Source organism: Prosopis cineraria, unplaced genomic scaffold, assembly GCF_029017545.1.
Source record: "Prosopis cineraria cultivar Desert tree isolate PC_DT_omini unplaced genomic scaffold, ASM2901754v1 PC2, whole genome shotgun sequence".
Classification (NCBI taxonomy): Eukaryota; Viridiplantae; Streptophyta; class Magnoliopsida; order Fabales; family Fabaceae; genus Prosopis; species Prosopis cineraria.
The window spans coordinates 39,781,795-39,925,973 of NW_026555333.1; the positions used below are offsets into that span (position 1 = coordinate 39,781,795).

The window sequence follows — 144,179 nt, forward strand, 5'->3', positions numbered from 1 at the left end:
GTATAGGGTAAACCCTATATTCAAATGACTGATAGTAACAGATCGAGATAGTGATTTTGATTAGTAGAGGATTAAATAGATTAATTGAAATTAAGGAATGGTTTGATTAGCATAGAAATTGTTGGGATGATTTTCTACTATTTCTGGAATTGTACAAATCATGATTTATGAGTCTAGATAAGTAATCAAGGTCAATTAGGTGATCAATGGGAGTCAATAAATGGTTGTAATTTTTGGAGGATGTTGGGAATTATTTGGCATTTTTGGGGGATTTATCTACTATTGTAGATTTATCTCAGTAGTTGTTGCTCTCCAATGGAAGAGTTCGCTTGGGTAACATTTGTGGTTGTTTTCCTTGACAAGAGGTAACCACATTTATCTTACCTCACATGTCGAATTCGTTTTAGAGTTACTTCTAAATAAATTTATCTTTATTTTAAAGCTCATGTTTTGTGATAAAATGTGGAGTAGTTGGATGATGATATGATGTTTATATTTGTTAATTGTTAATTGAGCTTGGCTTGAAGACAGGATTATGGTACTGATACATATGGCTATGAGGTATGTGTATGTTATATTTATATATGGACTAGATCAAGAATTTCATCTATGAATAAATGGATGATTGTTATTAGTGTTGATACATTCATAAGCATAATTAAATGGATTTTAACATGTGAACATGATTATATAAATGTTTAGTGCTTTAGTTCTGGCTAGTGTGGTAAATACACATTTTATGGTCTCTATATAATTATTATTAGGGAAAACTACTATAAAAAAACCTCACTACCAAATTAATTGCCAAGAAGGAGTTGGGAAATTTTAGAGAATGAGGTCCTTTGCTGACATTAATTGTTGAGGGCTAAATGATATAAACTGAAAAAAAAAAAAGTAAAAGTGGAGCAAGGTCCTTTGCTATCAATATTTCACATCAGGTCTTTTGTTGTTAATATGTTAGGAGGTCCTTTACTATCAATAATTTTATATCAACAGTTCATATAAGGTCCTTCAATGTTAATATGTTAAAGAAGGTCATATATAGAGGTTTTTAGTCATTTGATTTTTCCGCTATATACATTTGAACTTTCATTATATGCAACAAAACTTTCATTTATTCTAATAACATTTTGATATTCTAAAAAATTTTAACATAGAAGTATTTTGGAATGCTAAAAGTAAGGGTCTTTAGTCATATGTAGCAATTCTTCAACTATATGTATTTGAACTTCACTTATATGTAAGAAAAATTTCATTTATTATAATAACACTTTTGCATATTCAAATATCACTCATTAATTTTTCTTATGGATATTTTTGGAAGCATATGAAATCTTTGTTTCTCGATGTGCGACCGGTCTTTGATGAAATGCAAATTTCTTCCACATATTCGAATAACACTTTTGCATATTCGAATATTAATCATTAATTTCTCTCTTTCTTCCTTGATATGCTGCTATTTTTCAATTAAATACAAATTTCTTTCACATATTCAAATAACACTTTTGCATTTTCAAATACCACTCGTTAATTTCTCTTATGGATTCTTTTGGAAGCATATACTATCTTTCTTCCTCAATATGTGGCTGATATTCAATGACATGCAAATTTCTTCCACATATTCGAATAACACTTTTGCATATTAGAATAACTAAAAGCTTATTTGTAATTTCTTAAAGTGATATTCAAATATCCAAAATGATTATTTGAATAAATGAAAGAAAAATTAAATTTTCAGAATATGCAAAATGCATATTCAAATATGGCTTAAAAGTTGGGGTTTGAATATTGCATCAATGTTGTGTTTTCAGGATATTATAAATGCATATTCTAAAAATGCATATGGATATTTTGAAAATGCAAATTGATATTGTGAAAACGCATATGGATATTTTGAAAATGCAAATGCATATTCTAAAAATTTGCTCATTTTTTGAAAAAATAATAAAGGATATTCTAAAAATGTAAATGCATATTTTGAAAATTTTCTCATTTTTCATGAAAATCTATTTTGATATTTTGAAAACCTAATGTTAGAAATGAAAGAAAGTCCTTAAACAACTCATACACTGAACAACTTTATTCCTTCACATTAACATAATACATGGTTCATGTTTTACACTTTAAATTGAGTTTAAAATAAATTTATTTGACATTCTATGTAGTAAAATAATTGAACACCAACAAATATTCATTTATAAGCAAAATAACACCTGAAGCAAGAAATTGAATACGCAAATAAATAAGAGTTACAAAAAGTGCAATTCCATATCCTTAAATGTGTATAAACATAATCATGTATACATTACAAATGAAAACAATTTTATAGACATGAATATTTGCAAAAGACCCATCCTAACAATACTTATAATCTAGTCATCCTAGCATCCTTCTTCTCTAGCACCGCCACCTTCTTCTCCAATACTGTCACCTTCTCATCTAGTAGTTTACTTTAGAGCATCTAATCGAGGATTCTGCATCACCAAACAATTTGCATGATTGCAAATTGATGAATGCCTTTTGATTTCATCATTTAAGGTATATACTACAAGAAGGAAAGTTTTTCATGGAAGTCAAATGAGAGATTAGTTAAGGTGTCAAAAAAATGTATAAACATTTTGGTATATTAGATGTAGCTACAATATTGGCTATTAACCTGTTACTCCTATATGCTTTATCATGTTGTCACTTGCAGGCGGGAAAATATTTCAAAAGGGTTTAAATTGAAATGGAAAAAAGAACACACATGACAAGATAATCAAAATTACCAATGTAAGGAGTCTTTTTTTAATGCACTTTACTAACTACATGAATCAAGACAAACACAAAGGTTATATATGTTTGTTAACCATTGATCTAATATTGCTTATATGAAGGAAGTCTAGCATAAATAGAAAGAAAGAGTATACATTGGGAAAACCAATTGTAGAAAGTCATAAGAAACCTACACAATCATAACCTCAAATTACTAGGTTCTTCAACTAAGAAAATGCATGGTTATCAAAGGATATCAGAGAGTGTAGTTTGAATTCTCTATATTTTTATACTTGGCAAAGATTCTCTAGAATCCAAAAAACCCAATGATTATTTACAAGATAGATGCAACAATGACTGACCCTTGTATAACTCTCATGGATTATTTAAATCTCTGACATTCAAACTAAGGAACATTAGAATATGAAGGCCGCACAAATAAGGAAAAGAAATTCCTAAAGAAGGCCTAAGAAAATCCACCAGCACATCACAAATATATTCTTCTTATATATAGTTATATATAACTCATTTAGGAATCATGATCAGCATAAGCTAGAAAGTGCTAGAAGCTTGTCAAACACAAATTATGCATCCCATACAGTAGTTTCCAAGTGCTTTGAATTAGGATCCTACCACAGTCATAACCCATTCACATGGTCATATAATTTATGGAAAGACTAAAAAATATGCAATAATATATAGCATTAAACATAACACACACATAAACAAGAGAAACAATATTTAATCAAAGCATAATCAAATTTTAAAAACTTTAATAGATGTTTGCATCTATTTCACTAAATAAAAAAGAAATTCTTCACTTGGCATTAGTCCATTAACCTACTAGCATTTCAAGCCTAAAAAAAACCTTAATGACATAGGCCTTAAAACAACAATAATTATACCTGAGAAAATTGCTTAAAACCAACCACCATAATAAGCATCGTCATCTTGAAGAATCACATAATTACCAAGTGCTTAAAATGCATAAATCAAATTCACACAAGAATTAAAATTGTAGAAATCCTAACTTGGGATCGATACTTAGCAACCTTTTGATAGAAAGAAATCACAAGCAATAAGCTAGTTAGCTTCATCTTTGGTTGATTGTGGGCCATGAATCAAGACCTGAAATTAGAGTTGGAGGATGATCGAGTAATAGAGAAATCAAGAGAAATAGATTGAAGAATAAGATAGGGATTGAGTAATTAAGACCTCAATGTTGCTCACCGCAAGTGCATGGGTCGTAGCAAGTAATATAAAATGAGTAGAGTATCGTTCCTTCGAGGATTTGTTTAGAAAACTATAATCAAGCAAAAGACTAAGCAAATTTGATCAAGTTGAGCTACACATAGTTAGGTGAAATGGTTTTGCAAATGAAACTAACACAAGAAAATTAAGAAAGTGAGTGATTCACAAACTTCCAACACAAATTGAGACCTAGGATTAATTGTCCCCTTTGCATTTCATAACACCAAAATTATCTCCTCTCATAAATGCTTTTAATGAAAATAAGTGCTAACCTAGGGTTCTAAAAATACTTGGACAAGCTCTCTCAAGTCATGAACAAGTGTTTAGTTAAATTAATTGCCCAATCTCTTGTTACAATTAATAAAACTCAATTTTAAACACCAACCCTAATGTGGCTATGCAAGGCTAGCAAGTATATCTCTATCTTACTAGCAAAACTATCCATTCAACATGCAAATATCAAGTTCTTACATAATTTTACTCAAGTTCTACACTCAACCTAGCCCTCTCAAGCATCAATTAAGTGAACCCAACATCTAAATGGTGGCCAATCAAGTAGAAGCATTAAGGAAAGAGTAAAATAAACACATATATATCATTAATCACAAAAAGAGAGGAGAAATATAGTGTTAATCTATACAAGGGTTCCAAATAATCCTAGAACAAAGGGTTTAGCTACTCATAATCATCCACAAGCTACAAATATATAAAATAAGTAGACCCATTTCAGATTACAAGAGAGGAAAGGGAAGAGGAATAGAAAAACTAAAGAAAATGAGCTCCAAATGTCTTCAAAGCTTCAATCTCTTGATCCTAACTCTTCCAATGCCCAAACTCTAGCACAACCAAGCTCTAAAAGTGTCTAAAAGTCTGAAGAATGCGTTCTGGGTTGAGCTCTCAGCTTATATGTATCCTAGCCAACTAATTTCTGATAAATGAAATGCAGCGTTTTTCTGACAGCGGTGAAAATCGTGAACGAAAGTCACGACTTTGGGACGACTTTGACAGTTTTGCACTGTTTTTACAGCTAACGAAAATCATTCAATTAGCTCTTGATTTCTTCATCCAAACGCCTTCCAAAAATATCCAAAAAGCTCCAGAAATGCTTCTAATCAAAATAACATGAAATTAGGCTAAAAATATCAAATTAAAGCCAAGAACACAAGCCCAAAACAAAATGCACATTTTCCTAAATTGGGCAATAAAAACGTATACAATTAAACCAAAATGGACTAGAATCTAAGGAAAATGTGATGAAATAATATGAACTTCTAGAGGTTAACACTCAACTTACTCTCCATTGTTGTTGTCACCATTGGAATCACAACCACTCATCGTTGCTGTTGGAATCACAAAATTACGACCAAAATGATGCCAAAATCACGTAGGAACAAGAGAAAAGTATAAGAGAGGATTTGTTTAGGGTTTACTTAGCCATTTTACTCTTAAGGGAAATGTGATCATTTAGAACTCCAAATTAATGCCAGTGGAGGACCTTAAATCATATAATCTCTCAAGTCCTTATGGATAATTAAATTTCTAATGGAGTCTTTGTTCAGCAATTTTCCCTTATTATTATTTTTTATTTGAAATGTGCAATGGTTATGATGTGGATTGGAGATGGATGGGAGATGATGATTGGAGATGATTGTGATGATGATGAGATGATATGTTGACCACGTGGTTTGCCGCCATTAAGTACCTAGTGGATAGCTTTTATACTCAGGGCCCTTGGTCTTTCTCCTTTCCTTTGGTTGAGATTGGGGCAAGCCCTTAGGACATATAACACTTCTCTAGAGAGTCCATAAAGAAAGGGAACCTATGGTCTAATGTTTGGCTCTGCACCTTTAACAGGGTGGTATCCTCTCACTAGTGAGCTTGGTAAAGTCCAGTTGCATGGATAGATCCTATTATTGTTGATAGCCCATGGGTTTAGTTAAAGGAATAAGAAGAAAATAAAGAAGGTGTTTGATTTATTTTTATTTGAAAAAGAAAGATGAGATTATGCAGTTACTTTCAGTTGAATTGTGGAGTATGTGCACATTTTTTATTATCCGTTATCACTTATGAAAATGTGTGACTAGGTGTTGTTCAACGTTAAATAGTACAAATGTCTATATACACTACTACAAAAAAATGACGGTTATTTTAATCCATAAATGATGGTTAAGAGGCGTTATTTATGTGACTAACATTTAAAGTTCTCCAATAAATGACAATTATAAAACCATCATTTAAAATAAAATTTTTACAGAAACTCAAGCCAAATGAGAATATAAATGATGGGTAAATAAGTTACCCATCATTTAAATCCACAATAAATGATGGGTAACTTATCTACCTGTCATTTAAAGTATGGTAAAATCTATTACCGTACTTTAAATGACAAGTAAATAAGTTGCCCATCATTTATTGTGGCTTTAAATGATGGGTAACTTATTTACCCATCATTTAAAGTATGGTAATAGATTTTACCAAACTTTAAATGAAGGGTAAGTAGTTTACCTGTCATTTAAAGTCTCAATAAATGACGGGTAAATTTATTTACCAATCATTTATTATCATATAAATGACGGTTATTTATATAACCGTCATTTATTATATGATTTTTTTTAATACAGGAGCTATTTTTATACCAGTACCCCTGTAAAAATAATTTAAAATAGCAACAGACAGTTATTCTAGATTTAAATATCAATAAAATTTATTATATTTAATTTCAAAATTAAATCAATAAATAAATGTAATTACATAAAGTAAACTATTTTCAAAAATAAACTACCTATTAAAAGTATAAACATCCTAGCTACTTCTTCAAGGTAGTTCTATTGATCTTCTTTGTATGAGGTCCACACTTAAAAAATGTATTGACACTATTCTTCAATTACCTTATTTATTTCTGCATCCTTGAATTTTTCAACATAAGAATCGTCATAGTATTGCAATATACAAATGATCCACCATAAATAAATTTTAATACATTAATTTTTTAAATTTAAAAGTTAATATTATTGACAGACCATCTCGAAAATTATGCTCTCATTATGGATAATGATATCCTTCATAAACCTTATGATGCAAAAGCCACAATTCAAGCTATTTTTCTTTTGTCTTGGACACTAAAAATTAAAGAATTGATGAATATGTATTAATACATTAAATTTTAATTTAATAAATAATTCCAATTAATTTAATTATATTCCAAGTGTAATTTGTAAAGGACCTTGGAATTGATTGTTTTGTATTTGTGCAGTATAACACAATCACCTTGATGAAATAGTAAAAAAATGTATTAGTATGAAATTTAAATAATTAAATAAATATGTGAAATACTTTATGCACTTACGTATTAATCAACTTCAATAAAATTTGTCTCCTCCCTGGTTCCCCTCCAAGAGAATCGAGATAATATATCTTTAGAGTGTTGCCGAATGGTTTGGCGGTGATCAACATCCAATGGTTGCTAATAGTATTAATAAGTGTTGTAAAATTATAATTAATCTATTAAATTAAAAAAAAATATTAAGATAAGTGAAAATTATGTTACCCTTGATAGTATGATATTATGAATAATGTTCCCTTTCGGGCCCTTGCTTTGAATTTTCACTTAATGCCTTTGCTTGTTCTAAACTTTTGTCGCTTTTAATCAAGGCATGTACATCTACTTCATGAGGACTAACGAAGACGAACTTCATTTGTAGATTGAAAGGGACAATAAATTTGTCATACAAGCACTTCTTATAAATACAAGAAATGGATTAGTTTATATTTAAAATATTAACTATTCATATATGAAAAAAAATTATCATATGTAAAGGCTAAAAATAGTGAAACTGGTCATATCATGTTGAAGCATTTCATCAATAACATCAAGCGAAAGCATATCATATTAGTCTTCGCCATATATACCAACCTCGAATGGGATTTGCAGGACCGGAGGATTAAACTTATGAATTGTTGCATATGCCTAGAGTAAATTTCTGTGTTGGCTTGGCAATTGAGGCTCTTGTTCAGGAACAACTTTATGGGAGACTGCCTTTTTAGAGGAGAGCCTAGATTAGGGTATCATCTTTTTTTTGACCGTGCATCTTTGCTAATTTTTTTTAGACTTGGTATCCTAACTTGACTAGCTTGCTATTCGATAAAACTATCCATCGCCTCTCCAACAATCCTTATGTCCTCGGTGGGAATAGGTAGTGAATAGTTCAAATCCTTCAGCACATCAATAGTAACACGTACATATGACGCAAGGAGTGGCATATTATGTAGCATGTCTCCCGAAAAATTAAACACCTGACCGATAGCAACCATATGACGATTCGGGCTATTTGCCAATAACTCACATAGGCTCTCACCTTATATTAATAAGTAACATACTATATTAAAATTATGAAAAATAGAAATAGTGAAACATAAGTGAAATAAATTAATAATATTTTACCTCAGGGAGATTTTGAACAAGTTGCATGACATTATAACTACCTTTCCTGTTAGGATTAATATGAAACTCTGCCTCCCGCCTCTCCTTATCCTTTAGCAAAGCTTCAATCATGTCTCATTGCCTAGATAGCTCCTTTTTCAAGGTAGCTATCTCAGCTCTTGCACCCATATCCTCTATTGATCTTTCCTTCTTCTGTGACCCGAATATTTTTTTTTTTTCAAAACATGGAAGCCATATCCCCTAACTCGACTAGGGTGTTTGAGATTACCCAATGCCTTGCCCAACACATCATCATCGGGCATGCCACTTTTCTCAATCTCAGCCTGTGCAATATATAGTAAGAAAGTTAAATTAGTTGATTGAGTATAAAAAAATGTTAAGTTAATGTATTTACATACTTGTCAGTAAGCTCCTAAACACATTCATCAACAATGTTTCCTTCTTTATTAGTTCAACTTTTTATGAAGAGTTTGTAACGTGAAACTGAGCTTGCCCCTGAACCCTCTCGCTCAATCTACAAATTTAAATAAATTTGAATGTTAGTATAGTACATATGTCCATGAAATAAGATAAAATTATGTAGTATAAATATTAACTTACTATTTATTACTCAATTCCTACATATCCTATATGCCCTTTCTTGTAAGGGTATAGATCTTTCTCATGCAACTCTTTCTTTTTATGGCTCAACTTTTATGCAAAACACATAGAATTATATCAATAAAATTAAATACATTGACAATAATAAAAAATTAATTCATCTCATTGTTCTTACTTAAAATTATCCCTCGAGATGTTGAGCAACAAATTAATCTCACTGTTCTTATGAAACTAATGGCTTTACCAAGTCGGGGACCTCAGCACTAATGTTTCCTCCTAATTTTTTAATGTATTTCACTCCCACGAAATACTGAAATGTCCGCATTGCCTTTCCAGCTTGTTGGATGACAAGTTTTATCTGACTAGCATCAATTACAAACACTGACTATAAACCAAGACAATTAATTAGATTTTCGATCAAGTAATTTCAATTAACTACAATAATGTGAGTAAGGTATTTTACCTTTACTTGCTCCCAAATATAATTTTTTGTTGCTGGACTAACATCGTTCCAGTGCCTAATTATAATCAGCACATTTGCTTTTGCCACAACCCTTGTATAGCTGGAATTTATTTCTGTTAGTCTTGATAGGTTGACCTTTAAAATTTCATTCAATTTCATATTTTTATCCAACAGCCCTTCTTCTATTCACATCGGCCATTAATGTTAATCCTCTTGTTATTTGATTTGCTTCTTGCTGAATATGCTGGTCATTTATCTCAACGCTAGGATCAGCACTGCTAGTTTCACGGAGACTAGCACTTCTTTGAGAAGCCATTTACCTACAAAAGTAGAAAAACAAAATAAATAATAAATAATAACATAAAAAATAAAGCACATAATAAGTAATTTATAGGTTTAATATAAATCACACATTATAAAACAAATATAGCACATACTCCCTCCGTTAAAAAATGTAAGGCATTTTTTGAGGAATTGAATATTCAAAAAATGTAAGGCATTTTTAGTCTTTCGAGGTGTAATCATTTCATCTTTTCTAAAAATACCCTTATTAATAATGACTTTATATTTATTATATGGTGTTTAATAAGGATAAATATAGAAAGTAGGTAACTACTTTCTTGAGAGGTGAGATTCGATTAAAAATACCTCACATTTTTGAACAGAGGGAGTAATAAATAACAATAAAAATTTAAATCACACAAAAAAAGTAACCTACAGGTTTAAATTGTTCTTTTTTTTCTTATACATTCCTTATCTTTGCTTTTCTTCTTTTCTTAAATGCTTCTACCTCTTTTCTTTGAAATCCAAATACCTTTATTATGATCATTTCTCATATAAAAGGCTTCATCCTTAATGAAGTAACTTGTAAATGATATCCACTTAAATGGATCATCTTCAATTGTAGAATCATTCATATCTTCATTTATTGTACTGCTCAATAAAATAATAGATCAATTTATTTTAGTCGGATGAGGAACAAAGAACACTTGTTGAGCTTGTGAAGTCAAAATAAAAGACTCATCTTTATAACATTCTCTATTAAGATCCACCATTAAGAAACCTAGGTCATCAACTTTAAGACCATTTTTACGATCAACCCACTTATAACTAAAAATTAGAACTTAAAATTTGATGTAATCTAACTCTCAAATATGCTCAATTACCCTAAAGTATGACATTTTTTTGCATACAAGGGATTTTTGTCTTTAATACTAGATATATGCATTGCTTGGGCTATAAGAGTTATACCACTATTATGCATTGTGCTCCGATCATCCTGCTCTTTGGTATAAAATGTGTACATATTAATGAGATAGCCAGTGAAGGAAATAACTTGTTTATTTGGACCTTTTCCCAACCATTTTAATTTTTCAAAAACTGAATTAGGATTGACAGTCAACTTCTCAAGAATGTGCAGTTTTAACCAAACTGTAAAACTCTTATTATGCTTGTTTCCATACCAAATCTCTGATCTATTAGGGTTATCCCCTTAAGCCTGGCCATATGCATCTCTATATACTCTCAAACCTCTACAGAGTTGTGTAGTATGTATAAATGTCATTATTCCCATTGTAAGTTAGAGATTGTAACTACTTTATTGCCCATAATTCCTTCTTCATAAGTTCTACCATCATGTCGAGAAGTCGAAAGACCAATATAGTTGACATTTGATAAGTACTTAGTATAAAATTCAACTACCTCCTCACAAATGTATCTTTCAACTAATAACCTTCAGGCCAACTTTGATTTTTCCCATATCCTTTTAGTATCTTCATGTAACGCTCAAATGGATACATCCATCTTAAGAAAACTAGGCCACACATTTGTATCTCTCTAACCAGATGAATAGTGAGGTGCACCATTATATCGAAAAATGCAGGCGGAAAATACATTTCTAGTTTACATAAGATTAACACAATTTAGCTTTGCAATCTTGGCAATTTTGTTAGGTCAATCACTTTACTAGATATAGACTTGAAGAAGAAACACAATTTTGTGGTAGTGACTTGAACTGTATCAGGTAAAATAGAACATATAGCCACTGGAATAAATGTTCCAACAACACATGACAATCATCTGATTTTAAATCCTTCAACTTCAAATCTTTCAATGACCCAAGGCCCTTAGTATTTGAAGAGTGCCCCTCTGAAACTTTAACAGTAGCAAGTGACTCACAAAAAGTCTTCTTTCTTTTCTAGACAGTGTATGAGTCGCCGCACGAAAAAAATGTGCAACTTTCCTTCTCTTATGGAGCCAACTCTTCCCTTATCCTCATAAAAATCATATCAAGTCTTGCCTTGATGCCATTTTTTGTCTTTCTTAAAATATGAAATAATGTACTAATCAAACTGTCGCACATGTTTTTCTCAATGTGTATAACATCAAAAAAATGTCTCACATATAAGAATTGCCAATATGGTAGGTAAAAAAAATTGAATTTTTCTTTCACCCACATGTCCCAAGATGCTTTGCAAAAGGTTTGCAAAATTCGATATTCAAATTCTTCACCTTATCAAAATGTTACTCACCTATCAATGGCAAAGGTGCCTTACTTTCTTTTAAATTCCCATTGAAAGCTTTTTTTAGGCGCCAATAATAATGATTAGGATGTAACCATCTACAATATCCAAGATAGACATTCTTCATCCCATGTTCTAATTTTACTGAATGTGTGCCCTCTTCACAAATAGAATATCCAAGTTTTTCTTTGATACTATACCCTAACAAATTACTATATGCTGGAAAATCATTGATTGTGCCAAACAACAATGCTCTTAAATTGAACCTTTCTTCTCCATATCCATTATATACCTCAACACTGTACTTCCACAACAATTTCAAATCTTCAATTAAAGGAGCCAAATATATGTCTATGTCATTTCTCAACTATTTTGGCCCCAAAATTAGAATGGATAGCATCATATATTTTTGCTTCATACATAACCATGGAGGTAAGTTATAAATTATCAAAAAAAACTGGCCATATACTATGACTGTTACTTTAAAGCTCGTGTGGATTCATTCCATCAATAGATAATACGAAGTGAAGGTTTCTATTTTCTACTCCAAAGTCAGGGTAATCGAGATCAATTTTTTGCTATTAAGAAGAGTCAACTGGATGTCGAAGCTTCCCATCTTTGATCTATTCATCTGCATGCCATGTCAAATTTTTTACATCCTATGCACTACTATACAGCCATCTAAATCTAGGTACAATAGGAAAGTACCATAACGCCTTCTCTGGACTCTTCTCGTTCTCTTTATAGCACAAGGCATTACATTTTAGACATTCTATTAATGATGCACATTCATTTCTAAATAATATGTAATCATTAAGACAGGCATGTATTTTCTCATAACTCATGTCAATTGAACATAGCATTTGTTTTACCTCATACATAGTCCTTGAAAGCTTGTTGTTCACAAATAGAAGTTGTTTTATAAGTGTAAGATTTTCTGTAAAGCTCTTATCACTCCATCCATTGCTCACTTTCAAGTTGTACAATTTCAACACTGCTAACAACTTTGTGAATTCGGTGCAATCAGCATACAAGGGCTTCTCTGGGTCACTTTTCAATATCTCTAACATTTCAGGACAATCCTCAAGTTTCCTTTCAAATGCATGGGCCATCTCTTCAAGACAATCACCCTCATACATTTCTGTGTCATAATCATCTGATTCAAAGCTTCCTTTATACTCCCAATTACTAGTACACTCATCTTTTCTAGTTTCTCCATGCTTATGCCAACACTTATAATTTTCATCAATTTCATAGCACACTAAATAGTCTTCCAACTTAGATGCACTAATTTGCTTCAAAAGACCACATCTTACATAAGGGCACACTATTCTTCTAAGGTCTTTTACATGCTCAAAAGCAAACCTCATAAACTTTTTCACACCATTCAAATACACTTTACTTAATCGATTGGCAAACATCCGTTCTTTATCCATAACTTTAATCTAAAAGACAATTCATTCAAGGAAATGTAATCAGTGACTCATGAATATGGAGAGGAAAGGAATGATAGAAAGATTATCAATAAAGAAATTGAGTACTCTACATATAATATAGAGTAATTAATGAATTATGAGTCACAATGCATAAGCATTCACATATTCCTTCAACCGCCGAAAAGAATTCGGTGGCATAATGGCATAAAGAAAGTATTTCTGGGCTAAAACCCTCTTTTCAGTCCTAACATCTCACTCAACAAACTAATTTTAACCATATACATTCACAACACTAACAAAATTCTCACAAAATAACATTTTCAAATTAACTCTAATTATTATAAAATTATAACTAAAATTCGTTCAAAAATCATAGAAAAAAAGAAAAACACTATAAACATCATTTTGAATCAATGTTTTTTATCTCATTGATCATTCTAAGGTTATACATATCCTATATTAGCAATCCCAAGTCAAGGCAAAAAATCATTCTTTACCAAATGTAAAAATATCAATAAAATAGCAATGATTTTTAGAGAAACCGCGTGTCAGTTTCGGTCACCAAAATGAACTCCAATTATAATGAAGATTGGCATACTAGTACATTTCAAGATGTAGTTTTGAACGATAAAACTACTTTGATCAAACAAGGCACAAAATTTAAATTAAAAATTATTGAAATAAATCAGTCAAATTTTGTAGAAAAATACAATCATCATAAATATCTCATTTTGATCACTAATTTTCATCTTAATAATCATCCTAAGGCTAATTATATCATCTACTACCATTCTCAAGTCAATAACACATCAAAAATTAACAATTTTCAACACTCCACAATATCAAAATGGACAACAAATGAGAAGAAATTTAAACACAAAAAATCAACTAATAAAACAATCCATAACATTAAATAAATCAATCCTATAATCTAGAAATCTAAGGATATTGGAAGAAAATGAAGAAAAATCATAGAAAGCACACACCCACGTACCTTGGAGAAAAGAGGATGAAACACAAAGAGGAAGCAAATGAGACGGCAATGGACGATGTAGGTGGTGGCACTTTCACATCGAAGAGGATGAAGATGTTTGACAGCAATAATGGAGGAAGATTGAGAGATTTCTACTAATTTCGTGCGCATGTGGAGAAGAGAGAATACACGAGAAGACGAACGGGCGAGAATGAAAAATGAGACTGAAAACTAATTAAAAAAGGGAATAAATGATGAGTAATTTAATACCCATCATTTATTTCAATATATATGACGGGTGTTTAAACACCCATCATGTATCTGGAAGACTTTAAATGACAGGTGTTTTAAACACCCATCATTTAAAGTTTAAAATTTTTTATTCTTTTATTTTAACAAACTAAAATGTTAGGCAACAATATATGAAGGCTGTTTAAAATATTGTCATATATTGTTCAAACTTTAAATGACGGGTATTTAAAATATCCGTCATTTAAAGTTCAAATTTTTTTTTATTTTTTTCCTTCCAGAAAGTGAAACGTTTGGCTACAAAAACACCCATCATTTAAAGTTTATTGTCTTATTCATTTTTTAAATTAAGAAACTGAAAGGTTTTTTAACCTTTAAATGACAGGTGTTTTAAACACCAGTCAATTGTGTTTTGACCATCACCCGCCTTTCTTATATATGATATGTTTTTATTTTACCATTATTTTTATGGTGTCTTATATTTAGATTTTTGTAGTAGTGATACATATTCATTAGTTGTTTGTTTACTTCAAAGAAGTGAATCTCATTTAATTTCCTCTAAATTTGTTTTTTTTGTAGTTACTAGGACGCTTTGGTCTCTCTATATGGTTTATGACATTTTAGGTGATAGTTCAAGGCAAGTAAAGGAATAGCAGGCATTACAATTATCATAACCATGTTTAACTTAACCCAAGCATAATATCAAATGCTCTAGTCTCAACCCAAGCCCAAAAGCTTGTTACACAAAAATTGGCTAGAGAAACATATAATCCACAATCTTAAATCCAGATTCAACCACAATTCATAATGAACTTCTATTTAGCAATATATATAAAGTTATACAGTTAAACATTCTCATCATGCTAACATTATTAGCACATCTCATACGTATTCTCACAAATAATTAATCATCATTGCTTACACAAAATTTTCAAAATATATTTTATCATTACATTAATCAAATAAGCATTTTTATCTTCAAAATACAATAAATGCTTAAATCAAATATCTAAGGGAATTTAGGTTTATTATTACCTCTACCCCTTGAGTCAATCAAAAGGGCACACAATTACACCATAACCTAAGCTTTCAAGTGTGCTCAAGCATTATGGGTTGTTAATCTACAATTAACATTACTTACTAACATCAACATCTAACCATAAGCATTAATCTATAACTACCCTTAGCCTCTTAAAATTCTTATAATTAAATTTGCTAGTTAACTTTGAAATTCAATAGTTCCATTAGTCTCATTAGACCTAATGAGTCTAATCAAACCTATTTTAAATGCCTTTTAACCTTTCTTAAGATTTTAAAGTCTAGGGCTTGCTTAGAATCACAAACTCAAACATATAACCCTATCAAAACCCTAACCATACGTTTAGAAACACAAATAACATTCCAATGGTCCCAAAGAACTTATTAGGTTTGGCTATAACCCTTGCATAGAAGAAAATCAACATCCAAACCTATAAAACTCAAGCTAAAAATTAGGTAGAAAGAGAGGAGAAGAATTAGAGAAGCTTACCTAACATTTTGCAAGCCCTAAATTGCCTCCAAAGACTCTTAAGAGCAATCTCTAACAAAGCCTTATCCTACTCCCTCAATTCTCTTTCAAGACTTCAATCTAATTTGAAACAGATTACTCAATCTATTTCTTCTTGAAATTTTCCATTCGTCACAGCACAAATGACACAACAAGGCCCATCACACCTTTATCACCCACCTGGCCATTTTGGCCCAACTATCCCTTTAAACCCAATCCAATGTTGCCTAAGGGTCCAATTAGGTCCATTAGTCATTCCTAATTATGATTAGCTTAATAAACTCATTATTATATTAGTTTTCCCTTAATTAAGTTAATTAATCCTAATTAAATATTTTTTAGGATGTTACAATTCATATTCTAGTTGACAACTTCATAAAAATTGTGCAACATCTCATCGGCTTGTCATCCCCTTCCTCCAGATTGAGAGATGCTTCACCAGCAATAAGATTGGTGTCGATTGAGAAGATGAGCATATTTGAGAAAGAAAGGTTTCATGGAATATTATGATCGACACTAGGAACATTGGTAAGGATATCATTGAAGATATTATCTACGAGAAACAATCCAAAAACTCTCTCGTGATAGCATGCTTTAAGCCTGTTTTGCTCAGCAAATAGCTTCACTGGAATCCTATCAAATTTATTTTCATTATCCATAACTTCTTCACTTCTGTCACTATACATCTTCAGCATCTTTGATGGAGTTGAAGTGAGGAAAGAAGAGATTGATGTAACATCCTAATATTTTTAAATTTAGTTAAACATTTGACTAAGAGTTTAAATGTTTTCTAGTGAAATCAAGGAGTTTTGGCATGTCCATAAGTTTTTGGCTATGTCCACTCATGAACAAGGTTACAATGAAGGTTGTCTACCATCGAACATGAGAAAAAGGAGAAGGATTATTGTTTCAAGTCACATTCAATTGCAGATAAGACACATTGGACAACCATCCTCACATAGACAAAAAGTGAAGAAACAAAATCACCCTTCAACTTACAACCGCACACAGACATAATTTTAACTAGAACAACCACCTGTGGGTGAACAAGCTAATCTACATTATAAATAGAGTTTCAAAAGTCATTTCTAAATAAAAAGGAGAGAGAGAGGAAGCTGGGGTTGAGACTTAGAAAGCTTGGAGATTGAATTTAAGCTCCCCAACCCTCTAGTAAGTGATTTCTCCTCCTCTCTCCCTTATTAATCTATTGAAATTTGGGATCTATAAGGGTTGTAATGTTTGAAAGCTTTGGGTTTCAATTTTGAATTGGTTGAAGATATTTTCTGGATCCAAGATGTAAGTTTAAGCTTTCTCTAACCTTGTTTGAAATTTTGGATGGTGGATTTATGAATATTTTGGTTGTTGGAAAAAATATAGATTATTAGAAGATTAAATTCAAACCTTTTGGGAATTCATGGTTGAAGAATATGATTATTAGATTAAGATAACTTAGTTATACTTATTGGAATGTCAAATTATGTTTGAATTGGAGGTTATGTTGATTTTTGGATTTTTGATGTATTTATTGCAAATTTCTTTAGGATTTTTGGCTTAGCTAATTGGTAAACAGTTTGGCCTAAGAATTTATTCGATTAGAAACCTTGGTCAATAAAGGATGCTATATTTAAAATTCCATTGAGATTGGAATAGATTGGGTCTATCATTTTCAACTCAAGATTTCTACTCTAGAAAGGGGCTTAATTGGAGTTGATTAATATAATTGATTTGTATTGTGGAAATTGTTGTAAGAATTAATCATTGGCTTGACGGCATAAATTTGATAGTTGACATACTTGGAAAAATATTTTGGGATGTTGATTTTGTGTGTTAGTGCTCTAGTTGTTGTATATAAAGGTGGGAATATAGACTAATCTGGTCCATATGTGTTGAGAGAAATATGGGTTGAAAAAATTTCAACCCAACCCTTGAGGGTTGGCGGGATAAATGAGCTAACTCGCCAACCCATTTATTTATTTTTTTAATTTATTTTTATGATTTTTTTTAAAAATACACCTAAATAATAAGTTTCAATTTGATTATACTTCATGATTCAGTCTAAATATATCAAAATATTAATTTATAATGTTTGTACAAAATATATAAATTGATCTAGCTCAATAAGTCATGCCTAATATAGTTTATATTCACAAAATTTTTTCCTTTTTTCCTTTTTTATTTTTTAAAAATAATATGGGTTAAACGAGCCAACCCTAACCTATCACGCTACTATGAAAGAGGGACAGTTGATGCCTTATAATTGATGGTTATTTGAAAAAATGACAAACAAAAAAGGCGGAGAATATTTGACGGTTTTTCAAAAAGAAGCATCAAATATTTTAACACATACTTGACAATTATTTACTAATAACCATCAAGTATATATATTTGATAGTTTTTAAAAATAACCATCAAATAAATATGAAATATACTTGATGGTTTTGGTTAAACAAATGTCAAATTAATAATTTTAAAAAAAATTAAAATTATACACATACTTGACGCTTATTTTCAAATAACCATCAAGTATGTCCAAGATATATTTGACAGTTATTTCAAAATAAGTGTCAAGTATGTAATAATTGATGGTTATTATGAAATAATCATCAAGTATTATCACTTAAGTTACCCTCCAGAAATGTTTTCACTTTCCATTTCTGTAAATCCTTTATCTTCGAAAACACAACCAGAGCCATCAAAACCTATTTTTCATCACTCTAACTATCAAAAAACACATTTTACTCTCAATTCTTGAGGGATTTTTGGTTCTTAGCCTCTATTATTCTCGTGGGTGCTCATGTGAGTGAATTCTTGGCCTCCATCATTCTTCAGGATCCTCATATCTCTATTTTTTTGTATATTTAGCTTTCCCTCTTCTTGTTAAGGTTGGTTCTTGCCTTCCTAATCATTAATCTTCATTTTGAATGTATGGGTTGTTGATTTTGATTTTCATACGCAATAAGTAGTTTCTATATTAATTATTTTGATCTCCATTATTGTTCTTGTTAATGGGTGTTTGAAATTTTTAGTTTTGGATGCAAACAGTAGGAGATGCATTAAGGAGCTTTATTGCATGGCCCAACTACCTTGTTATGGTGGGTACACCAAAGTTGGCAAAGGACTCATTGTTAGTAAAGAAAAATATATTTGATTTAAATAATTATTTAGAATCTTTTAATATACATGTCTAACATTTTTGTTGTATAGTTGAGGGGGGAAAAGCAAATTGAAAGGCAAGGTGTTGGGCCATACTAAAGAGTTAGCCAAGATTTCACAGCATCCAACACCTATACCTATTGTAGAAAATAAATTCCATGACTCTCTTGAGACTTATGCTTTGGCTATGAGGATGATTCGCCAAGTTTCGATTAGGGATATCATTAATTTTGACAGTGGGCTATTCAGTAGAACATCATTTGAAGTCATCTGGGATGAGATTTTAAATAAAATCCTCAAGCACGATACGACGAGTACTAGTTTGATAACCTTCGACATGAGGTAATTCTTCAATATTTGTCGGTTAATTACTTGAATTATATATATGTTTGTGTATGCATGTATATTAACTTTTATATTTTTTCACCCAAGTCACCTTGATACCTCATTTGCGGTTCCTGGTGGCCTCAAGTCGAGGATCAAGCTGGTTAATCTTCATGATGTCTCTCCTCATAATATTATAAAGGAAGCTCTTGAAAATCAAGCAAGAATGCCTTCAAATCAATGTCGGGAAAGGGGAGGACATAAGGATACTTTATTTCTCACTCCTTACTATCAAGGATGAGCTACTAATACTTGTTACGAGTAAATATTTTTATATTTACTTGTTTAGTAACACATACTATTTCTTGTTAGGGAACACTAGATGCTTATTGTGATTAATCTTGTTGCTCCAAAAATATGGTATTTCACTCCTCGTAATGGAAAACTAAGCAACAATGAAGATATGTGATACTTTTTAACAAGTTAGATTTTTTCATTTATTATTTCTTGTTATTTTTAGTTTCCATACATATATATTTCTCACATTCATTCTATATTTCCCTCTTAGATTTGTAGTGTTGTATCGCACTACGACCGACAAGACTGTATTCCCTAAGATGAGGACATTTAAATCTTTAGAGAAATGGGTCACTGTTAAAGTATTCATGTAATTAGCCAAGTTTTTAATTAAGAAACTATGTCATGTTTTACAATTTCATTGATATGTGTTTTTTTTATAGTCCAACAAGATCAAAGCAATGACTATGGTTATTACTTAATGAAGTTCATGACAGACATTATCACCCATGCCCCTACCACATTATCTGACAAGGTATATATATTAAATTTAATTACACTTCAATTATAAATTTTAACCAATTTTAATTAGCTACCTATTAACTTGAAATTGTTATGACTATTTACTTACAGTACTTCGAAGATGTCTACTACATTCGTTATACAGCTGCACATGTAGAAGAAATCCTTAAAGAGGTGGTCTAATGTGTTTTCAATAAATGGGTAGCGAAAGTAGTTAAGCCGATACAAAAGTTAGTTACGTATATATATACATTTTTTTGGCCAATTTTTATGGGATAGGCCACTTAGTTTTGGAATTTTAGTTTGCAAATAAGTTGAGTATAGATTTTTTAAGTTTAAGGCTAAAAATATAGGAATTTTTAATGTTACCTAGATAGTAAATATTATTAGAAACATTCATTGTATTATTTCTAATTTTTGGCTGGCTGTTTTGTTTTGTATCAATATCGAAAGTAGCCCCCTTGTTTTAAAAAAAATGCCATAAATACTTGACAGTTATTTTAAAATAATCATCAAGTATTTATATACTTGACGTTTGTTTCCAAATAAACGTCAAGTAAAATTTGAAAACAAACGTCAAGTATTTGTTTAAAGAAGCAAAGTTTTATTCATATATTTGACGATTTTTTTCCAAATAATCATCAAGTAATACCTAAATAATTGACAGTTAAAAACTGTCAAGTAAAGTTGCCTTATTATATGTCGTACCCTTACTTGATGGTTAAAAACCATAAAGTATTGGGAAAAATAAGTGCCAAATATGGTGCTTTTTTGTGATAGTTTCAAGGTTAATTCATATAGTTCACAAGTTATATAGTCCGAGTTAGAAAAAATCTGTTTTTACTCAGGTCAATTTTTCCAATCCAACCTAACCTAACCCTTATAACTGATTATTCAAGCCATCCTATATAACCCGACCCATATTTCTGGCTCTAATTGTATGAGCCTTGTAGGCATTGTTATCAGCTTCCAAGTAGATAGGTTATTTCTTTTGAATCATGGTGTGAAGATTAGTTGGCTTTAGAAAGTGGTTTTGGCTAGCCCTATTGCCCTTCTAACTTGAAGGTTGAGGTAACTGGGGTTTAATTTTGGTATAACATGTGCATGCAATAGATAGTTTTACGTGAGTTTCCATTGATATTTATTAATTATAATTCCTTTTTTATGGTATGAAACCATTGATACTAAATTCATATGAGCTTACGATAATTGTATGAGTATGTGCTTGAGAAATGGTTTTTGATTTGTGTGTATGTGTGTACTGATGTTGATATTGGAATACTATGGGTTTAGAAAATGGTTGCGGAAGTTTGGAAAATGGTTCTTGAAGTGAATATTGTTTTGGCATTTTAGGATAATACTGAAAAATATAAATTAGCTTATTAAATTGTTTATATTCAAAGAATGATAAAGAAAGTGGTTTATTTTGCCTATTAGGGCTTAATATGGAAATTATATTTTGATGAAAGGTTTTGCACACTCTACCTTGTATTTTGTGAGATATATTTAGGAAGTGTCATACACGCTATTGCATAATTAATGATAAATTTTGATTTTGGCTAATGATATATTGTGTTCTGGATTATTATTTTGGAATTGGGATATGATGTAGATTGATGGATATCAATAATCATTTATTGCCACATGGTAATTGCCAGCTCCAAAAGTCCTTATTCCTATAATCAAAAAGGGCTCTATGGATGCAACATATAAGACCTATTATTCCTTATCTACTATCCTTAGCCTGAAAGTGCAAAGAGAAAATATGTGAATATATCCACTAAATCTTTGGTGGCTAGACTATGAAGGTGGATGCAAATCCATATCTTTTAGCTAAACTATAGTGATCTCTAGCTAAGGACTACAAAATGCAAGAGTCATGGGTGCACTCTCTAAGCCTTTGGTCTTTTGACTATGAAGGAGAGTGTTAGGTGTGGTTGTGGATAATGGTTCTAATTAATTATACCCCTACTGAGCATAGAGACCCTTATTTAACATAATTGAGATGAATCATTTTATGTAGGAATGAAAAGTGATATATATATATATATATATATATTGGTTATCTGTTGAATTATGAAATGGTAAAAACTGAAAAACTTCTTTCTAAAACTGTTGCTCAGTTGTTAAAAGTTGAGAATCTTAATGTAGTATTATTTTCTATATATGATATTTTTAGCAACATACACCCCCCTTTTATAAATTATATTGTAATATGGTATTCTTGTTTGGACTAAAATTACTCTTTAATTACTGAGATTTCATATCTCATCCTTCATTCTAACATATTTTCAAGTGATAGTTATAGCTTACTCTCGACACTCAAAGTCAAGATTCGCTTGACTTAGGCATATGTCATCCTTTTATACTTCTACGCATGTGATTTTTGGCCAAGTGTCTATAATATGTCTATTATTGAATACTGGAATTGTGTTACCCCTCTATTTTGGTTCTATTGGTCTGTTCAATTTTATGGGTGTGAGCCATAGTTTGGTGGCTTGTTACAATGGAAGCCCCCTTCTTTGCAATGGGTTGTGCCTTTGCTTTAGGTTTGTAAGTGGTTTTTCTCTAGGTAGGATCCTGGTAGGGGCTGGTGACCTATGTTTTGTTCGAAGTCATGTAAATTATGGATTACTTTTAATAAATTCTTGTCTTTATTTTGGGGAGTATTACAATCAATAACATCAATGTACAAGTTGCAAGCCTTGGAGATGAATAGATAGCATTGCGAGGAAAAATGGGACTAAGACATATGTTTTTTGAATTTTAAATAAGGGCAATACAGTAATTTGATTAACAAAATTAATGTCAAAAAAGTCCCTTAGGACTTCATTGTAATTAAATTATTTTGTGGTACTTATCTATCTTATGCTTATTTCAACAATCCTTGTATGTCATTCTCCCTTGCTTTTTTAAGTCAAAAATCTCCTTTCTTTTTTAAAGTCTCTCTCAACCCCCCCTCTCTCTCTCTCTCTATTTTTCCCTTCGGAAAAAAATTTTGATACACAGAATATCACCTTTTTTTAAAATTTCATCATCTGATATTATGAAAAACCTAAAAATATTATTATTGTTGGGAGAGAACCATATTGTTAAAGCTCTATTGCATACACAAAACAATCAATTGACAATTGATAAGTAAAATGTTGGCCGTGCCTTTTGGCATTCTAATTAGCAATGTTAAGAAAATTTGATCCGTCATTGGACTAGATAAGGTACTGTTTCACAGTTCAATAGTTGAATCATGATTCAACTTATCACGAATAAATTATTCCATCACTTTAATCTAATGTGTGTGTATTATAATTTATTACTTTAAGATGTGTATACACACACATTCCATACATAGTTTTTGATCTTTCATTCATTTTTATGCATTTATCAATGCTTATTATGTTTAAATATGTATAAATGGTAGTTTATAAATATGAATTAGAATTTTAAAAAATAAAAAATAAAAATATAATTTTGGGTCCTTGCATTTTATTTGAGTTTTGCTATAGTCCTTACATTTATTTTTTTTATATTCTAGGTCCCTATAACACTACTCATAAAGGGATTTAGATTATCAAAAAAAGTACAAGAACCTATAACAAAACTCAAATAAATTGTCGAGACTTAAAATTCTATTTTCTCAAATAAAAAATTTTAAAAATTATGGGACCGTTTCCACCAATTTACCCACCGGTTTTGGCCGGTTCTCAAAATAAATGATTTCCTTATATAATAGAATTGGCCTTAGGACGAGTTCCTGATTCAACCGGTCGAAGTTGGCCAATCTGATCGATTCTTATAACACTGCTAATTAGTCATGATTCAAAGAGTTTGACTTTTCTTCGTATGGTCATAAAACTGTCAACAAAGCCAAAATATGATGACTGTTTTTTTTTGTCCAAAAATAATGCTAACTGTTATTGTCCACTAACTTCAAGTTTCTTTGGCCCAAAAAAAAGACTTCAAGATTTTGAGAAGCTTTCTTTTTTCAAATAATTATAAATAGTTCTCAGGTTACCCTTGATATAAAAGCTTATCCTATATGAGTATACGGTCATAAAATCAACAATATCTGATTGTTTAAAATATATGTTATTTAGTCATAGCATAAGAGCAGAAAAATATTTTTAAAATATATAAATGATAATAAAATTATACAAAATTTTATAATTCTTCTTAAATCTCTAGAGACCTTTTTGACATTAATATTTTTTATAAAATAATTAAAATACCCTCAGTTAAAAATAAAAAAGTAACAATTCTGGTCTCCTTAGTGAAAGTAAATATCAGTGACTATTTTTATTTAATTAATAATTAATTTTTTTCTGACAATGATCAGAATGGAATAAGTAATTATAACGTTTACTCTGCAAATTTTTGATTTACTAAAATCCAAGTGTTATAAATATTCGTGATTACTTTAGTTTAAAAAATGACTAATTTTTTTCCGTCAATGACTAAAATGAAATAAGAAAGCACAACTTTTCATGTACAAATTTTTAATTCGTGACTACTTTAGTTGCAATTGTTTGTTCTATTTTAATCATTGTCAGGAAAAAAGTTGTCCTTAGTTGCTTAAACCATAATAACATATTTACAATACTTGGAGTTTAGTGAATCAAAAATTTATACAGAAAAAATTATAATTGCTTGTTTCATTTTAGTCATTATTAAAAGAAAAATAGTCATTACTTAAACTAAATAGTTATGGATATTTATAATATTTGGATTTTTGTTAATCAAAAATTTGCACAACAGAAGTTATAATTTATTGTTTTATTTTAGTCATTACTAGAAGAAAAATAATCATGTCTTAAACAAAAATAGTCACTGATATTTTCTTTTTTGGGTCATAATTGTTACTCTTTTATTTTAAACTTGGGTTATTTTAGTTATTTTATCAAAAATTATTAATTTCATAAAGGTTTTTAAAGATTTAAAAAAAATTATAACATTTTAATAAACCTCGTTGTCATTTATATATTTAAAAAAAAATTTCTCATTCTCCCCCTTACTTTACAATGTCACATCTTACTATTTAGTATATGCTAGACTTTACTTTACTTTATTTTATTTTTCCTTCCCCAGCCCTTCATCATAATTAGACATGTATTAATTTCTATATATACCTTACATGAAATTTAAAACAAGTATATAGATATAGACATAGATGAAACCAGACCCGTTTTACCTAGTATATAGCTTTATAAAAAATTAACGTCAAATTTAATGTAAGAGATAAGAAAGGTCCCGATAAATAGGTGTGTCATGAAAAAAAAAAATTAATATAGGAGACGAGGGAATAAAATCTTATATTTAGAATCAAACCAAAACCATCAAATGGACCTTAAATTAATTAGGAGTTGGAGCATCTTTATACAGAAAAAAAAAAACATGTTTACATTATTACAATATAAATTGGTTTAAACCAAAAACTGCATTTTTTTAAATAACATCACATGATAATGATTATTAATATTTATTCTAAAAAGATTTTATGACTTGGCTACATCACAATATTTAAAAGTCAATAAATTTCTTCTCTTTCAAACTTTCCACAACCTCTATCATACTCACTTGAAATGGAATGAACTCAATTCCCAATGTCTTTGCTTTTTCCTTGGAAATTTGAAATGTTGGGTTGAAGGATTTATCATCAGCGCACCTGATAAGTTGGAGAAATCAAGAATGATATTATAAATTATCTTCATTAACAAAAAAAATTAATTAAAAGTGGATTGATTTAAGGCCAAATTAGGAAGGGCTAGTATGATCATATATAATTTGAAACAATAAGATCAGTCCAAATAATCAAGAATTTCAAGCAATCTCCTGCATAGAATAATTAAAACACTGGAATCTCTAGAAATAGAAACAACCATGAACTCTTCTCCAGGGTAGCTAAAACATATGGATCTTATGCAACTTGTAATTAAATGAATAAAATATATTAAGACACTAAAAATTAAACCTATTATTAAACTAATTAAGATAATGGTTCAAGAAGCATCAACTGAGGTTGAATTGGGATCAATCCAGTGATGATTAAAAAATATAATGTAATTAAAATATATAAAAATTTTATATATAAGTATGAAAAGAGTAACATTAAATAAAAAGTGAATTAATCAATCTACAAGTAAATAAAACATTTATTTATAAAACTACACATAATCCAACATGAAAAGAGTTACTAAAAGAAAAATCTAGCAAACTAATACTTTTTTCTTTTTTTGAAAAAACTAAAAATGATGTCATTTCTAGGTCATCCAAGAAAAAGAATGTATATAAAACCCAATCTGGACTCTTGACTAAATTGGTCAGATGGCTAGTTCCTTGGTCCACTAGTTTGATTGGCCAACTGAAATTGAATTTTAATACCATATATAAAATACAATCACAAAAAATAGTGAGACAAAAAATAACAAGTGTAAAGAAGAAAATTAGAACTCATAATCTCATTCTTTTGTATTACTCAATTTTTAAATCATGACCATAAAACTATAAAAAAAGTTCAATTTACAGGAAAATGATGAGTCTTCTAAATCTCTATACTCTCTGTTGATAAAAATTAGATGAGTTAGGCTAAAAAAGATAGTTATTAAGATACTCACATATTACCTTACATTACAATGCACATCATGAAACATGCACAATTGTTAAACAAAGAACCTTGGCTCCCAAAAGTCAATATTCGTTATACAAGCACGTATAACAATTTTACTTTTACGCGTCCTCTCTCTCTCTCTCTCTCTCAACATGTAGTAGATTATTCTAATTAAATTATGCAAAGATTTTTGTTAATAAATTTATTCAAGCAAGCTAAAAAGAAACTGAAAATTCTCTAATGATCACTGCATTACATGTTTAGATAGATAACATATAATGTTAAATGAAACTATAAAAATTCTCTTAAAACATATTTTGGTTCTTAGGAATCTTTAATTACTATAAATTTAGTGAATCATTGATGCATGATGCCTTCCACAAATGCCTTGGATGATTTTAACTCAACTCAAGTTGAAGTTAAAATATAGTAATTAAATAGGGTAGTTGTTATCTTTTTAATAAGGGTACTTTTGAATTGTTACTGTAATTATTGGCAAAATAAAAGATCACATAACTAATTTGATCTTTAACATTTTATATATTTCCTCTAGTCCTATTTATAAGTCGCTTCCAACATGTCTCACCAGAACTAAAAAAAAAATCTTAAACTTTATTAACTTTGTATTAAATTGTAACAAGTTTTCACCTTTACCCCTAATAAACATTTTTAAATCTCATTATCAATATTTTTATTTAAAGTATTTAATAAAGGTAAAATGTAAAAAAGAGCACTGAAAATTAATAAGTTTCTTATAAATAGGATCAAATTTTATTCTCTTTCTATTCTATAAATAGGACTAGAGGGGTAGTCATCTAGGAATTAAAGAAATAATATTGTTAAAAAGTTTAGGGAAAAATAAGAAACCAAGATACTCCCTCCATTCAAAAATATAAGGTATTTTTAACTGAATTTCACCCCTCAAATAAAGTAATTATCTACTTTTAAACTAACCCTATCTTTCCATATTGATCCTTATTAAACACCCTGCAATAAATATAAAATCATTATTAATAGAGATACTTTTAAAAAAAAAGACAATGATTACACCTTGGAAGGCTAAAAATGTCTTATATTTTTAAACATCCAACTCCTCAAAAAATATCTTTCATTTTTGAATGGAGTGAGTATCTTTTTTTATATGTACTTATATTCATTCTTAATTAAAAATTAAAATAATAAAACATAATTGAACTTACTTGTGGGGAAGTTGTAATGTCGGGTATAATTCATGTAAAATCTTTATAACCTCTGAGTAATGTTTTACTGACTCAGCTAGACAATATCTTCCGTTAGCCGAAGGAATTTCAAACGCTTGAATGTGAGCATTTGCAACATCCTTCACATTGACCCATGGTGAACTCTGATTTGGAAATGTGTGTGCACCTGCATCAAGTAATATAATATAAGGATGGAAATTAAAGAGTCCTTATGAGAAGCAACATGCACAACAATCCATATATTTTTGTCTAGGGTTCAAAACAAGAGTATCTTTATTTATTTATTTTTTTCAAAATAACAATTCTAGTATATAGATCTAATAATCTAGAAAAAAAAGGAAAAAATCCTTTTAATAATTGCCTATGCAGTTCGAGACAAAATTAAAGATATATATATATATATATATATATGAAGAGAGAAAATAAGGAGTGAACAAAAGTAAAAGAGCCAGCTCCCATTCACAATATATATTAATTATATAAATTAATGCATTGTGGTGAAAAATTTAGATAGAGTGAGTTTATGGTTTAAGTATGTAAATATGATAAACTCTCTTAGGGAGTCTTCAAATGTCATCTTCTCTTCTATGAAAGCAATGTTGAATTTAGTTACTCTGATCATAAAATAAAATAAAATAGAAGTGCTCATATATGACATGATATTTGTTTGGAAGGTCTAGATTCAAATTTTTTTTTATTTTATAAATGATAAATCCGTTTTTTTATGATCAACAGTGAGACAGTTATTGTTTTTATTTAACTATTCTATTTTATTTAATTATTTGAATTGAATATACAAAAACTATTATTATCTCTCAAATATTAATTCTCTCTATTTTTATTTTCCCTCTCCCTCTTTTTCCTTGTCTTCATCACATGGTTTATTAGCACAAAATAAAGATCATTCCCATTTAGGGTTTGAACCTCGGTGTCTCATTGAAGAAAAAGGATTATCCAGACGAAAATAATGCTTTCAAACTTTACAAGAAAATATGATAGATAAAGCTTACAAATACTCCATTTGTTCAAAAATAATTGTTAATTTAAATAAATGAGAAGTGTTTATTTAAGACATTATAATAAATAAGAGTATTTTAGTGAAATATATTGACCTCCCTAGAGTATGCCTTTATTACAGCCACTTCCTTTCTATTTTTTAAACATATAAAAATCTCCTTAGAATCAATAGTTTCAAAATATAAACTTCTCTTTTGTTTTTAAAATTTCATTTCCATCCAAAAAAATTCTAAAATTCTGCACGTGGACGAAAAAAAAAACATTTTTCACCTACTTTCAGCATCAGTTTAAAAAAGAACAGGTGCTAAAAGTGTGTACGATGACTTTTTTTAATTAAGTTAAAATCTTGAAATATATTTGGCACTTGCTTCAACAAGTGCTCAAGGTGTACATGACAATATTTTTTTAATTAAGTTAAAAGTTGTAGGGCTTTTGGCCCCTATTTTAAAACAAACGATCCTAAATAATTCGACAATAAATTCCACCATTTGATCGATATTGATATTCTAAAGTTTTGAAAATATTTTCAATAACGAACAAAGGTTATTTAATAATTTTACTTTGATATTGATATTACGAAGTTTAACATTATTGGTATTCTAAAATTTGAACGTAATTAAGGAAACATTATTTTTTTTTTCAAATTTTGAAAAATTTTAGAATCTTTGTCAAATTTCATAACATCAGTATTCAATGATTTAAGGGTTTGACAATCATGATTATTTTTTTTTTTTTTTTAATAGGATTGATTATAGTAGTAATTTGTCCTTCAACTTTTTTTTTTTTCAGGTGCACTACTGAATACCCTCAAAGTTAAGGGTGAAGTAATACTACTCATCATGTATTAAAAACACATTGGTGAAACTCCACCATTATGTGTGTGTGTAATTAATAATAATACATGAGGGATAATATTGCACCACCCTTTAGCTTAAAGCTACTCAACACATCTGAAAAAAGTTGAGGGACAAATTAATAATTTAACCCTTCATAATTAATACTAATTAAATTGAAATTAAATTCATGTTTTGGCTTTAATGTGTCATCATCACCAATAAAACTAAAATCAGCATTAACATTACCATTGAATAGAATTGAAATAGTAGTGGTAGATATGTTGAGTGTTGGCTGCAAGAGAGGTCCTATGACATATGGTGGATTGATAGTAACCAAATCGATGTTGTTTTCTTTTGCAAATTTCCAAGCAGCTTCTTCTGCTAAAGTCTTTGAAAGTAGATAACCTGCCCATTCCTAGAAACACACATTATCTTACATCATTAAATTCAGGGGACTTTGTCAAATATAAATATGAATTTTCTCTTCATTTAATGCCTTTAAAAAAATCAAAGTAAAATACGCTGATAATCCTTATATTTTATCTTAATTACATAAATATATATATATATATATATCCTTTTATTTTCATTTTTTCTCTATTTTTAAAATTTTATTTTCATTAATCTACTTTTAATATTTGATTCACCCAATCGTTAATTGACGTTAAGTTATATATGTTAGATCAAAATATTTTTCTGTGAACATAAATATTGTATAAAAATCATTTAAATTATCCAAAAAAAATTTAATGCATGTATTTTATTACTATTATATTTTAAATTTTTTCAGTTGTGTAAACATATTTATTTAGTAATTTTTTAAAAAACTGATAAATGAGCAAATTACTCCTTAAACTTTAAGTCAAGTAGCACCATAAATCCTGAACTTAATTATTATGCAAATTATTCCATTAACTTTTAAAAATGATGCAATTTAATCTTTGCTATTAATAAAAGCTAACTTTGACTGTTAGTTGATCAGAAAATAATAAAAAGACCTCAAAAATTATAAATAATGATTAAAAATTTTTTATCCTTTTTTGTAACTTTTTTATCCCTTGTCTATAATTTTTGGGTCCTTTATTATAATTGTTTATCCTTTCTTATAATTTTTTGTATTTTTAATTATTTTCTAGTCAACTAATGGCTAAAGTTAATTTTTATTAACGACAGAAATCAGATTGTACTATTTTCAAAAATTGAGGGAACACTTTTCATAATAAATAAGTTTAAGGTTTATGGTGCTTCTTAACCTAAGTCCAAAGAGCAATTTACTCATTTATCCTAAAAATTAAATAAATAAATTATTGGCTAAAACAATATTTTAAACTCACAATCTTAAAACTTATTAAAATAGATATTTAATATAATAAATTACTTATTATAATTTATGTTTAATTTTTAAAATTTTTATTAATTTTAACACAAATTTTTTACAAGTGTTTATTTAAATATTGAAATACTTTATTATTTAAATTTTTTAAACTTGTGGGACAGAGTGGACAATTTGATTACAAGGGAAAATTAACAATTTTAAATTATTAACTTGATTACAAATTTAGAATTTGAGTAAAATATGTTAACTTCTATTTTACTATAATTTTAGGGACCTTCCTCTTGCATTCAAAATGTATACTTTAGTCTAATTTTCAACACTATTAGAAATATTTCTTTAAAAATTCAAAAATATTTAATTTTTTTGAAGAATTACATCCAGGTCCTAAATATAAAAATTAATTAGTACAAGATCCAATAACAACTAAATAAAGGAGATTGACAACACAATTAGTTGTCAATTTTCTTAGTTTAGTTGTCGCTGGCTCTTGTAGTAATTAATTCTTATGTGTGAGACTTCGATATAATTCTCCCTAATTTTTTTACTTGTAATTATGTTGAAAAATTTACAATTACTAATCTACCTTTATAATCAAATTGCATACTATCTCTCTCTCCAAATTTAATGAAATTTAAATAATTAATTATTATAATGTTAAAACTAATAAGTTAGAAATATTGATTGAAATTAATAAAATTTAAAGAAAAATAAACATAAATTATATTAACTAATTTATCTCTTATTATATTACATACCTATTTCATTAAACTTTTTTTAAATATGAATGTTTGAAATATTATTTTAGCCAAATTAGGTATTTATTATTATTAAAAATTAATAAATAAATAATTTTACATAATTAAAAAATAAAAAATAAATAAATAATATATGCATTTATTTTTTTGGTATTTTAAATGATTTTTAGATAACATTTATATTTAAAAAAAGTATTTTGATCAAACAAATATGATTTAATAGTTAATTAATGTTTCGTTGATGAAAATGCAATATTTAAAGTTGAAAGGATGTTTTTGTTTTGTAATTGTTGATTTTATAGGAAGTTTATATACATTTTTAAAATAGAAGGCAGTATTTTAAATTAGATAGAATCGCACTAAGGGCTTTAAAAAAGCAACAAATTGCACTGCAGGCCCAATAGATTATGTTATTGCGTTGCAAGTCTAAGGGCTCTTGTTACAATTTTTTTGAGAGTAAAAGTACAATTTTACCCTTACGTGATTTCAAAACTCAGATAATGTATAACACAATATCTATGGATGTACAACATGATGTCCATGCGTGTCCAGTTAATCCATAAGTTAAAATATACATCACATAAAGTATGTACAACATGATACCTATGGATTCACAATATAATATTCATGAATTCTCAACATAATGTTCATGTGTGTCCATGCATGGATATTTAGTTGAGAATATATGAACATTGTGTTGTGCATCCATAAATATTATGTTGTATATTGTTTGCGTCACTTGTACATTTTATTAAATTTATTAATCAATTAGACATGTATGAACATCATGTTGTATATCGATAGATATTATGTTATGTATGATCTGAATTTTTAAATCACGTAAAGGCAAAATTGTACTTTCGTTTTCAAAAAAAATTGCAACAAAAGCCGTTGGACCTGCAGTGCAAGTTTTACTTTTTTTAAGGCCCTATGTGCAATTCTCCCTATTAATTAAGGTATAATATAGGGAACTCAATGTATTTTTCTCTTAGAATTCTTAACCAAATATTCCGTTTTTTTTTATACACTGAAAACGAAAAACTAAAAACCAAAATAAAGCAAAAGAACGGCACAATACTATTAAAAATTGGACTAAAATATATGTTTTAAAAATAGAGAATTTTAACATAACAAAAGGAGGATACTTAATTTTACACAAAAATATTATAATAATAACTAGAAAATTATTCTAAAAACAAAGCAGGGAAAATGTTATTAGTATTCCTTTAAAATTTTAAAAAGACTCGCACTGTGAAATAATTTGTTTTCCCTAAAGTAACAAATTTAATGTGATACGGAGTTTAAAAAAAGAAAAAAAAAAACCCATTCAGTCATTGGCTTAATCATAATTTATTTAATATATTTTTTATTATATACTAATTATTTATATTAAGAAATAATAAGATAATAATATTATTGTAAGAAAATTAAAAATGAATTAATTAAAAAATAAGTAAAAATGAGATGTGAAATATAATATAAAAAAGTAATGTATATTTTATATAGAAAAACCTTGTAGCATTCACTATACTAAAAGGACAGCCATAGCCCATATGTCTTCCTCCATTTTATTTTACAAGGTATTTTTCACTTAACACTCACCCATCAAAAGAAATAATTTAAGTAGTTAAGACACCTATTTTTTTAGTAAATATTACCCCACTTTAATATCAATCATTAATAATTTGTTTCCGATTGTCAACTTCTTTGAGACAAGTAATTTGATATACTTCTAGGAATAAAGTCAAAAAGATAACAAGTAATTATTAAATTTAATTTGATAAAATGACATATATATTGAAACATGAAACACTTTTTTTTATAAATGCCTTATAGACTAGGGAACAAAGGGAAAGCAATAACTATCAACAATTTATCTCAATTTTGGTTTAATGAAATACTCTCTTTAGTTTCAAGGCAACTTTAACTACTTTATCAAAATTAAGAAGATGTGGTTAAATAATTAATTTTGTTCAAAAATGAAATAATTTTCACTTTTACTTGTATTTAAATAAAAAAATGATAAAATTTGCATTACCAATTAACTTCATGTCAATGTTAATTGAGCAAAATATATAGTATAGTACTACATACCCCATATTCCTTGCAGATATCTGGATCAGAAAACCATGTCTCATCAACCATAACATCAGGAGTTAAAGGCTTTTCATTGCATAAAACTGCAGCCATGGAAGAGGTTAAAACAACTCGTTTCACTGATGGTGACTTTGTGCATGATTTGAGAACATTTAGAGTTCCCTTGACTGCTGGCTCAATAAGTTCAGTCTGAAATATTCAAAAAGAGCAAGTGTCTTAATTAGAAAGTTTGTTATGATTATTAATTGTCAAGCCCTTGCATTATGCATAAGGAAAAAAACTTTTATATTTAGCCTTATATATTTAAGATACTTATTTTTAATTAAATCAAAGTATGTGAATCTTTTATAAATTATTTATTTTATTAATAAACTCTTATTATTAATATTATTAATATATATTAAAGTTGTCTTAATTTGATTGGATAAAAATATATTAAATATATAATTAGGTTAATTAAGTATTTTTTTAATATAAAGTCCAATATTATAAAATATGGAAAATGATTAGTACAGTAAAAGGCATGGGTGAAATAGCAGAACTATCAACTCAAGCCCCTTAGTATGAAAAAGAAAAAGAGAAAAAAAACTTATAACAACGAAACAAAGCCTAAAAAATTGACAACAATGTAAACATTAACAAGATTGAAAATAATAAATATTAGGGAGAATTAATTAACCTAAGTTTTTGAGCCTTAAGTTAGTATATATTAGGGAGACTTTCACTTGAGAATGAAGGATGTGACATAATACTAAATATAGTCTATTAAAATATAAAATTTTAGTTCAATCCAAAAAGGTTGAAATAAAATTATTTTAAATGATGAAATGACCTCTATTTAAATAATAAAAAATAGCAGTTAGATTTACATATAATGTTGAGAGTTAACAATTAAAATTGAAAAATTAACAATTGAAGTTACTTCATAAATTTAAATAAATTGATTGAACAAGTTTTTTTCATTTTATTAAGGATTAAAAAGTCAAGGATAGTAATTTACAAGTGATATTGAGGCATTAACAAGTAAAGTTGTAATATTAACAATTGATGTTGCTTCATAAGTCCATATAAATTGATTGAAAAAATGATTGTAAACTAAAGTAAAGTAACTTATGAGTAATATTGGAGAATTAACAAGTAAAATTAAAAAATTAACAATTGATGTTGCTTCATAAGTTCATATAAATTGATTAAACAAGTAATTTATAAAGTAACTTCAATTGTTAATTTCTCAATTTTAATTGTTAATTTCTCAACATTACATGTAAATCTAATTTCTATTTTTTTAATATTTAAACAGAGGTCATTTCATTATTTTTATCATTTAAATTAATTTTATTTCAGTCTTTTTCGATTGAACTAAAATTTTATATATTTAATGGGCCTTATTTAGTATTATATCACATTTCCGGTCCTCTTTAAAATTCTATCTATATATTATTTTATCCTATTTCCTTTTTTTTTGGGTAAAAATTTATCGTATTTCTTTTTTTACGTTGATTAAAGTTTTTACCATTATTTTTAAAAAACCGAATTAAACCGGCTGGTTGAATGAATTCAACCAAGAATTATTGTCTAATTCATTCTAAAACAGACATATAATAAACGAACCTAACAAACAAGTGGGCCTAATACAAGTGAGCCAAACCGAAATTACACCAGAGTACGGTCAACAACTTTTTAAAAAAAAAAAAAATTAACAAACTTGACCACATTCCAGTCTTAATGTGATCATTAAACTGTGAATTGGTATTTTAACCAATTCCATGGTTTATCTAATTCTCATGATATTAGTTTTTACATGCAAATTAAGAGATTAGAAATGAAAAGATATCACAATTCCTTTTAACTTACTATTATTTCCTTTATTTATTTTCATCATTAATAGAATAAAATATAACGATCTCCCTTTCATTTTGATAAAATTGTAAAGACTTTACTCTCTGTTTTTTAAAAAATACACTTTAGTTTAATTTTCAATTAAGCTAGAAATATCATGTTAAATATTATAAACTACTTTAACTACTAAGAATCTAATCGTCTACTCACTCCCCTCTCAATTTAAGAAACTTTAAATAATTAAGCATGGCAATATTAAAATATATAGTTTAAAAATATTGTGTTCAAATTAATAAAATTTAAAGAAAAATAAATATAAATTATATTGAAAATTACATCCCTATTTCATTACTTTTTTTTTACGCAAGTGTTTGAAATATGATTTTAGACAACTTATGCATTTATATATTTTAAAAAATCACTAAATAAATAAGTTTGCAAAACTAAAGAGCTTAAAAATGAATAAAAAGTTTGAAAAAATATGCATAAATTGTTTTCATATCTTGAATGATTTTTAGATAGCATCTACATTTAAAGAAAATATTTTGATTCAATATGTAGATGATTCAATAGTCTATTGATGATTGTGTAGATGTAAATGAAATTTTAAAAATCAAAAGAAAGATTTGTGTTTTGAAATTATTGATTCTAAGGATTGTTCATGTATGTTTAAAAAATAGAATAGAAGTATTTATAATTAAGGTAAGCTGTAAAAGAGGTGAATGTATTTTACTCCATTTAGGTCAAACAATGTATTTCACTCTATTTCTTTTTTAATTTTACTTTTACTTTTAACTTAGCCCTTTTCGATAGAAAAGGAAAATGCACACCTGCTCATGCACATGAACGTATCAATGTTGGGCTTTATTCAGGATTTCTTTTTTTTATAAAAGGAAGGTGACATTATCATTAGAATAATTAATCATTGACTACAAACTTGAATTCTAAAATTAGTGAAGGTTAAAGAATAAGGATGTATATTTCGTTGTCGGGTGACTTTTAAAAGAATTCTTTAACCATTAATATAAAACACTTAATAGAGTATTACTTATATTTTTTTAATATTATCCCTATTTAAATTTATTAATTATGAGAGGAAATAAAATGTAAGTTTGAAAAAAAAATTAAATTAATACAGTAAAATTAGAAATTTATCTTATTTTTAAATAAAGTTGATAATTTAACTATCACTTTTTAATTCTGTTGAGGTAATTATAGGGGCGTTATGATAAAGTCCCAATGAAATATGATTGAATGAATAGCAATAATCATTGATACATGACTTAGGTTAATAGATATGAACCTGTGGGTCATTGACGCCAAGGAGAACAGGGGAAGCAGTGTGGAAGACACCATGACAGCCCTCAACAGCAGAATCAAAGGAACCTTCTTCCAACAGATTTGCTTTTATCAGATTCAATCTCTCCTTTGCTCCTTCAAGTTTCAGTAAGTGCTCTGTCTTGCTTGGATCATCTGCGCATAACAGAGTTTTAGGTTAATGGTCTGGAAACCAACTAAACCAAGCGTGTTTTAAGAGATCAATAACGTTGAGTTAATTATCAGTGAAGAATAATGAAGAAACAGACCTGGGTCACGAACAGTGGCTCTGACAGAATAGCCACGAAGAAGAAGAAGCTTGACGAGCCATGAAGCAATGAACCCAGAAGCTCCTGTCACGCACACCACCTTCCCTTTTCCTGATGATTCTTCTCCGTTGCTTCCCATTCTTTTGCTTGTGGAATCAATTTTGGAGATGAAGATTGAAGGAATGAAACTGCTATATATTGTCAGTGGTCAGCCCCACAATCAGCGTTTAATTTGGTTTAGTTGCCGTTTGCAGTTGTCAATTTTGACGGCCAATATTGGAGCCGGCGGATTGCTATTAGATTTCCAATCATAAGTTATGCCTTGTTTGGTATAAGATATTACATTTTATGGGAATGAGAATGGAATTGAGATTGAGAATAAATTTTAAAATAATGCTTGATATGATATGAGATTTAAAAAAAAATAAGGCTGAGATTAAATAAAAAAAATTGCTAAAAGACACAAATATCATCTTTTTCTTCCTTCCACCCTATCTAAACTCATCAACTTGAGCACGTCAGCCCACTCTTGCTCCATCTCTTTCTCTATTAAGAAGCTAATTAGCTAACACATGAACAAACACCATGCGTCTGTGTCTCTAGTAGAGAAGCTAACATCATATGCGATGAACAAATCCGAGCATATTTGCGACATCATACTCCAACTCCCTCCATCTTTGTCCCCATAAAGGACGGCTCCATGTCTACCTCTCCTTCTGCCACACAATTTGGATATCTACACGAGCAAGGCTGAATACTCAATCTGAATAGGGATTTGAAGGGATGGAGATGCAATCTAGATATGTGCACGAGCAGTGCCGGAGACGTGATCTAGATTTGGATCTGAAGTGTCAGAGACGAGATCTTGATCTAGGTCTGATGAGACAAAGACGGAGGCACGGTAGGAACGGCGGAGATGATGGCGCAGCAGGAATGATGAGCAGCATATCAGGAGAGAGGGAGATGACCGATGTATAACTTGTGAGGTTGGAAGGCATTTTCATCTTAAAAAAAATAATCTAAACATTGATTTTGCAATACTATGGTGGAAGTAGTAGTGGGTAACCTTATGAAAGATGAGATTGGTACAAGTATTAAAATGTAGATTATTTCATACTTTTGATTTACTTTATAAATCACTTTTTAAAAGAGTGAAATGGTTCACTTTATAAGCTATTAAATTGACAGTGATATTTTATTTTAAATAAAATATCTAAATTATCCTTAAAAAATAAGAGAGAGAAATAGAAAAATAATATTATATAATTTATTTACTTTTTTTTGGGGTTATATTTGTAATTTTATAAAATTTTATTTTTTATACTTTTATTGTATTGGTATTAATGAGATTGATAAAAATAACTTATAAATAAAATTAAAGAAAATATCAAATATAAAAAATTGGAATTATTTAATCCTAATTTCAATCCTACTCCCACCATCTCATTCTTTCATACCAAACACCCAAACAGGGCCTTTCTAGCCTAGTGCTAGCCAGCAGCCGAAGCCAATACACGACTTTTAGCTGAAAAGCAAAAACAAAAGGAAAAATTATTCCGTGGATCTTTATTGAATGAGACTCTATTGTTTCATTTGTTGAAATTTGATTCTTATATTTTTACCCTTTAGTCCCTCTATTCATTTTTCCCGTTCACATGGTTTAACACCATTAGTTGCTGTTGATTTCACTGCCAAGTGAGATGAGACGTGGGGGTGCATCTGTCCTTTTCTTTTGGCCTGAAGGGGTTTATCTGTTTAACTTCTAATTTCTCACTGCCGGTTGCCGAATATTCCTCCTCCAAACTCAACTATGACTTAGTCATCATATCCTTTTTTTTTTTTTTTCAAAATACTTCTATACATCGGAAACCAGAGTACTTCTATTCTTATAGACAGCCCATTGAAAATTAAGCTGTGATGAAACCATTAACTCTATTTATAAAACAAAAAATCTAATTTTTTATATTTAGACTCATGTATTAAAAATATTAAAGAAAATTATTACATTATCTTGTATTGTCATAGATTCTTGCATTCAAGCATATTTTTATCAGAATATTTAAAAAATTTTGAAAATGTGTATGGAGAACATCGTTTAGAAGAGAACAACTTTTTAAATAGGGCTCAAATTTTTAAAAAATTAGTTTTACAAAGGCCAGTTGTAGAGATACTTTAAAAAACAAAAAAGAAAATAGAAAAAAAATATGTCAACACCCACACAGGTGCTTTGACATCCACTCTTAATTTTTTTCCCAACTAGCTACTCCTAATAATCTTATTAAAAATTAAAATGTCATTAAATTACGTTGGGCTATCCACCTTTGGTGGATCAGACCCATATAAAAGCCCAAATTAGGAAATGGGGCTCGTATAAGAATTATGAAAAACGTTTGGGTTCAAAATGTGATTTACTCAAGACCTTAAAATGTAATATTCTCCAACCTTTGAATTTGAAACTTGGGCGGTTGGAGAAACTGCCGCACGTTCCCATAAGAGGTGGTTATGGGTTCGATTTTAGTCGGTTCAGATTTTGGATTCTTTGCATGAAGAGAAACAAAGAACGCTCTCAGTTTTTCATCGGTCTCATTTTTCTCCTTACAAGGTTTTTCTCTCAGAGAGTGCGTTTGTTGTGTACCCGAACTAAGTTCGACTGGTGTAACTTTGTTCCCGCATACGTATGTGTGAATTAATGACTCAAGATATGTTTTTTCTCCTCTGTTTCTTTGATTGGTATCAGAGCATTCATCCTTCCTGGGCTGTGTTTTCTATGTTTAAAGAACTGATAATGATTTGCTTAACTCCATACACGCAAATCTCCAAGTTTAGTCTTTTATGTTCTTATTGTGTTTACGCTTCGATCTTCTTTGTCTGTCTTTAAGATTATCACCGTCAAAATAAACATATTAATATGCTTCTTGGTTAATATGAATGTTCCTTATATGGCCATACACGTTTTGCATGCAATCAAGTGACGAGCATGACGACTGAAAATGAATCGAATAATGGGTATTTAAAAAATGATCCGTGAACTTAAAGAGATGGCCAACATGATCCGTGAACTTAAAGAAGCCAGGCACAATCTTTCTAACAAACAGCAAGTACAAGCTGTAATCAGATTGCTCCCACACAGCTGGGAGCATATGAAAGTTAACTTAACCCACAATGAAAATATTGTTAACTTTAACGATGTGGCTAAACACCTGGAGCTAGAGGCTGAACGTCTGGAGGCTTACAAGTCATCTGGACAGACTTACCTTGTCGAGGAAGGCGGTCCTTCAAATTCTAAGCCCAAGAGAGGCAAGAAACAACATAAGAAGGGTAATAAGAGTGGCCCTAGAGTAAAGAAGGATAAACAACATTTCAAGAAAAAGGGCAAGAAGAGCGGCAAAAAGAGAATTAACCTTAAAAAGGTCAAATGTTTCGCCTGTCAAAAGATGGGCCATTTTGCAAAGGACTGTCCTGAGCAAAGTGGACGTGATCAGGTACTTGTGAATTATGTGAATTCACATTTTTCTTATGTTTTCAGTAACGTTTTTCTAACAGAAACTGTTTCCTCTTCTTGGATTATAGACTCAGGCTCCACAGACCATGTAAGCAAGGATCGTGGATCCTTCATGGAGTACCGTCGGTTGCCGAATCAAAGCAAGTGGTTTTACGTTGGCAACAATGCGAGGATTAAGGTAAAAGGCATAGGAACTTGCAAGTTGACCTTGCGAGGTGCAAAAACCTTAATTCTCCACGATGTTTTACATGCACCGGACATCCGACGGAACTTAATTTCAATTGCTTGCCTTTTAGAATTTGAGTTTGTTATTAATTTTCATGACAAGATTGTTGACATTATGTACAATTCAACTTTTTATGGTTGTGCTTTTCTTTCAAATAGGTTCTTTATAATGAATATTATTGACCAAGTTCATTTTCATGATTGCTTTACCACCTCTTCCAATAATGTAGATATGAATATTTGACATGCTAGACTGGGGCATATTAATCAAAATAGAATGATTAAGCTAGCTAAAGAAGAAATGCTAGGTCCAATTACAAATATGAAAATGTCCTTATGTGAAAATTGTCTAGCTGGTAAAGCAACAAGAAAACCTTTTGGTAAAGGTATTAGGGCTGAAAATCCATTACAATTAATCCATTTTGATATATGTGGTCTTATGAGTATAAGGGCAAAACACGGAGCTTGGTATGTTATTACCTTTATCGATGATTTTTCACGTTTTGGTCATGTTTATTTGATATCACAAAAGTCTGAAGCTCTTGAGTGCTTTAGACGATACATTAATGAGGTTAAAAATCAAATGGACAATAAAATTAAAGCATTACGTACTGACCGAGGACGTGAATACTTGTCTGATCAATTTAAAGAACTCTGTGAAGAAAAAGGAATAATTAGACAACTAACTATTCCTGGCACTCCGCAACAGAATGGAGTTGTTGAAAGAAGAAATAGGACTCTTCTAGACATGGTTAGATCAATGATGGCACAAGCAAATCTCCCAATCTCGTATTGGGGGGATGCTTTACTGACTACAGCCTTCATATTTAATCGTGTGCCCTCAAAATCAGTTACTTCCACACCCTATGAGTTATGGACAAAATGCAAACCAGATTTAAATATCTTAAGACCATGGGGGTCAGCTGCATATGCCCATGATGATTCCCATAAATATGGAAAGTTAGGTCCAAGAGGAAAGAAATGTATCTTTATAAGATACTTTGAGCAATCAAAAGGTTATGTTTTCATTGGTGAAAATAATGATGGAACTGTAACTAAATTTGAATCTAGGGATATCATATTTTTAGAAAATGAGTTTCCTAGCAGGGAAGAAATTGATCAAACTATATCTCTTTACGAGACACGAGAGCAACATAATATAGAACTTATAGAAAGGCCTGAATCATCGCAAAATGCTGATTTAAGTGGGAGCTCTAAAAGGTCTTTCAGAAGACCTAAAAAGAATCAAAATTCACAAGAGACCCCACTTTAAAAAAGTAATATAGAAAGTGTGCCAAAAAGATGCTTCCAAATTAGGGGTGAAGCATTGATAGGAACTCCTCTAGATGATGATGAGCCACGTTCTGTAAATGAAGCTTTATCAGGACCTGCTAAGGATAAGTGGAAGAAAGCAATGGATGAAGAAATGGATTCCATGAGGACTAACAAAGTATGAAAATTAGTTGATTTACCACGTGGCCGAAAGGCTATTGGGAACAAGTGGGTTCTCAAAATCAAAAGAAAAGTGGATGAATCAATTGATAAATACAAGGCTCGCTTAGGAGCAAAAGGGTATACACAACATGAGGGAATAGATTATGAGGATACATTTTCTCCTGTTGTACGCTTCAATTCTATTAGACTGATTCTGGCAATAGTAAATAGTCTGAATTTAGAGTTGCACTAGATGGATGTAAAGACTGCTTTTCTTAATGGTGATCTGGATGAAGAAATTTATATGCAACAGCCATTAGGTTTTATTGAAAAAGGAAAAGAAAAGAAAGTATGTAAATTAAATAGATCAATTTATGGACTAAAACAATCATCCAGACAGTGGTATTTGAGGTTTCACAGAGCAATAACCTCATATGACTTCTAAATGATTGAGGAAGACCACTGTGTTTATATCAAGAGGTTCAATGGGAACTTTGTAATATTATCTCTTTATATGGATGATATTTTACTAGTCAGAAATAATCTAGATTCAATAATCGCTATTAAAGAATGGCTTTCGTCGAATTTTGAAATGAAAGATATGGGTGAAGCAAAATATACTCTTGGAGTTAAAATCCAAAGAAATCGCTTTAAGAAGCTTCTTTATCTGTCACAAGAGACTTATATAAGAAAAATTCTTGAGCATTTTAATATGAAAGATTGTAAACCCATGGATACCCCAGTAGCTTCAGGTATGAAGCTTAGTCCTGATATGGGTCCTAAAACTGAGATGGCCAAAAGGAAAATGGAAAGAGTTCCATATGTTAGTGCAGTCAAAAGTTTGATGTATGCAATGATATGTACAAGACCAGATATCTGTTATGTCGTAGGACTTGTGAGTCGCTACCAATCTAACCCCAGAGAAGGACATTGGAAAGCTGTAAAGAGGATCTTAAGATACTTAAAGGGCACTGTTGATTATGCACTATGTTATCAAGGGAGTGATCTACGTCTGACAGGATACTCCGATGCCGATTTAGGCAGAGATGAAGATGAACGAAGATCAACTTCAAGCTACACTTTCTTGCTAAACAATGGGGCCATTTGTTGGAGTAGCAAGAAGCAGACATGCATTGCCCTACACTCTATGGAAGCTAAGTTTGTAGCATGTACTGCAGTAGTGCAAGAGGCTATGTGGCTTAAGAGATTTATAGAACATCTTGGGTTTGGAAATGAAAGTATAAATCTAGTGTTAATTCATTGTGACAATACTGCAGCCATAACCTATACCAAAGATCCTAAATATCATAGCAAAACCAAACACGTAGACATTAAGTACAATTTTGTAAGAGATTATATAGCGCAAAAGGTTATCACTGTTCAATACATTTCCATGAAATGTATGATAGCAGATCCCCTAACAAAACCCATAGCCAAGGAGATATTTGAGAAACATGTAAGGGCTCTTGGCATGGCTAGATTGACTTGATGTAATATATTGGTTATATTAATAATTTTTTTTACTTCTATATGTGTACAATTGATAACATATAATGTCTAGTATGTCGTACAGGTTGATAAGGTTGACTCTCTCACACAAGCAACTACCTTTGATATTGAAATCAAAGATGAGATATTAGTGTTCACCAGCAAGGCAACAAAATGTTGATTTAGTAGAAAAGAAACACAAATCATATGTCGCCTCGATCAAAGAGCAAGTCGAGATGAGATCCGTAAGCATACTTGGATCAAATCATGGATCGCCATATCCATAATACCTGTAGCCAAATGATAAATTCTTCTAAATTGACGTCATATAAGATCAATAGAAAAGAAGAATTTGGGTTTAAATACAATGAATATCTAAACCTATGTTTGTATGGTGGTAATAATAAATGAAAATGACGTACACTCTTATAAGCAAGAGTAACACCATAACATGTGTTTCATACCACATGTGCTTAAGAATCGTAATGGGAAGCAAGTGAATAAATCCCTGCTTTATTGCTGTGTGAGTCCCAGAAAGGAAAAAATCCTTTCATTGATGTCCTTTGACTTTGACATTATCATAGAGATATGTTACAGTGCCTGCTACTTTAACATGCAACCTATGGTCATGATTAATGCGAACTAAAGGTTTCATGTTAGGAAAGCGACTGTTTCCTATCAAAGTGGTATATGGGCAAAAGGAAGATTATCTTAAATATACACATCTATGCTCGTATTCAAGACATGTCCCTTATGAAATAATTTATGAATTCATAAGTGTGGATACTACGTATATAAGAAAAACTATCTGAGTCTTGGACTGACTTAAGAGGGATCAGATTAGTCATAATGAGAAAAAGTGTATATTGATAAATCTAGGACATTAAGGCACGAATTTAATCTAGAATAAAATCAACTTTAAAGTTATTTGTGCTGGTCCTTAATAGGATTCCCTAGTACAAATAACTGAGATGAAGACGTCAAGCTTATGTGGTCACGACAAAGCATCTAGTATGAAGAGAGGAAAGAGAAAGAGATAGAACTGACATTATCTTCTCCACCAAGTGTGAGTGAGAGATGTTGGGTTATCCACCCTTGGTGGATTAGGCTCATATAAAAGCCCAAATTGAAGAATGCGGCTCATATGAGAATTATGAAAAATATTTGGGTTCAAAATGCAATTTACTCAGGGCCTTAAAATGTAGTATTCTCCAACCTTTGAATTTGAAACCTGGGCGGTTGGAAAAACTGCCGCACGTTCTCATAAGAGGTGGTTATGGGTGCGGTTTTAGTCGGTTCAGATTTTGGATTCTCTGCATGAAGAGAAACAAAGAACGCTCTCAGTTTTTCATTGGTCTCATTTTTCTCTTTACAAGATTTTTCTCTCAGAGAGTGCGTTTGTTGTGTACCCAAACTAAGTTCGACTAGTGTAACTTTATTCCCGCATACGTTCGTGTGAATTAACGACTCAAGGCATGTTTTTCCTCCTCTGTTTCTTTGAAATTATTAACTCCATTTAAAAATAAAAATTTAACTTTACTTATATTTAAACTCGTATATTGAAAAAGATGAAGAAAATTATTACATTCTCTCGATTTCTCTTACATTATCATATATATACCAGAATATTTTTAATAGAGATAGTATTTAAAAAAAATGTTAACTGGCTTAGCCAAAATATCAACATATGTGCTTTAAGCCTTTAACATCTACTCCTTAATTTTTTTCAAAGTACTGCTAAGAACGTCATTGAAAATTACGACGTGATTAAAAACTCTATTTTTCATAAAAAGAAATTATAACTCTATTTAAAAATAAAAAATCTAACTTTATTTATATCTAAACTCGTGTATTGAAAAAGATTAGGAAAATTATTACATTCTCTTGAATTCTCTTACATTCTCACATGCTAGAATATTTTTAATAGGGATAATATTAAGAAAAGATATGTTAACTATGACTTAGTCAAAATATCAACATAGGCGCTTTAATCCTTTAACATCTACTCCTTAATTTTTTTTAATTACTTATAAGAATGTCATTGAAAATTGTTGGGTCATTTTTTATAGTATTTTAGGTTGTTGTCTTTGTACAATTTTTGAGGACTTTTTCTGTCATTTTTTATCAATTAACAGTCAAAATTAACTTTTATTAATGATAAGAGTTATATTATATTATTTTTAAAAATTAAAAAAAATATTGAACAAAATATGAATTTAGGGTCCTAAGTGTTTCTAAATCAAGACCCATTTATTCATGTGCCCTTATATTTTAACTCATGTAAGAACGTCATTGAAAATTAGGACGTGATTAAATTAAAACTCTATTTAAAAATAAAAAAATTAAATTTATTTATATTCAAAGTCATCTAGTGAAGAGAGAGAGAGAGAGAGAGAGAGAGAGAGAGAGAGAGAGAGAGAGAGAGAGAGAGAGAGAGAGAGAGAGAGAGAGAGCTAATGAAAATTATTACATTCTCTTGCGTCTTCTCACATTCTCACATTCTAGCATTTTTTTTTATAGAAATAATATTAAAAAGCATGTCAACTATGGCATGTTCCATGGTCTCCACTGGAGATTTCTTCTCCGCTGATCTGCATGATTGGGACAACTCAAGATGTTGTGATATGTCTACATGCGATTAAAATGAGCTTGGGACATGTGAGAATCTATAGTGATTGCACAGATGGGCTCTGGCCTTAATTCGATCAGTCCTCCAATTATGATGTTCATACTGAAAGGGACCTCATTTATCAGAGAGCCTTGTCGTTTCCTATGGGTCTTCACCTAGTGGATGCCGCGTCACCTCCTTTGTTAGTGGAGCCTGATGCTTTAGTTTGTTTTGTTTTGTTTGTTTTTTTTTTTTCCCCTGATGTGCGTGTGTGTATACATGTATATCCACCTATGCAAAGCTGTCAACCTCATGAATATAAATTTAAATAAATTTGTGATAATAATGTAAATTGAAATGATAAATTTGTAAGAATTTAGTTATAAAAAAATTAATCATTTAATCTTTATAATTTTAACTTAATTATAACTTAGTCTCTAAATTTTGACTCATTATAGTTCAATTTTTAAAGTTTTGATTTGGTTGTAAATTAATCCTTTAATTTTGTCTCTTGTAATTTAGTCCCTGAAATTTTAACATTTTAAGTATTGGCCCCTATATTTTAAAAAATAAAACTATAAAAATTCAAAATATTTTAAAATTTATTACTAATATTTTAAATTATTAAACCCTTTTAATCTTTTTAAATATTATAAATATTAAAATTTTAAAATATTTTAATCTTTATAATTTTATTTTTTAAGATATAGAGACCAATATTTAAGATGTTGAAATTTTAGAGATTAAATTGTAAGAGACAAAGTTCAGGGACTAATTTACAACCGAGTTAAAACTTTAGAGACTGAGTTATAACGAGTCAAAGTTGAAGAATTTAGTTATAACTGGAACAAAACTATAAAAACTAAATGATTAATTTTTTCTTAATTATATTAATAAATAGCTATTAAAAGTATATAATTAAATAATTTAAATAAAAATGACCATAATTTAACCTGAATATATTTCAAATCCAAATTATTAAAATCAGATCCATCAACATTCATAATTTATCATCTAAAAATAGAGTTAAACACAATCAGTTGACCAAGACTCTAAAAAAAAACAAAAAAAAAAAAAAGCAGAATGGCACCTAGTGCCCCCATGTCGAAGAAAGTAGCACATAAGGCTCATTACATTCTGTATTTATTCAGGCTCAAAGACTTTACATGTAAATATATTTCTTAATGAAAAAACTCATTTACCTTTTGTTTGAAAAAATAACATCATCCATAACACATTGCATTATTAATGTATAGATTTTATCATGTTATATACTGACATTATGTTATTTATACTCCTAAAAAACTTGTACATTATTATTCATAAACCACACAGACTATGTGTATAGTGAATGAATATTATGTTGTTGATGTATAAATCTTGTCATATTATATACGAATATTATATTTATTCATACACTTATATTGAAATTCTCCCTTCTTATTTTTTATCAAAAAGCAAAATATGTCAGCCACACTTTTCTCTTTTCCCTAGCTTCTATCTTATAATATTAAAACATAAATCAATAATAATTCAACAAAATCCAAACACTTTCCCCTTTCTCCTTCCTCCTCTTCTCTACTGTTAACCAGAGGTTGTGGACTTGTGGTGTGAAGAGGGCGGAAGCGGCATGTTGATCAACAGGTGACTTTTTGAACTTCGAAATAAAGCAAATTAGAACATATTTGGTTTCAAAAACTTGCTTAATAAGTTTTTTGAATTTAATTATTTTCAAAACTATTTTTATTTTTTAAAAAAATAAAAAAATCTTAAAGTTGTTTTGATTTTATTTTTATTTGTTTTCAAAACATACTGTATTTGATTGTTGAAAAAATATAGTTAGCTTGATAAATTTATAATATAAATTACCACCATTAACTACTTACAACCATTATTATTTCCTTCTTTTTTAATTCAAAAATGATTTTTAAATTAACATAACCAAATAGATTTTTATTTTATTTTTTGAAAAATAATTCTAAAAACTGTATTACAAAATAATTTTTAAAAGCAAAAAATATGAATAGAAACCAAACATGCCTTAGGGTCTTGTTTTCTATTTTCAAAAAATTATTTTCAATTTCTAAGTACAAAGGATAAAAAATTATTTGGTTAAATTCTTTGAATTTAAATTTTTTAAAACTATTCTCACTTTTTATTTTAAAAACCAACAAAAGAAGAAATAAGTTATAGTTGTTTTTGTTTTTTTATTTTTAAAGCACATTACATTTAACCATTATAAATTACATTTAGCTAAGACTGTAACATCTTAAATTTTAATTTCTTGATTTAATTATTTAATCAAGGGTAAATAGGTAAAATAAGTGTTAATTAATTTAATGATGATTAGTGATAGATAGCGAGCCTTTTGATTTTGGATACACAACCTTTGGTTGGACCCATAAGGATTTTGGGCCACTTAAGCCCAAGTAGAAGAGTTAAGTTTTAAGTTGATTTGTTTGTGTCATTCACTGTGGCAATACAGCTTCTCGCCACAGTGAATAGTCAAATATTTTAAATATGCAACTTGAAAATATTTTAAATTTATAGCTCGTATTCAAGCTACATAAACAAAAGAGAAAAGAAAAAGATATATATATATATATATATATAGAGAGAGAGAGAGAGAGAGAGAGAGCATGAAGGGGATGACATCAATATGCTAGCTCATAAAACGTGGAGCATCTTAAGGGTGTTTCAAATTTGGTTTTACTTAGGTAGGACTTCTCTATCCTTCCTCCTTCCCTCTGCATGTTCCAGTGATGATTTTTGTGTTGGGGGGAGCAAGGATTTCATACCTAAGAGCTTTGGGTCCAAACTCATTAGTCCTAATGAGATTAATGAGAGTTATTTAACATTTTTGAACCTAGTTTTGAGGATTTTTACAAGGTTATAAGTGTGGAACAAGGGTTTTGGATGAAAGCCTAACCACTTTAAGAAGAAATTTGGATTGTTGGGTGTTGTGATTGTTAATATTTAAACAAATGAGAACTAAATAAGGTTAATGAGAGTTAATAAACTCATTAGTTGTAATTTTGAGCTTATGATTGGAATCATGGAGTTAATAAGTGTAAGTTTGGCGAATTGAAAATGAGAATTTAGTTGCTTTTTAATGATATTGGTTGTTGATAATTGTATATTATTGTTGTTACATAGGTCTTAAGCTCAATTCTAGCTCCGAAAGCAAGTCGTGTTAGTGATAACCTTTAAATTCTTAAAGGTTTGAGGTAATCGAGACATCTCTAACTTATGTTATTACTTGTTATATTGATTTATGTTGTTTTGTGAACATGACTAATGTGAATTTAATTAATTATAAACTTAATTATTGTTTTAGAAAAATATGTGCAAGTGGAGTTTTCTTGAGTTTCCATTAAAAGCATATTATGTTGAAAGATTTTAATATGAGATGGTAAAGCTTCACATTCATGCTTGTGATAGTTTGTCTTTATTATCCATACGTGCTTGAGTAATGTGATTATACATGGTGATACATTGTGCATAGTAACATGATCATGATTTGGGCGAGCGAATGCCCTAGGAGGAGTAGATTATTTTTTTCACGTGGAATTTATAACTTACACTATGGGTGGCCTCGGTGTTTGGTTTCACATGTCAGATCTTCATGAATCTCACCTTGAACTAGGTGTAAGTATAGGTGCCTAAACCTATTACCCTTTTATATCACCCTAGACTGGGTGTGGCATTAGGCACTGTGACACCCCAAGGTATTCAAAAATTAGGGGAATATGTGGTCTTAGATTGAGTGAGGCATTGTTGGCCAGGTGTTTTCTCATGATTGGCAAGCTTAAGCTGGTCTATTCAAATGGACTCAATCCTATTATATTATCAACCAACAAATTCAGTCAATAGTATATGGCAAAAATAAGGAGTTGATGATCATACATTATATTGTATCATGAGTTGTGATATTGTGATAGTGTAATATTGTGCTCATTGTTGCTGTGTTTTCTTTTAACATGCCCACAAGGCATGCCCACTTTGACCTATATGTACATGATTTAGAACTTTCCTTGGTTACTGAATAATTATACTCACCCCCATATATTTAATATTTTACAGGCCCTAGCTTTAAAAAAATTAATGAGAAAGCACTTGAGCCATAGGAATCTGTGATTCCTACAGTATGCCTCTACCTCTTGGTTTAAATGTTTAATTAATGATGATACATTGCTAACTATGACAATTATTTTAGTTTATTTGCACCATTGCATATTAATTGTGATTGTTGATTGTATTTAGTGCCCTAGCCTTGTTGAATGTGTTGATAGTGTGATTCAGGGTCTCAATATTGGTGTAAATAGGATTATGAATGTTTTAAAATGTTGCAAAAGAAGTAATTAATGATGTTTATGATATTTTCACTTCTCCTGTGGTTCTTCTTGAAATCAAGGTTAAAGAGTCAAAATGTGATATATGTGTTATATTTAGAATGCAATGCATTGCACAAATTGTTCTAAATTCTAGGGATTTGATCTAGGTAGGTGTTTAGGATTTCGGAGCTTTGTGTGGGTTTTAGACAACTTGGAAGGGTTTAAGTGTTTAAAAAAAAGTTAAGTTTGGTTCCAAGTGTTTATATTTTTCATGTAATATTATTTTGATTTGAAACCAATGTTATTAGCTAGCTTACTATCTAAACATTTTATGGACATCTAGATCACCCCAACTGGACCTTGAACAGAGGCACAGAGCACATCAAAAGTTCATCCCCAGTGCTGAGGTTTGACAACACTAATGCTATCATTTTTGTGCAATTTGCCATGGCAAATGGCACCTTCATCACAAAGCATAATGTTAACCTCTAGAATTTTATGTTATTTCATCATTTATTGACCAAATTAGAAAAATATACATTTTGTTTTGGGTTTATATTATTAGTTTTAATTTGATATTTTTGGCCTAATTTTGTGTTATTTTAATTTAAAATTTGATTAGATGCATTTTTAGACTTTTGTTAATGCTTTTGGAAGGCTTTTGGATGAAATCAAGTATAAAAAGGATAAATTTTGTTAATTATAAAAACAGTTCAAAACTACTAAAGTTGTCAAAAAGTTGTGATTTTTGCCACTGTTAGAAAAATGCTACATTTTATTTATCTAAAATTGGTTGGATATGGCATATATATGCCGAGAGCTCAATCCAAAACACATTCTTCAAACTTTGAGCAACCATTTAAAGCTTTGTGTGCTAGGGTTTAAGTATTGGAAGAGTTGGGTCTAAGAGAATGGAATTTTGAAGACATTTGGAGCTCTTTTTCTTTTATTTTTCTATTAATCTTCCCTTTTCTCTCTAATATTTTAATATAGGTTCAAATATTTTGTATATTTGTATCTTTTGGATGATTATGAGTAGCTAAACACTTTGTTTTAGAGTGATTTGAAACCCATATATGAATTAACACTATGTTTCTCCTCTCTTTTTGTGATTAATGATGTGTGTGTGTGTGCGTGTTTATTTTACTCTTTTCTTAATACTTTTAAGTGATTGACTATCATTTAGATGTTAGATTCACTTGATTGATACTTGAAAGGGCTAAGTTGAGTATAGAACTTGGGTAAAATAGTGCAAGAACTTGATAATTGCATGTTAAATGGATAGTTTTGCTAATACAATAAGGATATACTTGCTAGCCTTACATAGCTACATTAGGGTTAGAGCTAAAAATTGAGTTTTATTAATTGTAACGAGAGATTGGACAATTAATTTAACTAAACACTTGTTTATGACTTGAGAGAGCTTGTCCAAGTATTTTTAGAACCCTAATTTAGCACTTATTTTTATTAAAAGCATTTAAAAGAGGAGGTGATTTTGGTGTTATGAGATACAATGAGGATAAATAATTCTAAATTCAAATTTGTGTTTGAAATCTCTGAATCAATTTGTTTTCTTTATTTTTTAGTGTAAATTTAGTTTGCAAAATCATGTTCACCTAATTATGTTTAGCTCAACTTGATTAAACTCACTTAGTCTTTTATTTGATCATTATTTTTAAACAAATTCTGGAGGGAATGATACTTTACTTTTATTATATTATTTATTACGACCTGTACACTTGTGGTGAGCAACACACAACATAGAGAGGCTCGCTACAACACATTGTTGCATTGGCTAAGGTGAAGTACCTCAAGATTGTTGGCCATGACGAGTGAGCCTTTTGGTTGTGGTGAACGAGTCCAGTTTAGGGGAAAAAAAAATTTAAAGTATTTTCAATGCTTATATTTATAAAGTGAATTTCCATGCTTCTAAGTACTTTTGTACTCCATATTATGATTGGTCTTAACTTGATTTGGAACTTGGTTTTTTGGAGTCTCTTAAAACTTGTGAGATTTCACACTATTAAATTCAATTTTCAAACTTTTCTAATATACTAGTACTTAATATATATATATATATATATATATATATAGTTTTAAATCTATCCTACCATGATAAAGTCTATTCTATGATGGTAGCATTCATTTTAATTATTCATGTTGAGTTTAAAATATATGTTTATTTATTCAAGCATAATAGACCTTTAATGCGGGTCTTTTCTTTTCTACTATGATTAGCTTTTTTTATATATAGTTATTTCTTTTTTATTATGGTAAGATGAGGTGGTTAATCCCTAATTATTATGGTATACTGTGTATCTTGTTATGGTTAATGGGGTGGAGTAATTTAGGCATTTTACAATGACCAACCACTATCATAAGTTATTATGGTTAACTAATGTCAACAACCACTATCCATCTTTTTTTAACTCCATTTTTTTTCAAATTAACATAATCACATGGATTTTCATTTTTTTAAGAAACAATTTTGAAAAATTAATTTATAAAACAGTTTTTCAAAAAAAATGAAAACAAAACAATACAAGCTCTTATATTTTGTACTTCTTGTTTTTAATATTAATATTAGTTCTTGCCTTTTGAGTTTTATATTTCTTTGAGCCAAGTCCTACCTCTTCTGTAAACTATGTTCTACATAATATATATTTAACTCACTTAATTCTATAGAAAATCAATGAATTTAACAAAGTCTTTTGCAACTTTAGCTAAATTTGCATCTAATCTAAATTAAATTTATAGGTGAGTTGGCACGATTTTATAAGATAGAAATATAAAATGATAAACTCAATGAATTAATTCACGAGTTTGACAGCAATAATACGCCTGTGTTGTAACATTTAAGAACAACATTGAAAATTAAGATATTATTAAACTATGTTTTTATAAAAGGTCAAACATCATAAATATTAAAAAGAACCAAATGTACAATAAAAAGTCATAAATTCAAAACATTAAAGCACACCCAAGTAGAAAAGCAAAAAACAAAGAAAAGGTCTCCTTGCGTCATACAAATATCTGCTTTGTGAAAGATGGTTAGAAAGGAGGTGAGACCAATTCACACTATCAAAAAGTTTCCAGTTGAGAATGTCTAGGCTTATGAATTTCCTCTTCAGACAGAGGATCATGATATAATATTTCCAATAGGAAATTCATAGTCCTTGTGGTAAGAGTGTATCCACCAAAGAGCTGGTCACAGACATAGTAGAAAGAGAGAAGATGAATCAGTAGAAACCTTCCTGAAAATAAGGCCATTCCATATGGACCATTCAATAGTGTATTCATTCAAAGGTTGATGTTTGTGACAAATAACCAACAAACACATGACCTGTCTACCTGACTTAATCTTCTTTGACCAAATGGACCATTCCATATTGCTATGAGAAGTAGCAGAATCGGTCATAACAATAGACTGAGAGTCCAAGCAGGAAGCCTTTAACCAATTACAAATGTAGTCAAGTATGAAACATTAATTATAAAAAACTCTTTGAAATTTGAGAGAGGCTGATTCCTATAATAACCCAAAAGGGAGAGAAAAGTGATGATATGCTTAACCAAATCAAATCTAGAATCTCTGAGTAGATGCTAAAAGGTGGAGAAAATCAAAGATACAATACCCTCAGGATTGAAATCCAAAGATCGAATGGACAAGAAACTAAACTACAAGGATTTAATTAAGGAACAATCTGCAAAGAGAGGTTGACAAGGGACTCTTCATGAAGGCATCTAAAAGGACATAAATTATTATTTTGCAAATGATGATCCCTTAAGATGTCATCTGTAGGCAAGGGCATATGTAAGGGGGGTGCTTTCCCCCACAGTTTGATTGGTCCCTGGGAAAATTTTGAGAATTTTTTTATTTTACTTGTAAAAAGTGTGAAAATTAGTATTAGGTCCCCATATTTTAAGTAGCTTTCATTTTTGCCCCATCCATGTGTTAGTATTTGGATTCATCCCCGGCTTTAGGTAAGGCATGATTTAGAAGCTTCTAAGTAAACAACATATTCTTTATTAAACTATTAACTCTATTAAAAAATAAAAAATCTAACTTTATTTATATTTAAAATCATATATTGAGAAAAATTAAAGAAAATTATTACAATCTCTTGTATTCTCTTATATTCTCACGTTCTAACAAATTTTTAATAGAGATATGCCCTATTTCTAGTAACCCCTGCTTAACTTACCTAAACTTTTACTTTAAAAAAATCATAAATATCTCACCTACATGAAAATAAAAAATAAAAGAAGAAACTTATATACTTAACAAATTTATTGTGCTTATTTTCAATTAAATCAAAACATATATATTATTTATAGATTATTCACTTTATAATAAATTCTTGTTATTAATATTATTAACAAGTTAAAATTCAATTGTTTTGATTTGAATTGATAAAAGTACATTACATATATCAAGTTAAATACCTAAGTACCTGGAATAAAAATAAATAAATAAATAAAAAATTACATACAAGTTCCATAGAGCAAACTTATTTATAAATAAGTTCCACAATTTTGAGACATAAATGTAATTTAAAATTAAGAAATAAAAATAATAATGTTCTTATTAAAAATATATTATATCAATAAAATAATTTACAACTGCTTTTTTAATAATTTACAATTATTATTTTTTACAATAAAATAAAATAATTTATTTATAAATTATGTAATATATTTTTAATAAAAATATTGTTATATTTATATATTAATTTTAAATTACACTCATAATTGTATAGAAACTACTCCAGAATTATTGTCTTTTTACTTGCAATTTACCTTCTACGCTGCAAATGCTGCAAAAAGATATTGGGACACTACTCCTGAACTTCCCACAATTGTATGTAACCTTATTTTAGTATTTTAATATAATCTGATTTTTACCCAAAAAAAAAAAACTGAAGAAGACAAAACTCTTCCATTTATTAGTAATATTTCATGCGATTTTAAAAATTTTCTGCCGCCAGTTAGCTGGAATTTCAGTTTTCTGACCCTCTCTGATAGCGACGCTGTTTCGCGGAGACGCAGAAGGCCTGGCCAGGTTTGAAAGGCCGCATTTGCCGTTCGGAAAATGACAGTTGAGGTTGAGGACACTTTAAGCAGTGAAAATCTCTTTCGAGCAACGTTGAGGTTGAGATTTGAGAGAGAATGAGCATCAACAACGCAGGGAAGCTCGTTTGCGTCACTGGTGCTTCTGGCTTCATCGCTTCATGGCAGGTCAAGTTCCTCCTTCATCGTGGTTACACCGTTAAGGCCTCTGTTCGAGACACTAGCGAGTGCTTCTTTTTACCATCTTCGCTGATATCCACTTAGAATTCTAGTTGTAGTCTTGTGTATGGGGGACGATATTATAGGTTTCAGAAGCCACACAAAATTCAGTGATTCGATCAAGATATGACAATTGAAGATTGAATTATGTGGGAAGAGATTGTTGATATGAACATAGGGGAGAGCTATATATCGCATTCTAGGTAGCTCATGAGTTATATGAGCTGAATTTCACATCTCCACCGTCGGACTCAAAATCCATGTCTTTCAACAGATCATGATGGATGAAACTGGCTCCTACAAAGCGTATCATCATCACCCAAAAAAAAACAAAACAAAACAAACTGAGAATTATTATTGGCCTATGAAGAGAATCCATCATGTATGGTTCTATTATGGCCTTTGGCTTTGGACGTTGTGGTTGTTTAGAGTAAATTATAGCCGTATTATCCTTGTTTCTTTAGAAAAAAAATATTTTATATGCCTACACACTTCTGATTGTGAAGGTGAATAAAGATACTGATCCAATACAATTAATTAACAAGTGAGAAAACTGATCCTAAAATATTTAGTTCTCGTATAGATTCCCAAAATATTCCATTTCTTCATTTTGCTTTTTGCATTTCTGTCATTAAAGATTCATTAATTTTGTTCTGCTCTTCCTTATATATAATGCAGATGATCCTAAAAAGGTAGACCACTTGCTCAAACTTGATGGTGCAAACGAGAGATTACACCTGATTAAAGCAGATCTCCTGGATGAAGGTTCCTTTGACCCTGTTATTAAGGGGTGTGAGGGTGTCTTTCATACTGCGTCTCCCTTTATTATCAATGATGTCAAAGACCCACAGGTTCTTCCCGTTCTACAGTTGTTGAACACTAATTCTAAATATGTTCTTTGCAATTCCAAAAGAGAAATCAACAGGTTATTTTTCATTACACTTCTCTAAGGAATTATACTCAAAAGGTTAAAATTCCTTCAAGAAGCAGGAATTATCCGAGGGCTGATGGATTTACATGTTAACACTTCCCTAAAGCTTTCAGTTGTCAAATAATAGCATGATCTCTTCACCGGTATAATTGAATGAAATGAATTCATTACATATTCTTGGATTAGAATTTATACAAAGGCTACTACCAACTTGTCTGAAAATAAAGTCAGCGTCCTTGTTTTATAGCTCATGATTGTTACACGCATCATTTCAGGCTGAACTGATCGATCCGGCTGTCAAGGGAACGCTCAATGTTCTCAAGTCATGTTCTAAATTTCGATCTGTGAAGCGAGTTGTTTTAACTTCCTCCATTGCTTCAGTTGCATATGATAGAAAACCTAAAACTCCTGAAGTTATTGTTGATGAGACATGGTTTTCAGATCTAGATTTAAGTAGAGAATCTAAGGTATACACTTAAATTTTATTGTGCTAAATTACTAATGCAGAAATAAGTAATGTTGCCTAAAGGCCATTCAACATTAAGGTGAAAAGGCCTAGCTCTGGGAGCATCATGGTGTTAATATAGATGACAGATTAGTCAGTGAAATGTTAAGAAGTCAAATGATACTGTTAGTTAATGAAAATTGTTTCTCGTTTTCTCTCTCTTTCCCTATTTCTGCAACAAAATGGCAACTCTGGTCTCCATCAATTTTGCATAACACTCCATATACAAGCACATTATTAGTAAATAAAAAGAAAAACTCCATAACATGCTCAACAATATTGTAACTTGGCTATCAGTACAGGTAAATCCATGAAGGCTTATCCTAGCAGGAACCATCTCAACCCTTGCCCAAATTCTCAGTCAAATCATTAATATCTTCTTCTTTTATCATTATTTTCATCTTGACTACCCAAGGACCCCTGTGTATGTTGCTATTTTTCATAAGAGTATTTGCTTGCTTCTGAGTCCAATATTTTATTTTAACTATAGTCACTTTCTTTTGTTTTTTAAGATCCCATAGTTGTTCGAATAATGGGTGTAGATGTGATTTTGTGATTACACTTTCTTCAAGTTTCCTGCTGTTTCCAATTTAGTGCTTTCAGCTGTTATACAGAGTTTCCAAGATTTTGGCTGAAGATGCTGCATTGAAATTTGTAGAGAAGAACAACATCGACATGGTTACCATCAATCCAGCCACAGTGATTGGACCTCTCTTGCAACCAACACTCAATACAAGTGCTGCTGTAATTTTAAATCTAATCAACGGTAATCAACTTTTTTATGTTCAGAAATCATTTGAGTTACTACATCATCTTCAGCAAAATGAGTTTTTATGGCTCTAGTCAATGGAAAAAGAACAGTGATTAGTGTCAAAAGATGGAAAGAGTAGGAAAAAGTAAAAGAAATGGAAGATCATGACTAGTCTTTCCATTCTTGCTTCATGCAGGTGCACAGACATTTCCAAATAATAGTTTTGGATGGGTCAGTGTGAAAGATGTTGCAAATGCCCATATTCAAGCATTTGAAACTCCTTCAGCTAGTGGAAGATATGTGTTGGTTGAGAGAGTGGCACACTTCTCTGATATTGTAAAGATTTTGCGTGAGCTAGATCCATTGTTGCAACTTCCTGAAAAGTAAATTTAAAAATGCTTGCTTAATTATATTCCTCTCTAAACTTATCACTACATTGTTTCTTATCTACGTATTGAAGCTTAAATTATCTGTCATTTTTCTGCTTTAGTAGTTGTCTCTGCTCTCTTGCTGTATATTATCATTTTGATGAACCAAATGGCTTTTTCTCTCTGTCTAAATGCATTCATTTAATTCAAGTGTTGTTTTTGTTTGAAATTTTCACTAATTTCAATTCTTGGTTCCACATTACACTTGATAGGTGTGCGGACAATAAGCCACTGGAACCAATATATCAGGTTTCTAAAGAAAAAGCAAAGACATTGGGGATTTAATTCATTCCATTGGAAGTGAGCCTAAAGGAGACTGTGGGAAGTTTGAAGGAAAAGAAATTTGTCAACTCTTTCCTCTGTAATCCCTCTTTGAATAGTAATGATAAAAGTTGATTAGCTAAAGCAAGCTTTAAGTTGGTATCTTTGGGAATTAATAGCTCCATCTCCTCTGTGATAAGACATTTAAAGAAGGGATACAAAGCTTGTATTATGTATATAAACTGGAATTTCTATCATAAACACAAACTATTATTCAAATAAACTACATAACCCCCTTGTGCATGGCGATTTAAAGTCAACCCACATATGAGAAAGCATAATCAGCAAAATAAATTGTTCTACCGTGTACACGTATATTCATCTTGAGAGGTTACTGAATCAGTTGGTACAATTCTATCACCAAATATATAGAGATGGAGGAAAAATTCATTTGGACGATTTAGTACTTGCCCTTGGAGGTTTGGTTTTCTATATAGTAAACGAAAGAAAATTTTAGTAAATCAGCTGAATAAGTGATTCGACCTCAAGAACATGAACAATGGCTATGCCTTGAAATGCCATAATTTAGAGGAATCAAACAATAATCATTAAAACTAGATCAGGAAAATACGGAAAACGACAACAGTTCTTGCCTATTCACTTTAGACAACGATTTTTTACCGTTGCCCATAGTCTAGCAACAGGCAATGGGTTTGAGCTTTGAAAATACGCAATGCCCGTTGTATACTGCCAAGCTATTTCTACCATCCTAACCCATTGGCTATAATTAATTTTGCAACAATTTTGACCCTTCGCCTACTCACTTTAGACAACAGTTCTTTTCATTACTATTGTAGTATTGTTGTATAATTATTGCCTAATGTATTTATTAACATTTATACTATTATTTAATTATCCAATAAATAAACTTTCATATATCTCCGTAAAATGATGATAATGATAATAATAAAAAACAAACAAAAATTCAATTTAACTAACAAATTAAAACCAATTTATAGTATGTTGATACAATAAACTTTCAAAATATAATCTTTTACTACAAGAGAGTACAATAAATTATCAAAATAAAATCAAACTCTAAATACATACACAACCACAGAGCCATATTTAGTCCATGAGGTACATCATCTCACGTGTGTGCATTTACTTCTGTCTCTTCACTAATTGCTTCAAAACTCTGTTCTGGATCCGTCGTCGTCTCCCATAGTTATGAAGGCATCATCTCCCCCATGTCCTGCATCCATAGAACTTAAAATGACAAACTACTTATAAGTGAGGACTTATCTCCTAGAAAATTCATTCAAAGGAAGGGAAAGCATGAATCTTGTAGAATGAAAGAGTAGAAGTGCATAAATTAATTGAAGATTGAAGATCGGGAATTTTTTATATCCTGACTCGATCATAATACAGCTTTCAGTCTGTTTTTGAATATATTTATTACTAGAAGTGCACAAAAGGTGTGCAATGATAAAAATAATTGTTACATAAACCATTGAAGGAAAGGTATGCATTCTAAAACTAATAATCACTCGTAAAATTTCTGCTTGGGAACAAAGGTCCATTCTAATTAAAAAGTATATATTTCTCCAAATGGAATAATAGTAGAAAACATTAAGTACGCATGCACCACAAATTAACATCATACCTTTTAACCTTTGCAAGTTGTATGCTGCATTAGATCATGTAATTTGCATTTATTCTGTAAATGACATGACCTGGTTTTGTTCGTAGAAGTAGACTGATGAAAACTATTCTCATCCTTTACCTGATGTCTGAAGAAAAATGTCAACAGGAGAGTGTGGATGTGAGCACCATCTACATCCTTTTTAAAATCCTATCCTTGATTTAGCCAATAGGTTTAACATTTAAATTGATAGACTATTACTAACAAAAAATAAAACTTGCAGCTACCCAGTACTTTCTGAATTCAGTGTATCCAGGAATATGAATGCTAAATACAAATGGAAACACTGCAGCTGGAGGGAACTTCATAATATCATCACATCAATATCAATAAATTTACTGTCTTCCTTTCCACAAGTAATCATAAGCCTTCAAGAAAATAAACCAAGTAACATCATCATTCATCAATATTCACTTCAAAGCTAGAAAAGAGTCCCCTGCACAATTGAAAATATTAACACTATAAATTCATTCACTTTCTGTTGTGTAAATGTCATCAATAATGTCCGAGGGTGGTAGAAATGGCTATGCAAGAGCAATTTCTTTATTGCTCAAATGGATAGAAGGCTATGGCAATTAAAAAGTGTTTCCCTCACAAATCTAAGCTTTTGTAAGGTATTAATTCCAATTAGTTATTGTTATCATGATTTCTCTTTGCCCATGCCGCTCCTTATTATCAGCTAAAATAATTGATTAAATTAAGTGGTTTCACTGCAATAGGAATTCATCCCAAGATTTATAATTTACTTGGACACGCCGGTCAAGACCTTGTTTAGCACTTCCTCCAGCAGAATTACCCTCAACTACAAAAATTTCTGCAAAATACAAAGTAAGGAAACCCATTCCATTCAAAATATTTTTAAAAAAAAAAAAAACCACTTTACCAGAAAATATAAATTTCATTTCTAACGGAGATGGGTTGAAGCATATACGTTAAGCATCTCTGACAAAAATACTTAAAATTAACAGAAGGCATTCCATTTCAAGAAAAGGATGATATAACAGTTCAGCTTAATTTTCACTTCATTAAAATTATGTTCAAGTTCCAGCCTAAAGTATTCCGACTTCAAAAATTAAATAAGCTTTATCACCTGAAGTTTGTGCCATGAGTTTCAAAAGTTCAAATGCAAATAACCAAGGATTATACAACAGTGCCATGGCAATGTGCAGTCTTTCTCGTTTTGTGGTGTCTTTGGTTAGAAAGGAATGATATTCAATCAAAAATTCCACATGAAGTTTAGCCTGTGTCTGCACATTTGAATTATCATCTAGAAAGTGTTCAATTAGCAAGATCATGATTAGGACTGCTACTTGCATAAAATTAGTGTGACATCTTTACATGCTGCAGACCATTCAGCAATGCTATAGTAACAACATAACTTTTGAATAAAACTGGAAAACTTTCATTCAAAACTGAACAAAAAGACACAAAGAACCTATACAGCAGTACCAAGAACTAGTTTTCAGCATTCAACATAAATCTCTAATTTGGAAGAAGGGTAATTGCAGTGAATTTACAGGCTGCAGATGCTTATAGGATGCTCATGGATTTAGATGTGACTGAATGGATTCTAGAAAACTTTGTGGAAGATTCCTACCCCACCTAGAATTAATTTTCGGTACTGCAAAAATCAACTCTGTTTTTTTCCCCATCAAAAGCTACCCATTCAAATGCAAAATGCAGTTTCGAGGATCTTTATCCAAAACATTTATGCCTAGCACTCTCAACACTTTTACACATTGAATGTTACATCTTTATCCAAGATATGAAACAACAGACAAACTGAGACGTGTTGCAAACAAGCAACTAGATGAAGTCTTATCAACCCTGTCAAAATGACAAAGTGACAAGTACCGCAAAATACATAAATCAGAATCCTTAGTACCGTAACAATGTCTCTCTCTCTCTCTCTCTCTCTCTCTCTCTCTCAAAATACATAAACCCTACAAACAACCAGATCAGGCAATCTACCTTTCCATTTTTTGGGAAAAAAAGTTTTCCAGATTCAGGAAATGAAACTTAAAACGAAACTCATCACTGCCCTAAATATTTTCATCATTACCCTATCTTCTTAGCAGAGATGATTCTCAGAACGAACCTGAGCGAACACCAAAATGGCAACTGAAAACAATGCCCGCCACCGCTAATAAGAAACCAAGAACAAAAACGAACAAATAGGGGTTTCTCAGGAAGAACCCACGAAATCCACCACCGCTAATTGAGGCCGATTTGGGGATGAAAACGGAAAAGAAATTTGGACCATTTCTCGATTTGTGCGTGTCATCCTTGCGCAGGGGCCATGCTAATCTTCTCTGTATCGTTCCAATTTTATCGGATGTCCCCGAAGGGACGGATTAGGTCCTGTGCTTTCTGTATATAAAGAATGAAGCGCGTTAAAGTTTATACGATGTGGGACTCGCACTACAGAAACACAAACGCGAACACACAATGCCAAGAGAAGTCGTACCCAACGGGGAAAAAGATGCATTTAGAAGGAGAATCAACTAGCTGGAAAGAAGATGAAGAAGTTCGTCGCAGAAAACATTAATAGAGTGAGTGGGAACAAATACAAATGAGATAAATTTGAAATTTAATTTAATTGAGTTATTAGAAAAGTTAAAAAAAAATGTCCACCAAGGGCAGCCTAAATAGTAGGATTAAGAAGTAGGTTCTGATGCACTAGAATGACTCCAGTTCTGCGATCTCTCTCTCCTTGTCTTATCACAAATTTTAATAATCAAGTTTTTTTATTTTTTCCCTTTTAATTAATAAAAATGTAGTTTATTTAGTATTGTATAATTTTTATTTTTATTTTCTATAATAACCGAGAGTAGAGAGTCAGAAACTTTAAATTCCACGTGGTGAGAGTCATATTCTTTTGGGCAGGCCCAAGCATTGGGCTCAATATACTGCCTTGCCCACTAAGACTCGCCCGAGTTTTATTATGCAAGAATGACAATTAGGTTTTCAAGAACTAAAGTAACCCCCAAAACATCTGGAAATGACCATGAAATCCCAAAACATTTTAAAAGCAATATATGGTCCGAATCTCACTTTGAATTTCCCTAATACACTCATCTCTTTTCACCTCTCCCTCCCATGTATTCTATTTGTCATCTTTCTTTCCCCAGGCACACTTTCCCTCCACTACACTCTCTCTATGGATGTAGCTGCGTAATGAGAATTAAACCATTTAAATTTAATCTGAACGGTCTAATTTATTTTTTATTTTTTTATATTTATTAAAATAAAAATTTATAAAAAATGTAAATTTTTAATAATTTGTTTATAATTAAAAATGTTGCAAATGCGCACATTTAAGCGTTTGAAACTCTTTCAGCCAAGGGAGAATATGGGCCTATTTAAAAACTTGTTCTGAGAACAATTTTTTATTCTTCAAAACAAAAAGATCTGTTTGAAAACATATTTTTAAAAAGTGTTTTAAAAAATAAAAAAAATATTATTCTGAAGAACAGAAAAATAAAAACAACTTTTAAGTGTTCTATTATTATTGTTCTGGAGAATAAAGAAGAATGAAAAAATACCTATTTTATTATTTTTTACAAAACACTAATTACTAAAATAATAAAATAAAAATAATTTCAAACAGCTCCACTGTTTCGGTTGAAAAGGTGGCACACTTCTCTGTTATTGTAAAGATTTTACATGAGCGACACCCATTATAGCAACTTCCAAAAAAATAAGTTCAATTCTATCTTTATATTTAAAAATGCTTCGTTTTGGCCCCAAAAAAATTAAAAATGCTTGCTCAATCATATATTCCTCTCCACTCTTATTGCTAAAGCTTAAATTATCTGTCATTTTGCCACTTCAATAGTCGTCTCTACTTTCTTGAAGTATATTATCATTTTGATAAACCAAATGGCTTGTTCTCTCTCTTTAAATGCATTTGTTTAGTTTAAGTATTGTTTTTGTTTCAAATTTTCACTAATTTCAAATATTGGTTCCTATCATACTTGATAGCTGTGCGGACAATAAGCCATTGGAGCCTAACACTATGTTTGAGAGATTTTTTTAAAGGAGAATGAATTGGAGAGAGATGGCTAAAAAATCTAAGTCATTATTTGTGAATTTTTTTAAAAAAAATGATGGAATAATAAGAAAAAGCTTCTAAAGCCCTCCTTTGCTATCCATAATTCAATACTTTTGTCCCCCCAAATTGAGAGGTCAAAAATAAATTAACGTAATATAATTATTTTATTTATAAAATTACCCCCAATCTTTTATCCTAATAAAAAAATTTTATCTATTATTTTTATTCTACAGCCATCTCTCTTTTCTCTTACTAGAATTTTCCATAGGCAAAGTTAGGTTAGGTATCACCCTTGCCTGGTGTCCAACCTAATGTGCAGTTAGACACCAAGTTGGCCTAATTGACCTGAAAATATTTTTACAAGTTCAAATAAACAATAAATGCCAATTATTTTTATGTAATAAAATATAATTTTAAATTTTGAAAGAGATTTAAAAAATTATAATAATAAAAAATGTTTAAAAGATCTTAAAAATAATATATTTATAATACCTTTCAATAAAAAAAAGTCATAAGATAAATATTATTCACAAAAAATTAAAAAAATTAAAAAAGATTGTACATGTTTAGGCAAGATTTGACCCTCAATAATCCTTAACCCCATGTGCTCAAATGCTTCAAACAAAGTGTCAAACAAAGTCAAGCTGACTGAACATTCAAGTATAGTGTATACCCTACCCCCTGCCAACTCTCTCTCTCACATCTTTTAACATTATGACTTTGCCGTATTTTTCTCTTATGCAACAAAAATATTTGCTTAAATAGCTATGATACTTGCTTTCTCTTTTTATTGTTACTTCTTGAGTATCTTGTTTGACAATTAATTTTAATTATTATTATTATTTATTGCATAAATATTATAATTATTTAATGAACATTATTATTTTCTTTAAATTTAATCATATCAGTAATATCAGAAAAAAATTTTAAAACTATTCCACCCCATCCATTTTATAATCATAAAACTCCTAAATAATAAAATATTTTGTTTCATTCCACTCTACTCCACTCTATTTCATTCCATTCCACTAATAACCGATCATTTCCATTCAATCTTAAACTCCCAAACACACTCTAATTATCAGGTTTCTAAAGTAAAAGCAAACACTGGGGATTCAATTCATTCCACTGGAAGCAAGCCTCAAGGAGACTGTGGAAGGTTTGAAAGAAAGAAAAAAATTGTCAACTCTTTCCTCCGTAATACTTCTTTGAAAGAGCAATGATAAAAGTCGATCATCTAAAGCATGCTTAAGTTGGTATCTTTGGGATTAATAGCTCTATCTCCTCTGTGATAAGACATTGAAAGAAGGGATACAAAGCTTGTATTATGGATAAAGACTTCAGGAATTCCAATCATAAACACAACCTATTATTCAAACAAACTATATAACCCCCTCGTGCATGGCAAATTTAAAGTCAAAACACAAATTGATAAAGCAAATTAATCAGCAAAATAAAATGTTCAACCGTGTACATGTATATTTATCTTGAGAGGTTCACTGGTCCTTGGAGGTTTAATAAATCACCTGAACAAGGCCTTCAACTGAAAGAAAATGAACATTGGCAATGCACTGGAATGCCATACTTCAGAGGAATCAAACAACAATGCTTAAAACGGCAAGATTCACCACAAGCAAAATACAACTCAGAATCCTTAATAGTTAATACAGTAACACTGACCCTCTCAAATACATAAAGCCCTACAGAGCATTTCAGGCAATCTGTCCTTTTTTCAAAAAATAAAATCAAAGGTTCATGGAGTTAAAAAAGGTTTATTTCAGGCAAAACATAAAAAACTACCTTACCAGAAAATATAAATTTCATTTCTAATGAAGATGGGTTGCAGCATACATTTTAAGCATCTCTGACAAAAAATAAAAAATAGAATACTTGTCTCTCAAGAAGGCATTCCATTTCAACAAAAGGACGATGTAACAGTTCAGCTTTGACATCATTAAAATTATGTCACATTCCAGCCTAAAGCATTCCGACTTAAAACAATGAATAAGCTTATATCACCTGATTTGTGTCATGAGTTTCAAAAGTTCAAATCCAAATAACCAAGGGTTATATAACACGGGCATGGCAATGTGCAAACATTCCAGTTTGGTGGTGTCTTTTGTTAGAACATAATGGTTTTGAAGTTCAATCTGTTCATGCACATCTGAATTATTATTTAGAAAGTGTCCAATTAGCATGATCATGGCAGGGACTGTCTGTGTAAAATTAGCGTGACATCTTAACATGTCGTAGACTATTGAGCAATGACATATTAACAACATAATTTTTGCATAAAAATGGAAGACTTTCATTCAAAACCGAACAACAAGATACAAAGTAACAGAACTTGCAGTAAAATTTATAGGGTTTTAGATGCTTATAGGATGCTCATGAATTTATATGTGACCGTAATATTCTATAAAACTTTTTGGAAGATTGCTGCCCCACCTTGAATTAATTTACTGTTATCCTTTATGCTTTACGGTACAACAAAAATCAACTATGGCAAGCTTTGTGTGCGCGCGCGCGCGCGCTCCCGTGTGGGGTGAACCATATAATATAAGAGAAATGCAGAGGCACAAGAAAACATGGGATTGAATGTAAAAATGGATAGTTCATAAGTATCATGAAAATCTCAATTAAGAACTTGAGATCAACTAGCTATCCTAAAATTTAAAAGTCAACCCAGTTACTAGATTCGCCCGATATCCTTTTTTAATAAAAGAATTTCTGTCAAAGTCCTTCTTAACACTAAACATCATAAACAACTAGAAGTTGAAGTTGAATAGGCCAGTTCAGTACATTCATGTTCCATTATTCACTACAGCTTATTCCATCATCTTACAAATTCCAGGCACATAAAAAATATAAATTCAGCTTCTTACATTAAAGGATGAAGTACAAATTGTTCAACTTTATGATAAAATACAAGTAAATGAGTTCTCAGCCAGACAAGAATTGATCTTTAGTAGCTTTTACAGCACACAAATTCAACTATAACTGACTTTTTTTCGTTTCATCAAAAGCTACCCGTTCAATGCAAAATGCAGTTTAGAGGATCTTTATCCAAAACATTTATGCCAAGCATTCTCAACACTTCATCACTTTGTATGTTACATCACTATCCATGATACGAAACAACACAACAGACAAACTGAGACATGCTGCAAACAAGCAACTGGATGAAGTCTCATCAACCCAGCAAAATGACACGAAGAGATCTAACCATGAAATATCAGAAAAGGAGAATAAACCAAGTATGCAAAGTGACAAGTACCGCAAAATACATAAATCAGAATCCTTAATACAGTAACACTGACTCTCTCAAAATACATAAACCCTACTTACAAGTAGTTCAGGCAGTCTACCTTTTCTTTTTTGGGAAAAAAGTTTTCCAGGTTCAGGAAATGAAACTTAAAAACGAAACTCATCGCTGCTCTAAATACTTTCCCCATTACCCGATCTTCTTAGCAGAGATGATCTCAGAAAGAACCTGAAAGATAATGCAGTGGGTTTTTTAATGACAGGAAATGCATAATCTTCGTTTCAACAACTAAAAACGAAACCCCCACCACTAATAAGAAACCAAGAACAAAAACGAACGAAGGGGGATTTCTCAGGAAGGACCAAAATCGAAAACGAACGAAGTGGGTTTGGGGATGAAATTGAAAGGAAAAAAAATTTAGACCATTTCTCGATTTGTGCGTGTCATCCTTGCGCAGGGGCCATGCTAATCTTCTCTGTATCGTTCCAATTTTATAGGATGTCCCCGAAGGGACGAAATAAACTACGTGGTTTCTGTATATAAGGAACAAAGTTAGTTGAAGTTTATGCGATATGGGACTCGCACTGAAGAAACACCAACGCGAATCCACGATGCCTAGAGAGGTCGTGCCCAACGGAGACAAAGAAGCATAAGCATTAAGAAGGAGAAATAACGAGCAGGAAAGAAGATGAAGTTCGTCGCAGAAAGCTTCACTGGAGAGAACAGAAGAGATACAAATGAGATAAAATTGAAATTTAATTTAATTGAGTTTATCAGAAAAGAAATAAAATGTCATGTCCATCAAGGGCAGCCTACTATAGTAGGATTAAGAAGTAGGTTCTGATGCACTATAATAACTCTTCAGTTCTTCAATCCCTCTCCCCCGTCTTATCACAAGTTTTGATCAATAAATCAACCTTCGAATTAATAAAAATCAAGTTGTTTTTCACTGTTTGAAATTATTTTTGTTTTATTATTTTAAAAATTAATATTTTATAAAATATGTTTTAAAAATAAAAAATAATTAAAATGTGTATTTTTTTCATTCTCTCTTATTTTTTAAAATAATAATTACAGAATATTTAAAAATTATTTTTATTTTTTTATTCTTTAAAATAATATTTTATTTTTTTATTTTTTAAAATATTTTTTAAAAACACGTTATTAAATAAATTTTTTTATTTTTTTATTTTAAAAAACAAAAAATTATTTTTATAATAAGTTTTTAAACAGACCCTTTATTACTTTCATTTGGTTTTCCTTGCAAGTCATTTTCGCAAACATCATCAATATTAATAAAAAAATATAAAAATTAAAAATATATAAAATTTTAAATATATCACTATATAATAAATTTTAAAAATAATCTTACATTATTTTTTTATAAAAAATAATTTTAAATATTATTTAAAAAATTATCGTGTGACTTGTAAATAAAAATAAATGATTCTTTTAAAACGTACCTTATAAATTTTTTTTATTTTATAATGTCCGAGAGCTGTGAGTCTCTTCATGAGAGCCATATTCTTTTGGGCAGGCCCAAACTTTGAACTCAATGTGCTGCCATGCCCATTAAGACTTGTTCAAGTTTATTTCAGAGTGAATGACAATTAGGTTTTAAAAAACTAAATTAATTCAAACTAAATATCAAAATATTTAGAATGATCATAAAATCCCAAAACATTTTATAAGAAATATATGGTCCAAATGCAATGACTCGAATTTCCTCAGTACACTTCTCGCTTCACCTCTCCCTTCTACGTGTTTTGCTTTTGTCGTCTTTCTCTCTCAAATTCATGCACAATTTCTCTCCATTACACTCTTCTTTCTAGTTCAGATTTATTATTTTTATTTTATATTTATCAAAATAAAATTATATAAAAAATAAAAATTTTTGGATGAATTTGTTTTTAATTAATTTGGATAATAAAAATTTAATCTAAATAATTTTATTTAATAAAAAATATATATTGACTATTTAAATGTAGTATGGATGGTCTAAATTTTATATTTAACTTATTTATATTTTTATCAGTTTTTATTTAGATAAATATAATATTAAAAATAAAGATTAACACATATATGAAACTTTCCATAACATTTTTTTTAAAATAATTTATTAATTAAAATTTTTAGAGAAAATTAATTATTTAGTCTTATAGTTTTGACTTAGTTGTAACTCAATTTTTAAACTTTGACTTATTATAACTTAATTTTTAAAATTTTGACTCAGTTGTAAATTAGTCTATGAACTTTACGTCTTGCAATTTAGTTCCTAAAATTTCAACCACTTAAATATTGATTTCTATATTTTAAAAAATAAAATTATAAAAATTAAAAATATTTTAAAATTTATTACTAATATTTAAATTATTAAACCATTTTAATTTTTATAAATGTTATAAATATTAAAAGTTTAAAATATTTTTATCTCTATAATTTTATTTTTTAAAATATAAAAATTAATATTTAAGAAGTTAAAACTTTAGGGATTAATTTATAAGAGGTAAAGTTTAAAAACTAATTTATAATTGAGTTAAAATTTCAGGAATTAAGTTATAACGAATTAAATTTAAAGATTGAATTACAATTAAATTAAAATTATAAGAATCAAATGATTAATTTTTTTAAAATTTTAAATCTAAATTGTTCAGTAAATTTTATCCTTAATTTATAAAAAAATAAAAGAATTTAATTTTAAATTTAGATCATCAAAATTAAATTTAGATGGTTCAAATTGATGACAAAACGTGATTACATAGATTTATTAATAAAATTTATATTTTTTGTAATTTTTTATTTTAATAAATTTAAAATAAAAAATAAAAACTTTCAAAAAATAAAAATTTTAAATTTAAACCACCACATTCCCTGATAGCACCGTAGGCGTAGCGGTGCAGTTGAACCCATAAACGACAAGCCTAACATGCGTGGGCGAGAGTAAGACGGCGTTGGGATTGGAGAGAGAGAGATGACAACAAAAGAGCGCGTGGAAGGGAGGGGAGACAGAGAGTAATGGAGTCCGGATCCTCTGCGGGGTGCTAGCCTTAGCGACCCTGAACTGAGCTTCCTTTCTTTGAGAGAAGCCTCTCTTTTAAGGCAAAAATTTAATCTAAATTATTTAAATTTAATTTAAATAGTTTATATTTAATATTTTTATTTTTAAATTTTAAAATAAAAGATATATAAAAATTATAAAAAATAATTTAATAAATATACTTATCAATTTAACAATTTAAATTTAATATAGATGCTCTAAATTTGGTTTTAAATTTTTTTAATAAATTTGTTATTCTATTTAAAATATATTTAAATTGTTTAGAATATATTTAAAAATTTACTTTAAATTTTTTATATTAAATTTAGAGCATTTATATTAAATTTAAACTGTCAAATTCATAAGTATATTTATTAATTTTTTTAAAACTTTTATATATTTTTTAAAAATATAAATTAAAAACAAAAATATTAAATCTAAATTATTTAGATTAAATTTAAATGATTTAGATTTACTTTTGCTTCAAAGGAGAGGCGAAGGAGGTTTTTTTTCAAAGGAAAGAAGCCAACTCTAATGACCCTTCATGATTCTCTTTCTCTCTCTATTTTTTTTTTTTTAATTCTCTTCTTCCCATTTCCTCTTTTAAATGAGATAAAGAATGTCAAATTAATATAAACCCCCATTGAATAGGATTGTATTATGAACGGCCGCTGCATGTGTATTTTAAGATGCTTTTTTTATATACCTTTCATCTTAAATTATAAATATTTTAAAATAAAATCTTATATATCAATAAAATTTATTAACTAAATAAATTTTATAATTTAAATTTTTTAAAATAAAAATATAAACTTTTAAAAATATTTTTAATTTAACACTCCATTGATGAAATAACATTAAAGAGATAGAACATATAAAAAAAATAATATTAAAAAAATATTATTAATAAAAATTTAATTTTATCAAAGTATCTTATATTTTAAGATCTTGAATCTTTTTTAAAAGTTTTTTATATTTTGAGATAGAGGAAATATTTATTTAAGGCGACTGTATATTTCAACTCTCAAACTCAAGATCATAAAATAAATTGATTCCACTCTTTCAATCAATTTAACCAAACGACCTCAGTAGAATAAGAAAATTATTTTAGGTGATTAAAATTTAACCTACTCAATTTATAACCATAAAAATATTCAATAACAATATGTAATTATAAATTGGGCAGGTTAAATTTTAATATTTAGATTTAATTTTTCATATGATAATAATTGTATAAAATAATTAAATTTTTATAAGAAATAATTAAATATAATTATTAATTTTATTATTTAATGGTGGAGACGAGACGAGTAAGTGTGTGTTTGGTTTTCAGTTTGCTAAAAGTTCATTTGGTGAAAGTTCATTTGGTAAAAGTTAGTTTAATGAAAATTAGTTATTGTAATAAAATTTATGTTTGGATATATTTTTTCAAAAGTCAATTTAATACATTGAAAGTTGTTTGGTTTGTGATAGTGAAATGTGCTTTTAAATGTACAATTATCAAAAAAGACATTGATTTATAATGATTTATAATTTTTATTATACAAATATAATATATTTAAAATATTTAAAAAATGTAATAAAGATTATAAATAACATAAATTTTGATCTATAATGCTAAAAATTCAATCTCTAATTATTTGTATTTTTTAATTTATAATTTTAAAAGATGTAATAAAAATTTATAATTTTTATTATACATTAATGCTAAAAATTAACATAATTAATTACTCAATTTATAATGCTAAAAAAATTGATATCTAATTATTATTATTAAAATAATAATTATATTTTTAATGAATTAACTATTTTTTAAATAAAATATAAGAGATTAAACTTAAGGTAGTATGATCAAATAACATCTTACTTTTCAAATGCACTTTTTAAAAGCTTCAAACAGTTACGTTTCAGAAATTTACTTTCAACTACTATTTAAATGTACTTTCAGGATGTGCTTTCTTGTAAAATATTCTATCCAAACAATTTTTAATTTTTTAAAAATAAAATTTTATTTTTTGAACGTAAAAAGGAGGAAAATCAAACAGGCTTTAAAAAGAATAAAAAAAAAAAAAAGAAGATTATGAGAAGATCCGCTTCCAGAAGAGTGGATGCAAATTGTGTCAGAGTTGCAAAGAGAGAGATGACAGATGTCGAACACGTGGGGGAGGAAGAGGTGGAGAGAAGGATTCAAGTAAGCGTATTAAGGGCATTCAAATCACTTCATTGATTCATTCTGACCATATATTCCTTTAAAAATGTTTGGAATTTTATTGTCATCTTCAAATATTTTGAGACTTAGTTTTAATTAAATTAGCCCTTGGGATCAAATTGTCATTCTCCCCTTATTATACACACTTTTTTTTGTAGGTGGTTTAATTTTGGACTGAATTAGACGGTCCTTGATCACATCTTTATGAAAATAAATAAATGTATAGATTGATTAGTTTATTAAGTGTCTATCAATTATTTAAATATTTATATTTTTAACACCCCATCATTTAATTATAGAAATGCTGACATGCCAGATCTTGTTATTTTGCACCATCCCAAATCTTGGTTCGTGAGATCCTTATCTTTGAAACTTATAAATAGAATTTAGAGAGACTTTTAGATAAAGATCATGAATATGACTTAATTACTGGAGAGTTTTAAAAAAATTTAAAATTTAAAATTTTAATTTAATCAAAAAAATAAAAGTAAAAATAATTTTAACTATATAAAAAAATTAAAATATCATTCACTTTATAGAATTATTAATTTATTAATATCACTTATAAATTACATCTGTTTGTCAATTAAGTAGTAATATTAATTATTAATTTGTTAACTTTACTTGTCAACTTACTAACATAAATTGTAAATTACAAAACCTATCAGTAATTTATAATTAATGTTATTATATAATAAGACATGTCAGTAATTCATAACTGATATTAATAAATTAACAAATAAAATTAACAATTTAATAACTAATATTACTGCTTATTATTAAATAATTTATGTTAAATCTTATATAATTATTGACATGTCTACTTATGTAATTTGTAACTCATATTAATAAATTAATAAGTGAAATAAAAAATTAAAATTATTTTGATCTTTTTACAGTTAAAATTATTTTTACTTTTATTTCCTTCAACTAAACTGAAGTTTCATTTTTTTTTTTGAACATACTAATAATTAAGTCATATCCCTAATCTTTATTTAAAATTCTATGTAGAATTTATTACATATTATTGGACTATAATACAGAGGCTACCAATTTCTAAAGTCAATGTCCTTATTTTATAGTTCATGACGGTTACACTAACACTCATCATTCAGCTGAAACTGATCAATCCAGCTGTCAAGGGAACTCTTAATGCTCTCAAGTCATGTGCTAAATTTCCATCTGTGAAACAACTTGTTTGAACATCCTCCATTGCTTCAGTTGCATATAATAGAAAGCCTAAAACTCTTGAAGAAGTTGTTGATGAGACCTGGTTTTCAGATCTTGATTTAAGTAGGGAATCTAAGGCATACATTGTATTTTATTGTGCTAAATTACTAATGCAGAAATGAGTAATATTGTCCAACGGCCATCCAACATTAAGGTGGAAGGGCCTTACACAGGTAGCATCATGGTGTTAATAGAGATGTGATATATATAACAGGTTAGTCACTAAATATGTAGATTAGTTAGATGTTGCTTCTTGTTTTCTCTCTCTTTCCTTGTTTCTGCAACCAAATGGCAGCTATGTTCTACATCAATACTGCATAACATTCCATATACGGAGAAATTATTAATAAATTAATAAATTAAAAGAAAAACTCCATGACATGCTCAACAAGAATATTGTATCTTGGCTATCACTGCAAGGACATCCACGAAGGCTTATCATCCAAGGAACCATCTCAGACCTTACCCAAATTCTCAGCCAGATCATTTATATCTTCTTTTATCATTATTTTCATCTTGCCTACCCAAGGACCCCTAGACATGTTGCTATTTTTCATTAGAGTATATTTTGCAACCTTCTGAGTCCAATATTTTACTTTGACTAAAGTCACTTTCTTTTAATTTTGATATCACATAGTCGTTCCAATGGATGCAGATGTGATTTTGTCATTGCATTGCCTTAAGTTTCCTGTTATTTCCAATTTAGTGCTTTTAGCTGTGATACAGAGGTTCCAAGATTCTGGCTGAAGATGCTACATGGAAAACTGCAAAGGAGAACAACATTGACATGGTTACCATCAATCCAGCTACAATGATTGGACCACTCTTGCAACCAACACTTGACACAAGTGCTGCTGTAATTTTAAATCTAATCAATGGTAATCAATTGTAACTTTTACATATTTAGAAATCATTTTGAGTTACTACACCATCTTCAGCAAAATGAGTTTTGCGGCTCTAGTCAATGAAAAAATAATGATGATTAGTGTGAAAAGATGGAAAGAACATAAACAAGTAAAAGAAACGGAAGGTCATGACATTTTCAAACAGTAAGGTCAAAACTGGTCTTTCCATCGTTGCTCGGTGCATGTGCACAGACATTTCCAAATAATAGTTTTGGATGGGTCAAACTTGAAAGACGTTGCAAATGCCCACATTCAAGCACTTGAAACTCCTTCAACTAGTGGAAGATACGTTTTGCTTGAGTGCGCACATTTCTCTGATATTGTTAAGATTTTGCGTGAGCTAGACCCATTGTAGCAACTTCCTCAAATGTAAGTACAATCCTGTCTACATATTTAAAAAATTCTTGTTTTCGGCAAAATAAATAAATAAACAAAAATGCTTCCTTAATCATATACTGCTCTCCAATCTTATTGCCACAGCTTAAGTTATCTCTAAGTTTCCTACTTCAATTGTCGCCTCTGCTCTCCCGCAATATATTATTATTTTGATAAACCAAATGGCTTGCTCTCTCTCTCTCTCTAAATGCATTTGTTTAGTTCAAGTATTGTTTTTGTTTCAAATTCTCACTAATTTCAAATCTTGGTTCCCCATCATACTCGATAGGTATGCAGACAATAAGCCATTGAAGCCAAAATATCAGGTTTCTTAAAAAAAAAAAAACAAAAGCAAAAGCATTGGGGATTGAATTCATTCCATTGGAAGCCTCAAGGAGACTGAAAAGTTTGAAAGAAAAGCAATTCGTCAACTCTTTCCTCTGTAATGCCTCTTTGAAGAAGTAATGATGAAAGTCGATCAGCTAAAGCATGCTTTAAGTTGGTATCTTTGGAATTAATAGCTCTACCTCTTCTGTCACAAGACATTGAAAGAAGGGATGCAAAGCTTGTATTATGCATATAAACTTCAGGAATTCCCATCATAAACACAAACTATTATTCAAACAAACTATATAAACCCCATGTGCATGGCAATTTAAAGTCAAAACACAAATTGAGAAAGCAAATTAATCAGAAAAATAAATTGTTCCCCGTGTACATGTATATTTATCTTGAGAGGTTTGCTTGTCCTTGGAGGTTTAGCAAATCACCAGAACAAATCCTTCAACTAAAAGAACGTGAACATTGGCAATGCATTGGAATGCCATACTTTAGAAGAATCAAACAACAATCCTTGAAACAAGATGGGAAATGCGAAAAACGGCAAGATTCACTACAAGAAGAACACAACTCAGAATCCTTAATAGTTAATACAGTAACACTGAAAAAAAGGGGAGGGGGTTTATGGAGTAAAAAAAGGTTTATTCCAGGCAAAACATAAAAAACTACATTGCCCGAAAATATAAATTTCATTTCTAATGAAGATGGGTTGCAGCAAATATATTAAGCATCTCTGACCAGAAAACTAGAACACTTGTCTGTTAAGAAGGCATTCCATTTCAAGAAAAGGATGATGTAGCAGTCCAGCTTAATCTCGACTTCATTAAAATTATGTTTAAGTTCCAGCCAAAAGCATTCCGACTTAAAACAATGAATAAGCTTTTATCACCTGAAGTTTGTGCCATGAGTTTCAAAAGATCAAATGCAAATAACCAAGAATTATATAACAGGGGCATGGCAATGTGCAACCTTTCCCGTTTTGTGGTGCCTTTTGTTAGAACCCAATGGTATTCAATCAAATTCCATTTGAAGTTTAACCTGTTCATGCACATTTGAATTATTATCTAGAAAGTGTCCAATTAGCATGATCATGGTTAGGATTGTTGTGTAAAATTAGCATGACATCTTTACATGATGCAGACTATTGAGCAATGATATATTAACAACATAATTTTTGCATAAAAATAGAAGACTTTCATTCAATAGTGAACAGAAAGATACAAAGAAACTGAACTTGCAGTAGAATTTATAGGGTTGTAGATGCTTATAGGATGCTTATGGATTTACATGTGACTGTATGGATCCTAGAAAACAGGGTGGATTTCTCTTCTTTACTTTTTTTTCTCCACTGTCTTCCCACTGCAAATCTAACCGTTCAAATTAAATCTGTCTTTTTAAAAAATTATCAAATCTAAATTTTTAAATCCAATTTAACGGTTCATATCTGCATCAATTTCTCATTCTCTCTCCTTTGTAAAGGAGAAAATCGAGCTCCCTAGAAAACTTTATGGAAGAATCCTACCCCACCTAGAAGTAATTTACTGTTATTCTTTTTGCCTTACGGTACTGCAAAACTCAACTAGTGCAAGCTTAATACACACACACACATGTTCCCATGTGGGTTGAACCATATAACATATAAGAAAAATGCAGATACATATGAAAACAGGGGATCAAATGCAATAATGGATAGTTCATAAGTATCGTGAAAATCACAGTTATCAGCTTAAGATCAACGACCTATCCTAAAATTTTAAAGTCAACTTAGTTACTAAATTCGCCCAATACCCTTTTTTAATAAAAGAATTTATTTGTCAAAGTCCTTCTTAACACTAAACAACATAAACAACTAGAAGTTGAATAGGCCAGCTCAGTGCACACGTTTCATTATTCTCTACACCTTATTCCATCATCTAACAAATTCCAGGCATACAAAAAACAGAAATTCAGCTTCTTACATTAAAGAATGAAGCGCAAGCTGTTCAACTTTATGATAAAATGCAAGTAAATGAGTTCTCACCCAGACAAGAATTCATCTTTAGTAGCTTCTTCAATACATAAATTCAATTATAACTGACTCTTTTTTTGGTTTCCTCAAAAGACAAAAGCTTCCCATTCAGATGCAAAATGCAGTTTAGAGGATCTTCATCCAAAACAATTATGCCTAGCACTCTCAAAACTTTTACACTATGTATATTACATCGTTATCCAAATATGAAACAACAGACAAACTGAGACAAGTTGCAAACAAGCAACTAGATGCAGTCTTATCAACCCTGTCAAAATGACAGGAAGAAATCTAACCATGAAATATCAGAAAAGTAGAATGAACCAAGCATGCAAAGTGACAAGTAGCGCAAAATACATGAATCAGAATCCTTAATACAGTAACACTGACTCTCTCAAAATACATAAACCCTACATACAAGTAGTTCAGGCAGTCTACCTTTTCTTTTTTGGGAAAAAAGTTTTCCAGGTTCAGGAAATGAAACTTAGATCGAAACTCATCACTGCTCTAAATACTTTCCCCATTACCCTATCTTCTTAGCAGAGATAATTCTCAGAAAGAAGCTGAGGGTAAACGAAGTGGGTTTATTAATGACAGGAAATGCATAATCTCTGTTTCAACAACTGAAAACGAAACGCACCACCGCTAATAAGAAACCAAGAACAAAAAACGAACAAAGAGGGGTTTCTCAGGAAGAACCCAAGAACGAAAACGAAGGAAGTGGGTTTGGGGATGAAATTATACAATAAAAAAATTTGAACCATTTCTCGATTTGTGCGTGTCATCCTTGCGCAGGGGCCATGCTAATCTTCTCTGTATCGTTCCAATTTTATCGGATGTCCCCGAAGGGACAAGCTCACGTCTGTGCTTTATATATATAAAGAACGAAGTTGATTGAAGCTTATGCGATGTGGGACTCGTACTGAAAAAACACCAACGTGGACACACCATACCTATAGAAGTCGTGCCCAACGGAGACAAAGAAGCATTAAGAAGGAGAATCAACTTGCACGAAAGAAGATGAAGTTCGTCGAAGAAAGCATCAGTGGAGTGAACAAAACAAATACAACGGAGATAAAATTGAAATTTAATTTAATTGAGTTTATCAAAAAAGAAAAAATTGCCCATCAAGGCAGCCTAACATAGTAGGATTAAGATGTAGGTTCTGATGTACTATAATGACTTTCAGTTCGGCAATCTCTCTCTCCCTGTCTTATCACAAATTTTACTAATCAAGTTTTTTTATTTTTTTTTCCTTTTTGAATTAATGGAGATCAAGCTTATTTATTACTCGCGATAGTATTCATAAGATAAGTTAATTTTATCTCATTTATAAATTAAGGTATGAATTTTTAAATAATATTTAAAAAATATTTTTAAAATTATATTTTATAAAATATAAAAAATAATATTTTAAATTTTTTATATAAAATATATTTAAAATTTTATATAAATTTATTTTAAAAAAATTAGTTCAACGGCCTCAAAAAATATAAGTCCCATAAATTATGGATGAGATTTTTAAATATTTTAGAATATGGCCCATTTATAAAATTAATTAAATATATTTTATTTTTTATCCTTAGATTAAACTTATTATTAAAATATAATATATCTATTATAACTAATTCTTAACTGATTGAATCTTTCTTTTCTTATTTCTCTAAATCATTTCTTTTTTTCTTTGAATATAAAATTCCTGATGCCTTTCTTTATCGCAATGCTTTTCTTCTCTCTCCCTCTCTGTTTTTCTCAGAAACACTATGAAGAGAACATCAGACATTAAAAAAGAATCTTCATTTTTTAAAGCAGAAGATTAGGTTGAAATCTATTATTTGTCATCAAATTTTGACTATCTTTACATCTTTCGATAACATTGAAATTTTTTACAGACTGTGTTTGATTCATTTTGAGCAAATGATTATGTATTTTTTATATTACTGATTTGTGATAATATATCATTGATATACGTTAATATATCAATGATAAATAAGTTTATATATGATTGTTTAGTTATGTTAATTGACGATAGTATATCAGTCATATACAACAGTATATCAACGATGTAATATCATGAATTAATAACACGTAAAACACAATCATTTGTCTAAAATGGATCAAACACAATTCACAAAATTTTTTGAACTTTTAGTTTATCACAGAGAGTCAAATACCTAAATTAATAAAATAAAAAAATTATAAATATGTAACTCCATTCCCCTTCAGTGTGCACCGTTCTATTGAGTACCATCGATGTATTTCACCTTGCATTTGTCTTATTGTAACTGTAGCTCACTCACACTGCTTTGTTGCCGCACGTTCGTCTTTCTCATGCCCAGTTCTATTGTCTCTCTCGCATTTATATTTTAAAAAAATCATTTTAGACTCTAAATCTTGTGTTCATTACATTTAGTTTCAGAAATTTCTTACATGTTGAATCTTCTGATATTTGCAAAAAACAAAATTAAAAGGACAGTTTTACAAATTAATTATAAATTAAATATTTAAAAAGTTATTTTTAAAATTAAAAAAATAAGTTATTTTTTTATTTAATCTTATGATATGAGTGAAATGCGCAAAAGTCTCTTCATTTTTTAAATTTTTTATATTAATATTAATTATGTTGATAAAAATAGACAAATATTTTATTATATGCATAATGATAACTCTTCAGTTCTACAATCGCTCTCTCCCGGTCTTATCATAAATTTTAATAATCATTTTTTTTATTTTTGTCCTTTTTTGAATCAATGAAAACCAATTTCATTTGTTATCATATTATTTTTTTTATTTGTCAAATTTTACTTTTAATTTCAGTAATTTTTTAATATTTTTAATCTTTACATAGACTTATAAGAATTTTAAAAATATATTTTATACAATCTTTTTAAAATTATAAAAGTTAAAAATATTAAAATAATTAAAAATAAAAATTTAATAAAATTATTTTTGACCAAAAGGTGAACTTTATTAGAGGATAAATAAGGAAACACATAATTCCATGAGTCATATTCTTTTGGCCAAGCCCCACGCATCTGGCTCAATGTACCGCTAGCGTTAAGACTTGCCTAAGTTTATTTTAGAAAAAATTATAATTAGGTCTCAGAGGATTAATTTAATTCAAACTAAAGTCCCAAAACATTGAGAAAAGATTATTAATCCTAAAACATTTTAAAAGCAATAATGTAAGAGCCTAAATGCTTTTAATACACTTCTCTCTCCACCTCTCCCTCCCGTACGTTTTACTGTTGTTATCTTTCTCTCTCCAATGGAGGCACAATTTCCCTCCATTACACACGCACACTCTCTCTCTCTGTGAATATGGCTACACCAAAAAGTTTATTTTAAAATTTTTACTTTGTACTTATTAAAATAAAAATTTAAAAAGAATATAATGTTTTTAATAAATTTGTTTATAAATAATATGAATAGTACAAATGTAATCTAAATATTTTGGTTTAATAAAAAATATAATTTTTATAAATTAATTATTCAAATTTAATATGAATGGTCTAAATTTTATATTAAATTTATTTATATTTTGATAAGTTTTTATTTAGATAACTATAATATTAGAAATAAAGATAATCACATAACTGAAACATTCCAAAATATTGTAAGAAAAAATTACCATTTAAAATTTTAAATTTAAACTGATGAGTAAATTTATATTGTTAATTTATAAAAACAATGAAGAATTTTAATATTCAATTTAGACTATGAAAATTAAATTTGAACTGTTCAAATTAATGAAAAATGGTAATTGTGTAGATTTATTAAAAAATTTATCCTTTTTCAAAATTTTTATCTTAATAAATTTAAAATAAAAATAAAAATTTTAAATCTAAATAATCCAAATACTATCTATAGTAGATATTTTCATGATAAGCAACATAGCAGCGGTGTAGTTGAACCCATAATTGATAAGCCTAACTTGCAAGAAGAAAGAGTATGTATTTGATTTTTAATTTGTTAAAAGTTAATGTGACAAAAATTTATTTCACAAAAATCAGTTTGGTGGAAGTTAGTTATTATAATAAAATTTTTGTTTAGATACATTTTTTAAAAAATTAGTTTAACAAACTAAAAGTTGTCTGAATTAATAAAAATTTATACTTTTAAAATGTACTTTTAAATATATAATGATCAAAAAGGACAATAATTTATGATAATTTGTAATTTTTATTATACAAATATAATATTTAACAAATGTCAAAAAATTTAAAATAACATACAATTTAAAATGTTGAAGAATAAGAATAAAAATATAAAATTTAATATTAAAAAAATTATGTAATAAATAGTTAAACATTTATTAATATTCAATAGTTATATTTTGTATCTTACCTCATCATTGTCTCCTAATCCTTTGGTTATATCCAATTCAAGCTTACATACACCTTGCGTATCATCAGCCACAAGTGTCCACATGTAAGTGCCCCATGCTACAACTAGCTGAACAATTCTATCAATTCATGTATATATGGAAGTGGTTTATGTCTGAATTTTTTGAACTCAAAATTCTCCTACACATTTACAAGAACTAAGTCCAATATATTGACAAAATAAAACATCAAATATATAGCATGTCATATATAATTCTATACCTTAATCTTTTGATTCCACCACTCCTTTGGTGCTAATACAATAGTATTTTTTTCCCTATCCCATCCTAAACCAATCTCTTTATTCAATAGTTTGTCCCATATATTTCAGTCTTTTCCAAATTGTTCCATTTGTTTTTCAACTTCTTCTTATCATAACTTTTTGAGCTTAATGTATTGAACTGTTACATTAACGCCTTCTAGCCTCCTTTGATAAAGTAGAGCTTTTCCACTCATTTTTTTATTTCTAACTTATTGAAGAGTTAATTTAATAAACAGTTCATGCTCTTCAGTAGCCCATAAAGCCTTCTTTTTACTCATATTTATTATTAAAATATTATTTTCTCAATAATCAAGTGATATACATCACATAAACTATTGATAAAATATAATAATGAACATCATATAAACTATTTATACATCCTCACTAATATAATAATGAACATCATGCAAACTATTTATACATTCTCACCAAACGCATTCCCAGCAAATTTGAAGACATGGATGATGATTACTACTTAAAGATTAGGAAAATGTGATGTAAGCATACACATGATATCAAAAAATAGTATAATTTGTCCTTATTAGCATCCTTTTTAGATCACATGATTTCTTAGGCAATTAATTTATTTGGTCAAATTAAGCAATTAAATTATAGAACGTACCATTTGAAAATAACATTATTCATACAAAACTAATCAATATCAAGTATATAAAAATCAAACTATGATAATTATATTAAAAAAATTAAAAAATAAGTTGAATTCAGACATTTGTAAATAGAAATTTTAATTGCAAATTAAAAGTTAGATTTGAAATTTAAATATATAACTTGAAATTAAAACTCTTCCATTTATATTTTTCTACTAATTTTTTTGAAAAACAATTTGCTATAACCTGAACATCATTGGATTAAAGTTTTGGATGTTAAACAATATTACTATTACATAATCAATAAATATTACTACTAATATCAAGTGTAAAAACCTCGGAGCAAGTGATCTACTTCTATAGTATTTACTAATTTTTTTGAAAAACAATTTGCTATAACCTGAACATCATTGGATTAAAGTTTTGGATGTTAAACAATATTACTATTACATAATCAATAAATATTACTATCAATATCAAGTGTTTCGGAGCAAGTGATCTACTTCTATAGTATTGACAAATTTGCTAAAAGGATTCTCCTTTTTTATTTCTCTATAGCATCAGTAATTAAAAACCTCTAAATTTGACCTTACTAATAGTTAGTGTTGGTGATATATTACAAGCACAACTTTTGAATTTTCTCATCCAAAGCTCAGATGGAATATGTCTATAAAAAAACAATGAATCTAAATCTTCACATATCCTTGAACTACTTGTGAACAAAATCCTAAACTTGAGCTAGTTCTGAGCTTACCAATACTCTACCATTTGCACTTTGAACCACTTTTTGTCTATTCAATGCTGAAATTAACAACCAAACTTTCCAGTCAAAGAAAAAAAAAAACAAAGAGCAAAATCAAATTTGGAATGGCAGAATCAAACTTCCCAATAAGCATAATCAAACAAGCAAAACCAAACTTCTAAGTTGAAGAAAAAAAGCAGAAAGCAAAATCAAATCTAGAATGGCAAACCCAAACTTCCCAAAGTAGTATCAAATGAGCAAGAACCAAACTTCTAAAAAAAATTCACCAAATCCAAACAGAGGACCATCAGATCAGAGGAGGATATCATGCCTTGCTGGAGGAAGAATAGATCAAAGTAGGAGGTCGGAATTCGATGAGCAAGAGATCTAAAATTGAAGACGACGATTATAGCTTAGAGAAGGAAGTTGCACTTGTCAAGTTGCAAACTCAAGTGTTTTGACTTCTCTTAGCTTCGAAATGTTCGTACAAATCGAAAAAGCAGCTCAATTCATGATAGATTCAGGTAGACTGCGATAATCCACTACGATCAACTTCTCTGGAATGGTAGGTGATGAAGCTCAAGAGGACGATGAAACAAGAAACTAAACTTGAGGAAGGAAGAAATGGAGGGATTCAAGTCTAATATGTGACCATACAATAGAGGAGATGAGGAGGAGAGACGACAGAGAGATGGTGAAGGAGTGAGATGAGAGAGCTTGAGCAAAAGAGATGGGAGTAACAGTAACACAAGCCTTGTGCACGACAAGAATGAAAAAAATAATGGAAGGTATCATAGTTAAATAAAAAATAAGGTACCAATTATTAATGCTCAGATGATCACATTCTTGTTGGAAAAGTTACCCAATAGAGCTTTGGGAAAATTCATGTTCAGCCCATTCCATATGTATTTTCCCAAAGTGCATTTGCTCTAAAAAAAATTCTCCCAAACACGTACTTTTGAGATGTGAAAAGTGATTTTTTCCAAATGGTCCCATTTTAGAAATAAATATAGTATTAGAACTAAAGATAATCACATAATTGAAACATTTCAAAGTATTTAAAAAAACTTACCATTTAAAATTTTAAATATAAACTAATGAGTAAATTTATATTGTTAATCTATAAAAACAATGAAGAATTTTAATATTGAATTTAGACCATGCAAATTAAGTTTGAACTGTTCAAATTAATGAAAAATGGTAATTCTGTAGATTTATTAAAAATTATAATTTTCATAATTTTTTATCTTAATAAATTTAAAATAAAAAAAATTTTAAATCTAAATAATCCAAATATTATCTATAGTGCATATTTTCCTGATAAGCACCATAGCCGCAGTGAGCCTAACATGCAAGGAGAAAGAGTAGATGGTGTTGGAATGATGACAGAAAAAGAGCGTGTGAAAGGGAGGTGGGGAGACACTAATGGAGGGAAATGAAGATGACAAAAACAGAACATTTTTTCGGGTTCAATTTCGGTGCTCAGCTTAGGATAAGCACTATTGTGCTCAGTGGATATGCTACGTCGTTTCATGATCATTTTTTACTTCTAAAACTAAGAAGTTATTGTAATATTAAATAACTAAATAAATTTAAATTGTTAAATTTGATCTCAATAGTTCATATATAGGAATTGACTTGAATAGTTTAGAATTATACTAAAAGAAATAGAAAAAAAATTATTTAAGCAGTTTAAAACAAAATTTGAATTTAACATAATAGACTAGTTAGTTATAACATGACAAATAATGTTTGAATTTTTATTAAGAGAGTTGTTTATATTTAATATCCAATCATAGTTTGAATAAGATATTCTCTAATAAATGGACACTTGTGCACCATCAATAAAATTAGAAAAAAATATTTACAAAATATTTTTTAAATACAGTTCTAATTTTTTTTATAGTTCTAGATTGTTCAAGTCAAATTCTATATCTAAATTGTTCAAGTTAAATTTCAATAGTTTAAATTTATTTAATATAATAATAATTTTATAATATTTATTTATTATTATTATTATAATGCCTTTGTAGTTTTAGAAGAAAAAAAAAAACCGCCCATGATGCAGCATATTCATCGAGGACTTTATTTCTCTCCATTTTCTCTTCACTTTTTATCTCAATTATTGAATTCATGTTTGAATAGTTAAAATTTAATATTTTATGTAATTATATATAAAACATTAAATCTTGACTATTTAAAATCAAATTTAATAATTAAGATGAAAAGTGAAGAAAAAATGAAAAAAAATGGAGAGAAGGCGGGTTTAGCCGCTTAGCATGGTGGTGCATCAAAAGCACTGTTTTGAAAACCGGACCGGACCGGCCGGTCGGACCGGTCGGATCGTCGACCGGTCTGGTTTCCGGTCTGATTCAAAGGAAAAAACCGTTTTAAGAGTTGAGCTGGGTTGAGCCGTTTCGAACCGAGAACCGGATCCGGTTTTCAAAAACTGGACTGTTTAAAAAAACTTTTTTTTTATTTTTTATCAAATTTTTTTTAAAAAATGACTAATTTTTTTAATCATTTGATATTATATTGTATCATATAGCTTGTTAAGTCGTGATAAACTTAAAATATTTAATTTTTTTAAATTAAATAGCAATTTCATATGTATTTCTTATATTTAAATTATTATATACATATATAATTTTTTTTTAATTTAATTATTATGTCACCGGTTGAACCATACGAACCGTGAACCGCTGACTTTTCCGATTCAATGTTCGGTTCGGTTATGAAAACATTGATCAAAAGTGAATTCTATGTTTCCAGCTTTTTCAATCTTCATGAACGAGATTGATCCAACCGGTTGAACCATGCGAACCGTGAACTGCTGACTCTTCTGATTCAATGTCCAGTTCGATTATGAAAACATTGATCAAAAGTGAATTTTATGTTTCCAGCTTTTTCAATCTTCATGAACGAGATATGCCTATCACATGAGGCAAAGTCAAATCTGTCTAAATTTTTTTAGAGGGAAAATGGTCTGGAGGAGGGAAGAAATTTATAGGCATTTTATATAAGTTTTACTATTCCAGGGGTTCCAAATATTCCTTTTACTATTTTTAATAAGATATTTTAATTTTTTTTATATTCTAATATTTTTTATATTTTTATAATATATTATCTTTGTCCTATATAAGTATATTTAAAATATTTTATTAACATTCTATTTATTATATCACATATACTTTATAATTGTAATATCATGTCAAAATATTTTAATTTCTATTTAACTGTATTATCATGAACTAATTAAAAATGTTTTTAGGTATATTTTTATTTATAAATAAATAATATTCAATTGGACCATGATTTGGCCAGTGAATCATCAACAAGCATCTAAATCGGTTTAATGATTAGTTTAATTTTTACAATAATGATCTTTACTTTCCCACAAGTGTAGCGTCATTGTACCATCTCAAACCCTCAACCGTGAGATCCTCATCGTCGAAACTTGTAGATATAATTTATTTATTACATATTCTTGGATTACAATTTATACAGAGGCTATCAATTTCTAAGGTCAATGTCCTTATTTCATTGCTCATGGCTGTTACACTTATCATTTTGCTGAACTAATCGATCCAGCAGTCGGGAACTCTCAATGTTATCAAGTCATGCAAAAATTTCTATCCGTGAAACTCATTCAAATTGAAAAATTTTCATTTTAAACTTAATTTGAATTGAACTCATTCAAATTAAATTTAAAATACCCTAATATATAAAAAAACTCATATAAGTAAGTTTGGATTTGACCTCTTAGACTTTAAAATTGGCTCGAATACTCGAATTATTAAATATTATTTTATTTTATTTTTTATTTTTATTTAATTTTTATTTTTATTTTGAAAAATTAATATTTTTTATTTTTATCTTATTTTAATATTATTTTATTAATAATAAAAAAAATTTAGACATATGAATTGAGGTCATTTGAGTTTGAGCTTAGTTTAAATTCTTTTAAATTTATTCAAACGACTTGAATAAATTTTAAATAATAAAGAAAATTTGTTCTAAACTTCTAAGTTTCCAAAGAGTGACTGTAGTGGTTGACTACCTCGTCATGGTCAAAGAAGGACTGGACAATGGAGGGGACATCGACGGGGGAGAGGATGCCGGAGGTGACCATGTCTAGAGTGGCGCAGATTAATCTTGCTCCCTGACTGTCGCGGCAAATATAAAAAATAGTTTACAAATATAAAATCTATTAATAAATTAAAAAAATTAATTTTTAAAAAGATAAAATTAAATTATAAAAAATTTTTTCTTTGTCTCCATTAAAAGAAGGTACTTATAATAAGGAGGGAGGGAGTATATTTCTGTTACACCTTTTGATATTTTCAAAAAATAATAAATTTAAAAAATCTAAAATAAACTAATAAATTAACAAAATAGAGATCTTGACCAAATGGCCTCTTCTTTCTCTTCCAATATCATCACCGTCCTTTTTTTCCCCTCTTCTCATCTTATCCTTCAAACAGTCGTCCATAATAGTACAACACATGTCACCTACTTCGCTGTCATTTTATGGATCCCTCCATCAAAGTCCTCTCTCACCTTGATCTCTTGCCAACAACACCAACTCCTGTTGCTTCCAATCTCTCGAACGTTTGAGGTTTGTGTATCGCTTGGAAGATATGGCACCTACACTTAAGTCATTTGCATGTGATCCTGATCAATTGGAAAGTACTGGAGAGGATATTAAGCAAATTCTTAAAAGATGAAGAAGTTTGATTCTAAATTTGTCAACAGTGTGGGTTAAGTTTGTGAGTGGTGAGCAAGTCGAACAAAGAGCAGTTCTTGTCTTAAGAGGAGAGAGGGAGGACACGTGTGAAAGAAACAGACAATTTGCACAAGGTTGAAGGCAAAAGGAGGTGAAGATAAGCGGGAAAAAAAAAATCTGAACGCTCGTTAGGGGAAAAAAAAAAAAAAAACTCCATCAAATAGTTTCAGGAAGAATGCTCGTTTGAGTCCTAATGCTCTTTGAAATTGTTTTTAATTCAAACAGTATCTAATGAATTTTTTACCTTAGTTAAGGGGTCGTCTAAACATATATGCTGGGTCCATGAAGCTGCGTCTTATCATGGGGGAGACATCAGTCCTAGACAGAAAGTCAAAAACACTGTGATGGTCATAGATGGAGGTTGGTTTTTTTTTTTTTTTGGGAATCATGAGGCTTCCTTTTGATTTACTGCACGTTTGGATTTTCATTAGGTATAATTAATTATAAGAAATAATTAATATAATTAATTTTAATTATAATTAATTATGTTATTACGTCAATCATATTTCAATATTGTTTTTTAAATTAATATTAACATAATTAAATCTTTGGATGATTTAATTAGAATTGATTATAAATATATAAATTACCATAAAAAACTTGGTCATTTAAGATATAAAAATTATTCTCATAAAAAAATCTAAATATTAATATAATTAAATATAATATTATTAAATTCATTAAATTCTATTTATCAAATAAAATATGTGTAATAGTGATTCAATTAATATTTATATAATATTTAACATATATATGATTAATTATAAAAATTATATTTGAAAGTCATATTAAAAATAGAAGAATCTTTTATATTTTTAATAAAGGATGTTGATTTTAACACGCACAAATATTGATTAATAATAAAAATTGAGATTGTATTAGATAGTAATATAATTTATATTAATATTATGTTATATTGAAATATTAAATATTATATTGTAATGAAAATTTATATTATATTATTCCCATGTTGCAGAGGACATTGGACTAGGGCGCCAATTTTTTGTTTTTTTCCCTCTCCACTTTTTTCATCCTGATGCTTCATTAATTTTGTAATTAAAAAAATTATTTAATAAAATAATTTAAATGGTGAGAATGAAAAAGTGAAAATGAAAGGAGGAAAACAAAAAAGGAGAGGCTCGCCTCCCCAGAGGTCATTGCATCAGCACGAGATGCCTGAGAAGCACCCAAAGAAAGAGGACCATCAAATCAAACTTGATAAATTTGCTCAAAAAAAAAAGAAAAGAAAAAAATCAAACTTGATAAGCTTGAAGCTTGAAGGAAGATAATAGAGAAGTCGTAGTGGAGAAGAAGACAGCATCGCACCAAATGGACTTGGACGAAGAAAACGACGGAGAAGGACGTATGAGGAAGAAAACGGAGGAGACGCACTAATGAACTCAGACCACAGCTTTAAATCAGATATGGATGATGGAGGTCGTAGATCAGAGGAGACGAGGTGGCAGCAGAAATGAGACGGAGAACGCGGCAAAGAGCCTTCGCAATTTTGTGAGGATTAAAAAAAAAGGGAAAAATGACAATTAGCAACCCTGTAAAAATAATAATAATAATTATATACTTTAAATTATTAAAATAATAATAACAGGTCATGATCTTTATCTATAATAAATTATTTTTTATTGATTGACTTAAAATTCATAACAAACTTTAACAAATTTTTAATTAACATTATAAAAACTTTTAATTATTTTTTGCTGATTTTTCAAACAATAGCAAAAAATTATTAAATTAGCAACGGCATTTAGAATATTATCATTATTTTATCACTAATTTATTAAAAATAATTTACCAATAAAAAATTTTATTAATAATTTTTAAGATATTTTATTTTAATTCAATGACGAAATTTATGATAAAAAATTTCATATCAAAGCTTTCTATTATAATTTCATTGTTAATTTTATCACAAATTACTTTTAATTTAATTTTATTATTTATGATATAAATTTATATATAATTTATTTAATAATGTATTATTATGCTGTAAATAAATAATTTAAAAATTATAATTTAAAAAAATTTATTGTTTTAAATTATTTGCATGTTTTTAATAACCATTTAAATAGTATACTTAATTATTTTTATTTAAAAATACAAATAAAACAAAAAATAATAGAAAATTTAAAATATTATATATTATATAGATACAAGTTATAATATAATATAATATAATATATAATGATAATAAAATATTTTTAAATTTAATATTAAATTCATTACCAAAAATATTTTTAAAAAATAAAATATTATAGAAATAATTATTATATATAAATTAATTTTTTCATATTAATAAATAAATATAATGTTAAAAAAATAAGTAAATTTTAACACTATATTTAATAATAATTTAAATAATAGATTTATTAATATGTGTGTATGTGGTTAGGTATTATATATTTAATTTATCAATTAAGATTAAAAAAATTTTTTAGTTCAACTGACAATAAGATAAACATAAAGGTATTAACGGTATGAGGTTGTTGGTGTGAGTTTGGTCAAGCAGACTTGGGCTTAAATTTCTTGATTTAATGTTTGAAAAACTTAAAAATCATAATCTTAAATTTATTTACCATAAATGCTTTGGAATGATATTCCTTTCCGATTAACATGTTTGTACTATTCCATCTTATTGTTTTAAGACGGTGAATGATGATAGGTTGTATTCTCTGACTTAAGTTAGGCTGTTTGTATCTATTTTGATGCTTTGTTCCCTTCCTATTCAAAAAAATAAATAAAACATGTCTGCACTATGCCCCAGGGAAACAAAAAGGGAAAATGACAATTAAAAACCTATAAAAATATTAATAATAATTATAAATTTTAAATTATTGAAATTCAAATAACAGACAATGATCATTCATTACAATAAATTATCTTTTAATGACTGGTTAAAATCTACAATTAATTTTTTTAAATTTTCAACTAAGACTACAAAGGTTTTTAATTATCTTTTGTTGATTAATTAATCCACTGAACGCGGGGGAGTGATGAGTGATTTACAGCGAAAAAGGGCAATGAATGAAGGAAAAACCCAGTGGGTTCACCCACCCAACGCCCAATTATTTTGATTTCATCCAGCCCGCAAATATCAACGTGCATGGATTCCAGACATTGAGAATAACTAGTCTTCTGCGTTAATGTTTTTCAATATTAATTTTTTAAACTCTGTTAACAAAAATTGCCCGGAATGAGAGAAGGCTCTTCTGCTTCTCCTATAATGTAAAGAAAAATCTGGACTGTTTTAATATTTTTATTTTTTATTTGTATTTTTAAATTAAAAAATGTATAAAAATTCTAAATTTTTTTTAATAAATATACTAATCAATTTGAAAGTCCATATTTAATATAGATGCTTTAAATTTAATATAAAAAATTTAAATTGACTTTTTAAATATATTCTAAACAATGTAAATATATTCTAAACAGAACAGTAAATTTATTAAAATAATTTAAAATTAATTTTAGATCATTTATATCAAATTTAGAATGTCAGATTAATAAATATATTTATTAAAATTTTTATAAATTTTTATAAATTTTTTAATTTAAAAATATAAATAAAAATAAAAACAAAAATATTAAATCTGGATCGTCCAAATTAAATCTAGATAATCCAGATTTTCCTCTGCCTCAAAGGAGAGGTAGAGGAGGCTTCTCTCAAAAGAGAGAAGCTGGCTCCAAATTGCTCATTTAATAAGAATTTTGTCTATAATTCATAAAGTTGTAAATTTAAATCTTGTTATTAATGTGAGTATTTTATTAATAAATAATTTATAAATACTTTTACTAATGTTCTCCGAGTCCGAAAATATGTTTTGGTCATGGTCAATCTTTACATTTCAACTCACTTTAATTTTTTTATTTTTAAATGAAGCTCTTGTCTAATTTGTTTGGCTGTTCCCAATTTACAGAGCCAGATCGGTGAGATTGCTTGGCCGATTTGGAGAGGGTGTACAACATTACAATGATAGGCCAAAATAGATGCATGGTAATATTCTTAGATTCTATGTCTCCCAGTGGCAATTATTTATGCATTATGCAGGGGTAAAAATGGATCAGGTCTTTAATAAGGACCTACAACCTAACTTACTTTAAACCTAACCTAACTTATTTACTAAATAAATTTTGATTAGACTTAGGTTTTCAATTAAGCATGTTCAGTTAAACAGGCTATATTTATTTTTTTAAAGCTTAGCTTATGAGCCCAACAAAACGGCTTTTATATATATATATATATATATATTGTGATATATCACAAATATATTAATTTTATCATTTAATTTTTAATCAATTTATTCTTTTTTATTTCTAGTTATACTTTCAATCATATTAGACTTATATGTTAATTTTAATGTTGTTACTTTATTGTTACATTATATTACAGTTGGTCAGTCCTTTCAATTATTATATATTATAATTGATAAATTAAATTATATATTATATATTATAATAGTCTTAAAGTATATTTAAAATGTTTAAAACTAAAATGCAAGTCTATTTAAAAGGCTTAGCTTTTAGATAGGCTTTTAGGCCAGGCCAGGCTTTAGGTAAGCTTAGGCCTGAGCCGTGAAATAAGTCTTCTACAAGCTTCAAGCCAGGTTCAGGTCTCTGATTTGTCACATAAACTCAGGCTTATTTAGCCAAAGTCTAACTTAGCCTAGCCTATTTTCATCCCTAACATTATGTTTAGTATCAAGCAATGGCAACTACATGCAAAAAAAATCAATGACCATGTTGAATAACCAAGTTCTGTTTCTTATTAAAATACTTATAAGCAAGGGCGGACCTACTTAGTGGTCAGTATAGGCAAATACGCCCTCGAAAATAAAAAAATTACATGGGTATATATGGTAAATTTTGCATCCTGCCCCCATTCATCTCTCTTTTTAGAACCAGTGAAATTTAGTCTAAATCAAAGCAATAAACTTATCCCACATCCAGTCTTTGTAATAAAGCCCACAAAATAAAAAATGAACAATCGATTCTCACCCAAGCAGAAGGGAATCAAAACAACAAAACCTCAATCCTCAAGAATAGTTATTTCAAATAATAAAATCTAAAAGAAACTTAGCTTTTAGAAATCATGCCCTAACAACCTATTGGCCCCATATGCAAGAGAAGCAATGGTAGACTTGTAGAGGAGGAGAACTGAAGAACTGGAATTTGAAAAACTATAGCTTCAAGCTTTAGCAAAAGAAGAACATGCCAAACTCATGTACTTTTTAGTTTTTCTTGAATCTTCTCCTTGATTATGAACATAGAGCAAGCAGTCAAGAGCTATGAAAAACAAATAGCTAAAATTAGAGAAGCTTTGAAAAATGGAAAAATTTTCACTAGATGAGGCTTGAACCAAGAAGTTAGTCTCAAACGAGGTATTGATGCATTGGACGAGGTACTAATACACTTTCTAGTTCTTCTTGAATCTTTTCCTTGATTATAAACATAGAGCAAGCAGTCAAAAGTTGTGAAAAACAAATAGCTAAAATTAGCGAAGTTTTGAAAAATGGAGAAATTTCCACTGGACGAGGCTTGAACTAAGAAGTTAGTCTCAAATAAGGTATTGATACACGTTGGAGTTCTCATTATGCAACTTTGGTTAATCTAACATTAATGTATTTTTTTGTGATTGATGTGCTTGAAATTATAAAGGAAGATGGCCCAAGTGCAGACTAAAGAGTTGAGGCTAATGATCTCTTACAGTTGATAGAAGCTTTTGATTTTGCATTTACTTTCATCTAATGAAACATGTATTGGGTATTTTACATGAATTGTCACAAGCATTACAAAGAAAAGATCAAAATATTGTCAATGTCATGAACTTGGTTAACATTGCAAAGAAATGATTATAAGTTATGAGAGATAGTGGATGGGAGTCTTTATTGGATGAAGTAACTCTATTTTGCAATTCGCATGATATTGATGTTCCAAACATAGAAGACCTTTTCTTGTTTGAAGGGAGATCACGTCACTAAGGTAAAGCTCAAGATATTACAGTAGAACATCATTATCGAGATGAGTTATTTTATATTGTTGTGGACATGCAACTTCAAGAACTTAATGATCATTTCACTGAGACAAATACTGAATTGCTCCTTCTCATGGCTTGTTTAAATCCATGAAACTCGTTCTCTAGTTTTGATAAGAGCAAATTGATTGAGTTTGCCAAATTTTATCCACATGACTTTTTTTCAACTGATTTGGTGATACTTGACAATCAACTTGAGACTTACATAATTGATATGCGTAGCAGTGTTGAATTTACATCTTTGAAAGATATTAATATTCTTGTAAAAAAATTAGTTGAAATGAGAATGCATATTGTTTATCCACTTGTTTATCTTCCATTGAAGTTAGCAAAGATTTTATCAATTGCTATAGCAATAGTAGAAAGAGCATTCTCTGCGATGAAGATTGTGAAAAATCAGTTACACAACCGAATGAGGAATAAATGGATGAATGATTGCTTTGTGACCTACATTGAAAATAATGTTTTTAACAATATTGATAATGAACTGATTATTCAACAGTTTCAAAATATGAAACCACATCAACAACAATTGTAAGGTATGTATGTCGCACATGAAAATGTGACACAGACGGCACACAAGAGCGGAGGTTCCAGCCTTCGGGGTGGGAACCTGTTGAAGAGTCACCACTAAAATTTTAAAAAAAATCTTAAAAAATCGTTTAAAAAGATGATTTGTAAAATCAGAAAATAGGTTTGAAAGTTGATTGAGTATAGAAAAATGTTAAGCATCCCACAACAGCTGTTCGTGAGAACGGTTACCTGAAGTTTGTTGTGATAAATTAATATAATTTTAAAGTTATTTTAATTATTCCTTTCTTATTCATGTGTTTGATAATAATGATAATAATTAAGTGAGAAATATTTATTTATTTACAAGGAAGGACTTGACTCAGAATGAAACTCTAAGGCCTACGTACCCTGTGATGAGGATCAGAGTTTACGTAGTTCGGGCTTAAAAATTTTTGGTAAAAATATTTTTGAATAGAAATTAATTAGAAATAATTTACCATTTTACAAATAAAATAATTTCTGAAATTTTGATATGTGTATTTTAAATTGTAAAAAGTAATTTAATTTTAATTATTTTCTCAATTTTTGAATTTTTGGAATAAAGAAATGAAAAGAGTTTTAAAATTATTATTTTTTATATTTTATGATTGAGAATTTAACCGCTATACTTAAAGAGCCTTATTGGCTCATACGGTAATACAATTATTCTATATATCTATGAAAATTTTAAAATCTCACATGATAAAAGAGTTTAATAATTTAATATATTTTTGAAGTGCGCGCGCGTGCGTGCACACACACACACATATATATTTTTAAAAAAATCTTAATCGTTATACCTGTAAAGTCTTATTAACTTATACGGTCATATGATTATCTTAAATATCTGCAGAGATTTTAAAATCTCACACGATAAAAAAATTTAACAACTTAATTTAATTTACTTAAATTTTTAAGTATTAATATATTTTAAGTGTGTATATACATATTTATATTTTTTTTAAGACTCTTAATTATCATACCTGTAAAGCCTTATTGACTTATACAATAATACGATTATCCTAAATATTCACGGAGATTCCAAAATCTCACATGATAAAAAAATTTAACAACTTAATTTATTTTACTTAAATTTTTAAGTATTAATATATTTTAAGTGTGTATATATATTTATATTTTTTAAAGACTCTTAATCATCATACCTGCAAAGCCTTATTGACACATATAATAATATAATTTTCCTAAATATCTGTAAAAATTTTAAAATCTCACACAATAAAATATTAAATAATATATGCTTAAGTACATTTTTAATTTAATTAATTTAATTTATAATTTATATATATATTTTTAAAAACTTAATTGTTATATCTGTGAAGTCCTATTGACTCATACGATAATACGATTATCTTAGAAGTATATAGAAATTCAAAAATCTCACATGACTAAAAGATATAATCAATAAATGTGATTACAATTTAAATACATTAACTTGATTAATTAATTTTTTTAAATTGTGTATTATATCATTATTTATAAAAATCATTTATTTATTATAGAAATTGAAAATTCCTACATCTGTAAGGACTTATTATCTCACACGATGATGTAATTAATATAAGTCTCTACGAAGATTTTTGAAATCTCACATGGGATTAAATAAATTATTAATTTAAATTATAAAAAGAGAGTTAATTTTAATAATGGGCCATTATAACCCATTTTTAATATACAAAATTGATCTTCATACTTGTAAAATCTTATTGATTTACACAGGATGAAATCACACTAAATGTCTACGGAGATTCTTAAAATCTCACATGACAAATAAATAATTAAAATATTTGCATTTACAATCGATGCATTTTATTATGATTGGCTAAATAATTTATCTAATAAAGGCAGTGAAAAGAATAGAGAAATAAACTATTTTGATAATTCACTATTTTTTTGACTTAGGACATATTTTAAAAAAAGATTAGATTTGGCATAAACTTTTAGCAAGATCATAACCTTGATAGACACAGTTCCAATCCATAATTAACCCCACAAATTATCAACAATATTCTCACAGCTCTTTTTTATTATTTTGTAAAACACTTCTCAAGTATGTTCTAAATTCTATAAAAAAATATTTAATTTTTGAATTTTTAATGCCTAAATATATATCTAGATTAGTCCATACTCTTAATATCTATCAGTATATGTGTGTGTTTATCAATAAATTTAAATTAAGGGTAATAACATGATTTAAATAATACTTAATTTAACTACCAATGATCACGTCCTCGAGTTGCAGGGGCCGCATTCAACGTGGAACCTTGGCCTTTTCATTTCTTATATCCTCAGCATCCAAACCGCCACGTCCTTTCGTGCCAAAGTCTTTTCGTCGGGATCTCGATGAGGCTGCTTCGCCGCATCATGCAAGACGCAGCTTCTCTTCCTCATTTTTGCGTAGAGAAATGTTCCCAGCCTCTTCTCTTTTCTCTCTCGTCCTTAGTCCCTATTCAGATTCCTAAAAAATCCAAAGCAAAATACTAGATCTTTCCTCTTCGTTTTCATCTGGTTTGAATGCTGTGTCTGTGCTCTGTTTTTCTTTATCTTCTCTTCCTCCTCCCAGAAAATATCTGGTCCTCTTCTCTCCTCTCCTACTCTCGGTCTCTTCCCCACTTCCCCACTTCGCTCTCTCTCTCTCTGTCTCTGTCTCTCTCTTTGACTCTCCTCCTGTTTTTGAAATCTCCTCCTTCTCTCAGACTCTCGGTCCTTTCGGATCTCCTCAGAAATCTCTTAATCTCTTCTTTTTATCTTTTGCTTTTTCAGCTACTCTCTCGCTCAAAGCCTCTAGAACCCAGCTCTCTCATTCTCAATTTTCTCCTCCGTTCCCCACTTTCGATCTCCCTTTTTAAAGTGGAAGAGTTTTTTTGTTTTGTTTTCAGAGCTTACGTGTAGCTCTTTGAACGTGCTGCCTTTCTGCTCTGTTTTTCTCACTTTTTCTCTGCTGTTCCGTCTGCTGTGTTCGTGTGTGTAAGTTTGCTCTTCTGCACCTGTCTCTTCTTTCTTTGCTTTACATGCGGTCGAATATGCTCTCTCTCTACTCTCTTTCTGTGTTTTTCATATGGCCGAGTCTTTTGTGCATGCGTCTGCTTTCTGCTCTCTGTTTTTTTTTGTTCTGTATTTGCTGTGTTTGCATCTGCTCTCTGCTCTCTTTTCTGCTTGTGCGTCTCTGCTGTGTGGCTAAAAGGCTTGCTCTCTGCGTCTGCATGTCTCGCCTCTGCTCTTTGCTTCTGGCTTTTTCTTTCTTTCCACTCTATTTCGTGTCTGCTTTGTGTGTGTTTTGTGTCTGCTGTGTGTGTGTTTGCTCTACGTTTCTTCTATGTCCAGCTGTAAGCAAAGAAAAGAGATAAAAGGGTGAGTAAAACGCTGCAGATTGTAGCGTGTCACTCTCCCTGTTATTTATTTATTTTTTTAATGCTTTTACTTCTTTTTTTTTGTTAATCAAATTTATGAAATTAATTTAAAAGAGTTAACTCTCAATAGTTAATTTTTAATATTTTTAAATGGTTAGAATAATTTAAAAAATTTTTTAAATATTTAAGTAGGATTATATTTTTTAATTTTGTTAGATTATTATTTTTTTAAAACATAATCTTAAAAAGTATTAAATTTTATTTTTATATTTTTATATTTTTTAGTTGTTTTTTAATGAATAAAAAAAATAAGATCCTAACTATTAATAGATTATCTAAACTAAAATAAAATAAAATCTTATTAAATTTTTTTAAAAATATAATCCAAACAAGAATTAATTGATTGAAATTATTATTATTATTTTTATTAAATATAAAATATGTCTGAATAAAATACGGTATTCATAATATAAATATTTGATTATATATAAATTTTACATGATATGAATATAGTTTCTCATGATATGGCGATAGTTATTTTCTTTTAAATAAATTGCCCCCATTAGCCTAGAGCCCTAAGTTCGCCACTGTTTATAAGCGCTCAGCCGCCTCACATTACCGTCCCCGAACTCCCTCTCAGATTCACCATTAAGAAAAAAACAAAAAAGGAGCAGTATATATGCTTGTCTCTATGTTGTATCTCGTGACCTTCTTAATTGCTAATTGGAAACCTGAGAGCGCATGCTGTGTTATGTTTTTCGAACTGATTCATTATACAAGACATGATTTTTAACATATACGTATGTTTCTCGACTCAAAAGTTTTAATTTTAAAAAAAAAATATCTTTGCTAAATCCAGCGGCTTCTCTCTATCATCAGTACGTAGACGATTGACACTGCTAATTTAATTTAAATAATCTATTTTTATGGAGAATTATATTAAGATCTTCACAACACAATTAAACATTACAAAATTTATTATCACCTGATGTTATAGTATTTAATTGTGTTAGAGAATACTTCTTAAAACAATTAAATGTTTAAAAATATAAAATATTTTTAATTTTTTAAAATATAATTATTATTATTTTTAAAAATATTTTTATTAATAATTATTATTGTAGGATGTTTAATAATAATAAATATAAAAAGATAAAATTAATTTAAAAATAAATAATTATTTTATTAAATATAAAATTTAATTAAAAATTTCTTTTATTTTTTAGCTCAGGGAGTACTTTGGTGTTATCCTCCATTTATTTATGCAAAGCGCGTCAGAGAACACTTAGAGCTGAGGCCACATATTATTATTTTAAGAAAATGGCGTTAGGTGGGAATCGCAGCCAGCGGCGTACTTTCTCTTTCATATACACTATGAAATATGAAATTTGATCGATTCTTCCAAGACTTGCACAAACGAAAAGCATGCAAAATAAATTTAAATTGTCAAAAAATATTATTTTAATCCGTCGATTTGATTCCTTATTTGGATCCCAATAAACATTTTACAGAGAATTCATGAATTCGTGATCGGATTCGAGAGCGGTCATCAACTCCGGGGGAAGACAGATTTCCAGGTCTACGCTTCCCCCTCCTTCACGACCAGGATACGACGTCACTTTGCCATTAAACTTGTTTGCATACCCACTTCGAACACCCAACGCTTTTCCCATTCCGAATTCATTCCCATACATGTCGAATCTTGGTGAGCTCCCCATCATCACACCGTACGGGTCAACGAACCGACCCAGTTGATACACCATCGGACTCTCCAACCACTTCGTCACAAACTCACGCACTATTTTGTCGTCGTGGTTCGCAACGGCCACATGTATCTTCCACGCCGCCCATCCAAGGCCGTGCTCTAGCAACTCCCCCGACGTCGTTTCTGCTGTTACCGCGTGGATCGAGTTCCCGAAGTACTCCTCCGGAAGAGGAGGGTCCATTCTTGATCTGTTATTTGCCGCCAACTTACAGCTTGTTCTCTGATCACTGGGGAGACTCCGCGCCCTTGTTATGCACCTCCATACGAGTGCCGATAATGATTGGAAGGACGATATCTTGGTGGTGTTGGACTCTTGGTTGGCCTTTGCTTTCAGTTTCGCAATAGACTCTGCCGTGAAATGGAATATTCTCTCTCTCAGACGCGGTGCTTCGAATCTGCTTATGAACTCGTCGTGATGTCTGAAGGGAAGATTGATGAGGGGACCACAGCCCTCTGGGAACCAGCGATTGTGAATCGGCGGGTGTGAGATGGGAATACAAACATCATCGCCGTTGTTGTATCTATCACCTTCCAGTGCTCCAAAGATTTCGGCCCACGCTTTGAAGAATCTCCAATAGGAAGTGCCGTCGGCGAGGCAATGGTTCATGGAACAGCCGATGAAAACGCCGTCTATCAATTCGGTGACCTGAACGGACAGCAAAGGTAAGGTGTGACCGTCGTGGTTGACCGCCCTGTCATGGTCAAAGAAGGACTGGACAACGGAGGGGACATCGACGGGGTAGAGGATGTCGGAGACGGTCATGTCAAGAGTGGCGCAGATAAATTTTGCTCCCTGGCTGTTGTGGCAATCGACGAAGACGGAGTAGGAGGGAAGAGGCGTGGTCACTAGACGGCCGGCAAGGGGATAGAAATGGAGGACGGAGAGAGAAAGGGAGTGCTTGAGGCGGCGGAGAAGAGTATCGATGAAATGGGGATGATTAGGAGGAGAAGGCTTGAGGAAGAGGAGGCCTTTCTGGATGTAGTGAGCAGACAACATAGCAAGATCCAAGGGGCTTAAATAGCAGATGATGCGGTCAGGATGATTGAGAGGAAGGGGTGGCTTGATGAAGCATTCTGAAATTCGTCGGACGGAAGGGTGAGAATTCATTCCGGGTGTTCAGAGATGCCCTGGGATCTATATCTGATGTGATGGATGACTCTTCGATATGTCTATTACATGCGTCGTATATGTAAGTAGCAAAACGCAGTTATGGTGCCTCCTCTCTTTCGAGAGAAGAGAAGAGAAGAAAAGAAAAAAAGAAAGAAGAAAAGGACAGCGCCTCCCCCACCGGTAACGGCGAGCTCTTGCGAAGGAAAAATTACTATTTAAAAATGACGTGGAAAGACAAAATAAGACATTCGGCCAACCATCTATATATTTATCGATTAAAATATATATTTAATTTTTTAATTTTATATAAAATTTTATTTTATTTTTTAATTTTATAAAATATCTTTTTAATTTTATAATTTAAATATCATTAATTTTATATTAATAAATTTTTAAATATTGTCACATTAAATTTAATTTAACCTGAGATCATCTTGTTCTTCGTCGTCATCGGCCGCCTAAGACGCAATGACCTGCGCCAGATGCTGAGCAATTACTTTCATAAATTACTTTCATAAAGTAACGCAGAGAGAGAGAGAAGAAAAAAAAGGTATCTGTGCAACTCATCTGATGCCCACTTCACGGCTGGCACTCTTCGGCCAAAAGCTTGGTGGTAAAGTAACTATCTTCCATTGATTCTTGCTTGACAGAGGTAGGAAGCAAGAACCAGGAATGAAGAACAAAAATAATGCAAATAAATTGGAACAGATCAAACAAAAAACTTGCTACAGAACAACACGCCAGCACCACCCTCACCTTGCCGTCGGTCAACCATCGTATAAGGGGAGCTGTCACTGGTTTGGGGCGAAGCCGTTACCATTGTAGCGTCAGGGATGAGGATGATGCATCGTGGTTATTGGACAGGGAGGAAGGCGTCACTGGAGGGAGGAGTGGGTTAGAGGAAGATGAGAGTATAATGGATACAAATTTCAATTCTTAGAAAACCAGCTGGATTCCATGGTGCTCGCTGAGGAATCCAATTCTGGCCATTTTGGTTGAATTGGATTCCAAAGGAATCACAAATCTTACATACCAAACACACTACTATATGGACTCTAGCTCCAATTCCATTTCCCATGTTCTGAATCGCTTATACCACACGTGACATTAGCACTTGCCCTTGGAGGTTTTGGCCTTTCCATACAGTCAAAAAACAATAATAATAATAACAAATCAGCAATGAATAAGTGATTTGAACGTCAAGAACATGAACATTGGCTATGCAATGGAATGCCATAATTTAGAGGAATCAAACAACAATCCTTAAAACAAGACCAGGGAAATACGAAAAACAGCATGATTCACTGCAAGTACAACATAACTTAGAATCCTTAATAGTGACCCTCTCAAATACATAAACCCTACATACAAGCATTTCAGGCCATCTGTCAATTTTTTCATTAAAAAAAAAAAGATTTTCCAGATTCCGGCAGCACGCTGAAACTAATGGAGTATGCAGGAAATGCGAAATCTCTGTTTCAATAACTCAAAATGAAACTCATCATCGCTCTAAATAATTTCACCATCATCCTAACTTAGCAGAGATGGTTCTCAGAAAGAACCAGAGAGCGAAAACGAAGTGGGTTTTCAGTTACAGGAAATTCATAATCTTTGTTTCAATAACGGCTACTGCTAATAATAAACTACGAACGAAAACGAACGAAGTACTACAAAGTGGGGTTTCTCAGGAAGAACCAACAACCAGAACGAACGAAGAGGGTTTTGGCACCATTTCTCGATTTGTGCGTGTCATCCTTGCGCAGGGGCCATGCTAATCTTCTCTGTATCGTTCCAATTTTATCGGATGTCCCCGAAGGGACGAGCCGAAGGGCGTACTTTCGGTATATAAAGAGCAAAGCTTGTGGAAGTTCAGACGATGTGGTACTCGAACTGCGGTGCCTAAAGAAGTCGTGCCCGGCCGAGACAACGAAGCATGAAAAAGGAGAATCAACTAGCAAGAAAGAAGGCGAAGAAGCTCGTCGCAGAAAGGATGAATCACCCGAACACAACAAATACAGAAGAGATAAAATTGAAATTTAATTTAATTGAGTTTAAAAAAAAAAGAAAAGATTAAAAAATATCCGCCACGAGCAGCCTAGTATAGTAGGATGAGGAAGTAGGTCCTGACAAAATCTTTACTTCTACAGTCTCTCTGACTTTCTCTCCCCGCTGTCTTATCAAAAATTTTACCAAAGATTTAAGTTTCTTTTTTTTTTAATAAATAAAGATCAAATTTCTCTAAAAGAAAAGTTTTTTTATAACTGGAACCTTCTAATTGATTAAGTAAATATCAGGAGGGAGGGTTGTTACTAGTTAGGCCCAAAATAATTAGAATTAGCACTAACAAGCAGTTAAACTAGTAAAAAAAAATAAATATCGAAGAGTTGACTCAGAATAAACTCAGAAATTTGCTCGCTGATCTTAAACTATGACATCTTAGATAGTTAGGCTGGCTTTTGGAGCTGGTTTCTATTGCTGTTGGCGCGAGCCGAAAACTAACTCATCTGCTAGCTTTCTTTGAAGATGTCTTGGGCCTTTTAAAGTTGTCCAAGTTGCTTGCTAGGTCTCCTCTCTTGTGTCTGTCTGGCTGTGTTCATGCTCGAGTCTCTATTTATGTTTTATGATTTATTTTGTCGAGTTCGTATGTTCGAGTCTTTTTTTTTTTTTTTCTATTGGGTCTGTGTTTTTCCACCTGATTTTATTGGGTCTGTACACTTTGTTGATTTATTTTGGGCTTGTTTTATCTTTTGTATTGAGCTTTTAGGTTTTTTTTAGGTTGTACTAGTTTTTTTTTCATTAACATGTATAAAACTTTCTTAAATTTTAAAGTAGTGACATATGACATATGATTACTTTTATTTTTCAATATTTAAAATTAATTCTCCTAATTTTTAATTCTATTTTTCAAAACCCCTTGCCATTAATTAATTGTTATTTTATTATTATAATTATTGCGATGTTATATTAATGCAATACACATCGTACATGATATGAAAAAACAAAATATTATTTCTTTTCTACGTAAAATGAAAATTTATGATTTTAACTGATCATTATTTTATAAACTTAATCAATATTAATTTTTTTATAGGATACTTATTTTCAATTTTATAAGTCATTTTCTATAAATTTTTAGTTCTTTTTTTGTTATTTTTTATTAACTAACGATTAAAGTTAATGATAGGGTACTCAGTGCATTATTTTTAAATTTAAAAAAATTATATTATATATAAATTTAGGATATTAAATATTCTTGAGCAAATAATTGAAGAAAAAAAGCCATTTAACTCTATTATTAACATGGCTGAAGCCTGGGATCTTATTTCGAAAAAAGTGAGTAGCTTGTGATAAAGCCAAAGCACAAAGGGTTATCTTCAAGTACAAAAGATATCGTTGGTCAAAAAATAAAAAGTACAGAAGACATCACAAATGTCAAAACTGGTCATTCGGATATCTCAGTATTCTCCATATGGTGAACATGTGCGCGTAGTTACTAGCTTGGTCAAGCACATCTCAATATTCTCCAACGGCTAGCACGTTTTTGCCTCTAGCAATAATATTTTCAGAATCAGATTGAATGTTAAATTAAAAATGTTAATAGTTGTTGGTTTGTTTAGCTCAATCAATTAGATTCATAGTCGAACCAAAAAATATAACAATTAAATTAAAAAAATATAATAATATAAATATAAAAAATAAATATAAAATTATTACATATATAACTTGAAAATAAAGCTAAATATTCTAAGTTAATTATGAGTTAATAAGCTTCATAACACAATATAACATCAAATGATTCAACATCAATTCTCACAACATATATCCCTATATTAATTTAGATTTTTTGGACTTGAATATTTATTCAGGTTAAGGTATATAAGAAAATAAAAATGATTTATTAAAAAAGGTGCCAAAAAAAGTGAAAACAAAAGTATTATTTTGATATATGTTTAAAATTAGAACAAAATGCACAAACAAAATTCATTTTCACCTTCTTAGAGTGTTTGAAAAGTGAAGGAGGTTTTTTTTAGGGTTAAAATTGAAACAAAGTGAAAAAAAATTGATCCATTTGATTTTCATAAAATTGCTCCGAATCACAATTTTTTAATGGTTCTCGATCTAACCATTAGTTCAGAGCAACCCAATCCAATTTAAAAGCTAAAACAGTTTTGTGGTTCAAACCGTGCCGAAACAAAGACTAGCTGGTGATCCAACAAGTTAGACCATCCGATCTGGTTTAATTTTGAAATCATTGTCTGCTATTGAATTTGTAGTGGGGTGTCACATAGTTTTAACTGCAAATCAAATAGCTAAAGAATGGAATAAATAAATTATGACTAATAAAAATAAAAAATGAAAATAAGAAGCATCTCTCAGACTGTAATTACATTGTAGACATGAGTAGAGAAAGATTAATTAAAATTGCGTTTCAAAAGAGAAGATAAGGTAGCACATACAATAAATATTAATATTTCTTCAAGTCAAGAAATAAGTTGATAATGTATATGAGGATAAATAGCTCGTAGAAGAACCAACCCCTCCTTCAGCTAATGACTTGTTGAAAATCATTTGTGGTGTTTTCCATCTCTTCTTCACAAAGCGCTCGCCATCCACATCTCAACTGTAGGAGCTTAGAATATTCACAGTTCACGTTAAGTTTGATGTGAAGGCAATTGTTATTTCCTCTCAAGTGTCGTCAACATGTTTTATCATTGAAATCCAAAAGCATTATGAAGAGACGAGGCCGCCATGCAAAGTCAAGTGAAATATCATTTGCCCACTCTTTGCAAATATAATAATCTTGAGGAGCTCTACAACTCCAAGAAATGACAAGTTTATCAAAGGTCATCCCAATGGCTCTTATTTCCAAGCACACAGCAAGTCCAGACCATTTACTTGCACGAAAATTGGGAGGTATGTCCACCACGAATACATATTCCGCAGCGCCCTCAGACGTAGAAATAGGAACTTGGTTTGGAAACCATGATGGTATTTCAAATCTCGGAATTGTTGCGAGAAAATCTACCTCAGGTACGTATGCTGACTGCAAGACCATTGAACTTTCATGAACAGTATAGGTACAGCAAAAGTGAGAACAAGTTACTGAGACAGAGACCAACAAACCTGAATGGGCTGAACCACTCTCTTCTCATAGTTAGTTTGAAGGCGATACTAAAACAAAGGAAGTGATCACGTTATATGTATTTAGTGAAAAGAAAATGATACATAAATTAATCGATATATAGATCATAGTGATCAACATACCTCATGATCAAGTGATGAAACTAGATTCCACATTGCATCATATGATAGAGGTTCCATTGACGCACAACCGGTTGCATATAAGTGCATTAACCTTGGTGGCAGCTTTGGTAGAGACTTGAGCCTTTTGCAGTTATTCAAATAAAGGTGAAGTAGTTGAAAAAGATTAGAGAAGCAACCAGTGGGTAAATTGGCAAAACCATTTCCTTCCAGACGTAGAGTGATTAATGATGACAAACCACCTAAATCTTCAGGAATTGATCCCTCATTAATGCCACAGTGGCTCAAGTCTAACCCAGTTAATGATGTTAGATTAAAGCCAGACATTTGAAGAACAAGATATCTGCAGCCCCTCAAATTCAAATCTCCAAGACCAGTCAAGAATCTAAATGATTCTGGAAGTCTGGTTATAGAAGTCTTCCTGGCATCAAGCACTGACAGTTTTTTCATGCATTCCCCGAACTCTGGAAGCACTGAAAGTTTACGACACCAGTAAAGATCTAACTCTATCAAGGAGTTCATTTCCAATTTTTTCGGAAGGATTTCAAGACTTATGCAACACGACAAGTTCAATTCAACAAGCTTTTTCAACTCTCCAAGTGAATGATGAACTGCAACAAGAGATGAGCACCCTTCCAGAATTAATTTTTCTAAATTGGAATTTCTGAGAAATCTGGGGTTTCAACCAAATCTTTGGAATTGCTTAGATCAATAAACTTCAACGTCTTCATAAGCTGATCAAATGAATCAAAATGTAGGAGAATTAGTTCTCACAACAATTGAATCAATATCAACACAGATATGTAAGAAAACAATGGGGCATGAAGTGTCTCACCTGCATGCCATTCCAAAGTTTTATTTTACTAAAAGGTATTTGAATGTCAACAAGTTTGTCCATCTGATTTCCAATTGGAAGAGTTTCTAGAGGATATGACCTCCATCGAATGACCTTTAATGCACTAGAAAAGCATTTTAGACCACGGGGAAATTTCAATTCACTTGATATGATGAGTAACCTGAGATTACACATCTTTGAGAAGGCTTCCTGATGTACTTCTATTTCTCCATCTAGGTTATAAGGCAAAGCAATAGCTTGTATTGCTCCAGATCCCTGGAAAAATGTTAATTACAAGAAGAAAAACATGAACAATGGTTTCAAAGCAAAGCGGACCAAAGGCATTAGAATTATTACAATAACATATGAGCGTTTAGAAATAAGGTACCCACCTCATCATTTTTCAACACTTCACTGACGTCTTCTAGGTTCCACAACCTGCTTCGTCCATGAACCTGACCAGGAGATTCTTGAAAAACAATACTCCTAGCTAATTCTTGAAATAAATCATGCACCTCTAAAATGGTTTCTCCATTCAATATTTTCTTTTCAATCAATAGGGCTCTTTCAATCAAAATATTTATTCCAATTGTCGGATGAAGATCACAACTTTTCAAAATTTGGGTTACTTCATTTCTTTTCCATCCGTTGAAGAAACAAGCAATATCTAAGAATATTGTCTTTTCCTCATCATTTAATCCATTATAACTTACTTTTAGAATTTGAAAGATATCATCATTTGGAATTTGTTTCATCCTCTCTAAAGTTTCTTCCCACTCAAGGAGACTTCTTCCACAAAGAAAAGAACCCAAAACATTAAGTGCTAAAGGAAGACCTGTTGTATATTCAACCACAAATTTAGACAAGACAAAATAATCATCTTCAGGATGATTTTTCTTGAATGCCTTCCTGGAAAAGAGTTGAAGAGATTCATCTTTTCCCATGGTTTTGACCTCGTATATTCCATGCACTCCGTGTGATTTCAACAAGTGCGAATCTCTAGTTGTTATAATTACTCTACTACCTGCACCGAACCACTTTGGACTTTCGGCCAAATTCTCTAATTGACTTGCATGGTTTACATCATCGAGGACAAGGAGAAGCTTTTTATTCCGAAAATGGTTTCCTAGATGAGTGAACATACAAGAATGCTTCCCACGTATGTTTTCCCTTGTGCTGAGATGTAAAAGCAGTTCACTTTTCAGACTATCTAGGCCTTTTCTTTCTGAAATTTCCCTGACATTAGCAAGGAAGCAAAACATTTCAAATTGGCCAAAGATTCTTTCAAAAACAACTCTAGCAAGAGTTGTCTTGCCAATACCGCCCATACCCCAGATCCCTACAAAACGAACATCGTCCACCTCTATCTCTAGTAGTGAATTTATCTCAACCATCCTCGAGTCAATTCCAACTAAATTATCATGATAAGATGGCAATTTAGAACATAAATTGTTCCGTACTGCTTCAACAACTTTTTGGATAACTTCTGTTTCATGCCTAATGAAAAAAAAAAAAAAAGCTTGCATGAGCATATGAATTATAGTCCTTCACCAAAAAATAAAATATGAATTATAGTCACAGCAAAATTTAGAAACAATAAGAAAATATGACTGTTGACAAAAGTATTTTTCACTAAAACAAAGAAAACAGCTTTTTTATATAATAAATATTGATACTGATGCTGATAATGACAAGAATATTATAATCAATGTTAATTTTGGATTGAGCTGGGGTTTTAACATTTACATAGACTTGAGACCAATCTTCAATTTTAGATGTAACTTTTGGGTTCATTGCATTACATATACATTATTTCAAAAAGGAAAAAAGAAAAAACTTACCGACCCCTGGAGTCCCAGCCTGACAAGTAGCTAACTTGTGATAAGGCATACCTCCATTTCTCAACCTTGTCTTTGCTTTTTCTGAATCTCTTTCCATGTTTGGCTAAAGCTTCTCCAAAACTTTTTCTTTGATGTCTTACATCAGATGGATCTACATCATAAAAGACTGGAAAAACTTGTCGACCAAATTTTTTTCGACATTCAAGAATCTCTTGAAGTTCATCCAAACACCATGTAGAATTTGCATAATTTTCAGAGAGAACAACAACCGCGCAAAGAGAATCCTCAATTGCTTGAAGGAGTTGTTGTTTAATAACTTCTCCTCTATCTAGTCCTTCATCATCTCTAAAAGCTCTGATGCCACTTCTTTTGAAAGCATGATGCAAGTGATCTGTGAAATTCAAGCGAACGTCTTTTCCTGCAAAACTCAAGAAAACATCGAACTTCCATGTCGGAGTTGAACTAGAAGCACTTGAAGAGCTTGGGGAAGATTCTTCACCGAGGCCATAAGATCTATCTTGCCGTCGATTCCTTCGAATCATGTGTCCAGATATAGTAATCTGCAACAATATCATCATATAAGTATGAGTACTTGGCAATGAAAAGGAAAAGGAATGAGCTAAGAAATCAAAACTAGTGGTAAGCATTACAAGTTGTGGAGGACCTACAGATATGCAATGAATTAGATGCTGTACTATTGTTGCAGGGCGATCTTTCTCTCTGTTGAGCTCGATTCTGTGATCTGAAAGTCAACCACCCTCTAAAGAGAAATATAAGAAATATTAATGGACAAAGGGATAAAGAGACCTCCCAACAATCATTGCATGAGTGCCAATAATTTCCGTCAAGCTTGACAGGCTATTTTGAATGAACCCCACACCAACGGGCCTATGAAAACTTTGTCCTGAGAAATTTGAGCTAAACCAATCGAGTCCAAGTTGGAAAGGTTAACGATTCATTAATTATTTTATCTTTCGGGAGTATCATATTAAATGGATCAAACTACAAAGGTTTAATTAAAATAAAATAAGGGGTAAATGAGTATCAAAAACCATACATTTTTGCACAATAAAAATTTTGGTTCATAAACTCTTAAAATATGTGAAAACTCTTTTTAACTTTTATATTTTCAAGTATCTAAAACCTTGTCATTAAGTTAAAAAAAAAACGGCTATTATTTTCTGTAATTGTAGGGTTCAGTCACACACTGATGTGACATTTATTTTGACTTTTAAAAATAATGGCTGTTTTTTCTAACTTAATGGTAAGATTTCAGACACTCGAAATTTAAAAGTTAAGAGAATTTTTTTGCACATTTTAAAAGTTTAGATTTTAAAATGCTATTCATACAATAGTTTAGGGTTTATGATATTCATTAACTCTAAAATAAATTATAGACATCTGATTTAAAATTGGAGAAAACTGCAAGGAATTTGAAGATTAATTTTTTCTTTTTAATATATAATACGTGTTAAATTAGTATTAATTAAAATTTTTGAGACTTGGTTCATTTTTTAGTCAGAGTAAATTATTATTAGTTTACGCTATTTCCACTCACATAGAGTGTACTGAGAATTGAGAACGACATAATAAAATTTCGTAAAAACATAGAAAACTGAAAAGAATAAAAGCACCTTCCAGTTCCAAAGTGGGGAGGTGGAAACTGGAAAGCATCCAATGCATTATTGATCATTCCCTTGCTTTGACTGCAATTTTGTCTCTGCTCCAAATTTAATATTATTTTTGGCCGGCAATAATAAAAGATTAAATATTTAATCCCCATAATTTGTACCAATTTTGAAAGTGCTCCCGATTCCACACAATTTACACAGTCTGCTGACCGTGTCTCCATTACCAATGAATTAAGCAGGTGGCATCAGTTTAAAAGTTTTTTTTATATAAATATAAGATAGCAATAGAAATCAAGAATTGAAATCTTTTTTGGCCACCAGCGGGCCAGAGCTCTGGCACCCGGTCTGGCAGGGTGATCCGACCATCGACATCAGAGCTCTAGCTGCCAATGAGAGTGGGGGAATTTTTTTAAAAAATAAAGTATATTTTTATTTTTTCATATTAAAATTTAATATTAAAATTTAATTAAATTTTAATCTTGCTGAGTAAATTTGGAATCATTCGATTCTTTTTTGTAAATAAAATGCTTCAGAGATCCTTATCTGTGATTTTCCCATCTTTTTTTTTATTGTGTAACGATGTCTCCGAGTAGGTTTGGAGCCCAAATTAATCAAATCATATATATACCTATCAAAACCTCGAGCAGGTCCCTAATCTCCGACCTCCTCCTTGATCTGGTCTGTCGTTTGGTTTCAGATTTCATGTGGGATGAGAAGGGAAGGCCGAGAGATGTTGTGATGTGTGATTGATGGGTTAAGTGAAAAGCTCACTAATTTTCTATTTCAAAACGAAGATGTAAGATTAAAAATATTAATCTATAAATCTTTATAATTTTTCTCGATTTTAAATTGAATCTTATAATTTATTTTATTTTAATCATACACTTGTAGTTTGATAGATCAATGAATGATTAAAACTTTGAAGGTTAAAATTATTAATGAATGATTAACTTAAAAAAACACTTTTAAAATTTATAGAAATATTGATTTAAAACTCTTGGCGAAAAAAGAAAAAAATAAAATTTGATTTAATATAATGTTTATATTTTTATTAATTTTTTTATGAAAATTCCATATCTATAAAAGTTACTATTTACAGGACATAACCTAATATATAAATTTAAAGTTATAAAAATTATATAATTAATTTTAAAATTATATAATCTTTTAAAACATCTAGGCATCGTTTCGATCATAGTGCAAAGAGGAGATCGGATACAGTTAGTGACTTAGTGGGTTTTCGAAGCTTCCTTGCACCCTGTTAAAGCATGCATCCTTGGACCGTGAGGATTTTCCAAGACATATTATTGGTTTAACTTTTATAATGGGTGCTACAGCATTTGTTTTTTTTTTTTTTTAACATAGCACATAGAGCTATTTACTCTTGGATACTAAATTGTTTTTTTATGAGTCTTTCACATTTTGGTATCTTAAAATGGTTTTGATCCACCTTTTTGTTAGTACTTGAATTCTTTTCAAGTTCTTCTTTTAAGCTTGAACCTTGAGAATAAGATTCATTTTATCGGGAGAGGTTATGTTATGAATGAGCCTAATAGATAAAATGAGCCTAAAACCTTATTAAATAGGCTTGAGTCCATTGTAGAAATCAGAGAATGGGAATGACAAATAAAAGCTGCAAAGAGTTTTACCAAAAAAAAAAAAAAAAGCTGCAAAGAGCAATGGAAAGGGCATCTAGAAACTTGTGAACAGTCTTCCTTCTGATTCTGCTTCTCTTCTCTCTAAACCTTATGTTCTGTTTCTTTCTTCTCACTATGAACTCTACTGTTAATGCTTTTATTTGGCTATAATTGGCTTTAAATAAATATACATGTTGTTTTAAGCTTGTTGGCTATTGAATATTTCCTTTTGAGCTTTGTTGTTCCTTTAGTCATTTTTGTAATTTTTGTCTATCAGAACCAGTGATTGTGACAGACACTGAAAAGGAATTATAAAGTGATTAGTGATGAATCATACTTTTTCCCTCTGAGAAACAACATTTGTGACTTCAAATAAATCAAACATGATACACAAGTTTAGTAGAAATCAACCGGCCCGGGGGGGGGGAATGGAATGAGGATGTGAAAAGGCACCCCCTCGATCACTTTGAAAAAAATTATAAGGTATGTAAATTTTATAACTTCACCTCTTTATTCTTAAAATTTTACATCCTTTGAATTATATCAAAAGAAAAATTTATATACAAGTCTCATTCAACACAATTAATTACTCCAAGATCTATTACAATTAAGTTTAGGAGAATGACAACACATATTATTATTTTCTTAAGCTCAATTGATAGTAATTAATTATGTTGAGCATGACATTAAAATAATTCTCCCAATAAAAAATAGGATTAAGATGCATTTTTATTTTCAAATTATTTTTTGAAGAACACTCAAAGCCCTAAATTTTTTATTGTAGCAATTTTGCTTTTAAAATAATTAAAACATAGAATAGTCCTTGATATTAAATATCCCAATGTTGCTGTTAAAAAATGTTAATTGGGATTTAAATTTCACCAAAAATTCTATTAGTCATGCCAAACAAATGGTTTAAAATACTGAATATTTTTTGAAGAATAATTCAAGAATAAAAATATATCTTAACTTAAATACTTGCAAGCGATCTTTGAGTTGAATGGGACAAGTGAAGTGAATGAAGCAATTGAGAGAAATATTTACAAGCTAGGACTGGGAAGAGACGGCATGAGCACGTGACAACAATTAAAAAATTATTTTTAAAAATTTGACAAGCTTGTTTAATCTATCAATTTTGTTGGCTAGGTTAATCCAACCCATTTAATATCATGGGCTTGCCTTTTCAACTGAGCTTGCCACCTTTGGCAGTTTAACAAACTAGCTTGTTGGGTTGAGCTTGTTTTTCTGACTTTGTCTTGACTTAGCCTATTTAAAAAAAGAAAAAAAGTTAGGCTTAGATTTACAACCAAGTCTATTGAAGTAAATAGGTTAGACCTAATCAACAGGAGCTGGTCTGAGTGATAAGCAACTCAGTTTCACTTAAATAGGATCTCAAATTCAAGCCTTATGTATGTAAAAAATTTTCATTGGGAGACTCACCCACCAAAACTAAGTGTACAACGTGAGTCGAATCCAAATGTAGTTAGGGCAAAGCTTTGATAAACTGGTTGGGCAACCAAAAAAAAAAAAGAAGGTTAGACCTATATACTTAAAGTCTTGTTTGCAAACCTATTAAGTTTACTTGTTTATATTTTTATATTATATATAAGTGTCGTGATATATTAATTAAAACAAATGGATAGAATATATTTCAAAGAGCTTTCTAATAAGTCTTTTTGTAATAGCTAGCATCAATGACAATTAATTTTTTCAAACTTATTTTATCAGTTGAAAAGTTTATTAACCTTCGGAGATAAATGACTATAATGATTTAGACAATGACTATTTTTTATTTCAACAGATGACAAAAAAAGCTAAGCCAGTAGCAACTAATTTTTCCAACTTTTTATTTTATCAGATTACAAATTCATTGATTTTAGAATTGAATGATTGTGAACACCATATTTTGTCCGGGCATTTTTTTTAATTTAATAAAATAATAATAAATAGTGAAAAAATATAAAAAAATAAAATTTAATCCTTTTTTAGGATTATATTTTCAAAAAATAAAAATCTTGTTTAAATCTTTTAAGATCTCTTTCTAAATTATCCCAATCACTCAAAAATATTGAGAGTTAACCTTTGAGAGTTAAATTTCTCTCCTTAAATCTTTTTTTTTTCATTTAAAAAAATACATACATGTGTGTGTGTGTGTTAATTTAATCTAAAAAAATTATTAAAAGCAAAAAAAAAAGGCTGGATGAAACACAACCCTTGTCCAGCTCACGTACACACACTTTCAGCACACACACAGGGATAGGAAATCACACACAAAAAAAAAAAACTAAAGGAACAGATACAGCCACAGCCCAAAAGAGATGAAGACGACGTGCACGAAAGAAGAAGAAAGCCAAAGACACACAAAAAGACATAGAAACGCAGAAGGAGAACCAAACTGCCACCAGCCGAAACATGCATGCATGCAACAGATAGAGAACGAACCTTTACCTCTGAAAAAGAGAGCGGAGAGCAGGCGAAAAACTGGACACACAAACACGGCCATCAGAACACACGAACACATGAAGAAACCTAAGCTGCAGATGCCGAAAGAACCTGAGACACTCGGTTAAGCACATTACGTAGAGAGCAGAAGGAACACACGAACACAGTAATGCAGAGAGAGACAGCAGACACAAAATGCAGAAGAAGCAGAAACACAAAATCATAGATTGCAGAAAAAGCTTCATAGAGAAAAATGCAGCAAGCAACCAGATACACTTTCTGCCAACAGAAGAAAAAAAACAGAGCCAGAGAAGCAAAAGCTGGATATGCATGTTACAGTACATGAAAAAAACAGAAAAAGTGCACACAAAACACAAAAGGAGACAGAGCAACAAGCACACATGAAAACACAGTGATAGAAAGGCAAAACACATTGCCACGCACGCATGGGAAGAACGCTATAAAAACAGAGCAAAAAAAAAGAGTAGAGCGGAGAAGAAAAGAGAAAGAGAGAAACAGAGAAGGAAAAGACAGAAGGGGACTGAGAAGAGAAAAGAGAGAGAGACTGAAGGAGTTTAAAAAAACAGAGGCTGGAAAAAAGAAGAGACAGTACTGAGAAGAGAAGAGAAAGAGAGCACTGAGATGGTTGAATTTTTCTGATAAAAAATAGAGACTATGAGAGGAAAGGAAGAGATCGAAATCAGGGAAGGAAATTGCTAAAAACAAATCTAAAGGTTATGGGTCAAGAAACGGTGAGACAGATTCAGGATATTGAAAGGGAAAAGATGCACTACACAGGAAGAGGAGACTAAGCCAAGAAGGAGAGAGTTTTCTAAGGAAAAGATTGAGAGAGAACGCTGAGAACGAAGAACTGAGGCTGAAAAGAAAAAAAAGGACAGAAGTGGTGAGACAGATTTGGTACGTGCCACACACACAGGTTCTTGCTTCTGAATTTGAATTGCACATGTTTAGTGTCAGTTTGTTTTTTTTAAAAATAATAAATAAATTTCATTGTTTAGATATCTGTCCCACATTTTTCAGTTTTCAAATGAAAATCAATGTGATTGAATGTGATTGTCATTTTTTTAAATGAAAAAAGAGTGTGAAAAAAAAAGTCTGAGATTATAAATAATAATTTTTGCTTGCTATTATAACTAAGTTTAATTTAATTTTAGGTATAATCTCATTTCAAATAATGAAAGAATTAGTACAATTATTAAGCAGGGTCTTTAAATATGTTTTTAGCATGAAGGGGCATATTAATATGTATAGGCATGATTTTTTTATCTCCATTAGTCCTAAGGCCCTTCACTTGTCAATAATATTATTACACTCATATCGTATGGCACTTTTCATCATGATTACATGTATAATTTTAATTATTATGATGAGCTTATTTTATAAAAGGTTGAGGGGAGAGAATGCAACTCTTACCTAAATAAAAAAAAAAGAGATGAATAAGAGGAGATTTCTTTCTAATTATTTACTTGTCGTGTGAGATTTTTAGAATTTCTGCAAGCATTTAAAATAATCTCATACGGTGTAAATTAATAAGATTTCGCAGGTATAGAGATTCAATTTATATAAAGTACTCAAGGGTTTCAATGACCGACCATAAAAATTAACTATCATTTTATAATTTAAATAATTTATTTAAGTTCTATGTAAGATTACAAGAATTTTCTTAGGGACTTAAATTAATCACATTATCGTGTAGGATAATAAGTTCTCGTAGATATAGTGATTATCAAATTTTTATAATAAATAAATGATTTTTGTAAATAATCATATAATATACAATTTAAGAAACTTAATTAACCAAATTAATGTATTTAAATTGTAACCATATTTATCGATCATTTTAATCATGTGAGATTTTTGAATCTCCGTAGGCTTCTAAGATCATCGTATTATCGTATGAGTTAATAAGACTCTGCAGATATAACGATTTAGTTTTTAAAATATATATATATATATATATACATATATATATATATATTATATAATTAATTAAATTAATTAATTAAATTGCTAAATTCCTTTATCTTGTGAGATTTTAGAACCTCCGCAGATATTTAGGATAATCATATTACCGTATAAGTTAATAAGACTTTGTAGGTATGTTGATTAAAATTCTTCAAAACATGTATCTACATGCTAAAAAAATTATTATTAACACTTAAAAATATACACAATAATATAAATAAATAAATTAAATGGCCAAACTCTTTTATCGTGTGAGATTTCAGAATCTCCACAGATATTTAGAGTAATTGCATTGCTGTATAAACCAATAAGGTTTTGCAGGTACTGTAATTAAATCCTCAATCATAAAATATAAAAATAATAATAATAATTTTAAACCTTTTTCTTTTCTTTAATTTGAAATTCAAAAATGAAGAAAATAATTAAAATTAAATTACCTTTTGCAATTTAAAACACATATATTAAAATTTCAGAAATTGTTTTATTGTAAAATGGTGAATTATTTCTAATTAATTTCTATACAAAAAAAATATTTTCACCAACAAACTTTTAAGCCCGAATTACGTGGACTTTGATCCCCATCACAGGGTACGTAGGCCTCAGAGTCAGATTCTGAGTCAAGTCCGTCCTTCCTCTTAAATAAATAAACATTTCTCACTTAATTCTTATCATTTTTATCAAACACATGAATACAAAAGGGATAATTAAAATAATTATAAAACCATATTAAAAAAAAGTACAACGAACTTCAGGTAACCGTTCTGATGAACAGGTGTTGTGGGATGCCTAATACCTTCCCTACACTCAACCGACTCCCGAATCTATTCTCTGATTTCGCAGACCACTCTTATCCTCCATTAATCGGTTTCCCGAGATTTACCTCAAAATCTTGGTGGCGACTCCTCGTTTGATCCAGTTCCAGCCGCGAAGGCCGAGACCTCCGCTCGCGCGCTGTTCGCGTCGCATTTTTTTGGGTGCGACAGTTGGTGACTCCACTGGGGACGTTAGAGAGTCAAGCCTCTAAGTCTGTTGTGCTCAAAATATAATATGGTTTACCTTTATTATCCCTTTAAATTTATGTGTCTCTTGTTTCTTCCGCTTTTCCCCTTTTCTCTTTCCTTTTCTATTTTATAACATGTTTTTAAGGTAGATAACATGCGGAATAAACCTTAAGATAGATAACTTTTATTTATACATATATTTGTTTCTCTGTTTGATCTGATTAAAAGTTAAAGGTTGGGTAGCATATGAGAATAAGATAACATGCTTGTATGCTCTCAACACACACTATACACTTACACAATTTGACACATACATATTTTGGGCCCTATACCCGGGTTTGTGAGTACCATAGGTTAGTAAAGGTTAGTAATGGTTTCCCTGTAGAGTTTTTGAACTCTCGGAGGTTACCATGAATACCTTACCTAAGCTGTTACTTGCTTAATAAATTTAGTCCCTGTAGAGCTTATGTTCTCGGAGGGTTAAAATTATTAAGTAAGGTCTTCACCTTCGGGTGAAGGCATCTTGGGAGCCTTTTAGGAATATACATCTACTCGTGAATTACACGTTTAGACAAAAGGTAGTAGCCAACCATTATAGTGAACACCCGATTATGAACTTAAGTCTCCCTGAATAGGACACAGAATAAGAGTATTGATCTTTTATTGCATCACTGTCATAGCATGTCATCATAAAATATTCGCAATTTTTTTTAAAAAAACTGGAAATTAAATAATTTCTCTTATTATTGATTTATTTCGCTTTTAAAGTCAGGACTTTAGTCATGTATCAGTTTTAGCTATACATAGGCTAATTTGTCCCTTTCTCCCTATGAGGCAATAAGCACATTGAGGAGAGAAGGGATTTTCTCCTTACATATCTATCACCAAAATCATTTTTTTTTCAAAAAAATAAGGTTATAAGGCTAAACCTCTCAACGTTAATCATGTAGGGGATTTAAGCCTCTTGTCGATTAATCGTTTACTCCATCTCCCTAGGATGTAATAAGTGTCTGGAGGGGAGGATTTTTTTTTTAAAAAAGGGAGCCAAATAGCTTGCTAAAATTATGAAAATTGCATATTATTAACCTTTGTTTTGATTAACAGGAATCGTGAGTTATCCGAAATCTTTGTGAAATTGGCATAAGGGATAAATGGCACTCGAAGGTAGTACAAATCTAAATCACACTGGAAAGTTATATCAGGGAAAAGGGATCAAATTATCTATAAAAGTTGAGCCGCTGGAAACCTCAATTGAATTGAGCCGTCATATCAAAGGGAGGATTATGCAAGATTTTAAAAGGAAATATGGAAATATCTTGGATCTTCTGTCAGTCACAATACATAATGATGCAATAATGGAATTAAGCCAATATTGGGATGCCTCGTTAAGGTGTTTCACATTTCAAGACTTCCAAATGGCACCGACTTTGGAAGAATATGGAGAAATTTTGAGAATGCCCCTTAAAGAGAATATGACAGTATATCTTTATCCTGGGTATTTACCATCTCAAGGTACGATAGCGAAAATTTTAGAAATCCCTAAGGAAAAAGTACGAATAGTTTGCCCAGGACAAGCATAGGGAATCTCACGCTTTGATGTAGAAGCCCACCTGAAAGTTTTGGCAGAAAAAGAGGCTTGGGTTATGTTTTGCAGAGTCTTTGCCTTGTGCATATATGGAATAATCTTGTTTCCATCATCAATTGGCATAATTGATTTAGGAGCCATTAGTGTATTCCAAATGGTGGAATACCATAACGTGAATCCGATACCAGCAATCTTGGTAGAAATGTACTTGACCTTAACTCAATGTCATAATAAAAGGAAAGGAAAGGTCAATTGTTGTATTGCGTTACTAGATTTATGGATGCTTGGCCACCTTTATGGAAAGACGCTTCCTTTCAGAAAGAAGAATTACTCAGACAGTAATCCACTCATGTCTTTTAAGGGTCAATTCGTGATTGACAGAATGAACTACACGGATTGGAAAAGAACCTTCTTGGAACTTAAAGAAAGTTCCATCTTATGGAAACTAGACTGGTGGTGAAAAGAGGAGGTTATTTACCATTATAGTGACTTTCCGAATGTGCCTTTAATGGGACCCAGAGGGTGTATCAACTATAACCCTTCCTTAGCATTAAGGCAACTGGCCTATAAGCAAAATGTTCCTTCTAAGAAAGAGGTGTAGGAGTTATACTTTTTACATAAGAAGGATGGAATAAAGTTATCAAACCAGAATGTCAAAGAAGTATAGCAAAAGATAGGGTACAAAGGGAAGATTAAGCTAGGGATACATGTAGTAAACTCAAGTCTAGAATACACTACTTGGTTGAAGAGTATGATTCAAGGAGAAAATCCTTTATTCCATCCTCAAAATCCCTTATTAGGCAATGGCTTGAAAGAGATTAATGGGCAACTGGTTGAATGCTTGAAGATGAAGGAAAATGAGTTACAAGAGCTTGCTAGCTCAGACTCCAAGAATAAGGAAGAATTGGAAAAATACCAAAATGAATGCATTGAGTTACGGAGGAAGCTAACAAAGGAAAGAGAAGGGCATAACCTTGAAGAAACACCTGAGACTAAGAAATTGAAAAAGGAAAACACCAAACTGAAAAGGGAAGTGCAAACTAGTGACAATAAAGTTCAAAAGTACTAAAGCAAGACTTGTCAAAATAGTCAGGAAAAATGATGCATTGAAGAAGGAATTACAAGACATTAGGCCTATCGAGGAGATGCAGCAAGAAATCAATACGCTCATAAGACAATTGGAAAGGAAGGTGAATGAACTAACCAGGGTAAGAGGAAGTGCAGCTGAGACAACATAGAACTTTGTTCAGAGGCTTAATCAACAAAATGAAGTCTTAAAAGCATGAAAATCACTTTGCCTTAATCAAACAGAAGAAACCAAAGAGTGGATGTTAAAATGTAGGCAAATAATTGATTTGGCTAACGACAAAATTCTAAAATTTGCAAGAGCATTTAAGCAAGCTGAAGGCATGGTTCTCCCTGGAGGAACTCCATTAGAGATTGTTGAATTCTTCCATTTGTGCAATGAAATTGTAAAAGAACTCAATAGCATGATAAAGTTCTAAATCTGTATTAACATTTGAACCATTGTATGAGGATCCATATGACGCTTTGTGATTGTGAAATTGTTGATTGATTTGTACTACCATCATTTTCTTAAAACCTTGAATTTCAATAGGATCTAATGTCCTTCTAATTCAATGGTCAACTTTAAATCCCCTATGAAATAATAAATTTTTGGAGGAATTTAAAGGGTGTCAGTGTCGTGAAACCCTTATGTCTACACAATGCTGGATATCTTACGAAACAAACGTAAAGGTAAAACTTATTAAAATTAATTATTATGTTACATAGGTAAGCCACCATTGCGCCTCGAAAGAAAAACTCGGCTGATCAGATTCCCGCTACTCGTACATATAACACATGATCGCGTAGTCGTGCAATGGAAAATTCAAACATGAATGAGTCAGCAGCCTTAAATGATCGAATGTCTGCAGTGGAGTCTAAAATGGCTGAAATAAGTGACATGATGAAATTGCTAACAGAGGCTTTAAAAGGAAGGAGTGATGATAATCCACTACAGAATACCGTAGCAGATGAGAACGCAGCTAATAGAACAATTGAGCCAAACAGAAGATCAGATCCTAAAGTACCCACGCCAGAGAAACAAGATTCTGGGATAGGGGCCTTTAACATACCGGATGGTCCTGGGGAAGATCATGCCTACATGTTTCAAATCCCACAAGTGCTACATAAAGAGAAGGAGTTGAAAGAAGAACTTGGAGAGATGAAAGATCAATTGAAGGCTCTTCAAGGATTGAACACGTGGGGTTCCTTAGACTTGAAAGAATTATGTTTGACCCCAGAAATTGATGTTCCCAAGAAATTCAAGATGCCAAACTTCGATAAATATGATGGCACAAGTAACCCAATTTATCATTCGAGGGCCTATTGCACAAAGATGTCTATATGGTCACAAGATGAGAAGTTTCTGATAAACTTCTTTTCCGAAAGCTTAACTGGAGCTGCATTGACTTGGTACATGCAACTAGACCAAACCAAGATTAAAAGATGGAAAGACCTTGTGGATGTTTTCATGAGACAATACAAGTTCAATCTTGATACTGCTCCGACCAGAGAACAATTGAAAGCAATGACCAAGAAATCATCAGAATCATTCAAAGAATATGCTCAAAGATGGAGAATAGTGGCTTCGCAAGTGCAACCTCCAATGGTTAATTTCGAACTTTGCTCGTACTTCATTCGTGCATTGCCTAAGCCATTTTACCAACACATGATAGGAACACATGTCACTGATTTTGCTGATTTAATGGTAATTGGAGAAAGGATCGACACAGACATACGAGAGGGGAAGATAGCCACTTCTCAAGCTGAAAGTAGTTCATGAAAGAACTATGACCAAAAAAAGAAAAAAGGAAATGTGAACTATATTCAGCCCGTAAGACAAGCAGCTACCAGTTCTCAAGTCCCTTATCAAATAGAGGGAAGGAATCAAAGACAGCAATAATTTGGATTCAAGTTTAACAAGCACGGGCAGGACGCAGAGAGGAGAAATATCCAATCCAGGGATAGTCGCCCATGGCCCAATTTTAGATTAACAAATGCTAAATTGTACCATAAACTTTTGACAGCCCAATTATTAGGTCCACGACCTTATAAGCCTCTTGGTCCGCCTTACCCAGCGTGGTATAATCCAAATGCTATTTGTGAGTACCACATGAGTGCACCTGGACACTCAATAGAAGACTGTGTGACGTTGAAAAGGAATGTGCTAGACCTGGTTGACTCTAATCATATCCAGCTCAAAGAAGAGGGAAGCTCTACCATTACCACTGATCCACTTTCAAATCATGAAAAACGAGTCAATGCTATTGAAGAAGAGGATGCAGGTTTCAAAAGCTCTACAACGATCGAGATGCCTATGAATGAGCTTTATGCTCACTTAAAGGAGTATGGATATATGCAAGAAATGCTCCTCACAGATAATATTAAGGATCAAATGCCTGGATACTGTGAATATCATCAGGAGAAAATGGCCATGATATAGAAAGTTGTGAAGAGTTTAAAGAAGCTGTTAGAAAAATGATGGTGTTAGGGATTGTGTCTGTAAAGAAGGGAGACACTAAAGTGTGCATGGTAGAGAAAAAGTGTATTGAGCTTGTCATTAATTCAAGCCCAAAAGAGCAAGTCCAGGCAGTCTCTTTTGTGATCAACAAAGCCTCTGTAGATCTTACACCTCACGCAAGACAACCAACATTAACCATAAGCACGCCTCATCCCTTTCCTTACAAAAGTGATCGAGCAGTCTCGTGGAGATATCAAAGCATTGTGGAGAACCACAAAAACCCAACGTTGATTGTCGGGACAAGCAATGAAATAGCAAACTCAGGGGGTGTTACTTGAAGTGGAAAACCATACTTACCATCTTAGATTAAGAAAATGATAAGAGAGAAAAATGCAAGTGTTGACAGGCCAGAGGAAGATCATCCTAAATAAATGGAAAATTAGAAGATGAGTTTTTATCGATTATGAAGCAAAGTGATTACAGCATTGTGGACCAATTGAAGAAAACTCCAGTGCGTATCTCAATACTTTCTTTGATTTTGAATTCCAAAGCGCATCGCCAAGCATTGCAAGAAGTGTTGAATCAAGCTTTTGTGCAGCCTAATATAACCCCTGAGAAGGTGACAAGTGTAATGAATGTTGTAAAAGCCTCCTCTACCATTTCCTTTTCGGAAGACGAAGTTACAAAAATTGCTGTCCACCAAACCAAGGCTTTGCACATCACTTTGAAATGTGAAGGGTTCATAATTGCAAGAGTATTAATTGACGAAGGATCAGCGTTAAATGTCTTGCCACTCTCTACATTTGAATCATTATCACTAAAAGCTTCAAGTGTACATAAAAGCAATATTGTGGTAAGAGCATTCAATAGATCAAGACGGGAAGTATTAGGATCTGTTTGCCTCTCCCTAGAGATAGGGCCAAGCAGGTTTAAGGTGGATTTCCAACTCATGAACATAGACCCAAGCTACACAATGCTGCTAGGAAGGCCATAGATTCATTCTGCTAGGGCTGTTCCTTCTACCCTACATTAAAAAGTTAAGTTCATCAGTGATGGGGGAATTATAGCAGTTAAAGGAGAGGAGGAAATCATGGTGAGCAAACCAAGCTCACTCCCTTATATTGAGGCTGCAGAGAAGGATCATGGAGTTTCCTTTCAAAGCTTGGAGGTTGAGGGTATTTGTTACAGTACTCACAACATCAATTTCGTTGTGGCTAAAATCATGACGAAGAGTGGGCTTATGCAAGGGAAAGGTTTAGGCTCTCATTTACAAGGAATTACGTGTCCAATTAAGGTTTTGGATAATTGTAATCGCCAAGGGTTAGGGTATGAGCCTACCCTAGAAGACCAGATGAAAGACAAAGCAAGTTTGGCGAAAGGTAAAAAGACCAGTAAATTCGAGATTCCACACATCAAAGAATCCTTCCCAGGTCCATCTGAGGTGATATATGAACCAACTGTCTCAGTGATCTCTTTTAATGAAGATATAGCATGTGGAACAAGTGCCTCAATTGCAATCACTGATTCCAACAAAGTTCTGGCGAATTGGGAGTTTGAAAAGGCCAATGATGTCATTAGCTTAAAGTAATTGTTTCAATTATGTTGTTCCTATTTTGTTATCCACTTTTGAGCCTAGGTTTAGGTAATAGATCTTGGGTATTCTCTAATGCAAACTTTTGATATATGTAATTCATGAAAATGAATTTCAGTTGTATTTATGTCTATCTCTTCATTCCACCCTATCTACTTCAATACATTTTTCTCTATTTCATTTATGTTCCTTATTTTATCTCATTCCGTATTCATTATCCAGGGATTTTGTTTCTTTTGATTCCATCTCTCACCCAGAGATTAATAAACCTTGTGAAGATGATTCACTCGTTGCCATTGATATGCATGATTGTGAATTTGATGATGAAGACACAATCCAAACTTTTTCTAAGATGCTTGAATTGAGTGATAAGGGAATATGCCTACATGAAGAAGTGATTGAGATGGTTAATATGGGAATTGAGGAGGATCAAAGAATGCTCAAAATAGTAGATAATCCTGAAAGGGAATAATGATTGAGTTGTTCAAAGAATACATAGATGTGTTTGCATGGTCTTATAAAGATATGCCTGGGCTAGACCCAAGCATTGCTTCTCATAAAATACCATTACTTCCCAAGGTTGAGGCTAAGAAACAGAAGTTAAGAAGGATGAATATAGGGGTGTCCTTGCAAATAAAAGAAGAAGTAATAAAGCAGTTAGAAGCAGGATTTTTGGAGGTAGTGACTTACCCACAATGGGTGGCAAATATTGTTCCTGTTCCTAAAAAAGATGGTCGGATTCAAATGTGTGTTGATCATCGTAATTTAAATAATGCGAGCCTGAAAGATGATTTTCCATTACCCCACATTGATGTATTAGTCGATAATATTGCTCGAAGCTATCGCTATTCCTTTATGGATGGTTATTTAGGGTACAATCAAATCCCTATGCATGAAAGTGATAAAGAGAAAACAATTTTTACAACCCAATGGGAAACTTATTGTTATCGAGTGATGCCTTTTGGTTTGAAAAATACTGGGGCGACTTATCAACGAGCTATGATAGCACTATTCCATGACATGATGCATAAAGAAATTGAAGTATATATAGATGATATGGTCGCTAAATCAGTAGAGAATGAGAGTCATGTTGGAGTCCGTAGAAAGCTATTTGGGAGATTACGCGAATATCGGCTAAGATTGAATCCTAACAAATGCATCTTTGGAGCTCTTTTTGGGAAGTTATTGGGATTCATTGTGAGTCGTAAAGGGATAGAAGTAGATCCTGATAAAGTGACGGCAATTCAAGAAATGCCATCTCCCCAAACAGAGAAAGAAGTTAGAAGTTTCTTGGGATGATTGAATTACATTGCTAGATTCATTGCCAATCTAACAGCTACTTGCGAATCGATGTTTAAGCTGTTAAAGAAAAATTGCAAGGAGACATGGGATGATGATTGTCAAAAGGCCTTTGATAAAATTAAAGATTATTTGTTAAATCCCCCAATTTTGGTCCCTCCATCACCAGATCGTCCACTAATCCTTTACTTGACAACTTTACCTCGCTTAATGGGAGCAATACTAGGTCAACATGATGATTCTGGAAAGAAGGAAAGAGCAATTTATTTCTTGAGCAAGAAGTTTAACGAGTGTGAAGCTCGTTATCCAATGATTGAGTGAACATGTTGTGGACTAGTATGGGCAACTAGAAGGCTAAGGCAATACATGCTTTACTATACTACCTGGCTAATCTCACGAGTGGACCCACTCAAGTACATCTTTGAGAGCCCGCACATTGCAGGTAGAGTACTAAAATGGCAAGTTGTACTATCTGAATATGATATAAAGCATGTGATGCAAAAGTCAGTCAAAGGTAGTGCGATAGCAGATCACTTGGCCGATAATCCTTTAAAGGATGACCAGCCATTAGATTTTCAATTTCCTAATGAAGGCATATGCACTACAGAAGAAGGTTGTGATGAGGGAAATGATGAAGAGCAAGAATGGAAAATATATTTTGATGGAGCTGCCAACATGCATGGAAATGAGGTAGGAGCGGTAATCGTTTCACCAGAAGGAAAACAATTTCCAGTGGCCATCAAATTGGAATTTGATTGTACTAACAATATAGCAGAATATGAAGCTTGTGTTAATGGTCTTCGAGCGGCTATTACCCTTAGTATACGATGTTTGAAAGTATTTGGTGATTCAGCACTCATTATTCATGAAGTAACAGGAGAATGGAGGACAAAGGATGCAAAATTGATTCCCTATCAAGAACTCTTAACAAATTTGATTAAGCAATTTAAGGTTGTTAGCTTTCATCACTTGACTCGAGATAAAAATCATTTTGCTGATGCTTTAGCCACTTTAGCAGCAATGATCCAACTTGATTGTGGAGTCCATGTCCAACCCATTCAAGTAGAAGCTAGAAGCTTTCTAGCATACTGTCTGAATGTTGAAGAAGATCAAGAAGAATATCCTTGGTTCCAGGATATTAAGGACTATATCACTAAGAGATCGTACCTAACTAGAATGACTGAGAATGAAAAGAAAACCTTTCGTCATTGGGCTATGACATTCTTTATCAGTAAAGATGTTCTGTACAAAAGGGGTTGTGATGGTACCTTACTTCGCTGTGTGAGTTCGAAAGAAGCAAAGAAAATCATGGTTGAGGTACACGAGGGCATATGTGGCACGCATGCGAATGGTCACACTATGGCCAAACAGATTCAAAGGTGTGGCTACTTCTGGTTAACAATAGAGAAATATTGCTTTGAGTATGTCAAAAAATGCCACAAATGTCAGATCTATGCTAATAGGATAAATGCTCCTCCAATCCCATTACATAATTTGGTATCACCCTGGCCATTCTCAATGTGGGGAACTGACATTATTGGTCCAATTAACCCAAAAGCTTTGAATGGACATCGCTTCATCCTTGTTGCGATTGACTATTTCACAAAATGGGTAGAAGCAACTTCATTTGCTAACATCACGCAAAAGACGTTCCTTAAATTCATGAAGACAAATATTTTGTGCCGATATGGGATTCCTGAAAGGATCATTACTGATAATGGTCCCAATCTCAATTAAACAGAAGTTAGAAACTTTTGCGAGAAGTTTTAAATCAAGCATCATAATTCGTCCCCATATAGACCTCAAATGAATGGAGCAGTTGAAGCAGCCAATAAAAATATAAAGAAGATTATTGGAAAAATGACAGTAACTTATAAGGATTGGCATGAGATGCTTCCCTATGCTTTACATGGTTATCGTACTACTGTACGCACATCCATAGGGGTAACCCCATACTCCCTTATTTATGGAATAAAAGCTGTCACACCCATTGAGATGGAAATACCATCCTTGAGAGTATTGGTAGAGGTAGATTTAGAAGAAAATGAATGGGTACGAACTCAATTTGAGCAACTTAACATGATTGAAGAGAAAAGGCTCACTGCAATGTGTCGTGGACAATTGTACCAAAAGAGAATGGCAAGAGCTTTTGATAAAAAACTTCGCCTATGGGAATTCAGTGCTGGTGATCTTGTGCTCAAGAAAATATTGCCTAACCAAGAAGATAACAGAGGCAAATGGGCTCCAACCTATGAGGGACCTTATGTTGTTAAACATGCCTTTTCTAGAGGAGCATTGATCCTAGGTAACATGGACGGTCAAGAGTTAACAAAGCCCATTAATACGGATGCTGTCAAGCGTTACTTTACTTAAACAGAAAATGAAAAAGAAAGAAGAGCTCATTAGGTTGAAAACCTGTAAAGGAAACCTAGGCAAAAGTTAAAGCCAATAGAAAATGAAAAAGAAGGAATAGCTCGTTAGGTTAAAAACTTGTGAAGGCAACCTAAGTAAAAGTTAGAGTAAAGAACAAGCAAAGCAATGATAAGAAGAAGAAGAGTTCACTAAGACAAAAGGATGTCTTAGGAGAAGAAAGGAAGGCATAAGAAGTTAAGTATCTATGTTTGGGAAAGTTGACTCCATTGTCCCTCATACTATGCATATCAATGGCAGCTCAGTGAAGCGCTTGTTGGGGTTTTGAAAAGTTAAAGGAGAGAATGTGATTAAACAGATCCATATATCCCATTTGTGCTTAGGCTATTTGTACTCATAAACCAAGATATTCCCATTCCTCTATGAATTTTGGCATTAGAGAATGAATTTTCCAACCCTGCTCCTTTAAGACCATCTTTCTCCTCTTTTCATGTTATCATATTCGAATTCATATCCCATATATTACAACAAGTTCACATTCAAGGAATAATATTTATTGATACATTTACTTGACGTAAAATGCTGGTATCTTTATTCTTACTTTTGGCCCTTGAGGTATCAAGATCATCGCGTAGGTATAAAATGATAATGAGAGCATGCGTGCTATCAGTATTCGGTCATAATTGTTGATCTCATTAACCTGAAGGCAAGATCAAGCGACGAGAATTTGGTCATTTGAATTTTCTAAAGAGGGGTAACGGCATACTGTGATACTACACCTATTAATGAATAAAGGTTAAATAACGAACTTGGAGGTATTACCTTGTGTTCGAAATGATTTATTCAATATGCACAAAAATTTTCAAAAAGGAATAAATATTAAGATAGTTGTCAACATCAAGACTTCTAATAAAAAAATTTTTTTACATTACATTTGCATTATTCATGCATTTACATTGGGAAAAATAAGTGCGTCTTACCCTTTGCATATATCGCAAAAAGAAGTCTCATAAATTGAGATAAACAAAGGTTCAAACCTTTTACATTGCAAATCATCCATCCATGGTATGTTGTATATATTTTTTAGCACCTATGAAAATCATACATAGCGCATTGCCACATTGCGTTCCTCGTCATAAAAACATGCCTCATTTGGATTAGGGCAAAGAAAAAATTGAAAAAAAAAACTTGAGAAAGTAAGAGAAGAAATAACAAACCTCACCTGTGAATTTCTCATATTTTCCACGTGAGATACAACCTCCCCAAAGCCCTGTCATGGCAGGCACCTCAAAGCCCAGTACCAACTGGCACAATTCTTTAAAAGCCTTGTCACGGCAGGCACCTCAAAGCCCTGTAATGGCAGGCACGATATTCTTCAAAAGTCCTATAACGGCAGGCGCCCCAAAGCCCAGTACCGGCTGGCACAATTCTTTTAAAGCCCTGTTACGGTAGGCACCCCAAAGCCCAATACTGGCTGGCACAATTCTTTAAAATTCCTGTAACGGCAGGCACCCTAAAGCCCAATACCGGCTGGCACAATTCCTAAAGCCCAGTATCGGCTGGAACGATTCTTTAAAAGTCCTGTAACGACAGGCACCCTTAATGCCCTGTAACGACAAGCACCCCAAAGCCCAGTACCGGCTGGCACAATTCTTAAAGCCCTGTAATGGTAGGCACCCCAAAGCCCAGTACCGGCTGGCACGATTCTTTAAAGCCCTGTAACAGCAGGTACCTCAAAGCCCAGTACTGGCTGGTATGATTCTTTAAAAGCCCTGTAACGGCAGGCACTCTCTAAGCCTTGTAAAGGCAAGCATCCACTAGGTCTTTTGGAACATAGGCAATTCATTTTCATTGAGGTTTTGTTTTGTTTAGTTCCTAAATCACATTTCATTTTAGACCCTTTATTTTATTTTGTTTTGTTTTGTTTTGTTTTGTTTTGTTTTATTTGTTTTTATTTTGTTTAGTTGTAGGTACCTAAGAGTCTTGCCCCTCTAAACACAATACATATTTCTCTCTTCATTCATTTCTAAGATAAGAATATCATTTCATGAAATTCTCACTTAGAAGTCAAATGAAAAGGGGGCATCTAATCAACATATATTTTGTTTGGATTGTTGTCATTTGGTTATTTTCATTTGCATCACATTGCTAAAATAAAAAAAATCAAAAGTTCAAAAAAAGTGTTTTACTGTGTTTTGTTATCCAATAATCTTGCATTGTGTTTGAATTTTTGTCAATTGATTATTTCCATTTGTATCACATCACCTCATCACATTGCTAAACAAAAAAAAATCAAATAAAAAAAAATCATGTCATTGTGCTTGTTAAGCAATACTCTTGCATTTAATCATATCTTGTCATGTCAGGGGCAATTAGGTCTTTTCATAGATATTGCATGGACGAACAAAATATATGTTCTATCTTTACTTGTCACTTATGTAAGAATTCAAAAACACACTTTTTCATATACTTACATAAGAAACAAGTAAAGAGGGGCAACTGTGAACACCGTATTTTGTCCGGGCATTTTTTTTTAATTTAATAAAATAATAATAAATAGTCAAAAAATATAAAAAAATAAAATTTAATCCTTTTTTAGGATTATATTTTCAAAAAATAAAAATCTTGTTTAAATCTTTTAAGATCTCTCTCTAAATTATCCCAATCACTCAAAAATATTGAGAGTTAACCTTTGAGAGTTAAATTTCTCTCCTTAAATCTTTTTTTTCATTTAAAAAAATACATACATGTGTGTGTGTGTGTTAATTTAATCTAAAAAAATTATTAAAAGCAAAAAAAAAGGCTGGATGAAACACAACCCTTGTGCAGCTCACGTACACACACTTTCAGCACACACACAGGTATAGGAAATCACACACAAAAAAGAAAACTAAAGGAACAGATACAGCCACAGCCCAAAAGAGATGAAGAAGACGTGCACGAAAGAAGAAGAAAGCTAAAGACACACAGAAAGACATAGAAACGCAGAAGGAGAACCAAATTGCCACCAGCCGAAACATGCATGCATGCAATAGACAGAGAACGAACCTTTACCTCTGAAAAAGAGAGCAGAGAGCAGGTGATAAACTGGACACACAAACACGGCCATCAGAACACGAATACATGAAGAAACCTAAGCTGCAGATGCCGAAAGAACCTGAGACACTCGGTTAAGCACATTACGTAGAGAGCAGAAGGAACACACGAACACAATAATGCAGAGAGAGACAGCAGACACAAAACGCAGAAGAAGTAGAAACACGAAATCATAGATTGCAGAAAAAGCTTAATAGAAAAAAACGCAGCAAGCAACCAGATACACTTTCTGCCAACAGAAGAAAAAAAAACAGAGCCAGAGAAGCAAAAGCTAGATATGCACGTTACGGTACATGAAAAAAAACAAAAAAAGTGCACACAAAACACAAAAAGAGACAGAGCAACAAGCATACATGAAAACACAGTGACAGAAAGGCAAAATACATAGCCATGCACGCACGGGCAGAACGCTATAAAAACAGAGCAAAAAAAAAAGAGTAGAGTAGAGAAGAAAAGAGAAAGAGAGAAACAGAGAAGGAAAAGACAGAAGGGAACCGAGAAGAGAAAAGAGAGAGAGACTGAAGGAGTTTAAAACACAGAGGCTGGAAAAAAGAAGAGACAGCACCGAGAAGAGAAGAGAAAGAGAGCACTGAGATGGTTGAATTTTTCTGATAAAAAACAGAGACTATGAGAGGAAAGGAAGAGACCGAGATCAATGAGGAAATTGCTAAAAACAAATCTGAAGGTTCTGGGTCAAGAAACGGTGAGACAGATTCAGGATATTAAAAGGGAAAAGATGCACTACATAGGAAGAGGAGACTGAGCCGAGAAGGAGAGAGTTTTCTAAGGAAAAAATTGAGAGAGAACGCTGAGAATGAAGAACTGAGGCTGAAAAGAAAAAAAAAGGACAGAAGTGGTGAGACAGATTTGGTACGTGCCACACACAGGTTCTTGCTTCTGAATTTGAATTGCACATGTTTAGTTTCAGTTTTTTTTTTAAAAATAATAAATAAATTTCATTATTTAGATATCTGTCCCACATTTTTCAGTTTTCAAATGAAAATCAATGTGATTGAACGTGATTGTCATTTTTTTAAAATGAAAAAAGAGTGTGAAAAAAAAGTTTGAGATTACAAATAATAATTTTTGCTTGCTATTATAACTAAGCTTAATTTGATTTTGGGCATAATCTCATTTCAAATAATGAAAGAATTAGTGCAATTATTAAGTAGGGTCTTTAAATATGTTTTTAGCATGAAGGGGCATATTAATATGTATAGGCATGATTTTTTTATCTCCATTAGTCCTAAGGCCCTTCACTTGTTAATAATATTGTTACACTCATATCGTATGGCACTTTTCATCATGATTACATATATAATTTCAATTATTATGACGAGCCTATTTTATAAAAGGTTGAGGGGAGAGAATGCAACTCTTACCTAAATAAAAAAATGAGATGAATAAGAGGAGATTTCTTTCTAATTATTTTTAGAATTTCTGCAGGCATTTAAAATAATCTCATACTGTGTAAATCAATAAGATTTCGCAGGTATAGAAATTCAATTTATATAAAGTACTCAAGGGTTTTAATGACCCACCATAAAAATTAACTATCTTTTTATAATTTAAATAATTTATTTAAGTTCTATGTAAGATTACAAGAATTTTCTTAGGGACTTAAATTAATCACATTATCGTGTAGGATAATAAGTCCTCGCAGATATAGTGATTATCAAATTTTTATAATAAATAAATGATTTTTATAAATAATCATATAATATACAATTTAAGAAACTTAATTAACCAAATTAATGTATTTAAATTGTAACCATATTTATCGATTATATCTTTTAATCATGTGAGATTTTTGAATCTCCGTAGGCTTCTAAGATCATCGTATTATCGTATCAGTTAATAAGACTTTGCAGATATAACGATTTAGTTTTTAAAAATATATATATATATATATACATATATATTATATAATTAATTAAATTAATTAATTAAATTGCTAAATTCCTTTATTGTGTGAGATTTTAGAACCTCCGCAGATATTTAGGATAATCATATTATCGTATAAGCTAATAAGACTTTGTAGGTATGTTGATTAAAATTCTTCAAAACATGTATCTACATGCTAAAAAAATTATTATTAACACTTAAAAATATACATAATAATATAAATAAATAAATTAAATGGCCAAACTCTTTTATCGTGTGAGATTTCAGAATCTCCGTAGATATTTAGAGTAATTACATTGCTGTATGAACCAATAAGGTTTTGCAGGTACTGCAATTAAATCCTCAATCATAAAATATAAAAATAATAATAATAATTTTAAACCTTTTTCTTTTCTTTAATTTGAAATTCGAAAATGGAGAAAATAATTAAAATTAAATTACCTTTTGTAATTTAAAACACACATATCAAAATTTCAGAAATTGTTTTATTGCAAAATCGTGAATTATTTCTAATTAATTTCTATACAAAAAAAATATTTTCACTAACAAACTTTTAAGCCTGAACTACGTAGACTTTGATCTCTATCACAGGGTACGTAGGCCTCAAAGTCAGATTCTGAGTTAAGTCCGTCCTCCCTTGTAAATAAATAAACATTTCTCACTTAATTATTATCATTTTTATCAAACACATGAATACAAAAGGGATAATTAAAATAATTATAAAACCATATTAAAAAAAAGCACAACGAACTTCAGGTAACCGTTCTGACGAACAGGTGTTGTGGGATGCCTAACACCTTCCCTACACTCAACCGACTCCCGAACCTATTCTCTGATTTCGCAGACCACCCTTATCCTCCATTAATTGGTTTTCCGAAATTTATCTCAAAATCTTGGTGGCGACTCCTTACCGCCGCGAAGGCCGGGACCTCCGCTCGTGCGCCGTCCGCGTCGCATTTTTCCAGGTGCGACAATGGCTATAATGTTCAAAACAATGACTACTTTTAGCATGTTTTGCCTCTCTTTTCTTCCCCATCATCTTTCTTAAAATCCTGTGGTTCAATTGTCAAGTCTTTTACCATCATGTCAAGTGGCTTAATTTCATCCTCTTGTGAAATCGGACCCCCAAAGTTGTCACTCGTTTGGCTTGCTTGGCTTATGGTAATATCTCGAGGAATAGAATATATTGACTTCATGCGATCAAATGGTAATAAATCACGAGCTTGTTACATAATTTAATATTAGAAAAAATTTATATATTTAATTTTATATACCTAAATGATTGTTTTTAATTAAATCAAGACAAGTGTATTTTTCACAATTTATTTATTCTATAATAAATTATTGTTATCAATATTATTAATATACTAAAAACTACATGTCTTGATTTGATGAGATGGCAACATAATAATATATTAAATAGATAAGAGTAAATATATAAGTCTTATCCATTAATATAAAATGTTATGAGATAGACATTATGCTAATCCAACCACACAAGTGATCATGGAGAATTTGATTGATTATCTTTAAGGACACTTTGAGGTAATTTTAATTTTGAACCTGATCAAAAGTACCAATTCATTGCTTTTATGAATAGAACTGGCCTGCTCTAATAAATGGGCTTAATGAAAATGTGGATTGAGAATTGAGATCATGGGATAGCAACTAAATCTGACATCACTTCTGCATATTTCCATATTTCAACTGAATTAGAAGAGATGAGTCAACATTACCTGTTTCTCTCCTTTATTAAATTTTTTTGACTAAAGTGTAAATGTAGTTTTTTAATTTTATATAAATTTTTAATTTGCTACTTTAATTTTATAAAGTATATTTTAAATTTTTTTAATCCTGATATCATTAGTTTTGAATGAATATATTTTATGCCAATTATTAGTATCTTAAAAATATTAAATTTAATATGTTAATATTTGAGAATATTTTATCAGTATTTAAAAGGTTAATATAAAATTTTTTTATAATGAAACTAATGGTATTAAGGTTAACGGATTGCAAAAATATTTTATAATATTAAGAGACTAAAATAAAATTTTATATACAATTAAAAAATTAAAAATATACTTTAACTCAAAAATTTTAGTTGCACTATCTAATGTGGTGTGAGAAAGGCAGACCTAGTAGAAGCATCAATCTCTTCTCCAATTGATTTGTTCAAGTAATCATTGTCTCTACTTTTTCATATCTTCTTTACATATCACCAGCGAGCGCCAAAGAGGGGCTGGGATTAAAGAACATATTTTTTTTGATAAGAAATGTAAAATTTTTTTTAAGAAGTTAGATGTTTAAAAATATAAAATATTTTTAATATTTTAAAATATAATTAATGTGTTTTTTAAAATTTTCTTAACAAATAAATTATTTTATATCCATTTTAAAGTGAAAAAAACCTATTAAATAAGGATACATATAGAAAGATGGTGTTAATTGAAATTAAAGATAGTTAACCATTTTATTGACAGTAAGATTCAATTAAAAATATGTTATATTTTTGAATGGAGAGAATATATATCACAAAACTTTAACAAATGTTAGGAGGATTAAAAGTATATAATATTTATATAATACTAAAAAAAATTTAAAACTTAGGGGAACTAACCCTTACCCATCGATGAAAAATGTTTTCTCGTTCAAATGTAATAACACCCTGCAAAGATGAGGACCCTCCTTAAGGACAAAACGCGAGTTTTCATATCTATAATTCCCATTTCGATCTATAAAAATATAAAGGAACATAATGTTCATTTGAGAACCATGATGGTATTTCAGATCCAAAAATAATTGCCAGAAAATCTCTCTGGGGACGGTATTCTTCTAGCTGAAACAACATTAAGGTATTATAAACAATAATTAGCCCAAACAGAAAAGGGAGCATTTAGAAATACACAAAAAGAGCCTAAATAATTATTAAGCACTTAAATCAACTGATTAGGAAGTCAATCCAACTTAACCAAAAGTCTTGAGTTCGAGTTTGAGACTTGAACATGCAGCAACAATTAAATTTAGGCCTGCAAGATGCTGGCCGGATTAATTTGGATCAAAAACCTGTAATATGGAAGCAAAAGCAAAAAAAAAAAAAAAAAAAACAGAGAGAGCCTAATCATATATAGATACCTCAATGTGATTTAGCAGTGTACTCTCGTATTTAACTTAATGGCGGTACTAAAACAAACAAAAAGTCATGCTATACGCATATGGATGGATATAAGAAAAGGATTCATAAATCTGTGGAAAGATCATAGGTCATTAGACAAACATGCCTTAAGGTCAAGTGATGAAACCGTATTCCATAACGACAAGAGACTGCTGGAATCTTCAACAATCGATCCATTACGGTTGGGCCTAAATGCTTCAGAGGCTAAACGGACCTGGGCTAACAGTTAAGCCACAAATTGGGCCACTCTTACAAGAATAGGCCCAAACTGGACATGGATAAAGAAGTATCGGCAAATCCATGGATCCTCCAGGTAGGTAAACAGGGCAGAAGCACACCTTAGAGAAAGTAACGGGCCTGTGTTTCTTTCTTTCTTTTTTCTTTAATTATGGGTCGGACTTAAGAAAATAGAAGATTTTGTTCTAAAAAGATTTTTAGTCCTTACCCTTATAATATAAGTCTTACAGAAATAGGCTTGAGCTAACTTTTATTATTTTATAATTTTTTTTTGAAATTTTATGTTTATAATTTACTTAAAATTTTAAATTAATACATAAGAATAATACAGTTCGTTAAATATTTATTTTAAGTGATAAAGATGAAGTTAGTAAAACTGTTGAAATAACACCACCACTTTCAAATAGACCTTTTTCTAAAAGAACTAATATTTTATCTTCGAATGAAAATTGATGGCAATAAGAATTAAATAATATGATTGCTTAAAAAAAGGGCTAAAGAATATTTACTGTTGAGATATTTAATGAAAGTAATTTTAATTTATTTATGTGTATTAGTATGGTTATAAATTTTTTTTTAAATTTACGCGAGCTTTTAGGCCCAGCCAAATTTTTTGACTTATATGCCAAATGTAGCGAATATGATGCTCCCTCACATCAAAAGTATAGGATATTTTGAACACACAAAAGTGGGAAGATCAACAAACTCTTGAAAGGCTTGCATATACTTTAAAACAGTCACGGAGACACTTCATTTCTTTATCATGCATTTTTATCTCCACTTGTTTAATTATAATCATTTATCTAATCTATGGTTAAAATAGATTCACTTAATCCATGATGTTCATAGATATGATTAGAAAAGTCAAGAAAAAACGATAAGAAAATAGATAGGTTCCACATCCCTCTAAGGCACGTCCATGGGTTGTGTCTTACACAAAATTCTCTCAAACAACCTTCCCAGCAGCGCAGTTCTTGAAACTATAGTTAATATTTTTTACTACATAATTAATAATAACATTTGTAAGAAATAAAAATTTAATATGATTAACCTTTTTATAAAATATTCTGCCAAGTGGTTGAAAAATTCCAATCTAAGTGGTTGAAAATTTCCTATGCTTTTGATGTGAGCGGGCTAGAGGTGATACTAATTCGAGTAGGTTGTTTTTTTTTTTTTGGGATTTGATATAAAATACTTGCACATATAAAAAATTAATTTAGCTAAGCCCGACTTTAACATTTTGGGCTTATTTAGGTCGATTGAAATATTTAAATTGTTAAATTTTATTTTATTTTAAAAAAATTAAGATTTTAAATTTTTTAATTTATTTTAATTTTATTTTATTAATAATAAAAAAATTTGAGTATTTAAATTAAGCTTATTTAATTTTGAATGTAACTTGAATTTTTTTAAGTTTATTTAGACCGTTAAAATAAGGTTAAAGTAATTTTTTTTAACTGTTGAAATTTTTCAGGCTTAAATAGACATGACCAATTACCAACTTTAGAGTAAGCATCATTCTCACTACATTGGGCCGAATTCAAAAAGACAATATAACACTCAATCAATCGGAGTCTTCACTCTTAATTAAATGGCTAGCACAGCGGTCGTCATGTGGTCCACATAGTCTAGAGACTAATTAAATAAGATAATAAAGTTGATCTAATCAATGATGTTGGTCCAGGTTGGTATGAATTTGGTTTATAACTCATAATGTTATAGTTCAAATCTCTCTGTCAATATAAAAAATTTGTTAGTGTGTGATGTGTAAATGCTTCTTTAAATATTGTTTTAACCTGAAAGCATGTAATTTCTCTGTTTAAAAATGTAAAGTATTTTTTAAAGGGTTAAATATTAAAAAATATAAAGTATTTTTAATTTTTTAAAGTGTAATCATTGTTTTTTTAAAAATATTTTTATTGATGAATCATTTTATATTTATTATAGAGTGTTTAATAGAAGTAAATATAAAAAATATGATTAATTTAAAAGTAAATAATTACTTTATTAAAGTAAAATTAAATTAAAAATGTTTATTTTAACGAAGAGAGTATATCTCAGCCGCAGTGAGCATAACAAACCCAGCTCTCATGAATTTTTAACATTAAAAAAAGTTTGATTAAATGAATGGATACCAATTTTATGCGTACAACTTGAAAATATTTGCCGTCAAAATTGATAAATGCGACACGACAAATTTAACGCAATCGGTGGTGGGAGAAGATCATATTGTTTAGAAGACACTTTCAATGTATCTGATTGAAACACGGAATATTTTAAAACTTATTAATTCTCTTGAAAACTTTAATAAGCTTTTAAATTATATTTTTAATAAATATTTTATTTGTGAAAAAAATATAAAGTATTTTTTAAGGAGTTAGATGTTTAAAATATTTTTAAATATTTTAAAGTATAATTATTATTTTTTTTAAAAGTATTCTATTAATAAATGAATTTATATTTATTATAAAGTGTTTAATAAAGATAAATATAAAAAATAAAGTTAATTTAAAAATAAATAATTATTTTATTAAAAATAAAATTTTATATTTTTAATATTTTTAAACGGAAAGAATATAAACACACACTTGAATATTCCTCGTTGATGTAAGACTTTCTTTTGATTACTGCTTCATATTATAAGCTTTTGACTAATGAGGTTAGAAAAAAGTAGCCAGAGGCTTGAGTGCTTCAGACTCTTGTGTTTGACGTCAGCATGATGCAGAAGATGCTTTTCATGATTTTCACGATTCTGAGGAAACAAAAGCTTTGTGGAACCCTATCATCAAACTGAGTATTCTACTGAGATTCTTCAACAGTTATCTATGAGAGTGCTGTTACTCAGTGGTGGAGCCACGTCCATAAGAGTGGAGGCAAATGCACCCCTCATGTGAAGAAACTTACATATGTAACATGAAAACTTTATAACCTTAAACTTATATTTTTAGTATTTTTAAGCTTTTTAAATTTAATAAAAAATATTTAAAAGTCTAAATTTAAATTTTATATCAACTTTTTCAATATATTTTTGGCTAAAAAAATTTCAATATATTTTTCTCAAATAAAAATATGTATAATTTTATTTATGTTATTATATTTTTTTCTTAATGTAATTAATTTTTAAAAAAATTAGAATAATATTTTTTAATTATTAATTTTTAGATTACATTGTGTCAAACCTCCTTACTCAAGATCTTGACTCTACTTATTGGTGTTACTTGAATGTTATTGCTAGTGTTGCTTATTGGTGTTACTTGAATGTTATTGCTGGTGTTGGGCAGGTTAAATAGGTCACGGGAAGGAATTGGTTGTTGTTGTTTGCTGGCTCGTTTGGAAGTGAAGGAATGATAGAACTTTCTGTAAATAACGTTTGTCATTCCCAACAACTAGTTTCCAAGGCCAAGGCTAGTTTTTAGTTTTTATCTTTCTATATCCAAACACACCATTTGTTCAGAGGGAGAAATTATATTTATTGGGAATAGGTAGGATCTGGCAACGTCACGCGTTTATCATGCACAGAAATTGAAGACCAACGACAAAGATTTTCGATTATGATAAACATGTAGAATGATGAGCGAACCATGTGCTAACATGTGAAATCTTTTATGCTGCTTTGATAATTTATTTTTTTTAAGTATGTTGTTTATTAGGTACTGGTGGAATTGTTTAGGATCAACATTATGTTTAAGATTCATTAAAAATATGTTTAGAATTTCTCACAAGATAATTAATGTCGTAAGATTTAATCTTATTAACTTTTTATAAAATATTCTACCAAAGTGGTTGAAAAATTTTTTAGGCCTTGCCTTTGAGGACTCAGCTTTAAGCTAGCCCTTAAGTGTTTATAATATTTTTTGTAACTTTATTTATATATTTTACTTAAAATTTTGAATTATATATGAAAATAATACAATTTGTTAAATATTTATTTAAAGTGATAACAATGAAATTAGTGATGTTGAAATAGCACAATCTCCTCCAAAAATAAACCCCTAATTCCTTGTAATATTTTATTTTTAAATGAATATTAACGATAATAACAACCAAGAATATTTATATTTTAGATATTTAATTAGCCCTTAATTTATATATGTATTAGTATAATTAAAAAATTTAACTAAAAAAAGAGTTGTGTGGGCTTTCAAGCCCAACTGTAAGTTCGGACTTATAAGAGCTAGTATATAAGAGTTGAGCTAGTTCTTATTGATAGCTTTCATTGTGCTTAATTCAAAAATTTAATATAACACTTGGTCAATCAAAGACTTGACTCTTGATTAATTGGCATGCATAGTCATGAGCATAGTCGTCTTGTGGTCTCTGAAGACCAATTAAAGGAGGATGATAAAGTTCATTTATTCAATAATTATAGTTTAGTCATTTGGCTTATAATAAAAAAGTTGCTGGGTTTAAATCCTACTATCAATATAAAGATTTTGTTGATGGACAATATAAATATCCTTTTAAGTGTTATTTGAATTTGGAGACATGTGTTGATCTTGGTAAACCTAGGAGGCAAATTAATAACTACAATATGACAAATTAATGCAACATGATCATATATGGGAAGACTATATTGAAGTTGATACTTTTTTCCTGAAATACTTAGAAGACACTTTCAATTAGATTTTGTACCTATGTGATGCACATGATATTAGCTTTCAGTTGTTATATAAAGGAATAAATATAAGAAAAGATTTTAATGAGTTTAATTTATAAAAATGAGTAGAAAATTAAAATTTTTAATATAGCTAAAATGCAAAGGAGATAAGTAAATAAAATTGTTTGCGCTAAATATAAAACGTCACTTGCCGGAGCATTGGGTAGGTCATAAAGTCGTATGGGCTAAATGACTGAAGAGTTAAGCCCAACTAATAATCTAAACAAAGGGGCTAGCCCGAGCTCAATGGAAAGCCACAGCTAGATGAGCATGTCAAAATCTCATTAGATGTAAACCCGGTCTGTGGACCATTGATACATAAAGACACGATCTCAAATGATCCTAGATATCGCGGGAATGGCATTATCATGCCTAAATATCTTGGTGAGATGAGCTGGTTGCTAAAAATGGAAAACATTGAGTAAAGACCATGCCATGTGTTTCACGTGATCCCTGATTCTTTAGAATAACATTCTAGGTTTTAATGGAAAGACTACCATCACTTTGTCACTATAAATAGAGTACCAAAGCGTAGAAGAAGATAACAATTAACACTCAAAAGACTCGCATTTTGCACCCATAGTTCTTTAGTTTATCAATTAGTTTTATCTTCATCTCATACTTGTAATTATTTTACTTTTTAATAATAATCAAACATTTATTCTACTAAGTCTTGCGTATCTTTTACATCCGGCTAAATTGTAGTAAGGGAGTCTAGGAACTCCTTTTGTTATCAAAGAGGCTCAATGTCTCTGGCACACCTGGTAACTTATTGTTCTTCAATAAATAATTTTTAGCATGCCCGATAGGACTTGTGTAACAAAGATGGCAAGGGCAAGAAAGGATAAAAGGACTAATGAAACAGGTGCTAATTCTTAAGAACCAGAAAGGAACTCTGCACTCGTAAGGTTAGAACCATTGATGCTTAAAGCTAAGACTATAACATCCTTAATTTTTAAATCAGATTAATTAAGCCTAATTAGATTAATTAAGTATATTAGCAAGGTGTGTGGTCAGAGAGGCCTAACGAGTGTGTTTGGTTTCAATTTCAGCCTTAAATAAGGGTTTAAGGGAGAATTGAGATACCCAGGAATGAAAGAGGAAGAAATTCTGAAAGGAGAGGTTCTGTGCCATGCACTGTGACTTGTGGATAAGCTGCCATGATGCATGTGTGGCAACACGCTTAGGAGAAGCTCTCTGTGCCATACACCACGATGTATGGTCACTTTCCTGTTGTCATAAGTTTGTGAAATGAAGCAAAAAATAGAGGAAAAATAAAGAAATACGAGAGAGAAGTAGGAGAGCAGTGCTAGGGCTTGAAGAACTCGACTTATGGGAGTATTTTAGAGCTTATAAACATTAAGGGTAAGCTTTCTTACTTAAATCCTTCTCTCTTCTTCCATTTTCTTAATGGTAGAAGTTAGGATTTGGTTGATAATGGTGATTTTCAGTCTATATAAGCTATGGATTTGAACCTATTGACTTAAATAGATTTAATGGGACTAGATTGAGCTAATGAAACTTAATATTTATAGAGATATGATGATTGATAGTTGAAGGGCATTAAATGTCCAAAAATTCTCATTAATGTGTTAGTTGGGGCAATGTGGTCCCATTAATGATTATTATAGAGCTCAATGATGTTAATGTAGGTTAAAGCAAGCTAAGAAACTCTATAGGTACTTTTACATGAGTCAAGAATGAATTTTGAGCATTAAGAAGTGTTCAATTGTTAGTGAAAATTAACCCAAATGTGTATATTGATAAATTATATTGTGAT

The 144,179-nt window shown here is 30.5% G+C and overlaps 6 protein-coding genes, 2 long non-coding RNA genes, 4 other non-coding genes and 1 pseudogene across 12 annotated transcripts; 3 read left to right on the forward strand and 10 right to left on the reverse strand.

Moving 5' to 3' along the window:
• Positions 1-25,854: 25,854 nt before the first annotated feature.
• LOC129304245 (phenylacetaldehyde reductase-like) lies at positions 25,855-38,799 on the reverse strand. Its single transcript, XM_054943944.1, has 6 exons — positions 37,819-38,799; positions 37,536-37,705; positions 34,391-34,582; positions 30,452-30,620; positions 28,332-28,518; positions 25,855-26,190 (listed from the first exon to the last, which is right to left on the reverse strand). Exons 1-6 carry the CDS (start codon positions 37,955-37,957, stop codon positions 26,046-26,048), a joined length of 1,002 nt encoding a protein of 333 aa, XP_054799919.1. The 5' UTR covers positions 37,958-38,799; the 3' UTR covers positions 25,855-26,045.
• Positions 38,800-43,709: 4,910 nt separating this feature from the next.
• LOC129302749 (secreted RxLR effector protein 161-like) lies at positions 43,710-44,468 on the forward strand. Its single transcript, XM_054941637.1, has one exon. It carries the CDS (start codon positions 43,710-43,712, stop codon positions 44,466-44,468), a length of 759 nt encoding a protein of 252 aa, XP_054797612.1.
• Positions 44,469-56,406: 11,938 nt separating this feature from the next.
• Positions 56,407-59,813, forward strand: LOC129304250 (cinnamoyl-CoA reductase CAD2-like). The gene is made up of 6 exons (XM_054943948.1): positions 56,407-56,644; positions 57,374-57,546; positions 57,902-58,093; positions 58,735-58,897; positions 59,079-59,265; positions 59,523-59,813. The coding sequence occupies exons 1-6, from the start codon at positions 56,638-56,640 to the stop codon at positions 59,593-59,595; spliced, it is 795 nt and encodes a 264-aa protein (XP_054799923.1). The 5' UTR covers positions 56,407-56,637; the 3' UTR covers positions 59,596-59,813.
• A 727-nt stretch (positions 59,814-60,540) lies between these two features.
• On the reverse strand, positions 60,541-63,820 carry LOC129304225 (uncharacterized). Its single transcript, XR_008591629.1, has 2 exons — positions 63,744-63,820; positions 60,541-63,646 (listed from the first exon to the last, which is right to left on the reverse strand). It is a non-coding gene; the product is annotated as an uncharacterized LOC129304225 (long non-coding RNA).
• On the reverse strand, positions 63,525-63,627 carry LOC129304277 (U6 spliceosomal RNA). The gene has a single exon (XR_008591647.1). It is a non-coding gene; the product is annotated as a U6 spliceosomal RNA (small nuclear RNA).
• A 5,186-nt stretch (positions 63,821-69,006) lies between the features above and the next one.
• Positions 69,007-69,109, reverse strand: LOC129304276 (U6 spliceosomal RNA). Its single transcript, XR_008591646.1, has one exon. It is a non-coding gene; the product is annotated as a U6 spliceosomal RNA (small nuclear RNA).
• A 2,412-nt stretch (positions 69,110-71,521) lies between these two features.
• LOC129302750 (cinnamoyl-CoA reductase CAD2-like) lies at positions 71,522-76,816 on the forward strand (annotated as a pseudogene).
• A 128-nt stretch (positions 76,817-76,944) lies between these two features.
• On the reverse strand, positions 76,945-79,773 carry LOC129301696 (uncharacterized). The gene is made up of 2 exons (XR_008591073.1): positions 79,137-79,773; positions 76,945-77,728 (listed from the first exon to the last, which is right to left on the reverse strand). It is a non-coding gene; the product is annotated as an uncharacterized LOC129301696 (long non-coding RNA).
• LOC129304273 (U6 spliceosomal RNA) lies at positions 79,448-79,550 on the reverse strand. Its single transcript, XR_008591644.1, has one exon. It is a non-coding gene; the product is annotated as a U6 spliceosomal RNA (small nuclear RNA).
• A 21,107-nt stretch (positions 79,774-100,880) lies between the features above and the next one.
• LOC129300678 (uncharacterized acetyltransferase At3g50280) lies at positions 100,881-102,685 on the reverse strand. The gene has a single exon (XM_054939257.1). It carries the CDS (start codon positions 102,318-102,320, stop codon positions 100,953-100,955), a length of 1,368 nt encoding a protein of 455 aa, XP_054795232.1. The 5' UTR covers positions 102,321-102,685; the 3' UTR covers positions 100,881-100,952.
• Positions 102,686-104,040: 1,355 nt separating this feature from the next.
• On the reverse strand, positions 104,041-104,143 carry LOC129304278 (U6 spliceosomal RNA). Its single transcript, XR_008591648.1, has one exon. It is a non-coding gene; the product is annotated as a U6 spliceosomal RNA (small nuclear RNA).
• A 2,498-nt stretch (positions 104,144-106,641) lies between these two features.
• LOC129301634 (disease resistance protein RUN1-like) lies at positions 106,642-111,159 on the reverse strand. Its single transcript, XM_054940204.1, has 7 exons — positions 110,930-111,159; positions 110,262-110,821; positions 108,813-109,917; positions 108,421-108,696; positions 107,589-108,319; positions 107,448-107,495; positions 106,642-107,367 (listed from the first exon to the last, which is right to left on the reverse strand). The coding sequence occupies exons 2-5, from the start codon at positions 110,801-110,803 to the stop codon at positions 108,236-108,238; spliced, it is 2,007 nt and encodes a 668-aa protein (XP_054796179.1). The 5' UTR covers positions 110,804-110,821; positions 110,930-111,159; the 3' UTR covers positions 106,642-107,367; positions 107,448-107,495; positions 107,589-108,235.
• On the reverse strand, positions 107,020-108,107 carry LOC129302751 (TMV resistance protein N-like). Its single transcript, XM_054941638.1, has 3 exons — positions 107,589-108,107; positions 107,448-107,495; positions 107,020-107,367 (listed from the first exon to the last, which is right to left on the reverse strand). Exons 1-3 carry the CDS (start codon positions 108,105-108,107, stop codon positions 107,020-107,022), a joined length of 915 nt encoding a protein of 304 aa, XP_054797613.1.
• Positions 111,160-144,179: the final 33,020 nt, after the last annotated feature.

What these genes read in the sequence shown, in the direction of transcription:
- LOC129304245 (XM_054943944.1), bottom strand. Translation starts at nt 37,957, where the DNA reads ATGGGAAGCAACGGAGAAGAATCATCAGGAAAAGGGAAGGTGGTGTGC. An exon ending in AGCCACTGTTCGTGACCCAG is followed by an intron (nt 37,706 to 37,818) that starts GTCTGTTTCTTC and finishes TGTTATGCGCAG; the next exon opens with ATGATCCAAGCAAGACAGAG. An exon ending in TATTTCAATTCTATTCAATG is followed by an intron (nt 28,519 to 30,451) that starts GTAATGTTAATG and finishes TACTTGATGCAG; the next exon opens with GTGCACACACATTTCCAAAT.
- LOC129302749 (XM_054941637.1), top strand. Translation starts at nt 43,710, where the DNA reads ATGGATACCCCAGTAGCTTCAGGTATGAAGCTTAGTCCTGATATGGGT.
- LOC129304250 (XM_054943948.1), top strand. An exon ending in ATGATGTCAAAGACCCACAG is followed by an intron (nt 57,547 to 57,901) that starts GTTCTTCCCGTT and finishes GCATCATTTCAG; the next exon opens with GCTGAACTGATCGATCCGGC. An exon ending in AATTTTAAATCTAATCAACG is followed by an intron (nt 58,898 to 59,078) that starts GTAATCAACTTT and finishes TGCTTCATGCAG; the next exon opens with GTGCACAGACATTTCCAAAT.
- LOC129300678 (XM_054939257.1), bottom strand. Translation starts at nt 102,320, where the DNA reads ATGAATTCTCACCCTTCCGTCCGACGAATTTCAGAATGCTTCATCAAG.
- LOC129302751 (XM_054941638.1), bottom strand. Translation starts at nt 108,107, where the DNA reads ATGAACTCCTTGATAGAGTTAGATCTTTACTGGTGTCGTAAACTTTCA. An exon ending in TTTCATCACTTGATCATGAG is followed by an intron (nt 107,496 to 107,588) that starts GTATGTTGATCA and finishes CCTTTGTTTTAG; the next exon opens with TATCGCCTTCAAACTAACTA. An exon ending in GAGTGGTTCAGCCCATTCAG is followed by an intron (nt 107,368 to 107,447) that starts GTTTGTTGGTCT and finishes ATGGTCTTGCAG; the next exon opens with TCAGCATACGTACCTGAGGT.
- LOC129301634 (XM_054940204.1), bottom strand. Translation starts at nt 110,803, where the DNA reads ATGATTCGAAGGAATCGACGGCAAGATAGATCTTATGGCCTCGGTGAA. An exon ending in AAGTGTTGAAAAATGATGAG is followed by an intron (nt 108,697 to 108,812) that starts GTGGGTACCTTA and finishes ACATTTTTCCAG; the next exon opens with GGATCTGGAGCAATACAAGC. An exon ending in AACTTTGGAATGGCATGCAG is followed by an intron (nt 108,320 to 108,420) that starts GTGAGACACTTC and finishes TCATTTGATCAG; the next exon opens with CTTATGAAGACGTTGAAGTT.